Here is a 102,500-nt window from a genome sequence, read left to right on the forward strand (position 1 = left end):
CACACACACACCCCCTCAGCAGGAGACATGGTGGATTTGAGGTCACAGCATGTGGCTAGTATAGGGGGTTATGGGATAGCTAGTGGATTACAGTTTTGTAGGGCAGCAGTCCGATTTATAGTTAAGTACACCGACAGGATCGACCACCGACCTACACATCCCCCCTAAACTCTCTCTCTCTCTCTGAAGATGAGTACAGCTACGTAGATACTGGCTTTGTCCTGAAATGACACCCTATTCCTTTTACAGTGCACTACTTTTACAGACCCTGGTCAAAAATAGTGCACTACTTAGGGAATAGGGTGCCATTTGGGGCGTAATCACTGTAAACTATATTCCCCAGCTGTCTCTATCACATTGCAATGTTTTTTTCTGTCAGCTCAAAGTGAGAGCACTTTATATTAACTTCTCTCTGTCACATCAATAACAGGCTCTCTCATGTTCCTCCATTCTCACCTTTTCATCAAACCCAGTGAGTCTCATTCTCTTCCTAAACCGCTCTCTCCACCTCCTTGTTTCATTCTCTACATTAGAGTTGTCATTTTGGGGTATTTTTTTCCATCTTACAATTTGACTACTTTGGCTGTGTTTACAGCCCAATTCTGATATTTTTTCCACTAATTGGTCTTTTGACCAATCACATCAGATTTCTTTCACATCAGATCTTTCTCAGAGATAATATGATTGTTCAAAAGACCAATTAGTGAAATAAATATCATAATTGGGCTGCCTGTGTGAACGCTGCCTTATAGTAGATTTGGTGGGAATTTTGCTCAGTTTCTGTGTGAAAGTGTAAATTAAATCTGGCAACACTGCTGTGTATCCACCTGAAGTGTCCTCGTTGTTTTCTACATATTGCCCATTTCTCTGCAGGGCTGGGCAGTACTGGTGTGCTTGTCTCAGGACTGCGGTGCGAAAGGATGTGGCAGGGCCAGCACACGGGGCCAGGCACAGGAAGGAAGGAGCTCCACTCAAAATGCATCTCTATTGGACAGAGGCTAAAGGAGCTGGGAGCATATTTTGGAGCCAGGAGACATCTCCTAGGAGAATGCCATGGCAACCAGGGCCCCAAAGCGGCGAGGGCCCCCAGGCTTTGGCAGGGGTGTTCCGACTCCCTTTTCAAGTGCCCGATCAAAAGTGTCAGGAAAGGTTCTGTTATTGGCAATTTGGCATCTCTCCTTTCTTTTCTTTGTCTTTCTTCCCTTGCTCCACCTCTCTTTCTTGGGTTACACAGGAGGCTGGGAGCTGTCCCGGACCAGGCCGAGGTCGCCAAGGAGGCTGGTAGAAGTTGGAGAGTAGTGTCTTTGCAATGGATTGTGGGAAAATGTTGCCAAACAACACTAGGGGGGAATGTGGCTGTGATGGTAGCTTGATATTGGACACAATAGTGAAATTATGTAGCGTCTGTAGCAGTGGGAGTAGAAGTGATCACTCTAGACTCAAATGCCAGCTATTACAGATAGATCACCACATCTGTGTGTGAGTCTCCTGCTTCTTGCTCTCGGCATGCCAGTGAAAGTCATTTACACCACCAGGAAAAGCAGTGGTTCTGATCCATTTAACAGCTTTGAGAAGGTGCTGGAGATCAAAGTAGGCTACAGTTGACGGCATTACAAAGTCAAAGACGGCTTCACTCGTCGTCATTGTGACACATTTACTTTGATGCAGATGCTCCTTAATGCACTGCAGAACAGAGAGTCTACCTGTAGTCTTCCCTCTCTTCTGTTCTTCCTTCTCTTCAATTGACCCATATTCCTCAGAAATTAATTAAACTGACACCAGATCAGAGGTGAACTTTTATTAATACATTCTTAGTAAAGTGATTAACATTAAAAAGTATACAGTGCAATTACCAACCCTTCTCTCCAAAAAAAGAACATCAGTTAAGAGTAAGACAAGAGCAACAGAGCACGCATGCTGCATTATTTAATGTTCCCCTAGTTTATCTGCAGTCAGCCAGGTACTATATTTGGTAGGACATGATACAATAGTATTTGAATGAAAAGACCGCCACCTTGTGGGATAAACAGAGAACTACACAGATGTGGGTTGTGTTCATTAGGGCAGTGGTTCCCAACCTTTTTTGCTAACTATACCATCAACAGAATTTTACTTTGCCTAGAGAACCCCTGAAATACCTCTGCATGTACATTTTACCAGTAAGCCTATGGTCTCATGAGTCTTCTCAAGTACCCCCAACTCATATACTATACGATAGATGGAATTCAACTTATAGGCCTAATTATATATATTTTTTAATTAAACGACAACGGATCATTTAAGCAAAAGACATCAGTCATATGGACAACCAGACCCTTCCAATGAAAAAAGACCTAAGATAAGAGTAAGGTATGTTACACAAACAGAATGCATCTCAATTTCCCCCTTTTTCTCTGGCACTCCCTTTACGTTGTGTTTTCCCTTCATCATGCTCCCTGTTCAGCTTTCTTCCCTCCCTCCTCTTCTCCTCCCACATGACCCCTATCCCTTTCCACCTCTATCCAATATTACAATATCCTCCATTTATTGATTTCCTTGACAGTGTCACCTCCGTTCTCCCTGTCTTGTCTTCCCTAATTCCTATCCATTTAAGCCGTTGTCCAATACCATCAACCCTCACAATTATTCTCCTAACCCACTCAACCTCTCACTTTCTTCCCTGTACCCCCCCCCCCCCTGATCACTACCCCTGAATCCCAAACCCCTAGTCACAAAGCACTTACATAGATCTGAGAGGATTGGACCGGTATAAGCAATATGGTGGTAGCTCCATCTGGCCTTCAGATAGGCTAGACGGGAATTGGCGCCATATAGCTTAAAGGACATCTTTCCAATCCTCTCAGATCTACCCTACTGCATAGGGGGTGGGGGCTAGGGGTTGATTTGGGATTCAGTGCCCCCTTAGCGTGAGTCCATGAGGGGCTGCAGCCAGAGCAGGAAACGGGACACCTTCTGGTAGATGTAACCCTGACTACAGTCTGCCCCTGGTGGTCTGGAGACCACCCCGGTCAGATAGAACACCTCCCTGTGGAGAGATAGGATGGGACTCCCCGGCCCCAGGATGCAGTCCCCCTTGGGTCTCACCGTCGTACAGCCCATCTTGTTGGTGACCAACCCTGGGTGCCTCTCCACACACTGGGGCAGACGCTCATACGCCAGATGGTTGAGAGTGAGCGGGCCTTGGACCTCCGTGGCGTCCACGGGGTCCTTCCAGCCAGTGACCACGGCCGGATACTCGCCAGTCATCAGGACGACCTCTGCAAAGTCGCGTTCGGGCAGGCAGGCAGCGACCACGTATTTCTTATAGACGATGCGCTCGCGGAGCTCGAGGACGGCCAGGTCGTTGTCAGGGCGACCGGGTACGTAGCGGGGGTGGACGTGGACGACTTGGACATAGAGTGTTTGTTCGCCATCTTCAGATGCGGTTTGGCGCTTGCCTGGGAGGGGAGGGACGAAGTACTCAAAATCAATTAAGGAACACAAACTGTAAAGCAAATCAAAAACATACCCTCGCACACACACACACACACACACACACACACACACACACACACACACACACACACACACACACACACACACACACACACACACACACACACACACACACACACACACACACACAACCAGTGGAGCCTGAGCCTGTAGACTGGACATGATGCTCCATGATGAGCACTCACCAACAGCCACCTGGAAGTTGACGTATTTCTGGGCACACTGGGCTGTAGTTAGAACCAGGTTCTCCTTCAGAATGACACCACTACAGAACCCTACAGACTCTGTACTCTTCAGAATGGCCTGCACAATGACAACACAACAGTTACAATATACAGCAGAGATGACACAGCAAAATACATTATCACAACTATGGGAATATTGGGTTAATGTGCTGTAGCTTTGATAGTGAGGGGTTGACTTCATGAGAAAAATGAATCGAAGAGCATAATAGCGCCTGTCAGTGGACAGTGTGTACCTAGTTTGAATTGTGTGTGTGTGTGTGTACCTCATAGTGGTGTGTGTTTTCCTACCTGCCAGGGACACTCTCCAGAGTTGCAGGCTAGTCCCTCAAAGTTGCTGGCGATGTTGGCTGACTGCCTCTTTGTCCACTGGCTTAGGCTGTTCACCTTCCCACAGGGGAATGTCACTGAGAGAGGGATGGAGGGAGAGAGAATTACTGAGTATAGTTTAGTATCTAGTATAGCATAGCATTAGCCTCGTACGAACCATCCTGATCTAGTAAGCTTACATTCTGTTTCACTATCCGCTAGCGAGATCAGGATGAGGCTAGAATAGCATAGTACAGTACAGAATCGCTTAACATATAGGATAGCAAAGTATAGTGTAGCATAGTAGTATATGGTCACTGACCTGCAGGAATACACTTCACCCTCTCCTTCTCCTCTAGTTTCCAGCCACGGGCACAGGAACACTCATAGGACTGGTATCCTGGCTTACAGAACTGACTGCAGCCCTTGGTCTTATCCAACATACACACTGTCTGATCTACAATCACACAGAGAGAGAGAGACAGAGAGGGGGAGAGAGAAAGGGGGAGAGACAGGAGGGAGAGATGAGAGGATTAAGATTAGGCATATTTCAAATTTCGACAGCACAGTTAGTGGATCCATAGAAAGATTTGAAATAATTACGGATTTGTTGAATTTGTTATTTGGAAACTTAATTAAAAAACATGTAGGCTTCTTCACTGTTGATGTTTTTTTTACAACATGAGTTCCCCATCAACTCGGTGTTGGGACCTTCACGTCGCTCACCTGTCTCGCAGTGGACTCCAAAGAAGCCTGACTTGCAGACACAGTCATATCCCCCCACGCTGTCTGAGCACATGGCTCCATTCTTACACGGCTTCTCTGCACACTGGTCCCCATCTGTACACACACAGGGTTAACAACACAGCCTGTCAAATGGTACATTCACTAACACACATGTTCTTGGGTGAAGCTATTTTAACTGTCACACCAAATCACATGGATTTCAACTGAGTGGTAACCTAAAAGACTAAGTACTCTATGTTCCAATAGAACGTCAGTCAAAATCATTACACTTACCTATGTAGACTGACCAGAATCATTACACTTACCTATGTAGACTGACCAGAATCATTACACTTACCTATGTAGACTGACCAGAATCATTACACTTACCTATGTAGACTGACCAGAAGATATCCTGAAACATCAAAACAAAATCCACTGTCAGTTTGATTCATCATGTCTACAGAATCATCAGGAGTCCACTGTCAGTTTGATTCAACATGTCTACAGAATCATCAGGAGTTCACTGTCAGTTTGATTCAAAATGTCTACAGAATCATCAGGAGTTCACTGTCAGTTTGATTCAACATGTCTACAGAATCATCAGGAGTTCACTGTCAGTTTGATTCAACATGTCTACAGAATCATCAGAAGCAAGAAGAGAGATTAAAAAAAGGAGATGAGTGCAGAGAGACAAGGAAAGGAGGAAGGTTTGGAGGTTGTTAAAGAGGACCTTTGAGGTGAGAAAAGGAAGGATGAGCTGAAGGAGGTGAGGAAAGAAGGGAGTCTAATAGAGGGAGGTGTGAGGAAAGAAATCTGCTCAGTGGGAAGAGGGAGCATTGGCCCACCGTGCGGTAGGAGTCCTGGAAGATCTCTCTGGCCTCCTCGTAGTTGCAGACCTCCTCCAGACACTCCCTCTCCAGGTTGGCAGGGAGTAGGCTCTCCTCGTTGCCCACGTTGGCCCTCTTCTGGCGGGACAGGGTGATCACTTCACTGGCCTCCTGCTTGTCCAGGAACACTGGGAGGGGGAGGGGGGGGGGGGGGGGGTTTAGTCGTTGTACTTTCGACACTCATTCACACATTATTTATTTTTTATCTCAATGGATAGTCTATTTTTCATATAACCTGATTCCAATTTGAAAATAGTTTAATACAGATTTTCGGCCTAAATCTGTCGAACCTATGTAGTAGAGTACAATAGTAACAATCTTTGTTACTAATTAACTAAGGCCTAAACCAAGTGCCAAAAAAGCACAGAACTACACCAATATACCTAAACACTCTTCACACAGTACCTTTGACTCTACGGTTCCCCACTCCCAAAAAAGGGTTCAGATTCCATTAAGAATGTAGCCTAATGAGTCCATGACAAACTCTCCTTGTCTAATGTCATCCTGCCCCTTCCCATGTCCTGGTGTCCTGTCTACTGGATAAACAGGCCCCTTACCATGTCCTGGTGTCCTGTCTAGTGGATAAACAGGCCCCTTCCCTGTCCTGGTGTCCCGTCTAGTGGATAAACAGGCCCCTTCCTGTTCATGTGTCCTGTCTAGTGGATAAACAGGTCCCTTCGTTGTCTTGGTGTCCTGTCTAGTGGATAAACAGGCCCCTTCCCTGTCTTGTTGTCCTGTCTAGTGGATAAACAGGTCCCTTCCCTGTCTTGTTGTCCCGTCTATTGGATAAACAGGCCCCTTCCCTGTCCTGGTGTCCCGTCTAGTGGATAAACAGTTCCCTTCCCTGTCCTGGTGTCCTGTCTACTGGATAAACAGGCCCCTTCCATGTCTTGTTGTCCCGTCTAGTGGATAAACAGTTCCCTTCCCTGTCTTGTTGTCCCGTCTAGTGGATAAACAGGCCCCTTCCCTGTCTTGGTGTCCCGTCTAGTGGATAAACAGGCCCCTTCCCTGTCTTGTTGTCCCGTCTAGTGGATAAACAGGCCCCTTCCCTGTCCTGGTGCCCTGTCTAGTGGATAAACAGGCCCCTTCCCTGTCTTGGTGTCCTGTCTAGTGGATAAACAGGCCCCTTCCCTGTTCTTGTGTCCTGTCTAGTGGATAAACAGGCCCCTTCCATGTCTTGGTGTCCCGTCTAGTGGATAAACAGGCCCCTTTCCTGTCCTGGTGTCCTGTCTACTGGATAAACAGGTCCCTTCCCTGTCCTGGTGCCCTGTCTAGTGGATAAACAGGCCCCTTCCCTGTCTTTGTGTCCTATCTAGTGGATAAACAGGTCCCTTCCCTGTCCTGGTGTCCTGTCTAGTGGATAAACAGGTCCCTTCCCTGTCCTGGTGCCCTGTCTAGTGGATAAACAGGCCCCTTCCCTGTCTTGGTGTCCCGTCTAGTGGATAAACAGGCCCCTTCCCTGTCTTGTTGTCCCGTCTAGTGGATAAACAGGCCCCTTCCCTGTCCTGGTGCCCTGTCTAGTGGATAAACAGGCACCTTCCCTGTCTTAGTGTCCTGTCTAGTGGATAAACAGGCCCCTTCCCTGTTCTTGTGTCCTGTCCAGTGGATAAACAGGCCCCTTCCATGTCTTTGTGTCCAGTCTAGTGGATAAACAGGCCCCTTCCCTGTCCTGGTGTCCTGTCTACTGGATAAACAGGTCCCTTCCCTGTCCTGGTGCCCTGTCTAGTGGATAAACAGGCCCCTTCCCATGTCCTGGTGTCCTGTCTACTGGATAAACAGGCCCCTTACCATGTCCTGGTGTCCTGTCTACTGGATAAACAGGCCCCTTACCATGTCCTGGTGTCCTGTCTAGTGGATAAACAGGCCCCTTCCCTGTCCTGGTGTCCCGTCTAGTGGATAAACAGGCCCCTTCCCTGTTCTTGTGTCCTGTCTAGTGGATAAACAGGTCCCTTCCTTGTCTTGGTGTCCTGTCTAGTGGATAAACAGGCCCCTTCCCTGTCCTGGTGTCCCGTCTAGTGGATAAACAGGCCCCTTCCCTGTCTTGTTGTCCTGTCTAGTGGATAAACAGGTCCCTTCCCTGCCTTGTTGTCCCGTCTATTGGATAAACAGGCCCCTTCCCTGTCCTGGTGTCCCGTCTAGTGGATAAACAGTTCCCTTCCCTGTCCTGGTGTCCTGTCTACTGGATAAACAGGCCCCTTCCATGCCTTGTTGTCCCGTCTAGTGGATAAACAGTTCCCTTCCCTGTCTTGTTGTCCCGTCTAGTGGATAAACAGGCCCCTTCCCTGTCTTGGTGTCCCGTCTAGTGGATAAACAGGCCCCTTCCCTGTCCTGGTGCCCTGTCTAGTGGATAAACAGGCCCCTTCCCTGTCTTAGTGTCCTGTCTAGTGGATAAACAGGCCCCTTCCCTGTTCTTGTGTCCTGTCTAGTGGATAAACAGGCCCCTTCCATGTCTTGGTGTCCCGTCTAGTGGATAAACAGGCCCCTTTCCTGTCCTGGTGTCCTGTCTACTGGATAAACAGGTCCCTTCCCTGTCCTGGTGCCCTGTCTAGTGGATAAACAGGCCCCTTCCCTGTCTTTGTGTCCCATCTAGTGGATAAACAGGTCCCTTCCCTGTCCTGGTGTCCTGTCTAGTGGATAAACAGGCCCCTTCCCTGTCCTGGTGCCCCTTCTAGTGGATAAACAGGCCCTTCCCTGTCCTGGTGTCCCGTCTAGTGGATAAACAGGCCCCTTCCCTGTCCTGGTGTCCTGTCTACTGGATAAACAGGTCCCTTCCCTGTCCTGGTGCCCTGTCTAGTGAAAGAACAGGCCCCTTCCCTGTCTTGGTGTCCCGTCTAGTGGATAAACAGGTCCCTTCCCTGTCTTGTTGTCCCGTCTAGTGGATAAACAGGCCCCTTCCCTGTCTTAGTGTCCTGTCTAGTGGATAAACAGGCCCCTTCCCTGTTCTTGTGTCCTGTCTAGTGGATAAACAGGCCCCTTCCATGTCTTGGTGTCCCGTCTAGTGGATAAACAGGCCCCTTCCCTGTCCTGGTGTCCTGTCTAGTGGATAAACAGGCCCCTTCCATGTCTTGGTGTCCCGTCTAGTGGATAAACAGGCCCCTTCCCTGTTCTTGTGTCCTGTCTAGTGGATAAACAGGCCCCTTCCATGTCTTGGTGTCCCGTCTAGTGGATAAACAGGCCCCTTTCCTGTCCTGGTGTCCTGTCTACTGGATAAACAGGTCCCTTCCCTGTCCTGGTGCCCTGTCTAGTGGATAAACAGGCCCCTTCCCTGTCTTTGTGTCCTATCTAGTGGATAAACAGGCCCCTTCCCTGTCCTGGTGTCCTGTCTAGTGGATAAACAGGCCCCTTCCCTGTCCTGGTGCCCCGTCTAGTGGATAAACAGGCCCCTTCCCTGTCCTGGTGTCCCGTCTAGTGGATAAACAGGCCCCTTCCCTGTCCTGGTGTCCTGTCTACTGGATAAACAGGTCCCTTCCCTGTCCTGGTGCCCTGTCGAGTGGATAAACAGGCCCCTTCCCTGTCTTGGTGTCCCGTCTAGTGGATAAACAGGCCCCTTCCCTGTCTTGTTGTCCCGTCTAGTGGATAAACAGGCCCCTTCCCTGTCCTGGTGCCCTGTCTAGTGGATAAACAGGTCCCTTCCCTGTCTTAGTGTCCTGTCTAGTGGATAAACAGGCCCCTTCCCTGTTCTTGTGTCCTGTCTAGTGGATAAACAGGCCCCTTCCATGTCTTGGTGTCCCGTCTAGTGGATAAACAGGCCCCTTCCCTGTCCTGGTGTCCTGTCTACTGGATAAACAGGTCCCTTCCCTGTCCTGGTGCCCTGTCTAGTGGATAAACAGGCCCCTTACCATGTCCTGGTGTCCTGTCTACTGGATAAACAGGCCCCTTACCATGTCCTGGTGTCCTGTCTAGTGGATAAACAGGCCCCTTCCCTGTCCTGGTGTCCCGTCTAGTGGATAAACAGGCCCCTTCCCTGTTCTGGTGTCCTGTCTACTGGATAAACAGGTCCCTTCCCTGTCCTGGTGCCCTGTCTAGTGGATAAACAGGCCCCTTCCCTGTCTTTGTGTCCCATCTAGTGGATAAACAGGTCCCTTCCTGTCCTGGTGTCCTGTCTAGTGGATAAACAGGCCCCTTCCCTGTCCTGGTGCCCCTTCTAGTGGATAAACAGGCCCTTCCCTGTCCTGGTGTCCCGTCTAGTGGATAAACAGGCCCCTTCCCTGTCCTGGTGTCCTGTCTACTGGATAAACAGGTCCCTTCCCTGTCCTGGTGCCCTGTCTAGTGAAAGAACAGGCCCCTTCCCTGTCTTGGTGTCCCGTCTAGTGGATAAACAGGTCCCTTCCCTGTCTTGTTGTCCCGTCTAGTGGATAAACAGGCCCCTTCCCTGTCTTAGTGTCCTGTCTAGTGGATAAACAGGCCCCTTCCCTGTTCTTGTGTCCTGTCTAGTGGATAAACAGGCCCCTTCCATGTCTTGGTGTCCCGTCTAGTGGATAAACAGGCCCCTTCCCTGTCCTGGTGTCCTGTCTAGTGGATAAACAGGCCCCTTCCATGTCTTGGTGTCCCGTCTAGTGGATAAACAGGCCCCTTCCCTGTTCTTGTGTCCTGTCTAGTGGATAAACAGGCCCCTTCCATGTCTTGGTGTCCCGTCTAGTGGATAAACAGGCCCCTTTCCTGTCCTGGTGTCCTGTCTACTGGATAAACAGGTCCCTTCCCTGTCCTGGTGCCCTGTCTAGTGGATAAACAGGCCCCTTCCCTGTCTTTGTGTCCTATCTAGTGGATAAACAGGTCCCTTCCCTGTCCTGGTGTCCTGTCTAGTGGATAAACAGGCCCCTTCCCTGTCCTGGTGCCCCGTCTAGTGGATAAACAGGCCCCTTCCCTGTCCTGGTGTCCCGTCTAGTGGATAAACAGGCCCCTTCCCTGTCCTGGTGTCCTGTCTACTGGATAAACAGGTCCCTTCCCTGTCCTGGTGCCCTGTCTAGTGGATAAACAGGCCCCTTCCCTGTCTTGGTGTCCCGTCTAGTGGATAAACAGGCCCCTTCCCTGTCTTGTTGTCCCGTCTAGTGGATAAACAGGCCCCTTCCCTGTCCTGGTGCCCTGTCTAGTGGATAAACAGGTCCCTTCCCTGTCTTAGTGTCCTGTCTAGTGGATAAACAGGCCCCTTCCCTGTTCTTGTGTCCTGTCTAGTGGATAAACAGGCCCCTTCCATGTCTTGGTGTCCCGTCTAGTGGATAAACAGGCCCCTTCCCTGTCCTGGTGTCCTGTCTACTGGATAAACAGGTCCCTTCCCTGTCCTGGTGCCCTGTCTAGTGGATAAACAGGCCCCTTCCCTGTCCTGGTGTCCTGTCTACTGGATAAACAGGCCCCTTACCATGTCCTGGTGTCCTGTCTACTGGATAAACAGGCCCCTTACCATGTCCTGGTGTCCTGTCTAGTGGATAAACAGGCCCCTTCCCTGTCCTGGTGTCCCGTCTAGTGGATAAACAGGCCCCTTCCCTGTTCTTGTGTCCTGTCTAGTGGATAAACAGGTCCCTTCCTTGTCTTGGTGTCCTGTCTAGTGGATAAACAGGCCCCTTCCCTGTACTGGTGTCCCGTATAGTGGATAAACAGGCCCCTTCCCTGTCTTGTTGTCCTGTCTAGTGGATAAACAGGTCCCTTCCCTGCCTTGTTGTCCCGTCTATTGGATAAACAGGCCCCTTCCCTGTCCTGGTGTCCCGTCTAGTGGGTAAACAGTTCCCTTCCCTGTCCTGGTGTCCTGTCTACTGGATAAACGGGCCCCTTCCATGTCTTGTTGTCCTGTCTAGTGGATAAACAGTTCCCTTCCCTGTCTTGTTGTCCCGTCTAGTGGATAAACAGGCCCCTTCCCTGTCTTGGTGTCCCGTCTAGTGGATAAACAGGCCCCTTCCCTGTCCTGGTGCCCTGTCTAGTGGATAAACAGGCCCCTTCCCTGTCTTAGTGTCCTGTCTAGTGGATAAACAGGCCCCTTCCCTGTTCTTGTGTCCTGTCTAGTGGATAAACAGGCCCCTTCCATGTCTTGGTGTCCCGTCTAGTGGATAAACAGGCCCCTTTCCTGTCCTGGTGTCCTGTCTACTGGATAAACAGGTCCCTTCCCTGTCCTGGTGCCCTGTCTAGTGGATAAACAGGCCCCTTCCCTGTCTTTGTGTCCTATCTAGTGGATAAACAGGTCCCTTCCCTGTCCTGGTGTCCTGTCTAGTGGATAAACAGGCCCCTTCCCTGTCCTGGTGCCCCTTCTAGTGGATAAACAGGCCCCTTCCCTGTCCTGGTGTCCCGTCTAGTGGATAAACAGGCCCCTTCCCTGTCCTGGTGTCCTGTCTAGTGGATAAACAGGCCCCTTCCATGTCTTGGTGTCCCGTCTAGTGGATAAACAGGCCCCTTCCCTGTTCTTGTGTCCTGTCTAGTGGATAAACAGGCCCCTTCCATGTCTTGGTGTCCCGTCTAGTGGATAAACAGGCCCCTTTCCTGTCCTGGTGTCCTGTCTACTGGATAAACAGGTCCCTTCCCTGTCCTGGTGCCCTGTCTAGTGGATAAACAGGCCCCTTCCCTGTCTTTGTGTCCTATCTAGTGGATAAACAGGTCCCTTCCCTGTCCTGGTGTCCTGTCTAGTGGATAAACAGGCCCCTTCCCTGTCCTGGTGCCCCGTCTAGTGGATAAACAGGCCCCTTCCCTGTCCTGGTGTCCCGTCTAGTGGATAAACAGGCCCCTTCCCTGTCCTGGTGTCCTGTCTACTGGATAAACAGGTCCCTTCCCTGTCCTGGTGCCCTGTCTAGTGGATAAAAAGGTCCCTTCCCTGTCCTGGTGCCCTGTTTAGTGGATAAACAGGCCCCTTCCCTGTCTTGGTGTCCCGTCTAGTGGATAAACAGGCCCCTTCCCTGTCCTGGTGTCCCGTCTAGTGGATAAACAGGCCCCTTCCCTGTCCTGGTGTCCTGTCTACTGGATAAACAGGTCCCTTCCCTGTCCTGGTGCCCTGTCTAGTGGATAAACAGGTCCCTTCCCTGTCCTGGTGTCCTGTCTAGTGGATAAACAGGTCCCTTCCCTGTCCTGGTGCCCTGTCTAGTGGATAAACAGGCCCCTTCCCTGTCTTGGTGTCCCGTCTAGTGGATAAACAGGCCCCTTCCCTGTCTTGTTGTCCCGTCTAGTGGATAAACAGGCCCCTTCCCTGTCCTGGTGCCCTGTCTAGTGGATAAACAGGCACCTTCCCTGTCTTAGTGTCCTGTCTAGTGGATAAACAGGCCCCTTCCCTGTTCTTGTGTCCTGTCCAGTGGATAAACAGGCCCCTTCCATGTCTTTGTGTCCAGTCTAGTGGATAAACAGGCCCCTTCCCTGTCCTGGTGTCCTGTCTACTGGATAAACAGGTCCCTTCCCTGTCCTGGTGCCCTGTCTAGTGGATAAACAGGCCCCTTCCCATGTCCTGGTGTCCTGTCTACTGGATAAACAGGCCCCTTACCATGTCCTGGTGTCCTGTCTACTGGATAAACAGGCCCCTTACCATGTCCTGGTGTCCTGTCTAGTGGATAAACAGGCCCCTTCCCTGTCCTGGTGTCCCGTCTAGTGGATAAACAGGCCCCTTCCCTGTTCTTGTGTCCTGTCTAGTGGATAAACAGGTCCCTTCCTTGTCTTGGTGTCCTGTCTAGTGGATAAACAGGCCCCTTCCCTGTCCCGGTGTCCCGTCTAGTGGATAAACAGGCCCCTTCCCTGTCTTGTTGTCCTGTCTAGTGGATAAACAGGTCCCTTCCCTGCCTTGTTGTCCCGTCTATTGGATAAACAGGCCCCTTCCCTGTCCTGGTGTCCCGTCTAGTGGATAAACAGTTCCCTTCCCTGTCCTGGTGTCCTGTCTACTGGATAAACAGGCCCCTTCCATGTCTTGTTGTCCCGTCTAGTGGATAAACAGTTCCCTTCCCTGTCTTGTTGTCCCGTCTAGTGGATAAACAGGCCCCTTCCCTGTCTTGGTGTCCCGTCTAGTGGATAAACAGGCCCCTTCCCTGTCCTGGTGCCCTGTCTAGTGGATAAACAGGCCCCTTCCCTGTCTTAGTGTCCTGTCTAGTGGATAAACAGGCCCCTTCCCTGTTCATGTGTCCTGTCTAGTGGATAAACAGGCCCCTTCCATGTCTTGGTGTCCCGTCTAGTGGATAAACAGGCCCCTTTCCTGTCCTGGTGTCCTGTCTACTGGATAAACAGGTCCCTTCCCTGTCCTGGTGCCCTGTCTAGTGGATAAACAGGCCCCTTCCCTGTCTTTGTGTCCCATCTAGTGGATAAACAGGTCCCTTCCCTGTCCTGGTGTCCTGTCTAGTGGATAAACAGGCCCCTTCCCTGTCCTGGTGCCCCTTCTAGTGGATAAACAGGCCCTTCCCTGTCCTGGTGTCCCGTCTAGTGGATAAACAGGCCCCTTCCCTGTCCTGGTGTCCTGTCTACTGGATAAACAGGTCCCTTCCCTGTCCTGGTGCCCTGTCTAGTGAAAGAACAGGCCCCTTCCCTGTCTTGGTGTCCCGTCTAGTGGATAAACAGGTCCCTTCCCTGTCTTGTTGTCCCGTCTAGTGGATAAACAGGCCCCTTCCCTGTCTTAGTGTCCTGTCTAGTGGATAAACAGGCCCCTTCCCTGTTCTTGTGTCCTGTCTAGTGGATAAACAGGCCCCTTCCATGTCTTGGTGTCCCGTCTAGTGGATAAACAGGCCCCTTTCCTGTCCTGGTGTCCTGTCTACTGGATAAACAGGTCCCTTCCCTGTCCTGGTGCCCTGTCTAGTGGATAAACAGGCCCCTTCCCTGTCTTTGTGTCCTATCTAGTGGATAAACAGGTCCCTTCCCTGTCCTGGTGTCCTGTCTAGTGGATAAACAGGCCCCTTCCCTGTCCTGGTGCCCCTTCTAGTGGATAAACAGGCCCCTTCCCTGTCCTGGTGTCCCGTCTAGTGGATAAACAGGCCCCTTCCCTGTCCTGGTGTCCTGTCTAGTGGATAAACAGGCCCCTTCCATGTCTTGGTGTCCCGTCTAGTGGATAAACAGGCCCCTTCCCTGTTCTTGTGTCCTGTCTAGTGGATAAACAGGCCCCTTCCATGTCTTGGTGTCCCGTCTAGTGGATAAACAGGCCCCTTTCCTGTCCTGGTGTCCTGTCTACTGGATAAACAGGTCCCTTCCCTGTCCTGGTGCCCTGTCTAGTGGATAAACAGGCCCCTTCCCTGTCTTTGTGTCCTATCTAGTGGATAAACAGGTCCCTTCCCTGTCCTGGTGTCCTGTCTAGTGGATAAACAGGCCCCTTCCCTGTCCTGGTGCCCCGTCTAGTGGATAAACAGGCCCCTTCCCTGTCCTGGTGTCCCGTCTAGTGGATAAACAGGCCCCTTCCCTGTCCTGGTGTCCTGTCTACTGGATAAACAGGTCCCTTCCCTGTCCTGGTGCCCTGTCTAGTGGATAAAAAGGTCCCTTCCCTGTCCTGGTGCCCTGTCTAGTGGATAAACAGGCCCCTTCCCTGTCTTGGTGTCCCGTCTAGTGGATAAACAGGCCCCTTCCCTGTCCTGGTGTCCCGTCTAGTGGATAAACAGGCCCCTTCCCTGTCCTGGTGTCCTGTCTACTGGATAAACAGGTCCCTTCCCTGTCCTGGTGCCCTGTCTAGTGGATAAACAGGTCCCTTCCCTGTCCTGGTGTCCTGTCTAGTGGATAAACAGGTCCCTTCCCTGTCCTGGTGCCCTGTCTAGTGGATAAACAGGCCCCTTCCCTGTCTTGGTGTCCCGTCTAGTGGATAAACAGGCCCCTTCCCTGTCTTGTTGTCCCGTCTAGTGGATAAACAGGCCCCTTCCCTGTCCTGGTGCCCTGTCTAGTGGATAAACAGGCACCTTCCCTGTCTTAGTGTCCTGTCTAGTGGATAAACAGGCCCCTTCCCTGTTCTTGTGTCCTGTCCAGTGGATAAACAGGCCCCTTCCATGTCTTTGTGTCCAGTCTAGTGGATAAACAGGCCCCTTCCCTGTCCTGGTGTCCTGTCTACTGGATAAACAGGTCCCTTCCCTGTCCTGGTGCCCTGTCTAGTGGATAAACAGGCCCCTTCCCATGTCCTGGTGTCCTGTCTACTGGATAAACAGGCCCCTTACCATGTCCTGGTGTCCTGTCTACTGGATAAACAGGCCCCTTACCATGTCCTGGTGTCCTGTCTAGTGGATAAACAGGCCCCTTCCCTGTCCTGGTGTCCCGTCTAGTGGATAAACAGGCCCCTTCCCTGTTCTTGTGTCCTGTCTAGTGGATAAACAGGTCCATTCCTTGTCTTGGTGTCCTGTCTAGTGGATAAACAGGCCCCTTCCCTGTCCTGGTGTCCCGTCTAGTGGATAAACAGGCCCCTTCCCTGTCTTGTTGTCCTGTCTAGTGGATAAACAGGTCCCTTCCCTGCCTTGTTGTCCCGTCTATTGGATAAACAGGCCCCTTCCCTGTCCTGGTGTCCCGTCTAGTGGATAAACAGTTCCCTTCCCTGTCCTGGTGTCCTGTCTACTGGATAAACAGGCCCCTTCCATGTCTTGTTGTCCCGTCTAGTGGATAAACAGTTCCCTTCCCTGTCTTGTTGTCCCGTCTAGTGGATAAACAGGCCCCTTCCCTGTCTTGGTGTCCCGTCTAGTGGATAAACAGGCCCCTTCCCTGTCCTGGTGCCCTGTCTAGTGGATAAACAGGCCCCTTCCCTGTCTTAGTGTCCTGTCTAGTGGATAAACAGGCCCCTTCCCTGTTCATGTGTCCTGTCTAGTGGATAAACAGGCCCCTTCCATGTCTTGGTGTCCCGTCTAGTGGATAAACAGGCCCCTTTCCTGTCCTGGTGTCCTGTCTACTGGATAAACAGGTCCCTTCCCTGTCCTGGTGCCCTGTCTAGTGGATAAACAGGCCCCTTCCCTGTCTTTGTGTCCCATCTAGTGGATAAACAGGTCCCTTCCCTGTCCTGGTGTCCTGTCTAGTGGATAAACAGGCCCCTTCCCTGTCCTGGTGCCCCTTCTAGTGGATAAACAGGCCCTTCCCTGTCCTGGTGTCCCGTCTAGTGGATAAACAGGCCCCTTCCCTGTCCTGGTGTCCTGTCTACTGGATAAACAGGTCCCTTCCCTGTCCTGGTGCCCTGTCTAGTGAAAGAACAGGCCCCTTCCCTGTCTTGGTGTCCCGTCTAGTGGATAAACAGGTCCCTTCCCTGTCTTGTTGTCCCGTCTAGTGGATAAACAGGCCCCTTCCCTGTCTTAGTGTCCTGTCTAGTGGATAAACAGGCCCCTTCCCTGTTCTTGTGTCCTGTCTAGTGGATAAACAGGCCCCTTCCATGTCTTGGTGTCCCGTCTAGTGGATAAACAGGCCCCTTCCCTGTCCTGGTGTCATGTCTAGTGGATAAACAGGCCCCTTCCATGTCTTGGTGTCCCGTCTAGTGGATAAACAGGCCCCTTCCCTGTTCTTGTGTCCTGTCTAGTGGATAAACAGGCCCCTTCCATGTCTTGGTGTCCCGTCTAGTGGATAAACAGGCCCCTTTCCTGTCCTGGTGTCCTGTCTACTGGATAAACAGGTCCCTTCCCTGTCCTGGTGCCCTGTCTAGTGGATAAACAGGCCCCTTCCCTGTCTTTGTGTCCTATCTAGTGGATAAACAGGTCCCTTCCCTGTCCTGGTGTCCTGTCTAGTGGATAAACAGGCCCCTTCCCTGTCCTGGTGCCCCGTCTAGTGGATAAACAGGCACCTTCCCTGTCCTGGTGTCCCGTCTAGTGGATAAACAGGCCCCTTCCCTGTCCTGGTGTCCTGTCTACTGGATAAACAGGTCCCTTCCCTGTCCTGGTGCCCTGTCTAGTGGATAAACAGGCCCCTTCCCTGTCTTGGTGTCCTGTCTAGTGGATAAACAGGCCCCTTCCCTGTTCTTGTGTCCTGTCTAGTGGATAAACAGGCCCCTTCCATGTCTTGGTGTCCCGTCTAGTGGATAAACAGGCCCCTTCCCTGTCCTGGTGTCCTGTCTACTGGATAAACAGGTCCCTTCCCTGTCCTGGTGCCCTGTCTAGTGGATAAACAGGCCCCTTCCCATGTCCTGGTGTCCTGTCTACTGGATAAACAGGCCCCTTACCATGTCCTGGTGTCCTGTCTACTGGATAAACAGGCCCCTTACCATGTCCTGGTGTCCTGTCTAGTGGATAAACAGGCCCCTTCCCTGTCCTGGTGTCCCGTCTAGTGGATAAACAGGCCCCTTCCCTGTTCTTGTGTCCTGTCTAGTGGATAAACAGGTCCCTTCCTTGTCTTGGTGTCCTGTCTAGTGGATAAACAGGCCCCTTCCCTGTACTGGTGTCCCGTATAGTGGATAAACAGGCCCCTTCCCTGTCTTGTTGTCCTGTCTAGTGGATAAACAGGTCCCTTCCCTGCCTTGTTGTCCCGTCTATTGGATAAACAGGCCCCTTCCCTGTCCTGGTGTCCCGTCTAGTGGGTAAACAGTTCCCTTCCCTGTCCTGGTGTCCTGTCTACTGGATAAACGGGCCCCTTCCATGTCTTGTTGTCCTGTCTAGTGGATAAACAGTTCCCTTCCCTGTCTTGTTGTCCCGTCTAGTGGATAAACAGGCCCCTTACCTGTCTTGGTGTCCGGTCTAGTGGATAAACAGGCCCCTTCCCTGTCCTGGTGCCCTGTCTAGTGGATAAACAGGCCCCTTCCCTGTCTTAGTGTCCTGTCTAGTGGATAAACAGGCCCCTTCCCTGTTCTTGTGTCCTGTCTAGTGGATAAACAGGCCCCTTCCATGTCTTGGTGTCCCGTCTAGTGGATAAACAGGCCCCTTTCCTGTCCTGGTGTCCTGTCTACTGGATAAACAGGTCCCTTCCCTGTCCTGGTGCCCTGTCTAGTGGATAAACAGGCCCCTTCCCTGTCTTTGTGTCCTATCTAGTGGATAAACAGGTCCCTTCCCTGTCCTGGTGTCCTGTCTAGTGGATAAACAGGCCCCTTCCCTGTCCTGGTGCCCCTTATAGTGGATAAACAGGCCCCTTCCCTGTCCTGGTGTCCCGTCTAGTGGATAAACAGGCCCCTTCCCTGTCCTGGTGTCCTGTCTAGTGGATAAACAGGCCCCTTCCATGTCTTGGTGTCCCGTCTAGTGGATAAACAGGCCCCTTCCCTGTTCTTGTGTCCTGTCTAGTGGATAAACAGGCCCCTTCCATGTCTTGGTGTCCCGTCTAGTGGATAAACAGGCCCCTTTCCTGTCCTGGTGTCCTGTCTACTGGATAAACAGGTCCCTTCCCTGTCCTGGTGCCCTGTCTAGTGGATAAACAGGCCCCTTCCCTGTCTTTGTGTCCTATCTAGTGGATAAACAGGCCCCTTCCCTGTCCTGGTGTCCTGTCTAGTGGATAAACAGGCCCCTTCCATGTCTTGGTGTCCCGTCTAGTGGATAAACAGGCCCCTTCCCTGTTCTTGTGTCCTGTCTAGTGGATAAACAGGCCCCTTCCATGTCTTGGTGTCCCGTCTAGTGGATAAACAGGCCCCTTTCCTGTCCTGGTGTCCTGTCTACTGGATAAACAGGTCCCTTCCCTGTCCTGGTGCCCTGTCTAGTGGATAAACAGGCCCCTTCCCTGTCTTTGTGTCCTATCTAGTGGATAAACAGGTCCCTTCCCTGTCCTGGTGTCCTGTCTAGTGGATAAACAGGCCCCTTCCCTGTCTTGTTGTCCCGTCTAGTGGATAAACAGGCCCCTTCCCTGTCCTGGTGCCCTGTCTAGTGGATAAACAGGCCCCTTCCCTGTCCTGGTGCCCTGTCTAGTGGATAAACAGGCCCCTTCCCTGTCTTAGTGTCCTGTCTAGTGGATAAACAGGCCCCTTCCCTGTTCTTGTGTCCTGTCTAGTGGATAAACAGGCCCCTTCCATGTCTTGGTGTCCCGTCTAGTGGATAAACAGGCCCCTTTCCTGTCCTGGTGTCCTGTCTACTGGATAAACAGGTCCCTTCCCTGTCCTGGTGCCCTGTCTAGTGGATAAACAGGCCCCTTCCCTGTCTTTGTGTCCTATCTAGTGGATAAACAGGCCCCTTCCCTGTCCTGGTGCCCCTTCTAGTGGATAAACAGGCCCCTTCCCTGTCCTGGTGTCCCGTCTAGTGGATAAACAGGCCCCTTCCCTGTCCTGGTGTCCTGTCTACTGGATAAACAGGTCCCTTCCCTGTCCTGGTGCCCTGTCTAGTGGATAAACAGGCCCCTTCCCTGTCTTTGTGTCCTATCTAGTGGATAAACAGGTCCCTTCCCTGTCCTGGTGTCCTGTCTAGTGGATAAACAGGCCCCTTCCCTGTCCTGGTGCCCCGTCTAGTGGATAAACAGGCCCCTTCCCTGTCCTGGTGTCCCGTCTAGTGGATAAACAGGCCCCTTCCCTGTCCTGGTGTCCTGTCTACTGGATAAACAGGTCCCTTCCCTGTCCTGGTGCCCTGTCTAGTGGATAAACAGGCCCCTTCCCTGTCTTGGTGTCCCGTCTAGTGGATAAACAGGCCCCTTCCCTGTCTTGTTGTCCCGTCTAGTGGATAAACAGGCCCCTTCCCTGTCCTGGTGCCCTGTCTAGTGGATAAACAGGCCCCTTCCCTGTCCTGGTGCCCTGTCTAGTGGATAAACAGGCCCCTTCCCTGTCTTAGTGTCCTGTCTAGTGGATAAACAGAACCCTTCCCTGTTCTTGTGTCCTGTCTAGTGGATAAACAGGCCCCTTCCATGTCTTGGTGTCCCGTCTAGGGGATAAACAGGCCCCTTTCCTGTCCTGGTGTCCTGTCTACTGGATAAACAGGTCCCTTCCCTGTCCTGGTGCCCTGTCTAGTGGATAAACAGGCCCCTTCCCTGTCTTTGTGTCCTATCTAGTGGATAAACAGGCCCCTTCCCTTTCCTGGTGCCCCTTCTAGTGGATAAACAGGCCCCTTCCCTGTCCTGGTGTCCCGTCTAGTGGATAAACAGGCCCCTTCCCTGTCCTGGTGTCCTGTCTACTGGATAAACAGGTCCCTTCCCTGTCCTGGTGCCCTGTCTAGTGGATGAACAGGCCCCTTCCCTGTCTTGGTGTCCCGTCTAGTGGATAAACAGGTCCCTTCCCTGTCTTGTTGTCCCGTCTAGTGGATAAACAGGCCCCTTCCCTGTCTTAGTGTCCTGTCTAGTGGATAAACAGGCCCCTTCCCTGTTCTTGTGTCCTGTCTAGTGGATAAACAGGCCCCTTCCATGTCTTGGTGTCCCGTCTAGTGGATAAACAGGCCCCTTCCCTGTCCTGGTGTCCTGTCTAGTGGATAAACAGGCCCCTTCCATGTCTTGGTGTCCCGTCTAGTGGATAAACAGGCCCCTTCCCTGTTCTTGTGTCCTGTCTAGTGGATAAACAGGCCCCTTCCATGTCTTGGTGTCCCGTCTAGTGGATAAACAGGCCCCTTTCCTGTCCTGGTGTCCTGTCTACTGGATAAACAGGTCCCTTCCCTGTCCTGGTGCCCTGTCTAGTGGATAAACAGGCCCCTTCCCTGTCTTTGTGTCCTATCTAGTGGATAAACAGGTCCCTTCCCTGTCCTGGTGTCCTGTCTAGTGGATAAACAGGCCCCTTCCCTGTCCTGGTGCCCCGTCTAGTGGATAAACAGGCCCCTTCCCTGTCCTGGTGTCCCGTCTAGTGGATAAACAGGCCCCTTCCCTGTCCTGGTGTCCTGTCTACTGGATAAACAGGTCCCTTCCCTGTCCTGGTGCCCTGTCTAGTGGATAAACAGGCCCCTTCCCTGTCTTGTTGTCCCGTCTAGTGGATAAACAGGCCCCTTCCCTGTCTTGTTGTCCCGTCTAGTGGATAAACAGGCCCCTTCCCTGTCCTGGTGCCCTGTCTAGTGGATAAACAGGCCCCTTCCCTGTCTTAGTGTCCTGTCTAGTGGATAAACAGGCCCCTTCCCTGTTCTTGTGTCCTGTCTAGTGGATAAACAGGCCCCTTCCATGTCTTGGTGTCCCGTCTAGTGGATAAACAGGCCCCTTCCCTGTCCTGGTGTCCTGTCTACTGGATAAACAGGTCCCTTCCCTGTCCTGGTGCCCTGTCTAGTGGATAAACAGGCCCCTTCCCATGTCCTGGTGTCCTGTCTACTGGATAAACAGGCCCCTTACCATGTCCTGGTGTCCTGTCTACTGGATAAACAGGCCCCTTACCATGTCCTGGTGTCCTGTCTAGTGGATAAACAGGCCCCTTCCCTGTCCTGGTGTCCCGTCTAGTGGATAAACAGGCCCCTTCCCTGTTCTTGTGTCCTGTCTAGTGGATAAACAGGTCCCTTCCTTGTCTTGGTGTCCTGTCTAGTGGATAAACAGGCCCCTTCCCTGTCCTGGTGTCCCGTCTAGTGGATAAACAGGCCCCTTCCCTGTCTTGTTGTCCTGTCTAGTGGATAAACAGGTCCCTTCCCTGCCTTGTTGTCCCGTCTATTGGATAAACAGGCCCCTTCCCTGTCCTGGTGTCCCGTCTAGTGGGTAAACAGTTCCCTTCCCTGTCCTGGTGTCCTGTCTACTGGATAAACGGTTCCCTTCCATGTCTTGTTGTCCTGTCTAGTGGATAAACAGTTCCCTTCCCTGTCTTGTTGTCCCGTCTAGTGGATAAACAGGCCCCTTCCCTGTCTTGGTGTCCCGTCTAGTGGATAAACAGGCCCCTTCCCTGTCCTGGTGCCCTGTCTAGTGGATAAACAGGCCCCTTCCCTGTCTTAGTGTCCTGTCTAGTGGATAAACAGGCCCCTTCCCTGTTCTTGTGTCCTGTCTAGTGGATAAACAGGCCCCTTCCATGTCTTGGTGTCCCGTCTAGTGGATAAACAGGCCCCTTTCCTGTCCTGGTGTCCTGTCACCTGGATAAACAGGTCCCTTCCCTGTCCTGGTGCCCTGTCTAGTGGATAAACAGGCCCCTTCCCTGTCTTTGTGTCCTATCTAGTGGATAAACAGGTCCCTTCCCTGTCCTGGTGTCCTGTCTAGTGGATAAACAGGCCCCTTCCCTGTCCTGGTGCCCCTTCTAGTGGATAAACAGGCCCCTTCCCTGTCCTGGTGTCCCGTCTAGTGGATAAACAGGCCCCTTCCCTGTCCTGGTGTCCTGTCTACTGGATAAACAGGTCCCTTCCCTGTCCTGGTGCCCTGTCTAGTGGATAAACAGGCCCCTTCCCTGTCTTGGTGTCCCGTCTAGTGGATAAACAGGCCCCTTCCCTGTCTTGTTGTCCCGTCTAGTGGATAAACAGGCCCCTTCCCTGTCTTAGTGTCCTGTCTAGTGGATAAACAGGCCCCTTCCCTGTTCTTGTGTCCTGTCTAGTGGATAAACAGGCCCCTTCCATGTCTTGGTGTCCTGTCTAGTGGATAAACAGGCCCTTTTCCTGTCCTGGTGCCCTGTCTACTGGATAAACAGGTCCCTTCCCTGTCCTGGTGCCCTGTCTAGTGGATAAACAGGCGCCTTCCCTGTCTTGGTGCCCTGTCAAGTGGATAAACAGGCGCCTTCCCTGTCTTGGTGTCCCGTCTAGTGGATAAACAGGCCCCTTCCCTGTCCTGGTGTCCTGTCTACTGGATAAACAGGTCCCTTCCCTGTCCTGGTGCCCTGTCTAGTGGATAAACAGGCCCCTTCCCTGTCCTGGTGTCCTGTCTACTGGATAAACAGGTCCCTTCCCTGTCCTGGTGCCCTGTCTAGTGGATAAACAGGCCCCTTCCCTGTCCTGGTGTCCCGTCTAGTGGATAAATAGGCCCCTTCCCCGTCTTGGTGTCCCGTCTAGTGGATAAACAGGCCCCTTCCCTGTCTTAGTGTCCTGTCTAGTGGGTAAACAGGCCCCTTCCCTGTTCTTGTGTCCTGTCTAGTGGATAAACAGGCCCCTTCCATGTCTTGGTGTCCTGTCTAGTGGATAAACAGGCCCTTTTCCTGTCCTGGTGCCCTGTCTACTGGATAAACAGGTCCCTTCCCTGTCCTGGTGCCCTGTCTAGTGGATAAACAGGCGCCTTCCCTGTCTTGGTGCCCTGTCAAGTGGATAAACAGGCGCCTTCCCTGTCTTGGTGTCCCGTCTAGTGGATAAACAGGCCCCTTCCCTGTCCTGGTGTCCTGTCTACTGGATAAACAGGTCCCTTCCCTGTCCTGGTGCCCTGTCTAGTGGATAAACAGGCCCCTTCCCTGTCTTGGTGTCCCGTCTAGTGGATAAACAGGCCCCTTCACTGTCCTGGTGCCCTGTCTAGTGGATAAACAGGCCCCTTCCCTGTCTTAGTGTCCTGTCTAGTGAATAAACAGGCCCCTTCCCTGTTCTTGTGTCCTGTCTAGTGGATAAACAGGCCCCTTCCATGTCTTGGTGTCCCGTCTAGTGGATAAACAGGCCCCTTCCCTGTCCTGGTGTCCTGTCTACTGGATAAACAGGTCCCTTCCCTGTCCTGGTGCCCTGTCTAGTGGATAAACAGGCCCCTTCCCTGTCCTGGTGTCCCGTCTAGTGGATAAACAGGCCCCTTCCCTGTCCTGGTGTCCTGTCTACTGGATAAACAGGTCCCTTCCCTGTCCTGGTACCCTGTCTAGTGGATAAACAGGCCGCTTCCCTGTCTTGGTGTCCCGTCTAGTGGATAAACAGGCCCCTTCCCCGTCTTGTTGTCCCGTCTAGTGGATAAACAGGCCCCTTCCCTGTCCTGGTGCCCTGTCTAGTGGATAAACAGGCCCCTTCCCTGTCTTAGTGTCCTGTCTAGTGGATAAACAGGCCCCTTCCCTGTTCTTGTGTCCTGTCTAGTGGATAAACAGGCCCCTTCCATGTCTTGGTGTCCCGTCTAGTGGATAAACAGGCCCCTTCCCTGTCCTGGTGTCCTGTCTACTGGATAAACAGGTCCCTTCCCTGTCCTGGTGTCCTGTCTAGTGGATAAACAGGTCCCTTCCCTGTCCTGGTGTCCCGTCTAGTGGATAAACAGGTCCCTTCCCTGTCCTGGTGCCCTGTCTAGTGGATAAACAGGCCCCTTCCCTGTCTTGGTGTCCTATCTAGTGGATAAACAGGTCCCTTCCCTGTCCTGGTGTCCTGTCTAGTGGATAAACAGGCCCCTTCCCTGTCCTGGTGCCCCGTCTAGTGGATAAACAGGCCCCTTCCCTGTCTTGGTGTCCCGTCTAGTGGATAAACAGGCCCCTTCCCTGTCTTGTTGTCCCGTCTAGTGGATAAACAGGCCCCTTCCCTGTCCTGGTGCCCTGTCTAGTGGATAAACAGGCCCCTTCCCTGTCTTAGTGTCCTGTCTAGTGGATAAACAGGCCCCTTCCCTGTTCTTGTGTCCTGTCTAGTGGATAAACAGGCCCCTTCAATGTCTTGGTGTCTCGTCTAGTGGATAAACAGGCCCCTTCCCTGTCCTGGTGTCCTGTCTACTGGATAAACAGGTCCCTTCCCTGTCCTGGTGCCCTGTCTAGTGGATAAACAGGCCCCTTCCCTGTCCTGGTGTCCCGTCTAGTGGATAAACAGGCCCCTTCCCTGTCCTGGTGTCCTGTCTACTGGATAAACAGGTTCCTTCCCTGTCCTGGTGCCCTGTCTAGTGGATAAACAGGCCCCTTCCCTGTCTTGGTATCCCGTCTAATGGATAAACAGGCCCCTTCCCTGTCTTGTTGTCCCGTCTAGTGGATAAAAAAGGCCCCTTCCCTGTCCTGCTGCCCTGTCTAGTGGATAAACAGGCCCCTTCCCTGTCCTGGTGTCCTGTCTACTGGATAAACAGGTCCCTTCCCTGTCCTGGTGCCCTGTCTAGTGGATAAACAGGCCCCTTCCCATGTCCTGGTGTCCTGTCTACTGGATAAACAGGCCCCTTACCATGTCCTGGTGTCCTGTCTACTGGATAAACAGGCCCCTTACCATGTCCTGGTGTCCTGTCTAGTGGATAAACAGGCCCCTTCCCTGTCTTAGTGTCCTGTCTAGTGGATAAACAGGCCCCTTCCCTGTTCTTGTGTCCTGTCTAGTGGATAAACAGGCCCCTTCCATGTCTTGGTGTCCCGTCTAGTGGATAAACAGGCCCCTTCCCTGTCCTGGTGCCCTGTCTAGTGGATAAACAGGCCCCTTCCCATGTCCTGGTGTCCTGTCTACTGGATAAACAGGCCCCTTACCATGTCCTGGTGTCCTGTCTACTGGATAAACAGGCCCCTTACCATGTCCTGGTGTCCTGTCTAGTGGATAAACAGGCCCCTTCCCTGTCCTGGTGTCCCGTCTAGTGGATAAACAGGCCCCTTCCCTGTTCTTGTGTCCTGTCTAGTGGATAAACAGGTCCCTTCCTTGTCTACGTGTCCTGTCTAGTGGATAAACAGGCCCCTTCCCTGTCCTGGTGTCCCGTCTAGTGGATAAACAGGCCCCTTCCCTGTCTTGTTGTCCTGTCTAGTGGATAAACAGGTCCCTTCCCTGCCTTGTTGTCCCGTCTTTTGGATAAACAGGCCCCTTCCCTGTCCTGGTGTCCCGTCTAGTGGATAAACAGTTCCCTTCCCTGTCCTGGTGTCCTGTCTACTGGATAAACAGGCCCCTTCCATGTCTTGTTGTCCCGTCTAGTGGATAAACAGTTCCCTTCCCTGTCTTGTTGTCCCGTCTAGTGGATAAACAGGCCCCTTCCCTGTCTTGGTGTCCCGTCTAGTGGATAAACAGGCCCCTTCCCTGTCCTGGTGCCCTGTCTAGTGGATAAACAGGCCCCTTCCCTGTCTTAGTGTCCTGTCTAGTGGATAAACAGGCCCCTTCCCTGTTCTTGTGTCCTGTCTAGTGGATAAACAGGCCCTTCCATGTCTTGGTGTCCCGTCTAGTGGATAAACAGGCCCCTTTCCTGTCCTGGTGTCCTGTCTACTGGATAAACAGGTCCCTTCCCTGTCCTGGTGCCCTTTCTAGTGGATAAACAGGCCCCTTCCCTGTCTTTGTGTCCTATCTAGTGGATAAACAGGTCCCTTCCCTGTCCTGGTGTCCTGTCTAGTGGATAAACAGGCCCCTTCCCTGTCCTGGTGCCCTGTCTACTGGATAAACAGGTCCCTTCCCTGTCCTGGTGTCCCGTCTAGTGGATAAACAGAACCCTTCCCTGTCCTGGTGTCCTGTCTACTGGATAAACAGGTCCCTTCCCTGTCCTGGTGCCCTGTCTAGTGGATAAACAGGCCCCTTCCCTGTCTTGGTGTCCCGTCTAGTGGATAAACAGGCCCCTTCCCTGTCTTGTTGTCCCGTCTAGTGGATAAAAAAGGCCCCTTCCCTGTCCTGGTGCCCTGTCTAGTGGATAAACAGGCCCCTTCCCTGTCCTGGTGTCCTGTCTACTGGATAAACAGGTCCCTTCCCTGTCCTGGTGCCCTGTCTAGTGGATAAACAGGCCCCTTCCCATGTCCTGGTGTCCTGTCTACTGGATAAACAGGCCCCTTACCATGTCCTGGTGTCCTGTCTACTGGATAAACAGGCCCCTTACCATGTCCTGGTGTCCTGTCTAGTGGATAAACAGGCCCCTTCCCTGTCTTAGTGTCCTGTCTAGTGGATAAACAGGCCCCTTCCCTGTTCTTGTGTCCTGTCTAGTGGATAAACAGGCCCCTTCCATGTCTTGGTGTCCCGTCTAGTGGATAAACAGGCCCCTTCCCTGTCCTGGTGCCCTGTCTAGTGGATAAACAGGCCCCTTCCCATGTCCTGGTGTCCTGTCTACTGGATAAACAGGCCCCTTACCATGTCCTGGTGTCCTGTCTACTGGATAAACAGGCCCCTTACCATGTCCTGGTGTCCTGTCTAGTGGATAAACAGGCCCCTTCCCTGTCCTGGTGTCCCGTCTAGTGGATAAACAGGCCCCTTCCCTGTTCTTGTGTCCTGTCTAGTGGATAAACAGGTCCCTTCCTTGTCTTGGTGTCCTGTCTAGTGGATAAACAGGCCCCTTCCCTGTCCTGGTGTCCCGTCTAGTGGATAAACAGGCCCCTTCCCTGTCTTGTTGTCCTGTCTAGTGGATAAACAGGTCCCTTCCCTGCCTTGTTGTCCCGTCTTTTGGATAAACAGGCCCCTTCCCTGTCCTGGTGTCCCGTCTAGTGGATAAACAGTTCCCTTCCCTGTCCTGGTGTCCTGTCTACTGGATAAACAGGCCCCTTCCATGTCTTGTTGTCCCGTCTAGTGGATAAACAGTTCCCTTCCCTGTCTTGTTGACCCGTCTAGTGGATAAACAGGCCCCTTCCCTGTCTTGGTGTCCCGTCTAGTGGATAAACAGGCCCCTTCCCTGTCCTGGTGCCCTGTCTAGTGGATAAACAGGCCCCTTCCCTGTCTTAGTGTCCTGTCTAGTGGATAAACAGGCCCCTTCCCTGTTCTTGTGTCCTGTCTAGTGGATAAACAGGCCCCTTCCATGTCTTGGTGTCCCGTCTAGTGGATAAACAGGCCCCTTTCCTGTCCTGGTGTCCTGTCTACTGGATAAACAGGTCTCTTCCCTGTCCTGGTGCCCTTTCTAGTGGATAAACAGGCCCCTTCCCTGTCTTTGTGTCCTATCTAGTGGATAAACAGGTCCCTTCCCTGTCCTGGTGTCCTGTCTAGTGGATAAACAGGCCCCTTCCCTGTCCTGGTGCCCTGTCTACTGGATAAACAGGTCCCTTCCCTGTCCTGGTGTCCCGTCTAGTGGATAAACAGAACCCTTCCCTGTCCTGGTGTCCTGTCTACTGGATAAACAGGTCCCTTCCCTGTCCTGGTGCCCTGTCTAGTGGATAAACAGGCCCCTTCCCTGTCTTGGTGTCCCGTCTAGTGGATAAACAGGCCCCTTCCCTGTCTTGTTGTCCCGTCTAGTGGATAAACAGGCCCCTTCCCTGTTCTTGTGTCCCGTCTAGTGGATAAACAGGCCCCTTCCATGTCTTTGTGTCCCGTCTAGTGGATAAACAGGCCCCTTCCCTGTCCTGGTGTCCTGTCTACTGGAAAAACAGGTCCCTTCCCTGTCCTGGTGCCCTGTCTAGTGGATAAACAGGCCCCTTCCCTGTCTTGGTGTCCTATCTAGCGGATAAACAGGTCCCTTCGCTGTCCTGGTGTCCTGTCTAGTGGATAAACAGGCCCCTTCCCTGTCTTGGTGTCCTGTCTACTGGATAAACAGGCCCCTTCCCTGTCCTGGTGTCCTGTCTACTGGATAAACAGGCCCCTTCCTTGTCTTTGTGTCCTGTCTAGTGGATAAACAGGCCCCTTCCCTGTCCTGGTGCCCTGTCTAGTGGATAAACAGGCCCCTTCCCTGTCCTGGTGTCCTGTCTAGTGGATAAACAGGCCCCTTCCATGTCTTGGTGTCCTGTCTAGTGGATAAACAGGCCCCTTCCTTGTCTTGGTGTCCTGTCTAGTGGATAAACAGGTCCCTTCCCTGTCCTGGTGCCCTGTCTAGTGGATAAACAGGCCCCTTCCCTGTCTTGGTGTCCTGTCTAGTGGATAAACAGGTCCCTTCCCTGTCTTGGTGTCCTGTCTAGTGGATAAACAGGCCCCTTCCATGTCTTTGTGTCTTGTCTACTGGATAAACAGGCCCCGTCCCTGTCTTGGTGTCCTGTCTAGTGGATAAACAGGCCCCTTCCCTGTCCTGGTGTCCTGTCTAGTGGATAAACAGGCCCCTTCCATGTCTTGATGTCCTGTCTAGTGGATAAACAGGCCCCTTCCATGTCCTGGTGTCCCGTCTAGTGGATAAACAGGTCCCTTCCCTGTCCTGGTGCCCTGTCTAGTGGATAAACAGGCCCCTTCCCTGTCCTGGTGCCCCTTCTAGTGGATAAACAGGCCCTTCCCTGTCCTGGTGTCCCGTCTAGTGGATAAACAGGCCCCTTCCCTGTCCTGGTGTCCTGTCTACTGGATAAACAGGTCCCTTCCCTGTCCTGGTGCCCTGTCTAGTGAAAGAACAGGCCCCTTCCCTGTCTTGGTGTCCCGTCTAGTGGATAAACAGGTCCCTTCCCTGTCTTGTTGTCCCGTCTAGTGGATAAACAGGCCCCTTCCCTGTCTTAGTGTCCTGTCTAGTGGATAAACAGGCCCCTTCCCTGTTCTTGTGTCCTGTCTAGTGGATAAACAGGCCCCTTCCATGTCTTGGTGTCCCGTCTAGTGGATAAACAGGCCCCTTCCCTGTCCTGGTGTCATGTCTAGTGGATAAACAGGCCCCTTCCATGTCTTGGTGTCCCGTCTAGTGGATAAACAGGCCCCTTCCCTGTTCTTGTGTCCTGTCTAGTGGATAAACAGGCCCCTTCCATGTCTTGGTGTCCCGTCTAGTGGATAAACAGGCCCCTTTCCTGTCCTGGTGTCCTGTCTACTGGATAAACAGGTCCCTTCCCTGTCCTGGTGCCCTGTCTAGTGGATAAACAGGCCCCTTCCCTGTCTTTGTGTCCTATCTAGTGGATAAACAGGTCCCTTCCCTGTCCTGGTGTCCTGTCTAGTGGATAAACAGGCCCCTTCCCTGTCCTGGTGCCCCGTCTAGTGGATAAACAGGCACCTTCCCTGTCCTGGTGTCCCGTCTAGTGGATAAACAGGCCCCTTCCCTGTCCTGGTGTCCTGTCTACTGGATAAACAGGTCCCTTCCCTGTCCTGGTGCCCTGTCTAGTGGATAAACAGGCCCCTTCCCTGTCTTGGTGTCCTGTCTAGTGGATAAACAGGCCCCTTCCCTGTTCTTGTGTCCTGTCTAGTGGATAAACAGGCCCCTTCCATGTCTTGGTGTCCCGTCTAGTGGATAAACAGGCCCCTTCCCTGTCCTGGTGTCCTGTCTACTGGATAAACAGGTCCCTTCCCTGTCCTGGTGCCCTGTCTAGTGGATAAACAGGCCCCTTCCCATGTCCTGGTGTCCTGTCTACTGGATAAACAGGCCCCTTACCATGTCCTGGTGTCCTGTCTACTGGATAAACAGGCCCCTTACCATGTCCTGGTGTCCTGTCTAGTGGATAAACAGGCCCCTTCCCTGTCCTGGTGTCCCGTCTAGTGGATAAACAGGCCCCTTCCCTGTTCTTGTGTCCTGTCTAGTGGATAAACAGGTCCCTTCCTTGTCTTGGTGTCCTGTCTAGTGGATAAACAGGCCCCTTCCCTGTACTGGTGTCCCGTATAGTGGATAAACAGGCCCCTTCCCTGTCTTGTTGTCCTGTCTAGTGGATAAACAGGTCCCTTCCCTGCCTTGTTGTCCCGTCTATTGGATAAACAGGCCCCTTCCCTGTCCTGGTGTCCCGTCTAGTGGGTAAACAGTTCCCTTCCCTGTCCTGGTGTCCTGTCTACTGGATAAACGGGCCCCTTCCATGTCTTGTTGTCCTGTCTAGTGGATAAACAGTTCCCTTCCCTGTCTTGTTGTCCCGTCTAGTGGATAAACAGGCCCCTTACCTGTCTTGGTGTCCGGTCTAGTGGATAAACAGGCCCCTTCCCTGTCCTGGTGCCCTGTCTAGTGGATAAACAGGCCCCTTCCCTGTCTTAGTGTCCTGTCTAGTGGATAAACAGGCCCCTTCCCTGTTCTTGTGTCCTGTCTAGTGGATAAACAGGCCCCTTCCATGTCTTGGTGTCCCGTCTAGTGGATAAACAGGCCCCTTTCCTGTCCTGGTGTCCTGTCTACTGGATAAACAGGTCCCTTCCCTGTCCTGGTGCCCTGTCTAGTGGATAAACAGGCCCCTTCCCTGTCTTTGTGTCCTATCTAGTGGATAAACAGGTCCCTTCCCTGTCCTGGTGTCCTGTCTAGTGGATAAACAGGCCCCTTCCCTGTCCTGGTGCCCCTTATAGTGGATAAACAGGCCCCTTCCCTGTCCTGGTGTCCCGTCTAGTGGATAAACAGGCCCCTTCCCTGTCCTGGTGTCCTGTCTAGTGGATAAACAGGCCCCTTCCATGTCTTGGTGTCCCGTCTAGTGGATAAACAGGCCCCTTCCCTGTTCTTGTGTCCTGTCTAGTGGATAAACAGGCCCCTTCCATGTCTTGGTGTCCCGTCTAGTGGATAAACAGGCCCCTTTCCTGTCCTGGTGTCCTGTCTACTGGATAAACAGGTCCCTTCCCTGTCCTGGTGCCCTGTCTAGTGGATAAACAGGCCCCTTCCCTGTCTTTGTGTCCTATCTAGTGGATAAACAGGTCCCTTCCCTGTCCTGGTGTCCTGTCTAGTGGATAAACAGGCCCCTTCCCTGTCCTGGTGCCCCGTCTAGTGGATAAACAGGCCCCTTCCCTGTCCTGGTGTCCCGTCTAGTGGATAAACAGGCCCCTTCCCTGTCCTGGTGTCCTGTCTACTGGATAAACAGGTCCCTTCCCTGTCCTGGTGCCCTGTCTAGTGGATAAACAGGCCCCTTCCCTGTCTTGGTGTCCCGTCTAGTGGATAAACAGGCCCCTTCCCTGTCTTGTTGTCCCGTCTAGTGGATAAACAGGCCCCTTCCCTGTCCTGGTGCCCTGTCTAGTGGATAAACAGGCCCCTTCCCTGTCCTGGTGCCCTGTCTAGTGGATAAACAGGCCCCTTCCCTGTCTTAGTGTCCTGTCTAGTGGATAAACAGGCCCCTTCCCTGTTCTTGTGTCCTGTCTAGTGGATAAACAGGCCCCTTCCATGTCTTGGTGTCCCGTCTAGTGGATAAACAGGCCCCTTTCCTGTCCTGGTGTCCTGTCTACTGGATAAACAGGTCCCTTCCCTGTCCTGGTGCCCTGTCTAGTGGATAAACAGGCCCCTTCCCTGTCTTTGTGTCCTATCTAGTGGATAAACAGGCCCCTTCCCTGTCCTGGTGCCCCTTCTAGTGGATAAACAGGCCCCTTCCCTGTCCTGGTGTCCCGTCTAGTGGATAAACAGGCCCCTTCCCTGTCCTGGTGTCCTGTCTACTGGATAAACAGGTCCCTTCCCTGTCCTGGTGCCCTGTCTAGTGGATAAACAGGCCCCTTCCCTGTCTTTGTGTCCTATCTAGTGGATAAACAGGTCCCTTCCCTGTCCTGGTGTCCTGTCTAGTGGATAAACAGGCCCCTTCCCTGTCCTGGTGCCCCGTCTAGTGGATAAACAGGCCCCTTCCCTGTCCTGGTGTCCCGTCTAGTGGATAAACAGGCCCCTTCCCTGTCCTGGTGTCCTGTCTACTGGATAAACAGGTCCCTTCCCTGTCCTGGTGCCCTGTCTAGTGGATAAACAGGCCCCTTCCCTGTCTTGGTGTCCCGTCTAGTGGATAAACAGGCCCCTTCCCTGTCTTGTTGTCCCGTCTAGTGGATAAACAGGCCCCTTCCCTGTCCTGGTGCCCTGTCTAGTGGATAAACAGGCCCCTTCCCTGTCCTGGTGCCCTGTCTAGTGGATAAACAGGCCCCTTCCCTGTCTTAGTGTCCTGTCTAGTGGATAAACAGAACCCTTCCCTGTTCTTGTGTCCTGTCTAGTGGATAAACAGGCCCCTTCCATGTCTTGGTGTCCCGTCTAGGGGATAAACAGGCCCCTTTCCTGTCCTGGTGTCCTGTCTACTGGATAAACAGGTCCCTTCCCTGTCCTGGTGCCCTGTCTAGTGGATAAACAGGCCCCTTCCCTGTCTTTGTGTCCTATCTAGTGGATAAACAGGCCCCTTCCCTTTCCTGGTGCCCCTTCTAGTGGATAAACAGGCCCCTTCCCTGTCCTGGTGTCCCGTCTAGTGGATAAACAGGCCCCTTCCCTGTCCTGGTGTCCTGTCTACTGGATAAACAGGTCCCTTCCCTGTCCTGGTGCCCTGTCTAGTGGATGAACAGGCCCCTTCCCTGTCTTGGTGTCCCGTCTAGTGGATAAACAGGTCCCTTCCCTGTCTTGTTGTCCCGTCTAGTGGATAAACAGGCCCCTTCCCTGTCTTAGTGTCCTGTCTAGTGGATAAACAGGCCCCTTCCCTGTTCTTGTGTCCTGTCTAGTGGATAAACAGGCCCCTTCCATGTCTTGGTGTCCCGTCTAGTGGATAAACAGGCCCCTTCCCTGTCCTGGTGTCCTGTCTAGTGGATAAACAGGCCCCTTCCATGTCTTGGTGTCCCGTCTAGTGGATAAACAGGCCCCTTCCCTGTTCTTGTGTCCTGTCTAGTGGATAAACAGGCCCCTTCCATGTCTTGGTGTCCCGTCTAGTGGATAAACAGGCCCCTTTCCTGTCCTGGTGTCCTGTCTACTGGATAAACAGGTCCCTTCCCTGTCCTGGTGCCCTGTCTAGTGGATAAACAGGCCCCTTCCCTGTCTTTGTGTCCTATCTAGTGGATAAACAGGTCCCTTCCCTGTCCTGGTGTCCTGTCTAGTGGATAAACAGGCCCCTTCCCTGTCCTGGTGCCCCGTCTAGTGGATAAACAGGCCCCTTCCCTGTCCTGGTGTCCCGTCTAGTGGATAAACAGGCCCCTTCCCTGTCCTGGTGTCCTGTCTACTGGATAAACAGGTCCCTTCCCTGTCCTGGTGCCCTGTCTAGTGGATAAACAGGCCCCTTCCCTGTCTTGTTGTCCCGTCTAGTGGATAAACAGGCCCCTTCCCTGTCTTGTTGTCCCGTCTAGTGGATAAACAGGCCCCTTCCCTGTCCTGGTGCCCTGTCTAGTGGATAAACAGGCCCCTTCCCTGTCTTAGTGTCCTGTCTAGTGGATAAACAGGCCCCTTCCCTGTTCTTGTGTCCTGTCTAGTGGATAAACAGGCCCCTTCCATGTCTTGGTGTCCCGTCTAGTGGATAAACAGGCCCCTTCCCTGTCCTGGTGTCCTGTCTACTGGATAAACAGGTCCCTTCCCTGTCCTGGTGCCCTGTCTAGTGGATAAACAGGCCCCTTCCCATGTCCTGGTGTCCTGTCTACTGGATAAACAGGCCCCTTACCATGTCCTGGTGTCCTGTCTACTGGATAAACAGGCCCCTTACCATGTCCTGGTGTCCTGTCTAGTGGATAAACAGGCCCCTTCCCTGTCCTGGTGTCCCGTCTAGTGGATAAACAGGCCCCTTCCCTGTTCTTGTGTCCTGTCTAGTGGATAAACAGGTCCCTTCCTTGTCTTGGTGTCCTGTCTAGTGGATAAACAGGCCCCTTCCCTGTCCTGGTGTCCCGTCTAGTGGATAAACAGGCCCCTTCCCTGTCTTGTTGTCCTGTCTAGTGGATAAACAGGTCCCTTCCCTGCCTTGTTGTCCCGTCTATTGGATAAACAGGCCCCTTCCCTGTCCTGGTGTCCCGTCTAGTGGGTAAACAGTTCCCTTCCCTGTCCTGGTGTCCTGTCTACTGGATAAACGGTTCCCTTCCATGTCTTGTTGTCCTGTCTAGTGGATAAACAGTTCCCTTCCCTGTCTTGTTGTCCCGTCTAGTGGATAAACAGGCCCCTTCCCTGTCTTGGTGTCCCGTCTAGTGGATAAACAGGCCCCTTCCCTGTCCTGGTGCCCTGTCTAGTGGATAAACAGGCCCCTTCCCTGTCTTAGTGTCCTGTCTAGTGGATAAACAGGCCCCTTCCCTGTTCTTGTGTCCTGTCTAGTGGATAAACAGGCCCCTTCCATGTCTTGGTGTCCCGTCTAGTGGATAAACAGGCCCCTTTCCTGTCCTGGTGTCCTGTCACCTGGATAAACAGGTCCCTTCCCTGTCCTGGTGCCCTGTCTAGTGGATAAACAGGCCCCTTCCCTGTCTTTGTGTCCTATCTAGTGGATAAACAGGTCCCTTCCCTGTCCTGGTGTCCTGTCTAGTGGATAAACAGGCCCCTTCCCTGTCCTGGTGCCCCTTCTAGTGGATAAACAGGCCCCTTCCCTGTCCTGGTGTCCCGTCTAGTGGATAAACAGGCCCCTTCCCTGTCCTGGTGTCCTGTCTACTGGATAAACAGGTCCCTTCCCTGTCCTGGTGCCCTGTCTAGTGGATAAACAGGCCCCTTCCCTGTCTTGGTGTCCCGTCTAGTGGATAAACAGGCCCCTTCCCTGTCTTGTTGTCCCGTCTAGTGGATAAACAGGCCCCTTCCCTGTCTTAGTGTCCTGTCTAGTGGATAAACAGGCCCCTTCCCTGTTCTTGTGTCCTGTCTAGTGGATAAACAGGCCCCTTCCATGTCTTGGTGTCCTGTCTAGTGGATAAACAGGCCCTTTTCCTGTCCTGGTGCCCTGTCTACTGGATAAACAGGTCCCTTCCCTGTCCTGGTGCCCTGTCTAGTGGATAAACAGGCGCCTTCCCTGTCTTGGTGCCCTGTCAAGTGGATAAACAGGCGCCTTCCCTGTCTTGGTGTCCCGTCTAGTGGATAAACAGGCCCCTTCCCTGTCCTGGTGTCCTGTCTACTGGATAAACAGGTCCCTTCCCTGTCCTGGTGCCCTGTCTAGTGGATAAACAGGCCCCTTCCCTGTCCTGGTGTCCTGTCTACTGGATAAACAGGTCCCTTCCCTGTCCTGGTGCCCTGTCTAGTGGATAAACAGGCCCCTTCCCTGTCCTGGTGTCCCGTCTAGTGGATAAACAGGCCCCTTCCCCGTCTTGGTGTCCCGTCTAGTGGATAAACAGGCCCCTTCCCTGTCTTAGTGTCCTGTCTAGTGGGTAAACAGGCCCCTTCCCTGTTCTTGTGTCCTGTCTAGTGGATAAACAGGCCCCTTCCATGTCTTGGTGTCCTGTCTAGTGGATAAACAGGCCCTTTTCCTGTCCTGGTGCCCTGTCTACTGGATAAACAGGTCCCTTCCCTGTCCTGGTGCCCTGTCTAGTGGATAAACAGGCGCCTTCCCTGTCTTGGTGCCCTGTCAAGTGGATAAACAGGCGCCTTCCCTGTCTTGGTGTCCCGTCTAGTGGATAAACAGGCCCCTTCCCTGTCCTGGTGTCCTGTCTACTGGATAAACAGGTCCCTTCCCTGTCCTGGTGCCCTGTCTAGTGGATAAACAGGCCCCTTCCCTGTCTTGGTGTCCCGTCTAGTGGATAAACAGGCCCCTTCACTGTCCTGGTGCCCTGTCTAGTGGATAAACAGGCCCCTTCCCTGTCTTAGTGTCCTGTCTAGTGAATAAACAGGCCCCTTCCCTGTTCTTGTGTCCTGTCTAGTGGATAAACAGGCCCCTTCCATGTCTTGGTGTCCCGTCTAGTGGATAAACAGGCCCCTTCCCTGTCCTGGTGTCCTGTCTACTGGATAAACAGGTCCCTTCCCTGTCCTGGTGCCCTGTCTAGTGGATAAACAGGCCCCTTCCCTGTCCTGGTGTCCCGTCTAGTGGATAAACAGGCCCCTTCCCTGTCCTGGTGTCCTGTCTACTGGATAAACAGGTCCCTTCCCTGTCCTGGTACCCTGTCTAGTGGATAAACAGGCCGCTTCCCTGTCTTGGTGTCCCGTCTAGTGGATAAACAGGCCCCTTCCCCGTCTTGTTGTCCCGTCTAGTGGATAAACAGGCCCCTTCCCTGTCCTGGTGCCCTGTCTAGTGGATAAACAGGCCCCTTCCCTGTCTTAGTGTCCTGTCTAGTGGATAAACAGGCCCCTTCCCTGTTCTTGTGTCCTGTCTAGTGGATAAACAGGCCCCTTCCATGTCTTGGTGTCCCGTCTAGTGGATAAACAGGCCCCTTCCCTGTCCTGGTGTCCTGTCTACTGGATAAACAGGTCCCTTCCCTGTCCTGGTGTCCTGTCTAGTGGATAAACAGGTCCCTTCCCTGTCCTGGTGTCCCGTCTAGTGGATAAACAGGTCCCTTCCCTGTCCTGGTGCCCTGTCTAGTGGATAAACAGGCCCCTTCCCTGTCTTGGTGTCCTATCTAGTGGATAAACAGGTCCCTTCCCTGTCCTGGTGTCCTGTCTAGTGGATAAACAGGCCCCTTCCCTGTCCTGGTGCCCCGTCTAGTGGATAAACAGGCCCCTTCCCTGTCTTGGTGTCCCGTCTAGTGGATAAACAGGCCCCTTCCCTGTCTTGTTGTCCCGTCTAGTGGATAAACAGGCCCCTTCCCTGTCCTGGTGCCCTGTCTAGTGGATAAACAGGCCCCTTCCCTGTCTTAGTGTCCTGTCTAGTGGATAAACAGGCCCCTTCCCTGTTCTTGTGTCCTGTCTAGTGGATAAACAGGCCCCTTCAATGTCTTGGTGTCTCGTCTAGTGGATAAACAGGCCCCTTCCCTGTCCTGGTGTCCTGTCTACTGGATAAACAGGTCCCTTCCCTGTCCTGGTGCCCTGTCTAGTGGATAAACAGGCCCCTTCCCTGTCCTGGTGTCCCGTCTAGTGGATAAACAGGCCCCTTCCCTGTCCTGGTGTCCTGTCTACTGGATAAACAGGTTCCTTCCCTGTCCTGGTGCCCTGTCTAGTGGATAAACAGGCCCCTTCCCTGTCTTGGTATCCCGTCTAATGGATAAACAGGCCCCTTCCCTGTCTTGTTGTCCCGTCTAGTGGATAAAAAAGGCCCCTTCCCTGTCCTGCTGCCCTGTCTAGTGGATAAACAGGCCCCTTCCCTGTCCTGGTGTCCTGTCTACTGGATAAACAGGTCCCTTCCCTGTCCTGGTGCCCTGTCTAGTGGATAAACAGGCCCCTTCCCATGTCCTGGTGTCCTGTCTACTGGATAAACAGGCCCCTTACCATGTCCTGGTGTCCTGTCTACTGGATAAACAGGCCCCTTACCATGTCCTGGTGTCCTGTCTAGTGGATAAACAGGCCCCTTCCCTGTCTTAGTGTCCTGTCTAGTGGATAAACAGGCCCCTTCCCTGTTCTTGTGTCCTGTCTAGTGGATAAACAGGCCCCTTCCATGTCTTGGTGTCCCGTCTAGTGGATAAACAGGCCCCTTCCCTGTCCTGGTGCCCTGTCTAGTGGATAAACAGGCCCCTTCCCATGTCCTGGTGTCCTGTCTACTGGATAAACAGGCCCCTTACCATGTCCTGGTGTCCTGTCTACTGGATAAACAGGCCCCTTACCATGTCCTGGTGTCCTGTCTAGTGGATAAACAGGCCCCTTCCCTGTCCTGGTGTCCCGTCTAGTGGATAAACAGGCCCCTTCCCTGTTCTTGTGTCCTGTCTAGTGGATAAACAGGTCCCTTCCTTGTCTACGTGTCCTGTCTAGTGGATAAACAGGCCCCTTCCCTGTCCTGGTGTCCCGTCTAGTGGATAAACAGGCCCCTTCCCTGTCTTGTTGTCCTGTCTAGTGGATAAACAGGTCCCTTCCCTGCCTTGTTGTCCCGTCTTTTGGATAAACAGGCCCCTTCCCTGTCCTGGTGTCCCGTCTAGTGGATAAACAGTTCCCTTCCCTGTCCTGGTGTCCTGTCTACTGGATAAACAGGCCCCTTCCATGTCTTGTTGTCCCGTCTAGTGGATAAACAGTTCCCTTCCCTGTCTTGTTGTCCCGTCTAGTGGATAAACAGGCCCCTTCCCTGTCTTGGTGTCCCGTCTAGTGGATAAACAGGCCCCTTCCCTGTCCTGGTGCCCTGTCTAGTGGATAAACAGGCCCCTTCCCTGTCTTAGTGTCCTGTCTAGTGGATAAACAGGCCCCTTCCCTGTTCTTGTGTCCTGTCTAGTGGATAAACAGGCCCTTCCATGTCTTGGTGTCCCGTCTAGTGGATAAACAGGCCCCTTTCCTGTCCTGGTGTCCCGTCTAGTGGATAAACAGGCCCCTTCCCCGTCTTGGTGTCCCGTCTAGTGGATAAACAGGCCCCTTCCCTGTCTTAGTGTCCTGTCTAGTGGGTAAACAGGCCCCTTCCCTGTTCTTGTGTCCTGTCTAGTGGATAAACAGGCCCCTTCCATGTCTTGGTGTCCTGTCTAGTGGATAAACAGGCCCTTTTCCTGTCCTGGTGCCCTGTCTACTGGATAAACAGGTCCCTTCCCTGTCCTGGTGCCCTGTCTAGTGGATAAACAGGCGCCTTCCCTGTCTTGGTGCCCTGTCAAGTGGATAAACAGGCGCCTTCCCTGTCTTGGTGTCCCGTCTAGTGGATAAACAGGCCCCTTCCCTGTCCTGGTGTCCTGTCTACTGGATAAACAGGTCCCTTCCCTGTCCTGGTGCCCTGTCTAGTGGATAAACAGGCCCCTTCCCTGTCTTGGTGTCCCGTCTAGTGGATAAACAGGCCCCTTCACTGTCCTGGTGCCCTGTCTAGTGGATAAACAGGCCCCTTCCCTGTCTTAGTGTCCTGTCTAGTGAATAAACAGGCCCCTTCCCTGTTCTTGTGTCCTGTCTAGTGGATAAACAGGCCCCTTCCATGTCTTGGTGTCCCGTCTAGTGGATAAACAGGCCCCTTCCCTGTCCTGGTGTCCTGTCTACTGGATAAACAGGTCCCTTCCCTGTCCTGGTGCCCTGTCTAGTGGATAAACAGGCCCCTTCCCTGTCCTGGTGTCCCGTCTAGTGGATAAACAGGCCCCTTCCCTGTCCTGGTGTCCTGTCTACTGGATAAACAGGTCCCTTCCCTGTCCTGGTACCCTGTCTAGTGGATAAACAGGCCGCTTCCCTGTCTTGGTGTCCCGTCTAGTGGATAAACAGGCCCCTTCCCCGTCTTGTTGTCCCGTCTAGTGGATAAACAGGCCCCTTCCCTGTCCTGGTGCCCTGTCTAGTGGATAAACAGGCCCCTTCCCTGTCTTAGTGTCCTGTCTAGTGGATAAACAGGCCCCTTCCCTGTTCTTGTGTCCTGTCTAGTGGATAAACAGGCCCCTTCCATGTCTTGGTGTCCCGTCTAGTGGATAAACAGGCCCCTTCCCTGTCCTGGTGTCCTGTCTACTGGATAAACAGGTCCCTTCCCTGTCCTGGTGTCCTGTCTAGTGGATAAACAGGTCCCTTCCCTGTCCTGGTGTCCCGTCTAGTGGATAAACAGGTCCCTTCCCTGTCCTGGTGCCCTGTCTAGTGGATAAACAGGCCCCTTCCCTGTCTTGGTGTCCTATCTAGTGGATAAACAGGTCCCTTCCCTGTCCTGGTGTCCTGTCTAGTGGATAAACAGGCCCCTTCCCTGTCCTGGTGCCCCGTCTAGTGGATAAACAGGCCCCTTCCCTGTCTTGGTGTCCCGTCTAGTGGATAAACAGGCCCCTTCCCTGTCTTGTTGTCCCGTCTAGTGGATAAACAGGCCCCTTCCCTGTCCTGGTGCCCTGTCTAGTGGATAAACAGGCCCCTTCCCTGTCTTAGTGTCCTGTCTAGTGGATAAACAGGCCCCTTCCCTGTTCTTGTGTCCTGTCTAGTGGATAAACAGGCCCCTTCAATGTCTTGGTGTCTCGTCTAGTGGATAAACAGGCCCCTTCCCTGTCCTGGTGTCCTGTCTACTGGATAAACAGGTCCCTTCCCTGTCCTGGTGCCCTGTCTAGTGGATAAACAGGCCCCTTCCCTGTCCTGGTGTCCCGTCTAGTGGATAAACAGGCCCCTTCCCTGTCCTGGTGTCCTGTCTACTGGATAAACAGGTTCCTTCCCTGTCCTGGTGCCCTGTCTAGTGGATAAACAGGCCCCTTCCCTGTCTTGGTATCCCGTCTAATGGATAAACAGGCCCCTTCCCTGTCTTGTTGTCCCGTCTAGTGGATAAAAAAGGCCCCTTCCCTGTCCTGCTGCCCTGTCTAGTGGATAAACAGGCCCCTTCCCTGTCCTGGTGTCCTGTCTACTGGATAAACAGGTCCCTTCCCTGTCCTGGTGCCCTGTCTAGTGGATAAACAGGCCCCTTCCCATGTCCTGGTGTCCTGTCTACTGGATAAACAGGCCCCTTACCATGTCCTGGTGTCCTGTCTACTGGATAAACAGGCCCCTTACCATGTCCTGGTGTCCTGTCTAGTGGATAAACAGGCCCCTTCCCTGTCTTAGTGTCCTGTCTAGTGGATAAACAGGCCCCTTCCCTGTTCTTGTGTCCTGTCTAGTGGATAAACAGGCCCCTTCCATGTCTTGGTGTCCCGTCTAGTGGATAAACAGGCCCCTTCCCTGTCCTGGTGCCCTGTCTAGTGGATAAACAGGCCCCTTCCCATGTCCTGGTGTCCTGTCTACTGGATAAACAGGCCCCTTACCATGTCCTGGTGTCCTGTCTACTGGATAAACAGGCCCCTTACCATGTCCTGGTGTCCTGTCTAGTGGATAAACAGGCCCCTTCCCTGTCCTGGTGTCCCGTCTAGTGGATAAACAGGCCCCTTCCCTGTTCTTGTGTCCTGTCTAGTGGATAAACAGGTCCCTTCCTTGTCTACGTGTCCTGTCTAGTGGATAAACAGGCCCCTTCCCTGTCCTGGTGTCCCGTCTAGTGGATAAACAGGCCCCTTCCCTGTCTTGTTGTCCTGTCTAGTGGATAAACAGGTCCCTTCCCTGCCTTGTTGTCCCGTCTTTTGGATAAACAGGCCCCTTCCCTGTCCTGGTGTCCCGTCTAGTGGATAAACAGTTCCCTTCCCTGTCCTGGTGTCCTGTCTACTGGATAAACAGGCCCCTTCCATGTCTTGTTGTCCCGTCTAGTGGATAAACAGTTCCCTTCCCTGTCTTGTTGTCCCGTCTAGTGGATAAACAGGCCCCTTCCCTGTCTTGGTGTCCCGTCTAGTGGATAAACAGGCCCCTTCCCTGTCCTGGTGCCCTGTCTAGTGGATAAACAGGCCCCTTCCCTGTCTTAGTGTCCTGTCTAGTGGATAAACAGGCCCCTTCCCTGTTCTTGTGTCCTGTCTAGTGGATAAACAGGCCCTTCCATGTCTTGGTGTCCCGTCTAGTGGATAAACAGGCCCCTTTCCTGTCCTGGTGTCCTGTCTACTGGATAAACAGGTCCCTTCCCTGTCCTGGTGCCCTTTCTAGTGGATAAACAGGCCCCTTCCCTGTCTTTGTGTCCTATCTAGTGGATAAACAGGTCCCTTCCCTGTCCTGGTGTCCTGTCTAGTGGATAAACAGGCCCCTTCCCTGTCCTGGTGCCCTGTCTACTGGATAAACAGGTCCCTTCCCTGTCCTGGTGTCCCGTCTAGTGGATAAACAGAACCCTTCCCTGTCCTGGTGTCCTGTCTACTGGATAAACAGGTCCCTTCCCTGTCCTGGTGCCCTGTCTAGTGGATAAACAGGCCCCTTCCCTGTCTTGGTGTCCCGTCTAGTGGATAAACAGGCCCCTTCCCTGTCTTGTTGTCCCGTCTAGTGGATAAAAAAGGCCCCTTCCCTGTCCTGGTGCCCTGTCTAGTGGATAAACAGGCCCCTTCCCTGTCCTGGTGTCCTGTCTACTGGATAAACAGGTCCCTTCCCTGTCCTGGTGCCCTGTCTAGTGGATAAACAGGCCCCTTCCCATGTCCTGGTGTCCTGTCTACTGGATAAACAGGCCCCTTACCATGTCCTGGTGTCCTGTCTACTGGATAAACAGGCCCCTTACCATGTCCTGGTGTCCTGTCTAGTGGATAAACAGGCCCCTTCCCTGTCTTAGTGTCCTGTCTAGTGGATAAACAGGCCCCTTCCCTGTTCTTGTGTCCTGTCTAGTGGATAAACAGGCCCCTTCCATGTCTTGGTGTCCCGTCTAGTGGATAAACAGGCCCCTTCCCTGTCCTGGTGCCCTGTCTAGTGGATAAACAGGCCCCTTCCCATGTCCTGGTGTCCTGTCTACTGGATAAACAGGCCCCTTACCATGTCCTGGTGTCCTGTCTACTGGATAAACAGGCCCCTTACCATGTCCTGGTGTCCTGTCTAGTGGATAAACAGGCCCCTTCCCTGTCCTGGTGTCCCGTCTAGTGGATAAACAGGCCCCTTCCCTGTTCTTGTGTCCTGTCTAGTGGATAAACAGGTCCCTTCCTTGTCTTGGTGTCCTGTCTAGTGGATAAACAGGCCCCTTCCCTGTCCTGGTGTCCCGTCTAGTGGATAAACAGGCCCCTTCCCTGTCTTGTTGTCCTGTCTAGTGGATAAACAGGTCCCTTCCCTGCCTTGTTGTCCCGTCTTTTGGATAAACAGGCCCCTTCCCTGTCCTGGTGTCCCGTCTAGTGGATAAACAGTTCCCTTCCCTGTCCTGGTGTCCTGTCTACTGGATAAACAGGCCCCTTCCATGTCTTGTTGTCCCGTCTAGTGGATAAACAGTTCCCTTCCCTGTCTTGTTGACCCGTCTAGTGGATAAACAGGCCCCTTCCCTGTCTTGGTGTCCCGTCTAGTGGATAAACAGGCCCCTTCCCTGTCCTGGTGCCCTGTCTAGTGGATAAACAGGCCCCTTCCCTGTCTTAGTGTCCTGTCTAGTGGATAAACAGGCCCCTTCCCTGTTCTTGTGTCCTGTCTAGTGGATAAACAGGCCCCTTCCATGTCTTGGTGTCCCGTCTAGTGGATAAACAGGCCCCTTTCCTGTCCTGGTGTCCTGTCTACTGGATAAACAGGTCTCTTCCCTGTCCTGGTGCCCTTTCTAGTGGATAAACAGGCCCCTTCCCTGTCTTTGTGTCCTATCTAGTGGATAAACAGGTCCCTTCCCTGTCCTGGTGTCCTGTCTAGTGGATAAACAGGCCCCTTCCCTGTCCTGGTGCCCTGTCTACTGGATAAACAGGTCCCTTCCCTGTCCTGGTGTCCCGTCTAGTGGATAAACAGAACCCTTCCCTGTCCTGGTGTCCTGTCTACTGGATAAACAGGTCCCTTCCCTGTCCTGGTGCCCTGTCTAGTGGATAAACAGGCCCCTTCCCTGTCTTGGTGTCCCGTCTAGTGGATAAACAGGCCCCTTCCCTGTCTTGTTGTCCCGTCTAGTGGATAAACAGGCCCCTTCCCTGTTCTTGTGTCCCGTCTAGTGGATAAACAGGCCCCTTCCATGTCTTTGTGTCCCGTCTAGTGGATAAACAGGCCCCTTCCCTGTCCTGGTGTCCTGTCTACTGGAAAAACAGGTCCCTTCCCTGTCCTGGTGCCCTGTCTAGTGGATAAACAGGCCCCTTCCCTGTCTTGGTGTCCTATCTAGCGGATAAACAGGTCCCTTCGCTGTCCTGGTGTCCTGTCTAGTGGATAAACAGGCCCCTTCCCTGTCTTGGTGTCCTGTCTACTGGATAAACAGGCCCCTTCCCTGTCCTGGTGTCCTGTCTACTGGATAAACAGGCCCCTTCCTTGTCTTTGTGTCCTGTCTAGTGGATAAACAGGCCCCTTCCCTGTCCTGGTGCCCTGTCTAGTGGATAAACAGGCCCCTTCCCTGTCCTGGTGTCCTGTCTAGTGGATAAACAGGCCCCTTCCATGTCTTGGTGTCCTGTCTAGTGGATAAACAGGCCCCTTCCTTGTCTTGGTGTCCTGTCTAGTGGATAAACAGGTCCCTTCCCTGTCCTGGTGCCCTGTCTAGTGGATAAACAGGCCCCTTCCCTGTCTTGGTGTCCTGTCTAGTGGATAAACAGGTCCCTTCCCTGTCTTGGTGTCCTGTCTAGTGGATAAACAGGCCCCTTCCATGTCTTTGTGTCTTGTCTACTGGATAAACAGGCCCCGTCCCTGTCTTGGTGTCCTGTCTAGTGGATAAACAGGCCCCTTCCCTGTCCTGGTGTCCTGTCTAGTGGATAAACAGGCCCCTTCCATGTCTTGATGTCCTGTCTAGTGGATAAACAGGCCCCTTCCATGTCCTGGTGTCCCGTCTAGTGGATAAACAGGTCCCTTCCCTGTCCTGGTGCCCTGTCTAGTGGATAAACAGGCCCCTTCCCTGTCCTGGTGCCCTGTCTAGTGGATAAACAGGCCCCTTCCCTGTCTTAGTGTCCTGTCTAGTGGATAAACAGGCCCCTTCCCTGTTCTTGTGTCCTGTCTAGTGGATAAACAGGCCCCTTCCATGTCTTGGTGTCCCGTCTAGTGGATAAACAGGCCCCTTCCCTGTCCTGGTGTCCTGTCTACTGGATAAACAGGTCCCTTCCCTGTCCTGGTGTCCCGTCTAGTGGATAAACAGTTCCCTTCCCTGTCCTGGTGTCCTGTCTACTGGATAAACAGGCCCCTTCCATGTCTTGTTGTCCCGTCTAGTGGATAAACAGTTCCCTTCCCTGTCTTGTTGTCCCGTCTAGTGGATAAACAGGCCCCTTCCCTGTCTTGGTGTCCCGTCTAGTGGATAAACAGGCCCCTTCCCTGTCCTGGTGCCCTGTCTAGTGGATAAACAGGCCCCTTCCCTGTCTTAGTGTCCTGTCTAGTGGATAAACAGGCCCCTTCCCTGTTCTTGTGTCCTGTCTAGTGGATAAACAGGCCCCTTCCATGTCTTGGTGTCCCGTCTAGTGGATAAACAGGCCCCTTTCCTGTCCTGGTGTCCTGTCTACTGGATAAACAGGTCTCTTCCCTGTCCTGGTGCCCTTTCTAGTGGATAAACAGGCCCCTTCCCTGTCTTTGTGTCCTATCTAGTGGATAAACAGGTCCCTTCCCTGTCCTGGTGTCCTGTCTAGTGGATAAACAGGCCCCTTCCCTGTCCTGGTGCCCTGTCTACTGGATAAACAGGTCCCTTCCCTGTCCTGGTGTCCCGTCTAGTGGATAAACAGAACCCTTCCCTGTCCTGGTGTCCTGTCTACTGGATAAACAGGTCCCTTCCCTGTCCTGGTGCCCTGTCTAGTGGATAAACAGGCCCCTTCCCTGTCTTGGTGTCCCGTCTAGTGGATAAACAGGCCCCTTCCCTGTCTTGTTGTCCCGTCTAGTGGATAAACAGGCCCCTTCCCTGTTCTTGTGTCCCGTCTAGTGGATAAACAGGCCCCTTCCATGTCTTTGTGTCCCGTCTAGTGGATAAACAGGCCCCTTCCCTGTCCTGGTGTCCTGTCTACTGGAAAAACAGGTCCCTTCCCTGTCCTGGTGCCCTGTCTAGTGGATAAACAGGCCCCTTCCCTGTCTTGGTGTCCTATCTAGCGGATAAACAGGTCCCTTCGCTGTCCTGGTGTCCTGTCTAGTGGATAAACAGGCCCCTTCCCTGTCTTGGTGTCCTGTCTACTGGATAAACAGGCCCCTTCCCTGTCCTGGTGTCCTGTCTACTGGATAAACAGGCCCCTTCCTTGTCTTTGTGTCCTGTCTAGTGGATAAACAGGCCCCTTCCCTGTCCTGGTGCCCTGTCTAGTGGATAAACAGGCCCCTTCCCTGTCCTGGTGTCCTGTCTAGTGGATAAACAGGCCCCTTCCATGTCTTGGTGTCCTGTCTAGTGGATAAACAGGCCCCTTCCTTGTCTTGGTGTCCTGTCTAGTGGATAAACAGGTCCCTTCCCTGTCCTGGTGCCCTGTCTAGTGGATAAACAGGCCCCTTCCCTGTCTTGGTGTCCTGTCTAGTGGATAAACAGGTCCCTTCCCTGTCTTGGTGTCCTGTCTAGTGGATAAACAGGCCCCTTCCATGTCTTTGTGTCTTGTCTACTGGATAAACAGGCCCCGTCCCTGTCTTGGTGTCCTGTCTAGTGGATAAACAGGCCCCTTCCCTGTCCTGGTGTCCTGTCTAGTGGATAAACAGGCCCCTTCCATGTCTTGATGTCCTGTCTAGTGGATAAACAGGCCCCTTCCATGTCCTGGTGTCCCGTCTAGTGGATAAACAGGTCCCTTCCCTGTCCTGGTGCCCTGTCTAGTGGATAAACAGGCCCCTTCCCTGTCCTGGTGCCCTGTCTAGTGGATAAACAGGCCCCTTCCCTGTCTTAGTGTCCTGTCTAGTGGATAAACAGGCCCCTTCCCTGTTCTTGTGTCCTGTCTAGTGGATAAACAGGCCCCTTCCATGTCTTGGTGTCCCGTCTAGTGGATAAACAGGCCCCTTCCCTGTCCTGGTGTCCTGTCTACTGGATAAACAGGTCCCTTCCCTGTCCTGGTGTCCCGTCTAGTGGATAAACAGTTCCCTTCCCTGTCCTGGTGTCCTGTCTACTGGATAAACAGGCCCCTTCCATGTCTTGTTGTCCCGTCTAGTGGATAAACAGTTCCCTTCCCTGTCTTGTTGTCCCGTCTAGTGGATAAACAGGCCCCTTCCCTGTCTTGGTGTCCCGTCTAGTGGATAAACAGGCCCCTTCCCTGTCCTGGTGCCCTGTCTAGTGGATAAACAGGCCCCTTCCCTGTCTTAGTGTCCTGTCTAGTGGATAAACAGGCCCCTTCCCTGTTCTTGTGTCCTGTCTAGTGGATAAACAGGCCCCTTCCATGTCTTGGTGTCCCGTCTAGTGGATAAACAGGCCCCTTTCCTGTCCTGGTGTCCTGTCTACTGGATAAACAGGTCCCTTCCCTGTCCTGGTGCCCTGTCTAGTGGATAAACAGGCCCCTTCCCTGTCTTTGTGTCCTATCTAGTGGATAAACAGGTCCCTTCCCTGTCCTGGTGTCCTGTCTAGTGGATAAACAGGCCCCTTCCCTGTCCTGGTGCCCTGTCTACTGGATAAACAGGTCCCTTCCCTGTCCTGGTGTCCCGTCTAGTGGATAAACAGGCCCCTTCCCTGTCCTGGTGTCCTGTCTACTGGATAAACAGGTCCCTTCCCTGTCCTGGTGCCCTGTCTAGTGGATAAACAGGCCCCTTCCCTGTCTTGGTGTCCCGTCTAGTGGATAAACAGGCCCCTTCCCTGTCTTGTTGTCCCGTCTAGTGGATAAACAGGCCCCTTCCCTGTCTTAGTGTCCTGTCTAGTGGATAAACAGGCCCCTTCCCTGTTCTTGTGTCCCGTCTAGTGGATAAACAGGCCCCTTCCATGTCTTTGTGTCCCGTCTAGTGGATAAACAGGCCCCTTCCCTGTCTTGGTGTCCTGTCTACTGGATAAACAGGCCCCTTCCCTGTCCTGGTGTCCCGTCTAGTGGATAAACAGGCCCCTTCCCTGTCTTGTTGTCCTGTCTAGTGGATAAACAGGTCCCTTCCCTGCCTTGTTGTCCCGTCTTTTGGATAAACAGGCCCCTTCCCTGTCCTGGTGTCCCGTCTAGTGGATAAACAGTTCCCTTCCCTGTCCTGGTGTCCTGTCTACTGGATAAACAGGCCCCTTCCATGTCTTGTTGTCCCGTCTAGTGGATAAACAGTTCCCTTCCCTGTCTTGTTGTCCCGTCTAGTGGATAAACAGGCCCCTTCCCTGTCTTGGTGTCCCGTCTAGTGGATAAACAGGCCCCTTCCCTGTCTTAGTGTCCTGTCTAGTGGATAAACAGGCCCCTTCCCTGTTCTTGTGTCCTGTCTAGTGGATAAACAGGCCCTTCCATGTCTTGGTGTCCCGTCTAGTGGATAAACAGGCCCCTTTCCTGTCCTGGTGTCCTGTCTACTGGATAAACAGGTCCCTTCCCTGTCCTGGTGCCCTTTCTAGTGGATAAACAGGCCCCTTCCCTGTCTTTGTGTCCTATCTAGTGGATAAACAGGTCCCTTCCCTGTCCTGGTGTCCTGTCTAGTGGATAAACAGGCCCCTTCCCTGTCCTGGTGCCCTGTCTACTGGATAAACAGGTCCCTTCCCTGTCCTGGTGTCCCGTCTAGTGGATAAACAGAACCCTTCCCTGTCCTGGTGTCCTGTCTACTGGATAAACAGGTCCCTTCCCTGTCCTGGTGCCCTGTCTAGTGGATAAACAGGCCCCTTCCCTGTCTTGGTGTCCCGTCTAGTGGATAAACAGGCCCCTTCCCTGTCTTGTTGTCCCGTCTAGTGGATAAAAAAGGCCCCTTCCCTGTCCTGGTGCCCTGTCTAGTGGATAAACAGGCCCCTTCCCTGTCCTGGTGTCCTGTCTACTGGATAAACAGGTCCCTTCCCTGTCCTGGTGCCCTGTCTAGTGGATAAACAGGCCCCTTCCCATGTCCTGGTGTCCTGTCTACTGGATAAACAGGCCCCTTACCATGTCCTGGTGTCCTGTCTACTGGATAAACAGGCCCCTTACCATGTCCTGGTGTCCTGTCTAGTGGATAAACAGGCCCCTTCCCTGTCTTAGTGTCCTGTCTAGTGGATAAACAGGCCCCTTCCCTGTTCTTGTGTCCTGTCTAGTGGATAAACAGGCCCCTTCCATGTCTTGGTGTCCCGTCTAGTGGATAAACAGGCCCCTTCCCTGTCCTGGTGCCCTGTCTAGTGGATAAACAGGCCCCTTCCCATGTCCTGGTGTCCTGTCTACTGGATAAACAGGCCCCTTACCATGTCCTGGTGTCCTGTCTACTGGATAAACAGGCCCCTTACCATGTCCTGGTGTCCTGTCTAGTGGATAAACAGGCCCCTTCCCTGTCCTGGTGTCCCGTCTAGTGGATAAACAGGCCCCTTCCCTGTTCTTGTGTCCTGTCTAGTGGATAAACAGGTCCCTTCCTTGTCTTGGTGTCCTGTCTAGTGGATAAACAGGCCCCTTCCCTGTCCTGGTGTCCCGTCTAGTGGATAAACAGGCCCCTTCCCTGTCTTGTTGTCCTGTCTAGTGGATAAACAGGTCCCTTCCCTGCCTTGTTGTCCCGTCTTTTGGATAAACAGGCCCCTTCCCTGTCCTGGTGTCCCGTCTAGTGGATAAACAGTTCCCTTCCCTGTCCTGGTGTCCTGTCTACTGGATAAACAGGCCCCTTCCATGTCTTGTTGTCCCGTCTAGTGGATAAACAGTTCCCTTCCCTGTCTTGTTGTCCCGTCTAGTGGATAAACAGGCTCCTTCCCTGTCTTGGTGTCCCGTCTAGTGGATAAACAGGCCCCTTCCCTGTCCTGGTGCCCTGTCTAGTGGATAAACAGGCCCCTTCCCTGTCTTAGTGTCCTGTCTAGTGGATAAACAGGCCCCTTCCCTGTTCTTGTGTCCTGTCTAGTGGATAAACAGGCCCCTTCCATGTCTTGGTGTCCCGTCTAGTGGATAAACAGGCCCCTTTCCTGTCCTGGTGTCCTGTCTACTGGATAAACAGGTCCCTTCCCTGTCCTGGTGCCCTTTCTAGTGGATAAACAGGCCCCTTCCCTGTCTTTGTGTCCTATCTAGTGGATAAACAGGTCCCTTCCCTGTCCTGGTGTCCTGTCTAGTGGATAAACAGGCCCCTTCCCTGTCCTGGTGCCCTGTCTACTGGATAAACAGGTCCCTTCCCTGTCCTGGTGTCCCGTCTAGTGGATAAACAGAACCCTTCCCTGTCCTGGTGTCCTGTCTACTGGATAAACAGGTCCCTTCCCTGTCCTGGTGCCCTGTCTAGTGGATAAACAGGCCCCTTCCCTGTCTTGGTGTCCCGTCTAGTGGATAAACAGGCCCCTTCCCTGTCTTGTTGTCCCGTCTAGTGGATAAACAGGCCCCTTCCCTGTTCTTGTGTCCCGTCTAGTGGATAAACAGGCCCCTTCCATGTCTTTGTGTCCCGTCTAGTGGATAAACAGGCCCCTTCCCTGTCCTGGTGTCCTGTCTACTGGAAAAACAGGTCCCTTCCCTGTCCTGGTGCCCTGTCTAGTGGATAAACAGGCCCCTTCCCTGTCTTGGTGTCCTATCTAGTGGATAAACAGGTCCCTTCGCTGTCCTGGTGTCCTGTCTAGTGGATAAACAGGCCCCTTCCCTGTCTTGGTGTCCTGTCTACTGGATAAACAGGCCCCTTCCCTGTCCTGGTGTCCTGTCTACTGGATAAACAGGCCCCTTCCTTGTCTTTGTGTCCTGTCTAGTGGATAAACAGGCCCCTTCCCTGTCCTGGTGCCCTGTCTAGTGGATAAACAGGCCCCTTCCCTGTCCTGGTGTCCTGTCTAGTGGATAAACAGGCCCCTTCCATGTCTTGGTGTCCTGTCTAGTGGATAAACAGGCCCCTTCCTTGTCTTGGTGTCCTGTCTAGTGGATAAACAGGTCCCTTCCCTGTCCTGGTGCCCTGTCTAGTGGATAAACAGGCCCCTTCCCTGTCTTGGTGTCCTGTCTAGTGGATAAACAGGTCCCTTCCCTGTCTTGGTGTCCTGTCTAGTGGATAAACAGGCCCCTTCCATGTCTTTGTGTCCTGTCTACTGGATAAACAGGCCCCGTCCCTGTCTTGGTGTCCTGTCTAGTGGATAAACAGGCCCCTTCCCTGTCCTGGTGTCCTGTCTAGTGGATAAACAGGCCCCTTCCATGTCTTGATGTCCTGTCTAGTGGATAAACAGGCCCCTTCCATGTCCTGGTGTCCCGTCTAGTGGATAAACAGGTCCCTTCCCTGTCCTGGTGCCCTGTCTAGTGGATAAACAGGCCCCTTCCCTGTCCTGGTGCCCTGTCTAGTGGATAAACAGGCCCCTTCCCTGTCTTAGTGTCCTGTCTAGTGGATAAACAGGCCCCTTCCCTGTTCTTGTGTCCTGTCTAGTGGATAAACAGGCCCCTTCCATGTCTTGGTGTCCCGTCTAGTGGATAAACAGGCCCCTTCCCTGTCCTGGTGTCCTGTCTACTGGATAAACAGGCCCCTTCCCTGTCCTGGTGCCCTGTCTAGTGGATAAACAGGCCCCTTCCCTGTCTTAGTGTCCTGTCTAGTGGATAAACAGGCCCCTTCCCTGTTCTTGTGTCCTGTCTAGTGGATAAACAGGCCCCTTCCATGTCTTGGTGTCCCGTCTAGTGGATAAACAGGCCCCTTTCCTGTCCTGGTGTCCTGTCTACTGGATAAACAGGTCCCTTCCCTGTCCTGGTGCCCTTTCTAGTGGATAAACAGGCCCCTTCCCTGTCTTTGTGTCCTATCTAGTGGATAAACAGGTCCCTTCCCTGTCCTGGTGTCCTGTCTAGTGGATAAACAGGCCCCTTCCCTGTCCTGGTGCCCTGTCTACTGGATAAACAGGTCCCTTCCCTGTCCTGGTGTCCCGTCTAGTGGATAAACAGAACCCTTCCCTGTCCTGGTGTCCTGTCTACTGGATAAACAGGTCCCTTCCCTGTCCTGGTGCCCTGTCTAGTGGATAAACAGGCCCCTTCCCTGTCTTGGTGTCCCGTCTAGTGGATAAACAGGCCCCTTCCCTGTCTTGTTGTCCCGTCTAGTGGATAAACAGGCCCCTTCCCTGTTCTTGTGTCCCGTCTAGTGGATAAACAGGCCCCTTCCATGTCTTTGTGTCCCGTCTAGTGGATAAACAGGCCCCTTCCCTGTCCTGGTGTCCTGTCTACTGGAAAAACAGGTCCCTTCCCTGTCCTGGTGCCCTGTCTAGTGGATAAACAGGCCCCTTCCCTGTCTTGGTGTCCTATCTAGTGGATAAACAGGTCCCTTCGCTGTCCTGGTGTCCTGTCTAGTGGATAAACAGGCCCCTTCCCTGTCTTGGTGTCCTGTCTACTGGATAAACAGGCCCCTTCCCTGTCCTGGTGTCCTGTCTACTGGATAAACAGGCCCCTTCCTTGTCTTTGTGTCCTGTCTAGTGGATAAACAGGCCCCTTCCCTGTCCTGGTGCCCTGTCTAGTGGATAAACAGGCCCCTTCCCTGTCCTGGTGTCCTGTCTAGTGGATAAACAGGCCCCTTCCATGTCTTGGTGTCCTGTCTAGTGGATAAACAGGCCCCTTCCTTGTCTTGGTGTCCTGTCTAGTGGATAAACAGGTCCCTTCCCTGTCCTGGTGCCCTGTCTAGTGGATAAACAGGCCCCTTCCCTGTCTTGGTGTCCTGTCTAGTGGATAAACAGGTCCCTTCCCTGTCTTGGTGTCCTGTCTAGTGGATAAACAGGCCCCTTCCATGTCTTTGTGTCCTGTCTACTGGATAAACAGGCCCCGTCCCTGTCTTGGTGTCCTGTCTAGTGGATAAACAGGCCCCTTCCCTGTCCTGGTGTCCTGTCTAGTGGATAAACAGGCCCCTTCCATGTCTTGATGTCCTGTCTAGTGGATAAACAGGCCCCTTCCATGTCCTGGTGTCCCGTCTAGTGGATAAACAGGTCCCTTCCCTGTCCTGGTGCCCTGTCTAGTGGATAAACAGGCCCCTTCCCTGTCCTGGTGCCCTGTCTAGTGGATAAACAGGCCCCTTCCCTGTCTTAGTGTCCTGTCTAGTGGATAAACAGGCCCCTTCCCTGTTCTTGTGTCCTGTCTAGTGGATAAACAGGCCCCTTCCATGTCTTGGTGTCCCGTCTAGTGGATAAACAGGCCCCTTCCCTGTCCTGGTGTCCTGTCTACTGGATAAACAGGTCCATTCCCTGTCCTGGTGTCCCGTCTAGTGGATAAACAGTTCCCTTCCCTGTCCTGGTGTCCTGTCTACTGGATAAACAGGCCCCTTCCATGTCTTGTTGTCCCGTCTAGTGGATAAACAGTTCCCTTCCCTGTCTTGTTGTCCCGTCTAGTGGATAAACAGGCCCCTTCCCTGTCTTGGTGTCCCGTCTAGTGGATAAACAGGCCCCTTCCCTGTCCTGGTGCCCTGTCTAGTGGATAAACAGGCCCCTTCCCTGTCTTAGTGTCCTGTCTAGTGGATAAACAGGCCCCTTCCCTGTTCTTGTGTCCTGTCTAGTGGATAAACAGGCCCCTTCCATGTCTTGGTGTCCCGTCTAGTGGATAAACAGGCCCCTTTCCTGTCCTGGTGTCCTGTCTACTGGATAAACAGGTCCCTTCCCTGTCCTGGTGCCCTGTCTAGTGGATAAACAGGCCCCTTCCCTGTCTTTGTGTCCTATCTAGTGGATAAACAGGTCCCTTCCCTGTCCTGGTGTCCTGTCTAGTGGATAAACAGGCCCCTTCCCTGTCCTGGTGCCCTGTCTACTGGATAAACAGGTCCCTTCCCTGTCCTGGTGTCCCGTCTAGTGGATAAACAGGCCCCTTCCCTGTCCTGGTGTCCTGTCTACTGGATAAACAGGTCCCTTCCCTGTCCTGGTGCCCTGTCTAGTGGATAAACAGGCCCCTTCCCTGTCTTGGTGTCCCGTCTAGTGGATAAACAGGCCCCTTCCCTGTCTTGTTGTCCCGTCTAGTGGATAAACAGGCCCCTTCCCTGTCTTAGTGTCCTGTCTAGTGGATAAACAGGCCCCTTCCCTGTTCTTGTGTCCCGTCTAGTGGATAAACAGGCCCCTTCCATGTCTTTGTGTCCCGTCTAGTGGATAAACAGGCCCCTTCCCTGTCTTGGTGTCCTGTCTACTGGATAAACAGGTCCCTTCCCTGTCCTGGTGCCCTGTCTAGTGGATAAACAGGCCCCTTCCCTGTCTTGGTGTCCTATCTAGCGGATAAACAGGTCCCTTCGCTGTCCTGGTGTCCTGTCTAGTGGATAAACAGGCCCCTTCCCTGTCTTGGTGTCCTGTCTACTGGATAAACAGGCCCCTTCCCTGTCCTGGTGTCCTGTCTACTGGATAAACAGGCCCCTTCCTTGTCTTTGTGTCCTGTCTAGTGGATAAACAGGCCCCTTCCCTGTCCTGGTGCCCTGTCTAGTGGATAAACAGGCCCCTTCCCTGTCCTGGTGTCCTGTCTAGTGGATAAACAGGCCCCTTCCATGTCTTGGTGTCCTGTCTAGTGGATAAACAGGCCCCTTCCTTGTCTTGGTGTCCTGTCTAGTGGATAAACAGGTCCCTTCCCTGTCCTGGTGCCCTGTCTAGTGGATAAACAGGCCCCTTCCCTGTCTTGGTGTCCTGTCTAGTAGATAAACAGGTCCCTTCCCTGTCTTGGTGTCCTGTCTAGTAGATAAACAGGTCCCTTCCCTGTCTTGGTGTCCTGTCTAGTGGATAAACAGGCCCCTTCCATGTCTTTGTGTCCTGTCTACTGGATAAACAGGCCCCGTCCCTGTCTTGGTGTCCTGTCTACTGGATAAACAGGTCCCTTCCCTGTCTTGGTGTCCTGTCTACTGGATAAACAGGCCCCTTCCCTGTCCTGGTGTCCTGTCTACTGGATAAACAGGCCCCTTCCATGTCTTGGTGTCCTATCTAGTGGATAAACAGGCCCCTTCCCTGTCCTGGTGTCCTGTCTACTGGATAAACAGGTCCCTTCCATGTCTTTGTGTCCTGTCTACTGGATAAACAGGTCCCTTCCCTGTCCTGGTGTCCCGTCTAGTGGTTAAACAGGCCCCTTCCCTGTCCTGGTGTCCCGTCTAGTGGATAAACAGGCCCCTTCCCTGTCCTGGTGTCCCGTCTAGTGGATAAACAGGCCCCTTCCCTGTCCTGGTGTCCTGTCTACTGGATAAACAGGTCCCTTCCCTGTCCTGGTGCCCTGTCTAGTGGATAAACAGGACCCTTCCCTGTCTTGGTGTCCCGTCTAGTGGATAAACAGGCCCCTTCCCTGTCTTGTTGTCCCGTCTAGTGGATAAACAGGCCCCTTCCCTGTCCTGGTGCCCTGTCTAGTGGATAAACAGGTCCCTTCCCTGTCTTAGTGTCCTGTCTAGTGGATAAACAGGCCCCTTCCCTGTTCTTGTGTCCTGTCTAGTGGATAAACAGAACCCTTCCATGTCTTGGTGTCCCGTCTAGTGGATAAACAGGCCCCTTCCCTGTCCTGGTGTCCCGTCTAGTGGATAAACAGGCCCCTTCCCTGTCTTGTTGTCCCGTCTACTGGATAAACAGGTCCCTTCCCTGTCCTGGTGCCCTGTCTAGTGGATAAACAGGCCCCTTCCCTGTCTTGGTGTCCCGTCTAGTGGATAAACAGGCCCCTTCCCTGTCTTGTTGTCCCGTCTAGTGGATAAAAAAGGCCCCTTCCCTGTCCTGGTGCCCTGTCTAGTGGATAAACAGGCCCCTTCCCTGTCCTGGTGTCCTGTCTACTGGATAAACAGGTCCCTTCCCTGTCCTGGTGCCCTGTCTAGTGGATAAACAGGCCCCTTCCCATGTCCTGGTGTCCTGTCTACTGGATAAACAGGCCCCTTACCATGTCCTGGTGTCCTGTCTACTGGATAAACAGGCCCCTTACCATGTCCTGGTGTCCTGTCTAGTGGATAAACAGGCCCCTTCCCTGTCTTAGTGTCCTGTCTAGTGGATAAACAGGCCCCTTCCCTGTTCTTGTGTCCTGTCTAGTGGATAAACAGGCCCCTTCCATGTCTTGGTGTCCCGTCTAGTGGATAAACAGGCCCCTTCCCTGTCCTGGTGCCCTGTCTAGTGGATAAACAGGCCCCTTCCCATGTCCTGGTGTCCTGTCTACTGGATAAACAGGCCCCTTACCATGTCCTGGTGTCCTGTCTACTGGATAAACAGGCCCCTTACCATGTCCTGGTGTCCTGTCTAGTGGATAAACAGGCCCCTTCCCTGTCCTGGTGTCCCGTCTAGTGGATAAACAGGCCCGTTCCCTGTTCTTGTGTCCTGTCTAGTGGATAAACAGGTCCCTTCCTTGTCTTGGTGTCCTGTCTAGTGGATAAACAGGCCCCTTCCCTGTCCTGGTGTCCCGTCTAGTGGATAAACAGGCCCCTTCCCTGTCTTGTTGTCCTGTCTAGTGGATAAACAGGTCTCTTCCCTGCCTTGTTGTCCCGTCTTTTGGATAAACAGGCCCCTTCCCTGTCCTGGTGTCCCGTCTAGTGGATAAACAGTTCCCTTCCCTGTCCTGGTGTCCTGTCTACTGGATAAACAGGCCCCTTCCATGTCTTGTTGTCCCGTCTAGTGGATAAACAGTTCCCTTCCCTGTCTTGTTGTCCCGTCTAGTGGATAAACAGGCCCCTTCCCTGTCTTGGTGTCCCGTCTAGTGGATAAACAGGCCCCTTCCCTGTCCTGGTGCCCTGTCTAGTGGATAAACAGGCCCCTTCCCTGTCTTAGTGTCCTGTCTAGTGGATAAACAGGCCCCTTCCCTGTTCTTGTGTCCTGTCTAGTGGATAAACAGGCCCCTTCCATGTCTTGGTGTCCCGTCTAGTGGATAAACAGGCCCCTTTCCTGTCCTGGTGTCCTGTCTACTGGATAAACAGGTCCCTTCCCTGTCCTGGTGCCCTTTCTAGTGGATAAACAGGCCCCTTCCCTGTCTTTGTGTCCTATCTAGTGGATAAACAGGTCCCTTCCCTGTCCTGGTGTCCTGTCTAGTGGATAAACAGGCCCCTTCCCTGTCCTGGTGCCCTGTCTACTGGATAAACAGGTCCCTTCCCTGTCCTGGTGTCCCGTCTAGTGGATAAACAGAACCCTTCCCTGTCCTGGTGTCCTGTCTACTGGATAAACAGGTCCCTTCCCTGTCCTGGTGCCCTGTCTAGTGGATAAACAGGCCCCTTCCCTGTCTTGGTGTCCCGTCTAGTGGATAAACAGGCCCCTTCCCTGTCTTGTTGTCCCGTCTAGTGGATAAACAGGCCCCTTCCCTGTTCTTGTGTCCCGTCTAGTGGATAAACAGGCCCCTTCCATGTCTTTGTGTCCCGTCTAGTGGATAAACAGGCCCCTTCCCTGTCCTGGTGTCCTGTCTACTGGAAAAACAGGTCCCTTCCCTGTCCTGGTGCCCTGTCTAGTGGATAAACAGGCCCCTTCCCTGTCTTGGTGTCCTATCTAGCGGATAAACAGGTCCCTTCGCTGTCCTGGTGTCCTGTCTAGTGGATAAACAGGCCCCTTCCCTGTCTTGGTGTCCTGTCTACTGGATAAACAGGCCCCTTCCCTGTCCTGGTGTCCTGTCTACTGGATAAACAGGCCCCTTCCTTGTCTTTGTGTCCTGTCTAGTGGATAAACAGGCCCCTTCCCTGTCCTGGTGCCCTGTCTAGTGGATAAACAGGCCCCTTCCCTGTCCTGGTGTCCTGTCTAGTGGATAAACAGGCCCCTTCCATGTCTTGGTGTCCTGTCTAGTGGATAAACAGGCCCCTTCCTTGTCTTGGTGTCCTGTCTAGTGGATAAACAGGTCCCTTCCCTGTCCTGGTGCCCTGTCTAGTGGATAAACAGGCCCCTTCCCTGTATTGGTGTCCTGTCTAGTGGATAAACAGGTCCCTTCCCTGTCTTGGTGTCCTGTCTAGTGGATAAACAGGCCCCTTCCATGTCTTTGTGTCCTGTCTACTGGATAAACAGGCCCCGTCCCTGTCTTGGTGTCCTGTCTAGTGGATAAACAGGCCCCTTCCCTGTCCTGGTGTCCTGTCTAGTGGATAAACAGGCCCCTTCCATGTCTTGATGTCCTGTCTAGTGGATAAACAGGCCCCTTCCATGTCCTGGTGTCCCGTCTAGTGGATAAACAGGTCCCTTCCCTGTCCTGGTGCCCCGTCTAGTGGATAAACAGGCCCCTTCCCTGTCCTGGTGCCCTGTCTAGTGGATAAACAGGCCCCTTCCATGTCTTAGTGTCCTGTCTAGTGGATAAACAGGCCCCTTCCCTGTTCTTGTGTCCTGTCTAGTGGATAAACAGGCCCCTTCCATGTCTTGGTGTCCCGTCTAGTGGATAAACAGGCCCCTTCCCTGTCCTGGTGTCCTGTCTACTGGATAAACAGGTCCCTTCCCTGTCCTGGTGTCCCGTCTAGTGGATAAACAGTTCCCTTCCCTGTCCTGGTGTCCTGTCTACTGGATAAACAGGCCCCTTCCATGTCTTGTTGTCCCGTCTAGTGGATAAACAGTTCCCTTCCCTGTCTTGTTGTCCCGTCTAGTGGATAAACAGGCCCCTTCCCTGTCTTGGTGTCCCGTCTAGTGGATAAACAGGCCCCTTCCCTGTCCTGGTGCCCTGTCTAGTGGATAAACAGGCCCCTTCCCTGTCTTAGTGTCCTGTCTAGTGGATAAACAGGCCCCTTCCCTGTTCTTGTGTCCTGTCTAGTGGATAAACAGGCCCCTTCCATGTCTTGGTGTCCCGTCTAGTGGATAAACAGGCCCCTTTCCTGTCCTGGTGTCCTGTCTACTGGATAAACAGGTCCCTTCCCTGTCCTGGTGCCCTTTCTAGTGGATAAACAGGCCCCTTCCCTGTCTTTGTGTCCTATCTAGTGGATAAACAGGTCCCTTCCCTGTCCTGGTGTCCTGTCTAGTGGATAAACAGGCCCCTTCCCTGTCCTGGTGCCCTGTCTACTGGATAAACAGGTCCCTTCCCTGTCCTGGTGTCCCGTCTAGTGGATAAACAGAACCCTTCCCTGTCCTGGTGTCCTGTCTACTGGATAAACAGGTCCCTTCCCTGTCCTGGTGCCCTGTCTAGTGGATAAACAGGCCCCTTCCCTGTCTTGGTGTCCCGTCTAGTGGATAAACAGGCCCCTTCCCTGTCTTGTTGTCCCGTCTAGTGGATAAACAGGCCCCTTCCCTGTTCTTGTGTCCCGTCTAGTGGATAAACAGGCCCCTTCCATGTCTTTGTGTCCCGTCTAGTGGATAAACAGGCCCCTTCCCTGTCCTGGTGTCCTGTCTACTGGAAAAACAGGTCCCTTCCCTGTCCTGGTGCCCTGTCTAGTGGATAAACAGGCCCCTTCCCTGTCTTGGTGTCCTATCTAGCGGATAAACAGGTCCCTTCGCTGTCCTGGTGTCCTGTCTAGTGGATAAACAGGCCCCTTCCCTGTCTTGGTGTCCTGTCTACTGGATAAACAGGCCCCTTCCCTGTCCTGGTGTCCTGTCTACTGGATAAACAGGCCCCTTCCTTGTCTTTGTGTCCTGTCTAGTGGATAAACAGGCCCCTTCCCTGTCCTGGTGCCCTGTCTAGTGGATAAACAGGCCCCTTCCCTGTCCTGGTGTCCTGTCTAGTGGATAAACAGAACCCTTCCATGTCTTGGTGTCCTGTCTAGTGGATAAACAGGCCCCTTCCTTGTCTTGGTGTCCTGTCTAGTGGATAAACAGGTCCCTTCCCTGTCCTGGTGCCCTGTCTAGTGGATAAACAGGCCCCTTCCCTGTCTTGGTGTCCTGTCTAGTGGATAAACAGGTCCCTTCCCTGTCTTGGTGTCCTGTCTAGTGGATAAACAGGCCCCTTCCATGTCTTTGTGTCCTGTCTACTGGATAAACAGGCCCCGTCCCTGTCTTGGTGTCCTGTCTAGTGGATAAACAGGCCCCTTCCCTGTCCTGGTGTCCTGTCTAGTGGATAAACAGGCCCCTTCCATGTCTTGATGTCCTGTCTAGTGGATAAACAGGCCCCTTCCATGTCCTGGTGTCCCGTCTAGTGGATAAACAGGTCCCTTCCCTGTCCTGGTGCCCCGTCTAGTGGATAAACAGGCCCCTTCCCTGTCCTGGTGCCCTGTCTAGTGGATAAACAGGCCCCTTCCCTGTCTTAGTGTCCTGTCTAGTGGATAAACAGGCCCCTTCCCTGTTCTTGTGTCCTGTCTAGTGGATAAACAGGCCCCTTCCATGTCTTGGTGTCCCGTCTAGTGGATAAACAGGCCCCTTCCCTGTCCTGGTGTCCTGTCTACTGGATAAACAGGTCCCTTCCCTGTCCTGGTGTCCCGTCTAGTGGATAAACAGTTCCCTTCCCTGTCCTGGTGTCCTGTCTACTGGATAAACAGGCCCCTTCCATGTCTTGTTGTCCCGTCTAGTGGATAAACAGTTCCCTTCCCTGTCTTGTTGTCCCGTCTAGTGGATAAACAGGCCCCTTCCCTGTCTTGGTGTCCCGTCTAGTGGATAAACAGGCCCCTTCCCTGTCCTGGTGCCCTGTCTAGTGGATAAACAGGCCCCTTCCCTGTCTTAGTGTCCTGTCTAGTGGATAAACAGGCCCCTTCCCTGTTCTTGTGTCCTGTCTAGTGGATAAACAGGCCCCTTCCATGTCTTGGTGTCCCGTCTAGTGGATAAACAGGCCCCTTTCCTGTCCTGGTGTCCTGTCTACTGGATAAACAGGTCCCTTCCCTGTCCTGGTGCCCTGTCTAGTGGATAAACAGGCCCCTTCCCTGTCTTTGTGTCCTATCTAGTGGATAAACAGGTCCCTTCCCTGTCCTGGTGTCCTGTCTAGTGGATAAACAGGCCCCTTCCCTGTCCTGGTGCCCTGTCTACTGGATAAACAGGTCCCTTCCCTGTCCTGGTGTCCCGTCTAGTGGATAAACAGGCCCCTTCCCTGTCCTGGTGTCCTGTCTACTGGATAAACAGGTCCCTTCCCTGTCCTGGTGCCCTGTCTAGTGGATAAACAGGCCCCTTCCCTGTCTTGGTGTCCCGTCTAGTGGATAAACAGGCCCCTTCCCTGTCTTGTTGTCCCGTCTAGTGGATAAACAGGCCCCTTCCCTGTCTTAGTGTCCTGTCTAGTGGATAAACAGGCCCCTTCCCTGTTCTTGTGTCCCATCTAGTGGATAAACAGGCCCCTTCCATGTCTTTGTGTCCCGTCTAGTGGATAAACAGGCCCCTTCCCTGTCTTGGTGTCCTGTCTACTGGATAAACAGGTCCCTTCCCTGTCCTGGTGCCCTGTCTAGTGGATAAACAGGCCCCTTCCCTGTCTTGGTGTCCTATCTAGCGGATAAACAGGTCCCTTCGCTGTCCTGGTGTCCTGTCTAGTGGATAAACAGGCCCCTTCCCTGTCTTGGTGTCCTGTCTACTGGATAAACAGGCCCCTTCCCTGTCCTGGTGTCCTGTCTACTGGATAAACAGGCCCCTTCCTTGTCTTTGTGTCCTGTCTAGTGGATAAACAGGCCCCTTCCCTGTCCTGGTGCCCTGTCTAGTGGATAAACAGGCCCCTTCCCTGTCCTGGTGTCCTGTCTAGTGGATAAACAGGCCCCTTCCATGTCTTGGTGTCCTGTCTAGTGGATAAACAGGCCCCTTCCTTGTCTTGGTGTCCTGTCTAGTGGATAAACAGGTCCCTTCCCTGTCCTGGTGCCCTGTCTAGTGGATAAACAGGCCCCTTCCCTGTCTTGGTGTCCTGTCTAGTAGATAAACAGGTCCCTTCCCTGTCTTGGTGTCCTGTCTAGTAGATAAACAGGTCCCTTCCCTGTCTTGGTGTCCTGTCTAGTGGATAAACAGGCCCCTTCCATGTCTTTGTGTCCTGTCTACTGGATAAACAGGCCCCGTCCCTGTCTTGGTGTCCTGTCTACTGGATAAACAGGTCCCTTCCCTGTCTTGGTGTCCTGTCTACTGGATAAACAGGCCCCTTCCCTGTCCTGGTGTCCTGTCTACTGGATAAACAGGCCCCTTCCATGTCTTGGTGTCCTATCTAGTGGATAAACAGGTCCCTTCCCTGTCCTGGTGTCCTGTCTACTGGATAAACAGGTCCCTTCCATGTCTTTGTGTCCTGTCTACTGGATAAACAGGTCCCTTCCCTGTCCTGGTGTCCCGTCTAGTGGTTAAACAGGCCCCTTCCCTGTCCTGGTGTCCCGTCTAGTGGATAAACAGGCCCCTTCCCTGTCCTGGTGTCCCGTCTAGTGGATAAACAGGCCCCTTCCCTTTCCTGGTGTCCTGTCTACTGGATAAACAGGTCCCTTCCCTGTCCTGGTGCCCTGTCTAGTGGATAAACAGGACCCTTCCCTGTCTTGGTGTCCCGTCTAGTGGATAAACAGGCCCCTTCCCTGTCTTGTTGTCCCGTCTAGTGGATAAACAGGCCCCTTCCCTGTCCTGGTGCCCTGTCTAGTGGATAAACAGGTCCCTTCCCTGTCTTAGTGAACTGTCTAATGGATAAACAGGCCCCTTCCCTGTTCTTGTGTCCTGTCTAGTGGATAAACAGAACCCTTCCATGTCTTGGTGTCCCGTCTAATGGATAAACAGGCCCCTTCCCTGTCCTGGTGTCCCGTCTAGTGGATAAACAGGCCCCTTCCCTGTCTTGTTGTCCCGTCTACTGGATAAACAGGTCCCTTTCCTGTCCTGGTGCCCTGTCTAGTCGATAAACAGGCCCCTTCCCTGTCTTGGTGTCCTATCTAGTGGATAAACAGGTCCCTTCCCTGTCCTGGTGTCCTGTCTAGTGGATAAACAGGCCCCTTCCCTGTCCTGGTGCCCCGTCTAGTGGATAAACACGCCGCTTCCCTGTCCTGGTGTCCCGACTAGTGGATAAACAGGCCCCTTCCCTGTCCTGGTGTCCTGTCTACTGGATAAACAGGTCCCTTCCCTGTCCTGGTGCCCTGTCTAGTGGATAAACAGGACCCTTTCCTGTCTTGGTGTCCTGTCTACTGGATAAACAGGCCCCTTCCTTGTCTTTGTGTCCTGTCTAGTGGATAAACAGGCCCCTTCCCTGTCCTGGTGCCCTGTCTAGTGGATAAACAGGCCCCTTCCCTGTCCTGGTGTCCTGTTTAGTGGATAAACAGGCCCCTTCCATGTCTTGGTGTCCTGTCTAGTGGATAAACAGGCCCCTTCCTTGTCTTGGTGTCCTGTCTAGTGGATAAACAGGTCCCTTCCCTGTCCTGGTGTCCTGTCTACTGGATAAACAGGTCCCTTCCCTGTCCTGGTGTCCTGTCTAGTGGATAAACAGGCCCCTTCCCATGTCCTGGTGTCCTGTCTACTGGATAAACAGGCCCCTTACCATGTCCTGGTGTCCTGTCTACTGGTTAAACAGGCCCCTGACCATGTCCTGGTGTCCTGTCTAGTGGATAAACAGGTCCCTTCCCTGTCTTAGTGTCCTGTCTAGTGGATAAACAGGCCCCTTCCCTGTTCTTGTGTCCTGTCTAGTGGATAAACAGGCCCCTTCCATGTCTTGGTGTCCCGTCTAGTGGATAAACAGGCCCCTTCCCTGTCCTGGTGTCCTGTCTACTGGATAAACAGGCCCCTTACCATGTCCTGGTGTCCTGTCTACTGGATAAACAGGCCCCTTACCATGTCCTGGTGTCCTGTCTAGTGGATAAACAGGCCCCTTCCCTGTCCTGGTGTTCCGTCTAGTGGATAAACAGAACCCTTCCCTGTTCTTGTGTCCTGTCTAGTGGATGAACAGGTCCCTTCCTTGTCTTGGTGTCCTGTCTAGTGGATAAACAGGCCCCTTCCCTGTCCTGGTGTCCGGTCTAGTGGATAAACAGGCCCCTTCCCTGTCTTGTTGTCCTGTCTAGTGGATAAACAGGTCCCTTCCCTGCCTTGTTGTCCCGTCTATTGGATAAACAGGCACCTTCCCTGTCCTGGTGTCCCGTCTAGTGGATAAACAGTTCCCTTCCCTGTCCTGGTGTCCTGTCTACTGGATAAACAGGCCCCTTCCATGTCTTGTTGTCCCGTCTAGTGGATAAACAGGCCCCTTCCCTGTCTTGGTGTCCCGTCTAGTGGATAAACAGGCCCCTTCCCTGTCCTGGTGCCCTGTCTAGTGGATAAACAGGCCCCTTCCCTGTCTTAGTGTCCTGTCTAGTGGATAAACAGGCCCCTTCCCTGTTCTTGTGTCCTGTCTAGTGGATAAACAGGCCCCTTCCATGTCTTGGTGTCCCGTCTAGTGGATAAACAGGCCCCTTCCCTGTCTTGTTGTCCCGTCTAGTGGATAAACAGGCCCCTTCCCTGTCTTAGTGTCCTGTCTAGTGGATAAACAGGCCCCTTCCCTGTTCTTGTGTCCCATCTAGTGGATAAACAGGCCCCTTCCATGTCTTTGTGTCCCGTCTAGTGGATAAACAGGCCCCTTCCCTGTCTTGGTGTCCTGTCTACTGGATAAACAGGTCCCTTCCCTGTCCTGGTGCCCTGTCTAGTGGATAAACAGGCCCCTTCCCTGTCTTGGTGTCCTATCTAGCGGATAAACAGGTCCCTTCGCTGTCCTGGTGTCCTGTCTAGTGGATAAACAGGCCCCTTCCCTGTCTTGGTGTCCTGTCTACTGGATAAACAGGCCCCTTCCCTGTCCTGGTGTCCTGTCTACTGGATAAACAGGCCCCTTCCTTGTCTTTGTGTCCTGTCTAGTGGATAAACAGGCCCCTTCCCTGTCCTGGTGCCCTGTCTAGTGGATAAACAGGCCCCTTCCCTGTCCTGGTGTCCTGTCTAGTGGATAAACAGGCCCCTTCCATGTCTTGGTGTCCTGTCTAGTGGATAAACAGGCCCCTTCCTTGTCTTGGTGTCCTGTCTAGTGGATAAACAGGTCCCTTCCCTGTCCTGGTGCCCTGTCTAGTGGATAAACAGGCCCCTTCCCTGTCTTGGTGTCCTGTCTAGTAGATAAACAGGTCCCTTCCCTGTCTTGGTGTCCTGTCTAGTAGATAAACAGGTCCCTTCCCTGTCTTGGTGTCCTGTCTAGTGGATAAACAGGCCCCTTCCATGTCTTTGTGTCCTGTCTACTGGATAAACAGGCCCCGTCCCTGTCTTGGTGTCCTGTCTACTGGATAAACAGGTCCCTTCCCTGTCTTGGTGTCCTGTCTACTGGATAAACAGGCCCCTTCCCTGTCCTGGTGTCCTGTCTACTGGATAAACAGGCCCCTTCCATGTCTTGGTGTCCTATCTAGTGGATAAACAGGTCCCTTCCCTGTCCTGGTGTCCTGTCTACTGGATAAACAGGTCCCTTCCATGTCTTTGTGTCCTGTCTACTGGATAAACAGGTCCCTTCCCTGTCCTGGTGTCCCGTCTAGTGGTTAAACAGGCCCCTTCCCTGTCCTGGTGTCCCGTCTAGTGGATAAACAGGCCCCTTCCCTGTCCTGGTGTCCCGTCTAGTGGATAAACAGGCCCCTTCCCTTTCCTGGTGTCCTGTCTACTGGATAAACAGGTCCCTTCCCTGTCCTGGTGCCCTGTCTAGTGGATAAACAGGACCCTTCCCTGTCTTGGTGTCCCGTCTAGTGGATAAACAGGCCCCTTCCCTGTCTTGTTGTCCCGTCTAGTGGATAAACAGGCCCCTTCCCTGTCCTGGTGCCCTGTCTAGTGGATAAACAGGTCCCTTCCCTGTCTTAGTGAACTGTCTAATGGATAAACAGGCCCCTTCCCTGTTCTTGTGTCCTGTCTAGTGGATAAACAGAACCCTTCCATGTCTTGGTGTCCCGTCTAATGGATAAACAGGCCCCTTCCCTGTCCTGGTGTCCCGTCTAGTGGATAAACAGGCCCCTTCCCTGTCTTGTTGTCCCGTCTACTGGATAAACAGGTCCCTTTCCTGTCCTGGTGCCCTGTCTAGTCGATAAACAGGCCCCTTCCCTGTCTTGGTGTCCTATCTAGTGGATAAACAGGTCCCTTCCCTGTCCTGGTGTCCTGTCTAGTGGATAAACAGGCCCCTTCCCTGTCCTGGTGCCCCGTCTAGTGGATAAACACGCCGCTTCCCTGTCCTGGTGTCCCGACTAGTGGATAAACAGGCCCCTTCCCTGTCCTGGTGTCCTGTCTACTGGATAAACAGGTCCCTTCCCTGTCCTGGTGCCCTGTCTAGTGGATAAACAGGACCCTTTCCTGTCTTGGTGTCCTGTCTACTGGATAAACAGGCCCCTTCCTTGTCTTTGTGTCCTGTCTAGTGGATAAACAGGCCCCTTCCCTGTCCTGGTGCCCTGTCTAGTGGATAAACAGGCCCCTTCCCTGTCCTGGTGTCCTGTTTAGTGGATAAACAGGCCCCTTCCATGTCTTGGTGTCCTGTCTAGTGGATAAACAGGCCCCTTCCTTGTCTTGGTGTCCTGTCTAGTGGATAAACAGGTCCCTTCCCTGTCCTGGTGTCCTGTCTACTGGATAAACAGGTCCCTTCCCTGTCCTGGTGTCCTGTCTAGTGGATAAACAGGCCCCTTCCCATGTCCTGGTGTCCTGTCTACTGGATAAACAGGCCCCTTACCATGTCCTGGTGTCCTGTCTACTGGTTAAACAGGCCCCTGACCATGTCCTGGTGTCCTGTCTAGTGGATAAACAGGTCCCTTCCCTGTCTTAGTGTCCTGTCTAGTGGATAAACAGGCCCCTTCCCTGTTCTTGTGTCCTGTCTAGTGGATAAACAGGCCCCTTCCATGTCTTGGTGTCCCGTCTAGTGGATAAACAGGCCCCTTCCCTGTCCTGGTGTCCTGTCTACTGGATAAACAGGCCCCTTACCATGTCCTGGTGTCCTGTCTACTGGATAAACAGGCCCCTTACCATGTCCTGGTGTCCTGTCTAGTGGATAAACAGGCCCCTTCCCTGTCCTGGTGTTCCGTCTAGTGGATAAACAGAACCCTTCCCTGTTCTTGTGTCCTGTCTAGTGGATGAACAGGTCCCTTCCTTGTCTTGGTGTCCTGTCTAGTGGATAAACAGGCCCCTTCCCTGTCCTGGTGTCCGGTCTAGTGGATAAACAGGCCCCTTCCCTGTCTTGTTGTCCTGTCTAGTGGATAAACAGGTCCCTTCCCTGCCTTGTTGTCCCGTCTATTGGATAAACAGGCACCTTCCCTGTCCTGGTGTCCCGTCTAGTGGATAAACAGTTCCCTTCCCTGTCCTGGTGTCCTGTCTACTGGATAAACAGGCCCCTTCCATGTCTTGTTGTCCCGTCTAGTGGATAAACAGGCCCCTTCCCTGTCTTGGTGTCCCGTCTAGTGGATAAACAGGCCCCTTCCCTGTCCTGGTGCCCTGTCTAGTGGATAAACAGGCCCCTTCCCTGTCTTAGTGTCCTGTCTAGTGGATAAACAGGCCCCTTCCCTGTTCTTGTGTCCTGTCTAGTGGATAAACAGGCCCCTTCCATGTCTTGGTGTCCCGTCTAGTGGATAAACAGGCCCCTTTCCTGTCCTGGTGTCCCGTCTACTGGATAAACAGGTCCCTTCCCTGTCCTGGTGCCCTGTCTAGTGGATAAACAGGCCCCTTCCCTGTCTTTGTGTCCTATCTAGTGGATAAACAGGTCCCTTCCCTGTCCTGGTGTCCTGTCTAGTGGATAAACAGGCCCCTTCCCTGTCCTGGTGCCCTGTCTACTGGATAAACAGGTCCCTTCCCTGTCCTGGTGTCCCGTCTAGTGGATAAACAGGCCCCTTCCCTGTCCTGGTGTCCTGTCTACTGGATAAACAGGTCCCTTCCCTGTCCTGGTGCCCTGTCTAGTGGATAAACAGGCCCCTTCCCTGTCTTGGTGTCCTGTCTACTGGATAAACAGGCCCCTTCCCTGTCCTGGTGTCCTGTCTACTGGATAAACAGGCCCCTTCCTTGTCTTTGTGTCCTGTCTAGTGGATAAACAGGCCCCTTCCCTGTCCTGGTGCCCTGTCTAGTGGATAAACAGGCCCCTTCCCTGTCCTGGTGTCCTGTCTAGTGGATAAACAGGCCCCTTCCATGTCTTGGTGTCCTGTCTAGTGGATAAACAGGCCCCTTCCTTGTCTTGGTGTCCTGTCTAGTGGATAAACAGGTCCCTTCCCTGTCCTGGTGCCCTGTCTAGTGGATAAACAGGCCCCTTCCCTGTCTTGGTGTCCTGTCTAGTAGATAAACAGGTCCCTTCACTGTCTTGGTGTCCTGTCTAGTGGATAAACAGGCCCCTTCCATGTCTTTGTGTCCTGTCTACTGGATAAACAGGCCCCGTCCCTGTCTTGGTGTCCTGTCTACTGGATAAACAGGTCCCTTCCCTGTCTTGGTGTCCTGTCTACTGGATAAACAGGCCCCTTCCCTGTCCTGGTGTCCTGTCTACTGGATAAACAGGCCCCTTCCATGTCTTGGTGTCCTATCTAGTGGATAAACAGGCCCCTTCCCTGTCCTGGTGTCCTGTCTACTGGATAAACAGGTCCCTTCCATGTCTTTGTGTCCTGTCTACTGGATAAACAGGTCCCTTCCCTGTCCTGGTGTCCCGTCTAGTGGTTAAACAGGCCCCTTCCCTGTCCTGGTGTCCCGTCTAGTGGATAAACAGGCCCCTTCCCTGTCCTGGTGTCCCGTCTAGTGGATAAACAGGCCCCTTCCCTGTCCTGGTGTCCTGTCTACTGGATAAAAAGGTCCCTTCCCTGTCCTGGTGCCCTGTCTAGTGGATAAACAGGACCCTTCCCTGTCTTGGTGTCCCGTCTAGTGGATAAACAGGCCCCTTCCCTGTCTTGTTGTCCCGTCTAGTGGATAAACAGGCCCCTCCCCTGTCCTGGTGCCCTGTCTAGTGGATAAACAGGTCCCTTCCCTGTCTTAGTGTCCTGTCTAGTGGATAAACAGGCCCCTTCCCTGTTCTTGTGTCCTGTCTAGTGGATAAACAGAACCCTTCCATGTCTTGGTGTCCCGTCTAGTGGATAAACAGGCCCCTTCCCTGTCCTGGTGTCCCGTCTAGTGGATAAACAGGCCCCTTCCCTGTCTTGTTGTCCCGTCTACTGGATAAACAGGTCCCTTCCCTGTCCTGGTGCCCTGTCTAGTCGATAAACAGGCCCCTTCCCTGTCTTGGTGTCCTATCTAGTGGATAAACAGGTCCCTTCCCTGTCCTGGTGTCCTGTCTAGTGGATAAACAGGCCCCTTCCCTGTCCTGGTGCCCCGTCTAGTGGATAAACAGGCCGCTTCCCTGTCCTGGTGTCCCGACTAGTGGATAAACAGGCCCCTTCCCTGTCCTGGTGTCCTGTCTACTGGATAAACAGGTCCCTTCCCTGTCCTGGTGCCCTGTCTAGTGGATAAACAGGCCCCTTTCCTGTCTTGGTGTCCTGTCTAGTGGATAAACAGGTCCCTTCCCTGTCTTGTTGTCCTGTCTAGTGGATAAACAGGCCCCTTCCCTGTCCTGGTGTCCTGTCTACTGGATAAACAGGCCCCTTCCCTGTCTTGGTGTCCTGTCTACTGGATAAACAGGCCCCTTCCCTGTCCTGGTGTCCTGTCTACTGGATAAACAGGCCCCTTCCTTGTCTTTGTGTCCTGTCTAGTGGATAAACAGGCCCCTTCCCTGTCCTGGTGCCCTGTCTAGTGGATAAACAGGCCCCTTCCCTGTCCTGGTGTCCTGTCTAGTGGATAAACAGGCCCCTTCCATGTCTTGGTGTCCTGTCTAGTGGATAAACAGGCCCCTTCCTTGTCTTGGTGTCCTGTCTAGTGGATAAACAGGTCCCTTCCCTGTCCTGGTGTCCTGTCTACTGGATAAACAGGTCCCTTCCCTGTCCTGGTGTCCTGTCTAGTGGATAAACAGGCCCCTTCCATGTCTGGTGTCCTGTCTAGTGGATAAACAGGCCCCTTCCTTGTCTTGGTGTCCTGTCTAGTGGATAAACAGGTCCCTTCCCTGTCCTGGTGCCCTGTCTAGTGGATAAACAGGCCCCTTCCCTGTCTTGGTGTCCTGTCTAGTGGATAAACAGGTCCCTTCCCTGTCTTGGTGTCCTGTCTAGTGGATAAACAGGCCCCTTCCATGTCTTTGTGTCCTGTCTACTGGATAAACAGGCCCCGTCCCTGTCTTGGTGTCCTGTCTACTGGATAAACAGGTCCCTTCCGTGTCTTGGTGTCCTGTCTACTGGATAAACAGGCCCCTTCCCTGTCCTGGTGTCCTGTCTACTGGATAAACAGGCCCCTTCCATGTCTTGGTGTCCTATCTAGTGGATAAACAGGCCCCTTCCCTGTCCTGGTGTCCTGTCTACTGGATAAACAGGTCCCTTCCATGTCTTTGTGTCCTGTCTACTGGATAAACAGGTCCCTTCCCTGTCCTGGTGTCCCGTCTAGTGGATAAACAGGCCCCTTCCCTGTCCTGGTGTCCCGTCTAGTGGATAAACAGGCCCCTTCCCTGTCCTGGTGTCCCGTCTAGTGGATAAACAGGCCCCTTCCCTGTCCTGGTGTCCTGTCTACTGGATAAACAGGTCCCTTCCTTGTCCTGGTGCCCTGTCTAGTGGATAAACAGGCCCCTTCCCTGTCTTGTTGTCCCGTCTAGTGGATAAACAGGTCCCTTCCCTGTCCTGGTGCCCTGTCTAGTGGATAAACAGGCCCCTTTCCTGTCCTGGTGTCCTGTCTACTGGATAAACAGGTCCCTTCCCTGTCCTGGTGCCCTGTCTAGTGGATAAACAGGCCCCTTTCCTGTCTTGGTGTCCTGTCTAGTGGATAAACAGGTCCCTTCCCTGTCCTGGTGTCCTGTCTAGTGGATAAACAGGCCCCTTCCCTGTCCTGGTGTCCTGTCTACTGGATAAACAGGCCCCTTCCCTGTCTTGGTGTCCTGTCTACTGGATAAACAGGCCCCTTCCATGTCCTGGTGTCCTGTCTACTGGATAAACAGGCCCCTTCCTTGTCTTTGTGTCCTGTCTAGTGGATAAACAGGCCCCTTCCCTGTCCTGGTGCCCTGTCTAGTGGATAAACAGGCCCCTTCCCTGTCCTGGTGTCTTGTCTAGTGGATAAACAGGCCCCTTCCATGTCTTGGTGTCCTGTCTAGTGGATAAACAGGCCCCTTCCTTGTCTTGGTGTCCTGTCTAGTGGATAAACAGGTCCCTTCCCTGTCCTGGTGTCCTGTCTACTGGATAAACAGGTCCCTTCCCTGTCCTGGTGTCCTGTCTAGTGGATAAACAGGCCCCTTCCATGTCTGGTGTCCTGTCTAGTGGATAAACAGGCCCCTTCCTTGTCTTGGTGTCCTGTCTAGTGGATAAACAGGTCCCTTCCCTGTCCTGGTGCCCTGTCTAGTGGATAAACAGGCCCCTTCCCTGTCTTGGTGTCCTGTCTAGTGGATAAACAGGCCCCTTCCATGTCTTTGTGTCCTGTCTACTGGATAAACAGGCCCCGTCCCTGTCTTGGTGTCCTGTCTACTGGATAAACAGGTCCCTTCCGTGTCTTGGTGTCCTGTCTACTGGATAAACAGGCCCCTTCCCTGTCCTGGTGTCCTGTCTACTGGATAAACAGGCCCCTTCCATGTCTTGGTGTCCTATCTAGTGGATAAACAGGCCCCTTCCCTGTCCTGGTGTCCTGTCTACTGGATAAACAGGTCCCTTCCATGTCTTTGTGTCCTGTCTACTGGATAAACAGGTCCCTTCCCTGTCCTGGTGTCCCGTCTAGTGGATAAACAGGCCCCTTCCCTGTCCTGGTGTCCCGTCTAGTGGATAAACAGGCCCCTTCCCTGTCCTGGTGTCCCGTCTAGTGGATAAACAGGCCCCTTCCCTGTCCTGGTGTCCTGTCTACTGGATAAACAGGTCCCTTCCTTGTCCTGGTGCCCTGTCTAGTGGATAAACAGGCCCCTTCCCTGTCTTGTTGTCCCGTCTAGTGGATAAACAGGTCCCTTCCCTGTCCTGGTGCCCTGTCTAGTGGATAAACAGGCCCCTTTCCTGTCTTGGTGTCCTGTCTAGTGGATAAACAGGTCCCTTCCCTGTCCTGGTGTCTTGTCTAGTGGATAAACAGGCCCCTTCCCTGTCTTGGTGTCCTGTCTACTGGATAAACAGGCCCCTTCCCTGTCTTGGTGTCCTGTCTACTGGATAAACAGGCCCCTTCCCTGTCCTGGTGTCCTGTCTACTGGATAAACAGGCCCCTTCCTTGTCTTTGTGTCCTGTCTAGTGGATAAACAGGCCCCTTCCCTGTCCTGGTGCCCTGTCTAGTGGATAAACAGGCCCCTTCCCTGTCCTGGTGTCCTGTCTAGTGGATAAACAGGCCCCTTAAATGTCTTGGTGTCCTGTCTAGTGGATAAACAGGCCCCTTCCCTGTCCTGGTGTCCTGTCTAGTGGATAAACAGGCCCCTTCCATGTCTTGGTGTCCTGTCTAGTGGATAAACAGGCCCCTTCCTTGTCTTGGTGTCCTGTCTAGTGGATAAACAGGCCCCTTCCATGTCTTGGTGTCCTGTCTAGTGGATAAACAGGCCCCTTCCTTGTCTTGGTGTCCTGTCTAGGGAATAAACAGGTCCCTTCCCTGTCCTGGTGTCCTATCTAGTGGATAAACAGGCCCCTTCCCTGTCCTGGTGTCCTGTCTACTGGATAAACAGGTCCCTTCCATGTCTTTGTGTCCTGTCTACTGGATAAACAGGTCCCTTCCCTGTCCTGGTGTCCCATCTAGTGGATAAACAGGCCCCTTCCCTGTCCTGGTGTCCCGTCTAGTGGATAAACAGGCCCCTTCCCTGTCCTGGTGTCCCGTCTAGTGGATAAACAGGTCCCTTCCCTGTCCTGGTGTCTTGTCTAGTGGATAAACAGGCCCCTTCCCTGTCCTGGTGTCCTGTCTACTGGATAAACAGGCCCCTTCCCTGTCTTGGTGTCCTGTCTACTGGATAAACGGGCCCCTTCCCTGTCCTGGTGTCCTGTCTACTGGATAAACAGGCCCCTTCCTTGTCTTTGTGTCCTGTCTAGTGGATAAACAGGCCCCTTCCCTGTCCTGGTGCCCTGTCTAGTGGATAAATAGGCCCCTTCCCTGTCCTGGTGTCCTGTCTAGTGGATAAACAGGCCCCTTAAATGTCTTGGTGTCCTGTCTAGTGGATAAACAGGCCCCTTCCCTGTCCTGGTGTCCTGTCTAGTGGATAAACAGGTCCCTTCCCTGTCCTGGTGCCCCGTCTAGTGGATAAACAGGCCCCTTCCCTGTCCTGGTGTCCCGTCTAGTGGATAAACAGGCCCCTTCCCTGTCCTGGTGTCCTGTCTACTGGATAAACAGGTCCCTTCCCTGACCTGGTGCCCTGTCTAGTGGATAAACAGGCCCCTTCCCTGTCCTGGTGTCCTGTCTACTGGATAAACAGGCCCCTTCCCTGTCTTGGTGTCCTGTCTACTGGATAAACAGGCCCCTTCCCTGTCCTGGTGTCCTGTCTACTGGATAAACAGGCCCCTTCCTTGTCTTTGTGTCCTGTCTAGTGGATAAACAGGCCCCTTCCCTGTCCTGGTGCCCTGTCTAGTGGATAAACAGGCCCCTTCCCTGTCCTGGTGTCCTGTCTAGTGGATAAACAGGCCCCTTCCATGTCTTGGTGTCCTGTCTAGTGGATAAACAGGCCCCTTCCTTGTCTTGGTGTCCTGTCTAGTGGATAAACAGGTCCCTTCCCTGTCCTGGTGCCCTGTCTAGTGGATAAACAGGTCCCTTCCCTGTCCTGGTGCCCCGTCTAGTGGATAAACAGGCCCCTTCCCTGTCCTGGTGTCCCGTCTAGTGGATAAACAGGCCCCTTCCCTGTCCTGGTGTCCTGTCTAGTGGATAAACAGGTCCCTTCCCTGTCCTGGTGTCCTGTCTAGTGGATAAACAGGCCCCTTCCCTGTCTTGGTGTCCTGTCTAGTGGATAAACAGGTCCCTTCCCTGTCCTGGTGTCCTGTCTAGTGGATAAACAGGCCCCTTCCATGTCTTTGTGTCCTGTCTACTGGATAAACAGGCCCCGTCCCTGTCTTGGTGTCCTGTCTACTGGATAAACAGGTCCCTTCCCTGTCTTGGTGTCCTGTATACTGGATAAACAGGCCCCTTCCCTGTCCTGGTGTCCTGTCTAGTGGATAAACAGGCCCCTTCCATGTCTTGGTGTCCTATCTAGTGGATAAACAGGCCCCTTCCCTGTCCTGGTGTCCTGTCTACTGGATAAACAGGTCCCTTCCATGTCTTTGTGTCCTGTCTACTGGATAAACAGGTCCCTTCCCTGTCCTGGTGTCCCGTCTAGTGGATAAACAGGCCCCTTCCATGTCCTGGTGTCCCGTCTAGTGGATAAACAGGTCCCTTCCCTGTCCTGGTGCCCTGTCTAGTGGATAAACAGGCCCCTTCCCTGTCCTGGTGTCCTGTCTAGTGGATAAACAGGCCCATTCCATGTCTTGGTGTCCTGTCTAGTGGATAAACTGGCCCCTTCCTTGTCTTGGTATCCTTTCTAGTGGATAAACAGGTCCCTTCCCTGTCCTGGTGCCCTGTCTAGTGGATAAACAGGTCCCTTCCCTGTCCTGGTGTCCTGTCTTGTGGATAAACAGGCCCCTTCCCTGTCCTGGTGTCCTGTCTTGTGGATAAACAGGCCCCTTCCCTGTCCTGGTGTCCTGTCTAGTGGATAAACAGGCCCCTTCCCTGTCTTGGTGTCCTGTCTAGTGGATAAACAGGTCCCTTCCCTGTCCTGGTGTCCTGTCTTGTGGATAAACAGGCCCCTTCCCTGTCCTGGTGTCCTGTCTAGTGGATAAACAGGCCCCTTCCCTGTCTTGGTGTCCTGTCTACTGGATAAACAGGCCCCTTCCCTGTCCTGGTGTCCTGTCTACTGGATAAACAGGCCCCTTCCATGTCTTGGTGTCCTATCTAGTGGATAAACAGGCCCCTTCCCTGTCCTGGTGTCCTGTCTACTGGATAAACAGGTCCCTTCCATGTCTTTGTGTCCTGTCTACTGGATAAACAGGTCCCTTCCCTGTCCTGGTGTCCCGTCTAGTGGATAAACAGGCCCCTTCCATGTCCTGGTGTCCCGTCTAGTGGATAAACAGGTCCCTTCCCTGTCCTGGTGCCCTGTCTAGTGGATAAACAGGCCCCTTCCCTGTCCTGGTGTCCTGTCTAGTGGATAAACAGGCCCCTTCCATGTCTTGGTGTCCTGTCTAGTGGATAAACAGGCCCCTTCCTTGTCTTGGTGTCCTGACTAGCGGATAAACAGGTCCCTTCCCTGTCCTGGTGTCCTGTCTTGTGGATAAACAGGCCCCTTCCCTGTCTTGGTGTCCTGTCTAGTGGATAAACAGGTCCCTTCCCTGTCCTGGTGTCCTGTCTAGTGGATAAACAGGCCCCTTCCATGTCTTTGTGTCCTGTCTACTGGATAAACAGGCCCCGTCCCTGTCTTGGTGTCCTGTCTACTGGATAAACAGGTCCCTTCCCTGTCTTGGTGTCCTGTCTACTGGATAAACAGGCCCCTTCCCTGTCCTGGTGTCCTGTCTACTGGATAAACAGGCCCCTTCCATGTCTTGGTGTCCCGTCTAGTGGATAAACAGGCCCCTTCCTTGTCTTTGTGTCCTGTCTTGTGGATAAACAGGCCCCTTCCCTGTCCTGGTGTCCTGTCTAGTGGATAAACAGGCCCCTTCCCTGTCCTGGTGTCCTGTCTTGTGGATAAACAGGCCCCTTCCTTGTTTTGTTGTCCCGTCTAGTGGATAAACAGGCCCCTTCCCTGTCCTGGTGTCCTGTCTAGTGGATAAACAGGTCCCTTCCCTGTCCTGGTGTCCCGTCTAGTGGATAAACAGGCCCCTTCCTTGTCTTTGTGTCCTGTCTTGTGGATAAACAGGCCCCTTCCTTGTCTTTGTGTCCTGTCTTGTGGATAAACAGGCCCCTTCCTTGTCTTTGTTTCCTGTCTTGTGGATAAACAGGCCCCTTCCCTGTCCTGATGTCCTGTCTAGTGGATAAACAGGTCCCTTCCCTGTCCTGGTGTCCCGTCTAGTGGATAAACAGGCCCCTTCCTTGTCTTTGTGTCCTGTCTTGTGGATAAACAGGTCCCTTCCCTGTCCTGGTGTCCCGTCTAGTGGATAAACAGGCCCCTTCCTTGTCTTAGTGTCCTGTCTAGTGGATAAACAGGCCCCTTCCCTGTCCTGGTGTCCCGTCTAGTGGATAAACAGGCCCCTTCCCTGTCTTTGTGTCCTATCTAGTGGATAAACAGGCCCCTTCCATGTCTTGGTGTCCCGTCTAGTGGATAAACAGGCCCCTTCCTTGTCTTTGTGTCCCGTCTAGTGGATAAACAGGCCCCTTCCCTGTCCTGGTGTCCCGTCTACTGGATAAACAGGCCCCTTCCCTGTCTTGGTGTCCTGTCTAGTGGATAAACCGGCCCCTTCCCTGTCCTGGTGCCCTGTCTAGTGGGTAAACAGGCCCCTTCCCTGTCTTGGTGCCCTGTCTAGTGGATAAACTGGCCCCTTCCCTGTCTAGTGGATGCCAGTTCCTCCTTTCAATGTTAAGTGCTTTGAAACCCAGTGAGCCCTCTAAATAATTCGTTTTCATTACTGGCTGGATTGGCCATCCAGGGAAAATAACCATCCTAGGAAAGTCCCTCTGTGCCGTTTTGTTGTGGGCAGCAGGAAGCGTAATGGTTAAGTGCGTTGTGCCAGAAACCGAAAGGTCGCTGGTTCGATTCCCCGAGCCAACTAGGTGAAAGTGCCCTAGAGCAAGGTACATAACCCTACTGTAATTACTCCTGTAAGTCACTCTGGATAAGAGCATCTGCTAAATGACTAAAACATCAAATGTGTTGCTCAGGGCCATCAGCCAGCAGCATCGTGTCCCTGGTCCCTTACCTGTCTTGGTGTTTTTAGTGTCCAGTCTGGCCGTCACAGCTCCCAGTAGCAGTAAGGAAAGCAGGGTGGCAGTGGTGGCTAGGTAGCCCATGGTGGCAGCTAGAGGATAGTCTGTCTGAGTCTGTCTGGCTGTATGTCTGTCTAATCCTGTCAGCTCACCTCAGCAGAGTTCAAAGTTCACACCTAAAAACAACAAGGACCAGAGTTCAGAGATTCCCACATTCTGACACAGATGACATAACTTTCTGCCAGGATGAGCTTCAAAGAGACCGGGTCATTTTATGTGCAGGATCAGAGTAACCTACAAAACAAGAGGATGAAGACGAATTGTTGTTAAAAGCTTTTGGATCTTGGGATCATCATTAACATCTTAAACTTCAGTCTTGCAGCTTCCTCTCTCTCTATGTAAAAATACCTCAAAATCAACAACCTGTTTGTTTAATAGAGTTAAGACATCAAATGATCCCATCAGAACAGTGACAACGCATTTCCTAAAGAACCCCTGGACTTGGTTACAATGCTGCCATCGTGTGGTACCATACCCAGTTTATTGTTGTTTCATCCATTTACAATCATAAACAACAAAGAGGGATAACATCAAACACCCAAAAACAAACTACGTTCATTGGTATTAAGCCTAATCACATAGTTATTTTAATAGATTGACTGTAACAGAACAAACAACACAAAACAGGCCTGTGTGTTTATATTTAGTCCAACATGAATATGAACTGGTTGATGTTGTGGATGATGCTGCTGTCGGCTATAAAACAACATATGACACGACCAGACTAATCTGACATGATGCTGGAAAAGCTTGGGCTACCACAAACTGCTAAAAACATAGGAATGTATGGATCTTAAACGACACTTAAAAATATAGAGGCCTATCATGCATCCACGCTATATTATGCTACCTAAATCGCAACGCGTATCCCATTATTGGAGAGATGGACCGCTATTCAGGGCGCGGCAAAACGCATGATGATTAGAACGGTAAAAAATGCACGGTAACCTACCGCGTCGGACTTCAACCGGGGCTTTGGCGGAATGAGAAGGATGACAGATGCCTGTTCGGTTGGTTCTCTCTCTGGTCCCGACACGCAGTTCACCGTGTGGATCCTCGGCTCTGAGATCGCAATAGAGGTTGACAGCATCACACTCCAATGTTGCTTTTTCAGGCCACTGCGACGTGTGTAATCAACCACGTGAGGGCGGTCTTGGATACTTTATTCAAAGCCATTAATACAAATACTGTATGTAGGCTACTATATACTGTATTGGTCCGTTCTACTGTAACCCGTTCTACTGTAACCCGACCATGGATTGTTGATGCTACTGTATGTACTGGCCATTGAGAGGTTTGATGCCGCTGCCATATTGGTACTCCAATATGCACTTCTCCAATGCTTCAAGGACAAAATTACATGCATTCGTTGTTTTTTTCCTAGTTGGGACAGTAACATTATTACTCTCTAAAAAATGTACTTTGTTTGTATGTTTAGTTCACATAATATAATGTAAAAGTATGTATTAAGGTGTCTGTAGTAGAATATACATGGCAAAAAATGAATGTAAATGTCAATAAATGCATTTCTATAGCTTCCAAAATCTTTTTTTACACTGGAGGAGAAATACTAATTTTACACTGGAGGAGAAATACTAATTTTACACTGGAGGAGAAATACTAATTTTACACTGGAGGAGAAATACTAAAATGGATTCGTAGTCGCTTCAAAACAGCGCCCCCTGTCAGTCATCCAGTGTTTATACACATCGTTAATATTATCCTATGGTTCTATGTAGGCTTCTTCACTGTTGATGTTGAGACTGATGTTTTGCAGGTACTATTTAATGAAGCTGCCAGTTGAGGACTTGTGAAGCGTCTGTTTCTCAAACTAGACACACTAATGTACTTGTCCTCTTGCTCAGTTGTGCACCGGGGCCTCTAACTCTTTCTTTCTATTCTGGTTAGAGCCAGTTTGAGCTGTTCTGTGAAGGGAGTAGCACACAGCGTTGTATGAGATCTTCAGTTTCTTGACAATTTCTCGCATGGAATAGCCTTCATGTCTCAGAACAAGAATAGACTGACGAGTTTCAGAAGAAAGTGCTTTGTTTCTGGCCATTTTGAGCCTGTAATTGAACCCACAAATGCTGATGCTCCAGATACTAAACTAGTCTAAAGAAGGCCAGTTTAATTCCTTCTTTAATCAGCACAAAATGATAAACTTGGATTAGCTAACATAATGTGCCATTGGAACGCAGGAGTGATGGTTGCTGATAATGGGCCTCTGTACGCCTATGTAGATATTCCATAAAAAAAATCTGCCATTTCCAGCTACAATAGTAATTTACAACATTAACAATGTCTACACTGAATTTCTGATCAATTTTATGTTATTTTAATGGACAAAAAATGTGCTTTCTTTCAAAAACAAGGACATTTCTAAGTGACCCCCACTTTTGAACAGGAGTGTATATGGTTGACAATGTTTAGCTTTCAACATGACTTTGAAATTAAGCATCACTTCCATGAATCCTCGACCTTGTCCTCAGTAACACACACCCTTTGGTGTTGAATTCTCCAGTCATTGGTTGAATGCTCAAACGACACAGGGTTTTCAAGCCTTGATTGGTTAATCACTGCGGTGGTTACCTTGCTGTCTTCTCCCCCTCTCTCTTCGTCAGGGTTGGGGAATAACTGATAACATGTTATGGAGTAACTGATTACTGTTTTATCTTTTCTTTTATATGTAATGTAAGTGCCTTGATGTGTTTGGACCCCAAGTAGAGTAGCTGCTGCCTAAGGCACAGTTTTAAGTTTGTTCCACCTGAGTGAGTCTGACCACAAGTCAGAGACCACTATGATGACACACCAAATGTGTTAATTACTTTTGTCTTCTTCTAATAATGCCTCTTAAAGGGAAAGTAATCCAAAAGTTATCAGATTACGTTATTGTGTTTGGGTAATCCAAAAGTTATGTTACTGATTACAGTTTTGGACATAACTAGTAACTATAATCGATTACATCTAGAAAGTAACCCACCCAACCATTCTCTCTACCCCCTCCCTCCCTCGCCTCTTCCTTCCTGCATCTCATAATATATAAACATATATTTAGCCAAGGTTTTTATCCAAATAAACTTACAGCCATGCATGCATTTTACGTATTGGCGGTCCTGTGAATCAAACCCACTATTCTGGAGTTATAAGCTCAATGTCTTCCAAATGAGATAGAAAGGACATCAGGACAACTCTCCCTCTTTGCCTCCTTCTCTATCTCCCTCCCTCCCACCCTCCCTTTGTCCCATTAGTTTGCCCTCCGTGTTAGGGAGCTCTCCGTTCCCCCACCCCACCTCTACCCCACCCCACCCTGACCTTCTCTCCCGACTCTCCCTGGTGCCAATGAGAATTCCATTTTACTTCGCCGGTGTGATCGGAATCATAATCACAGCGGCTTTGAAGTCGGGCATCAAACGAGATGGAAATCCGTCCATTATAGATCAATGTGAGAGGGCAAATGCACACAGACCCAGACAGCAGCAGCAACAACAAGAACACCAGGGGAGAGAGAAAGGGCGAGATAGAGAGGGAAGAAGAGAAGAGAGAGAGGCAGGAAGGAAGAGGAGAGAGGAAGGGCGAGATAGAGAGGGAAGAAGAGAAGAGAGAGAGAGGCAGGAAGGAAGAGGAGAGGGGAAGGGCGAGATAGAGAGGGAAGAAGAGAAGAGAGAGAGAGGCAGGAAGGAAGAGGAGAGGGGAAGGGCGAGATAGAGAGGGAAGAAGAGAAGAGAGGGAGAGGCAGGAAGGAAGAGGAGAGGGAAGGCAGGTGGAAGAGGAGAGGAGGAAGGAAAGAGATAGAGAGGGAAGAAGAGAAGAGAGGGAGAGGCAGGAAGGAAGAGGAGAGGGAAGGCAGGTGGAAGAGGAGAGGAGAAAGGAAAGAGATAGAGAGGGAAGAAGAGAAGAGAGGGAGAGGCAGGAAGGAAGAGGAGAGGGAAGGCAGGTGGAAGAGGAGAGGAGAAAGGAAAGAGATAGAGAGGGAAGAAGAGAAGAGAGGGAGAGGCAGGAAGGAAGAGGAGAGGGAAGGCAGGTGGAAGAGGAGAGGAGAAAGGAAAGAGATAGAGAGGGAAGAAGAGAAGAGAGGGAAGAAGAGAAGAGAGGGAAGAAGAGAAGAGAGGGAGAGGCAGGAAGGAAGGAAGAGGAGAGGGAAGGCAGGTGGAAGAGGAGAGGAGGAAGGAAAGAGATAGAGAGGGAAGAAGAGAAGAGAGGGAGAGGCAGGAAGGAAGAGGAGAGGAGGAAGGAAGAGATAGAGAGGGAAGAAGAGAAGAGAGGGAAGAAGAGAAGAGAGGGAAGAAGAGAAGAGAGGGAGAGGCAGGAAGGAAGGAAGAGGAGAGGGAAGGCAGGTGGAAGAGGAGAGGAGGAAGGAAAGAGATAGAGAGGGAAGAAGAGAAGAGAGGGAGAGGCAGGAAGGACGAGGAGAGAGGAAGGAAAGAGAGATAGAGAATATTAGTAGGGAGATGTTTGATCACTTGTCAGCTTGGACAAAAGTTCTAACTTAAACAGGCGACATGGCAAACAAGAATTGAATCTCAAACCAGAAGGACTTCACCTTTATCTGTATGAGTGTGTGTGTATGCACACGTGTGAGTGTGTGCAGTATTTTAGGACCTCAGGGCTATAGGGCTGCAGACTGCAATGTTAAGTGTTGATCTATTTCCTCCAGTCCAATAACAGAGGCATTATAAAGGCCTGCTTCACCAGCTGATCCCCAGAGCTGGCCTGGTCTGCCAAGCGAGTCTAGCCCAGAGAGGGTCACTGTGGCTGGGGAGGGGGAGAGGGAACGTGCCCCGGCCTGCTGGATCTGGAGGTGGTGGTGGATATACAAATTATCAGGATATGGAGATTTCCCATCGGACGGCGTTCTGATTAGAAATATGTATAAATAAATAACTAGTTATAATACAGTACCAGTCAAAAGTTTGGACACACCTACTCATTGCAGGGTTTATATTTGTTTTTACTAGTATCTACATTGTAGAATAATAGTGAAGACATCAAAACTATAAAATAACACATATGGAATCATGTAGTAAACAAAAAAGTGTAAAACAAATCAAAATATATTTTATATTTGAGATTCTTCAAAGTAGCCACCCTTTGCTTTGATAACAGCTTGACACACTCTTGGCATTCACTCAACCAGCTTCATGGGGTAGTTAACTGGAATGATTTTCAATTAACAGGTGTGCCTTTTTAAAAGTTAATTTGTGGATTTTTTCCCTTCTTAATGCGTTTGAGCTAGTCAGTTATGTTGTGACAAGGTAGGGGTGGTATACAGAAGACAGCCCTATTTGGTAAAAGACCAAGTCCATATTATGGCAAGAACAGCTCAAATAAGCAAAGAGAAACGACAGTCCATCATTACTTTAAGACATGAAGGTTAGTCAAAACAGAACATTTCAAGAACTTTGACAGTTTCTTCAAGGGCAGAAGCAAAAACCATCAAGCACTATGATGAAACTGTCTCTCATGAGGACCGCCACAGGAAAGGAAGACACAGAGTTACCTCTTCTGCAGAGGATAAGTTCATGAGAGTTACCAGCCTCAGAAAATGCAGCCCAAATAAATGCTTCAGAGTTCAAGTTACAGACACATCTCAACATCAACTGTTCATAGGAGACTGCGTGAATGAGGCTTTCATGGTCGAATTTCTGCAAAGAAACCACTACTTAAGGACACCAATAAGAAGAAGAGACTTGCTTTGGCCAAGAAACACGAGCAATAGACATTAGACAGGTGGAAATCTGTCCTTTGGTCTGATGAGTCCAAATTTGAGATTTTTGGTTCCAACCGCCGTGTCTTTGTGAGACGCAGGGTAGGTGAACGGCTGATCTCCCATATGTGGTTCCCACTGTGAAGCATGGAGGAGGTGGGATGGTGTTGGGTGCTTTGCTGGTGACACTGTCTGTGATTTATTTAACCAGCATGGCTACCACAGCATTCTGCACTGATATGCCATCCCATCTGGTTTGTGCATAGTGGGACTGTCATTTGTTTTTCAACAGGACAATGACACAACACACCTCCAGGCTGTGTAAGGGCTATTTGACCAACAAAGAGAGTGATGGAGTGCTGCATCAGACGACCTGGCCTCCACAATCACCCGACCTATTGAGATGGTTTAGGTTGAGTTGCACGGCAGAGTGAAGGAAAAGCAGCCAACATGTGCTCAGCATATGTGGGAACTCCTTCAAAACTGTTGGAAAAGCATTCCAGGTGAAGCTGGTTGAGAGAATGCCAAGAGTGTGCAAAGCTGTCATGAAGGGGGGGTATAGGTGTGTGTGTGTGTGGGGGGGGGGTGTTGATTGAATTGAGAGAGAGAGAGAGAGAGAGAGAGAGAGAGAGAGAGAGAGGAGAGAGAGAGAGAGAGAGAGAGAGAGAGAGAGAGAGAGAGAGAGAGAGAGAGAGAGAGAGAGAGAGAGAGAAGGGCAGTAACACAGTAAATGGACATGACATGCAGGGTAAATGGTGTGTTTCATCTTTAATGATCCATTTCCTTCCCTGCTTTCTGTTTCTTTAAAGATGTCCGCTCAAAGAGGGGCACCTCTCTCTCATCTTCTGTTTCGATGAGAATGAGAAGAAAAGAGGTGGAGAGCAGGGTAAGGAGGGGAATTGAGTGGGAGGGAGGGAGGGAAGAAGGAGTGGAAGAAGAAAAGGAGAAGGAGAAGGAGAAGAAAAACAAAGAGAGAGAGAATAATAGAGAGAGACCTGGGTCCCGCTGCATCAGTGAATCAAGCAGCTGATTATGCCTGCATACCAAACCAAAGGCTAGTATACTGAACATCCATCATAAATACAACCTGTCGCTCACGGCAACGCTGATGGATAGAACACAACAGGCTGCAGAGGGAAGGGATCCCTGGGTCTCCCTCCATCTCTCCATCTCTCCCCCATACCTCCATCTCACTCACTCACTCTATTATTTTCCTTCTCCTATGTTCCCTTACTCCTCAAACATCATTATCATCCCTCTCGTTCCCTCTCTCCCTCTCCCAGACTCCTTCTCCCTCTCGTTCCCTCTCTCCCTCTCGCAGACTCCTTCTCCCTCTCGTTCCCCCTCTCCCTCTCCCAGACTCCTTCTCCCTCTCCTTCCCTCTCTCCATCTCTCCCTCTCCCAGACTCCTTCTCCCTCTCCTTCCCTCTCTCCCTCTCTCCCTCTCCCAGACTCCTTCTCCCTCTCATTCCCTCTCTCTCTCTCCCTCTCACAGACTCCTTCTCCCTCTCCTTCCCTCTCTCCCTCTCACAGACTCCTTCTCCCTCTCGTTCCCTCTCTCCCTCTCCCAGACTCCTTCTCCCTCTCGTTCTCTCTCTCTCTCCCCCTCACAGACTCCTTCTCCCTCTCCTTCCCTCTCTCCCTCTCACAGACTCCTTCTCCCTCTCTCTCCCTCTCTCCCTCCCTCCCTCTCCTTCCCTCTCTCCCTCTCACAGACTCCTTCTCCCTCTCTCTCCCTCTCTCCCTCTCACAGACTCCTTCTCCCTCTCCTTCCCTCTCCCCCTCTCTCTCCCTCTCACAGACTCCTTCTCCCTCTCTCCCTCTCCCAGACTCCTTCTCCCTCTCTTTCCCTCTCTCCCTCTCACAGACTCCTTCTCCCTCTCTCTCCCTCTCTCCCTCTCCCAGACTCCCTCTCCCTCTCTCTCCCTCTCTCCCTCTCCCTCTCACAGACTCCGTCTCCCTCTCCTTCCCTCTCTCCCTCTCTCTCCCTCTCACAGACTCCTTCTCCCTCTCACAGACTCCTTCTCCCTCTCCTTCCCTCTCTCCCTCTCTCTCCCTCTCACAGACTCCTTCTCCCTCTCCTTCCCTCTCTCCCTCCCTCTCACAGACTCCTTCTCCCTCTCCTTCCCTCTCTCCCTCCCTCTCCCTCTCACACTCCTTCTCCCTCTCCTTCCATCTCTCCCTCTCTCCCTCTCACAGACTCCTTCTCCCTTCCCATTTTGATTCCCTCACTCTCACTCCTTTATTTTTCCTGTTCCAACTGTAACAGCATTGTACGTGTATGTGCACTATCCCATAGGAATGTGTGCACGTGACACTTGATGAGACTTGTGGTGAGTTAGGCCATAATGTCCATCCCAATCTGTGCCTGTGTTAACTACCTGAGTATACCTGAGTATATATGTCAGTGTGCCTGGGTAAGTCTGACAGTGATACTGTGCATATATGTGTGTGGGTGTGTGAGTCTACCTGTGTGTGTGTCTGTGTGCGAGCCTGCGTAAGAGTGTGTGTGTGTGTACCTCTCCTAATGGCGTGGGTAATGAGGATGTAGCGGGTGTGTTAACGACACAGACAGTGGGAAGATAGATGTCACTGCAGCCCTGGGGAGACCTATCGATAGGCCAGCCTGTCAGGCAGGCAGGCAGCCAGGCTGTCACTACAGGGGCCAGAAGAGATAGTGGCAGCCGATAGGGACCACACAGTGACACAGAGTCTCTTAATGCCCTGTCCTGACACACCACCACCAGCCGTCACGACTGACGAGAGATGCCGTAATACCTCCCAGGATGCGCTGAGGTCAACGGTGTGATAATGATGTGTGTAGTATTTTTATGCCGGGTGTAATGGACGTCACGCTGCTTTCTTAGTCGTTCCACTTGGTCCTGCTCCAGCTCACAGCAGGACTAGAACCTGGGACCACTGCCTCGCAAACACACCTGACCGGCACCCTGAAATGTTCTTACCCACCTGCACCACCGAAAAGCTAGCAATTTGGCTCTTTGAGTGAAGACATTTCAGGCTGATAGGGTTGAGTGTGTAATGATGATGTCTTTAACACTATAGACCAGAGTGCTCCTGACCCTCTGGCTGTTCCAGAGCTCTGCTAGCTGCTGAGAGTATTACATTACCTTCCTCTCCCTCTCCCCATCCGTCTTCACCCTCTCTCCATATCTCTCTCTCTCTCTCTCTCTCTCTCTTTCTCAATTTCTCTCTCTCCCTCTCTCTCTCTCAGCTCCCTCTCTCTCTCCATCCACTTCTCCCCATCTTTCTCCATGATCAATTAACATCTTCTAGTCTATATTTTATTTAACATTTCATTGTGCTGTGGTGCGGCCCCCACCCTAACTCCTGCCTTTGTAAATGTTCCATGTTGGAGAAGAGAATTAAGGGCATGTGAACCACACCGCTTCTATTCCTCAATCCATTGATCTCTTCTCCATCCCTCCATCCTCCCTTTCTCCATCTCTTCATTATTATAAATCAGCTGATTATGCTGGCATACTAAACAAACAGCCTGGCTATTACACTAAACATCCATAATTAATACAACCTTTCACTCAGCGCAAATCTGATGGATAGAACACAACAGGCTACACCTCTCCATCTCTCCGTTCATCCCTCGCTCCATCCCTCCCTCCATCTCTCCGTTCATCCCTCGCTCCATCCCTCCCTCCATCTCTCCGTTCATCCCTCGCTCCATCCCTCCCTCCATCTCTACGTTCATCCCTCGCTCCATCCCTCCCTCCATCTCTCCGTTCATCCCTCGCTCCATCCCTCCCTCCATCTCTCCGTTCATCCCTCGCTCCATCCCTCCCTCCATCTCTCCGTTCATCCCTCGCTCCATCCCTTCCTCCATCTCTCCGTTCATCCCTCGCTCCATCCCTTCCTCCATCTCTCCGTTCATCCCTCGCTCCATCCCTTCCTCCATCTCTCCGTTCATCCCTCGCTCCATCCCTTCCTCCATCTCTCCGTTCATCCCTCGCTCCATCCCTCCCTGATTCCTACCATGTTCCCTTTCCCTTCAGCCTCTCATCATCTGTGCTGAGTCCACCCCTCCCAAACATCATCTCCTCTCTCTCTCTCTCTCTCTCTCTCTCTCTCTCTCTCTCTCTCTCTCTCTCTCTCTCTCTCTCTCTCTCTCTCTCTCTACTCTCCCTTGTTTTATTCCTCCCCTCTTTCCTCTTTCTCCTTCTCTCTTCTTCTCTCTGTCCCTGTCTTTTCCCTCCCACTCATCTCTCCTTCTCTCTCTCCTTCTCCTCCAGCTCTTCTCTCTCTCTACACCTCCCTCCCTCCCTCCCGCCCGCCCCCTACCTCCTCTCTCTCTCCTTCCCTCTCTCCCCTGCCCATAGGTTCCATTCTGTGAAAGCTTGGCAGGTGAGTGAGTGAGTGTTATATTTTATTCAGCAGTGAGCCAGCCTCCCCCTGTCTAATGGATGCGTCCCAAATTACACATTATTCACTACATTGTGCACTACTTGACCAGGGCCCATAGGAACATAGGGTGCCAATTGGGATGCATACAGTGTTATCCATTTAATCAGGGCAGTGGGGGCCTAACCCCTAGCACACGAAACCACTCTCGTGCAAAGTCATGCCTGATATCACTGAACATTGATTTTATGTCCACACCTGCAACTACAGTGAATATATTATGTTTGTCATGTGTTCTGTATGTATTCAGTTCAGCTGACAACAATGTGAATCGATTGTATTCTGTAATTCAATGTACACATTGTTATGAACACATTTTCACTATTCACTCACCATGTAGGACCCGCAAACAATGTAGTGCTAAGATGTTATTCAAATGTAGAGAAAGAGGATTTGTATGCAGAGGATTAAGCATAGAAATAGAATGAATAGATTGTATTTGTATGCAGAGGATTAAGCATAGAAATAGAATGAATAGATTGTTCTATGGAATCAAGCAAAGGTATGAAGTAGAGCAACACACACGTGTTATGAACAAACAAATACCTTCCACCCATAGGACCCTAGTACAACAATGTCCTTCAATGTAGAGACAAAGGATTTATTGCACTAGATTAAGCATAGAAATAGAATGAATAGACTATATTCCCATGGGATTAAGTAGGGCAGTAGAGGCACATAGGGATCAACAGGCACAGATGCTGAGGGGTGAACACTTTGTACGTGTCACAATGACACTGATTCACTGATTCACTGACTCACTGATTTACACAGATTAACTCACATCTTACACTGTAGGCAATCAGGATATCTAGTTAACCATGCGCACAGGTGTTCCCACACATGTACACAACACCTGTGCGCACACATAACTGTTGAACTTGTTGGCACACAAGCAATCGCACACAATCACACGCACACACACACACACACACACACACACACATTACTCCCATCTGTCATCTCGTCTTCCCCCCAATTTGATATGTTCTTTGTGTAGACTATACTAAAACATAACCACTCCTCCTCCTTCCTCCTTCCTCTGCTCCCTCACTCTCACTGCCTTCCTGTCTTCTCCTCACTCACACATATCCAAATAATCTTTATCCCTCTCTCCTCTCTCCTCTCCTTCCCGTCTGCTTTTCCCTCTTTTTCTCCCTCACTTCTCCTTACTCACTCCTCTAGTGTGCCCTGGCTCTCTCTCTACCCCCTCCCTCCTGTCTCACTCACACCATCTCTCTTTCAATTACTCTCTCTCTCCCTCTCTCTCTGTCTTAACCCCCTCCCTCTCTAAATCTCTCTTTTTCTCTCTCTCCATCCTCTCTGTCTCTGTCTTTCTCTCGGTTCATTCCGATTCTCTCTCAATCACACATGCATGCATTATCTTCCCTCCCCACATACTTTCTCTCTCAACTCTCCTCCTCCTCTCTCCCTCCTCCTCTCTCCCTCTGTTACACACACATATCACCTCTTATCTTCCCGTCTGTGTCGTCTGTGTCTCAACATCTGTCTCTCTCACACAGACACTTACAGCCTCTTCTCCCCTCTCTGTCTCCCTCTCTCTTCTTCTCTCTCTCACTCAGACACGCACAAACGCTCGCGCAACCCCAGCTTCAACACATACCACACACTCATGCCGACTGGCACCCAAGGACAGAGCACCCTCTCTCTCTCTCCCTCTCCCTCTCTCCCTCCCTCCCTCCCTCCCTCCCTCCCACTCTATCTCTCTCTCTCTCTCTCTCTCTCCCTTTCTCTGTCTCAGTCCTGCTGTCTGGGTCTGTGAGAGTGTGTGTGTTTCTGGGCTTCCCCGACTCCGAGCCGAGCTCACACACTCCTGAGCATTTGAGGACGAGGACCAGGAGGAAGAGGAGGGCCATGGAGCACAGCCACATCTTCACCCTCCTTTCCCCCCCCAACAGCAGTGCCTGGAGCACGGGGCAGCAGCCGGCCGACATTCCCCAGGGTTGCCCCCTTGGACCACTGCCCGTCATCTACTACAGCGCCCTGCTCTGCCTCGGCCTGCCAGGTAAGAGGGACAGGGGGGAGAGGATGGATTAGAGAGAGTGTGTGTGTGACTGTGTGTGCATTGTTTGTGTGTGTGTTGTTCCTGTCTTACTACGTATATGTATTTTTTGTGAATATGTATTTGTTTGTGTTTGTATGACAGTGTGTGTGTGTGTTTGCCGAACTCTAAGTGAATGTGTGTTTGTGTTGAAAGTCTGTGTTTTGTGCTCAGCTGCTCTAGTCATTAATTTATATCTCACATTGACCTTGTCTTATCTGTGTGCTCGAGTGTGTGTGCATGTGTCTGTGCCAGTGTGTGTGTGTGACCATGCCGCACACACAAACACAGAACTACGTGTGTGTGTGTGTGTGTGTGTGTGTGTGTGTGTGTGTGTGTGTGTGTGTGTGTGTGTGTGTGTGTGTGTGTGTGTGTGTGTGTGTGTGTGTGCGTGTGCGTGTGCGTGTGCGTGTGCGTGCACGTGTGCGTGTGCGTGTGTGTGTGTGTGTGTGTGTGTGTGTGCCTGCACGTCGGTCTGTTGGATCAACAGAGATAAAAAGCCAGACAAATGAAAAACAGGGATGAAATGTTATTTTCTGTTACTCAGCTCAAATTTCACCTTTTAAATCATCCGGCTTCTATTCACCCAGTGAATTACAATGATGTGAAGGATTTATCCAGGTGATGACTGGTCCTGAAATGTGACTATTTCCTACGTAGACGTGACCTCTAGGACATAATGTAGGACTGTCTTTCGTACGCAGATGCCAACTCTAGGACATAATGTAGGACTGTCTTTCGTACGCAGATGCCAACTCTAGGACATAATGTAGGACTGTCTTTCGTACGCAGACACGGCTCTCTGACCTCTAGGACATACTGTGTGTTAACCGGCTCTCTGACCTCTGGGACATACTGTGTGTTAACCGGCTCTCTGGCCTCTAGGACATACTGTGTGTTAACCGGCTCTCTGGCCTCTAGGACATACTGTGTGTTAACCGGCTCTCTGGCCTCTAGGACATACTGTGTGTTAACCGGCTCTCTGACCTCTAGGACATACTGTGTGTTAACCGGCTCTCTGGCCTCTAGGACATACTGTGTGTTAACCGGCTCTCTGGCCTCTAGGACATACTGTGTGTTAACCGGCTCTCTGTCCTCTAGGACATACTGTGTGTTAACCAGCTCTCTGGCCTCTAGAACATACTGTGTGTTAACCGGCTTTCTGGCCTCTAGGACATACTGTGTGTTAACCGGCTCTCTGGCCTCTAGGACATACTGTGTGTTAACCGGCTCTCTGGCCTCTAGGACATACTGTGTGTTAACCGGCTCTCTGACCTCTAGGACATACTGTGTGTTAACCGGCTCTCTGACCTCTGGGACATACTGTGTGTTAACCGGCTCTCTGACCTCTAGGACATACTGTGTGTTAACCGGCTCTCTGGCCTCTAGGACATACTGTGTGTTAACCGGCTCTCTGGCCTCTAGGACATACTGTGTGTTAACCGGCTCTCTGACCTCTAGGACATACTGTGTGTTAACCAGCTCTCTGGCCTCTAGGACATACTGTGTGTTAACCGGCTCTCTGGTCTCTAGGACATACTGTGTGTTAACCAGCTCTCTGGCCTCTAGGACATACTGTGTGTTAACCGGCTCTCTGACCTCTAGGACATACTGTGTGTTAACCGGCTCTCTGACCTCTAGGACATACTGTGTGTTAACCGGCTCTCTGGCCTCTAGGACATACTGTGTGTTAACCGGCTCTCTGGCCTCTAGGACATACTGTGTGTTAACTGGCTCTCTGACCTCTGGGACATACTGTGTGTTAACCGGCTCTCTGACCTCTAGGACATACTGTGTGTTAACTGGCTCTCTGACCTCTGGGACATACTGTGTGTTAACTGGCTCTCTGACCTCTGAAAGGTATTGATGCATCCCAGTCATGTCTGATCCAAAGACGTATGTGGCAGTTCAGACCTGGGCAGATAGCTTGACTGTAATATGTGTTTAGAGTAAAACACATTGTGCCTGGAGAACTACTTGTCTGTGTTATAGCTGCGGGTAGACACACTTAAATGAACACACTGTACCATTAGTCTAGACTGAGACTGCCGTGGCTTTCAGGTGCATAACCTACGAGCCATCGTGTTGTTGGGTTACTTACAGTACTTCATCGTTTCTGTAAAGACTTAATGGTGAGTTCATTCACAAGACAGATTTTATATGTCTGCTTCCCTGCTGTGTGGTCTATGGATGGACACTTAACCAGTCTGGGCAACAGGGTCTCATTAGAATGTGTCAAAATAGTGACATGTAACCACTGTAATTACAGTGCATTCGGAAAGTATTCAGACCCCTTGACTTTTTCCACATTTTGTTATGTTACAGCCTTATTTTAAAATGTATTTTTTTTAAATCCTCATCAATCTACTCACAATACCCCATAATGACAAAGCAAAAACATGTTTTAAGAAATTGTTGTAAATGTATTAATAAAAGTATTCAGACCCTTTACTCAGTACTTTGTGAAAGCACCTTTGGCAGCGATTACAGCCTCATATCTTCTTGGGTATGAAGCTACAAGCTTGGCACACCTGTATTTGGAGAGTTTTTCCCATTCTTCTCTGCAGATCCTCTCAAGCTCTGTCGGGTTTGATGGGGAACGTCGCTGCACAGCTATTTTCAGGTCTCTCCAAAGATGTTCGATCCGGTTCAAGTCCGGGCTCTGGCTGGGTCACTCAAGAACATTCAGAGACTTGTTCCAAAGCCACTCCTGCGTTGTCTTAGCTGTGTGCTTAGGGTTGTTGTCCTGTTGGAATGTGAACCTTCGCCCCAGTCTGAGGTCTTGAGAGCTCTGGAGCAGGTTTTCATCAAAGATCTCTCTGTACTTTGCTACGCTGAAAAAAACATCCCTACAGCATGATGCTGCCACCACCATGCTTCACCGTAGGTATGGTGCCAGGTTTCCTCCAGACGTGACGCTTGACATTCATGCTAAAGAGTTCAATCTTGGTTTCATCAGACCAGAGAATCTTGTTTCTCATGGTCTGAGAGTCCTTTAGGTGCCCTTTGGAAATCTTCAAGTGGGCTGTCATGTGACTTTTACTGAGGAGTGGCTTCGGTCTGGCCACTCTACCATAAAGGCCTGATTGGTGGAGTGCTGCAGAGATGGTTGTCCATCTGGAAGGTTCTGCCATCTCCACAGAGGAACTGTGGAGCTCGATCAGAGTGACCATCGGGTTCTTGGTCACCTCCCTGACCAAGGCCCTTCTCCCCCGATTGCTCAGTTTGGCTGGGCGGCCAGCTCTAGGAAGATTCTTGGTGGTTCCAAACTTCTTCCGTTTAAGAATGATCGAGGCCACTGTGTTCTTGGGGACCTTCAATGCTGCAGACATTTTTGGTACCCTTCCCCAGGTCTGTGTCTGGACACAATTCTGTCTCGGCGCGCTACAGACAGTTCCTTCGACCTAATGGCTTGGTTTTTGCTATGACAACTGTGGGACCTTATATAGACAGGTTTGTGCCTTTCCAAATCATGTCCAATGAATTTAATTTACTACAGGTGGACTACCATCAAGTTGTAGAAACATCTCAATAATGATCAATGGAAACAGGATGCACCTGAGCTCAATTTTGAGTCTCATAGCAAAGGGTCTGAATACTTATGTATTTTTAATACATTTGCAACAATTTATAAAAACCTGTTTTCGCTTCATCATTATGGGGTATTGTGTGTAGATCGATGAGGGAAAAAATGTGAGAATAAGGCCGTAACGTAACAAAATGTGGAAAAAGTCAAGGGGTCTGAATACTTTCCGAATGCACTGTATATGTCACATATTACCTCTGGTCTGGTTCTATGTGTTGTGGCGGCTACAGAGCGAGAGGGAGAGAGAGGCTAGGGGTCAGGACAAATGCTGATGTCCAATCTATGATTAAAGTCTATGTTCTGCCCTTGAGGCTATAGCAGATATATTCACTCTGCTTCAGCTGCAGACCAGAACTTCACCTCAATTTGTTTCAACAGGGAAAAAAGATTGTAACCCTCAATTCTAAAGCTATTACCCTACGTTCTTTAATGTATTATATTGCAGTTTTATTTTCAACATTGCATGTTTTAAATGCGTTCACTAAAAGAGGTTATTGCACTCAGTGCTAGTTTTAAGTAGAGTGTGGAGTGAATTGACTGGCCCTTATTCTGAGCAGAAATACTGTGATCTGTGTTTGATAAGACTTTCATAAGGGATGTCCTACTTTCTATTACAATGGATCAGGAGTAAGAGATTTCAAGATGTACACTCTGTTCTCAATAAGGGAATCTGCAATGCAAAGTGATACAAGTGCTTTGTATGCAAAACTATCATAACAATGGTTCCTGCACGTCTCCTGCTGTCTTGAAGAAAGAAAGCCCCCTTTACCTTCTCAGGCTCCATTTTTCTGTTGGAAGGTAAATCTTTACTATAGTAGCTGACCACAATCAATTATGTTTGCAGCCCTGCATGCTGAATCCTTGGAAGATGGAATGAGTTGGAATATTCTGATTTTTAAATGGTTGATTTGTACTTGTTCTACTACAGTAGTTTTGCTGACATATCATTCCACCTGACCTGGACTGATGCTTGACTGTGATGTTCACTAGGAGTAATAGTATTGCTGCCTAGATACCTATTTGTCTGTGTTGTAGCTTGGGGTTAGTCACACTCCCACTGAACACAGATGTGAATTGAACGTCTATTCCACGTTGGTTCAACGTAATTTTGTTGAAATGACATGGAAACAATATTGATTCAACCAGTGTTTTCCCAGTGGGATGTAATGAACACACTGTGCCATTAGTCTGTTCTGACACTGCTGTGGGCTTTGGGTACGTATGTAAATCATCTGGTCTTCAGGTGACCTCAGGTCACTCAGGTGACAGTGACCTCGATGTAGAAAGACATAAAGAGAGAGGGATGGATAGATTTGGAGATGGAGGTAGAGAGAGTGCATGATGAGACAATGTGAGAAAGAGAATGTTATTTCTAGGACAAAGAGAAGAAGTGTTGAGGAAAAGATGTGCAAGTGACTTGAGGGTGAAACGTGAAACCGAGAATGAGAGAGATAACGAGGAAGAAGTTTAAAGAGAGAGGAAGATCAGGAGAGAAAAAGATGTGAGAAGGGAGAGAGAGGTAGATCAGGAGAGAGAGGTGAAGAGCCAGAGAAGGAGAGTGAGAGAAAGAGAAAGAGAGAGATGAAAGAGAGAGAGGTGAAGTTGGAGGGAAAGAGAGAGAAAGGGGTGAAGAGGGAGAGGGAGAATGACAGAGCTATAGAACAACGTAGTGAGAGAACGACAGAGCGATATAACGACGGAGTGAGAGAACGACAGAGCGAGAGAGGTGAACATGGAGAGCAAAAAGAGAGAAGTGAAAAAAAAATGGATAGAGAAATTAGAAGAGAAAGAGAGAAGTGAAGAGAGAGAACGACAGAGAGAGGGAGAGAGATTAATAACAGCGGAGTCAGTGAAGTGGCACCCTGAGACCTGAGTGAGGAAGCCAGGCGACAAAGCTATGACGAATTGCCACCTATTTAATTAATCGCTCACCCGTTCTTAACGGGCGCTCTCTCTCTCTCTGCCTCACGAGGCTGCTGCTCTATGGGAACAAAAGCAGCGTCTTCGGGCTGTCGTGTTCAGGCTGCAGCAAACATCACAGTACCCTACAGTACCACAACACTGGGCCGAGGAAGCAAACATCACAGTACCCTACAGTACCACAACACTGGGCCGAGGAAGCAAACATCACAGTACCCTACAGTACCACAACACTGGGCCGAGGAAGCAAACATCACAGTACCCTACAGTACCACAACACTGGGCCGAGGAAGCAAACATCACAGTACCCTACAGTACCACAACACTGGGCCGAGGAAGCAAACATCACAGTACCCTACAGTACCACAACACTGGGCCGAGGAAGCAAACATCACAGTACCCTACAGTACCACAACACTGGGCCGAGGAAGCAAACATCACAGTACCCTACAGTACCACAACACTGGGCCGAGGAAGCAAACATCACAGTACCCTACAGTACCACAACACTGGGCCGAGGAAGCAAACATCACAGTACCCTACAGTACCACAACACTGGGCCGAGGAAGCAAACATCACAGTACCCTACAGTACCACAACACTGGGCCGAGGAAGCAAACATCACAGTACCCTACAGTACCACAACACTGGGCCGAGGAAGCAAACATCACAGTACCCTACAGTACCACAACACTGGGCCGAGGAAGCAAACATCACAGTACCCTACAGTACCACAACACTGGGCCGGGGAAGCAAACATCACAGTACCCTACAGTACCACAACACTGGGCCGAGGAAGCAAACATCACAGTACCCTACAGTACCACAACACTGGGCCGGGGAAGCAAACATCACAGTACCCTACAGTACCACAACACTGGGCCGGGGAAGCAAACATCACAGTACCCTACAGTACCACAACACTGGGCCGAGGAAGCAAACATCACAGTACCCTACAGTACCACAACACTGGGCCGGGGAAGCAAACATCACAGTACCCTACAGTACCACAACACTGGGCCGGGGAAGCAAACATCACAGTACCCTACAGTACCACAACACTGGGCCGAGGAAGCAAACATCACAGTACCCTACAGTACCACAACACTGGGCCGGGGAAGTGTTATAGTCTGTGTCTATGCTTCTGTGTGACTAACAGGAATAACACTTTTCTGTTGTTGTAGTGAAGTTATGGTTTGTAGCCTAGGCAAAGCAATGAAACACACACATACGTCTAGGTATTGTTACAGCATAGTTAGGTGTCATAAAAATTATTCAGGACTTTTATGTGGTGGTTGTGGAAATGAAATCATGTCTTCTTATACCATAGACCGTCTCTACTGCATGTTATTGAGAGGACATCATTTTGGGGGGATTCGTGTTTATGGTTGGTGTTACCTAGCCTGGCTAGACCACACAAAAGCACAATGTTCAGTCCTGGTGTAGCCAGGCTAGGTCATACCATGAGGAATATCTGAAACAGTGTTCAGTCCTGGTGTAGCCAGGCTAGGTCATACCATGAGGAATATCTGAAACAGTGTTCAGTCCTGGTGTAACCAGGCTAGGTCATACCATGAGGAATATCTGAAACAGTGTTCAGTCCTGGTGTAGCCAGGCTAGGTCATACCATGAGGAATATCTGAAACAGTGTTCAGTCCTGGTGTAGCCAGGCTAGGTCATACCATGAGGAATATCTGAAACAGTGTTCAGTCCTGGTGTAGCCAGGCTAGGTCATACCATGAGGAATATCTGAAACAGTGTTCAGTCCTGGTGTAGCCAGGCTAGGTCATACCATGAGGAATATCTGAAACAGTGTTCAGTCCTGGTGTAACCAGGCTAGGTCATACCATGAGGAATATCTGAAACAGTGTTCAGTCCTGGTGTAGCCAGGCTAGGTCATACCATGAGGAATATCTGAAACAGTGTTCAGTCCTGGTGTAGCCAGGCTAGGTCATACCATGAGGAATATCTGAAACAGTGTTCAGTCCTGGTGTAGCCAGGCTAGGTCATACCATGGGGAATATCTGAAACAGTGTTCAGTCCTGGTGTAGCCAGGCTAGGTCATACCATGAGGAATATCTGAAACAGTGTTCAGTCCTGGTGTAACCAGGCTAGGTCATACCATGAGGAATATCTGAAACAGTGTTCAGTCCTGGTGTAGCCAGGCTAGGTCATACCATGAGGAATATCTGAAACAGTGTTCAGTCCTGGTGTAGCCAGGCTAGGTCATACCATGAGGAATATCTGAAACAGTGTTCAGTCCTGGTGTAGCCAGGCTAGGTCATACCATGAGGAATATCTGAAACAGTGTTCAGTCCTGGTGTAGCCAGGCTAGGTCATACCATGAGGAATATCTGAAACAGTGTTCAGTCCTGGTGTAACCAGGCTAGGTCATACCATGAGGAATATCTGAAACAGTGTTCAGTCCTGGTGTAGCCAGGCTAGGTCATACCATGAGGAATATCTGAAACAGTGTTCAGTCCTGGTGTAGCCAGGCTAGGTCATACCATGAGGAATATCTGAAACAGTGTTCAGTCCTGGTGTAGCCAGGCTAGGTCATACCATGGGGAATATCTGAAACAGTGTTCAGTCCTGGTGTAGCCAGGCTAGGTCATACCATGAGGAATATCTGAAACAGTGTTCAGTCCTGGTGTAGCCAGGCTAGGTCATACCATGAGGAATATCTGAAACAGTGTTCAGTCCTGGTGTAGCCAGGCTAGGTCATACCATGAGGAATATCTGAAACAGTGTTCAGTCCTGGTGTAGCCAGGCTAGGTCATACCATGGGGAATATCTGAAACAATGTTCAGTCCTGGTGTAGCCAGGCTAGGTCATACCATGAGGAATATCTGAAACAGTGTTCAGTCCTGGTGTAGCCAGGCTAGGTCATACCATGAGGAATATCTGAAACAGTGTTCAGTCCTGGTGTAGCCAGGCTAGGTCATACCATGAGGAATATCTGAAACAGTGTTCAGTCCTGGTGTAGCCAGGCTAGGTCATACCATGGGGAATATCTGAAACAATGTTCAGTCCTGGTGTAGCCAGGCTAGGTCATACCATGAGGAATATCTGAAACAGTGTTCAGTCCTGGTGTAGCCAGGCTAGGTCATACCATGGGGAATATCTGAAACAGTGTTCAGTCCTGGTGTAGCCAGGCTAGGTCATACCATGAGGAATATCTGAAACAGTGTTCAGTCCTGGTGTAGCCAGGCTAGGTCATACCATGAGGAATATCTGAAACAGTGTTCAGTCCTGGTGTAGCCAGGCTAGGTCATACCATGAGGAATATCTGAAACAGTGTTCAGTCCTGGTGTAGCCAGGCTAGGTCATACCATGGGGAATATCTGAAACAATGTTCAGTCCTGGTGTAGCCAGGCTAGGTCATACCATGAGGAATATCTGAAACAGTGTTCAGTCCTGGTGTAGCCAGGCTAGGTCATACCATGAGGAATATCTGAAACAGTGTTCAGTCCTGGTGTAGCCAGGCTAGGTCATACCATGAGGAATATCTGAAACAGTGTTCAGTCCTGGTGTAGCCAGGCTAGGTCATACCATGGGGAATATCTGAAACAATGTTCAGTCCTGGTGTAGCCAGGCTAGGTCATACCATGAGGAATATCTGAAACAGTGTTCAGTCCTGGTGTAGCCAGGCTAGGTCATACCATAGGGAATATCTGAAACAGTGTTCAGTCCTGGTGTAGCCAGGCTTGGTCATACCATGAGGAATATCTGAAACAGTGTTCAGTCCTGGTGTAGCCAGGCTAGGTCATACCATGAGGAATATCTGAAACAGTGTTCAGTCCTGGTGTAGCCAGGCTAGGTCATACCATGAGGAATATCTGAAACAGTGTTATACTAGGTCCTACAGCTATACACTCTTAGAAGAAAGGGTTCCAAAAGGGTTCTTCAGCTGTCCCCATAGGAGAACCATTTTGGCCTCCAGGTACAACTCTTTTTGGATCCAGGTAGAACATTTTTGGTTCTAAAAGGGTTCTTCAAAGGGTCATCCTATAGGGACAGCTGAAGAACCCTTTAAGGTTTTTGAAAGAGTTTATGAATGCACCATTGCAGCAGTTCTACTGCTGTTGCTCTCCAATGCCAATAACTCTTTATTTACAACCAGTTGACCAACGTCTCACCAGGGAGCAGCTCCTGTGCTTACTGTTAACAGAGTCCTGATGCATGTGTGTAGTCACTAGTTAGGTTGCCTACAGTCTTGTATTCTGTATGTATGCTGTATGTGGTCAGGGAGTTTGGTGTATGTATACTGTATTTAGTCAGGGAGTTTTGTGTATGTATACTGTATTTAGTCAGGGAGTTTGGTGTATGTACTGTATACTGTATGTGGTCAGGGAGTTTTGTGTATGTATACTGTATTTAGTCAGGGAGTTTGGTGTATGTACTGTATACTGTATGTAGTCAGGGAGTTTGGTGTATGTATACTGTATTTAGTCAGGGAGTTTTGTGTATGTATACTGTATGTAGTCAGGGAGTTTGGTGTATGTATACTGTATTTAGTCAGGGAGTTTGGTGTATGTACTGTATACTGTATGTGGTCAGGGAGTTTGGTGTATGTATACTGTATGTAGTCAGGGAATTTGGTGTATGTACTGTATACTGTATGTAGTCAGGGATTGTGGTGAATGTATACTGTATGTAGTCAGGGAGTTTGGTGTATGTATACTGTATGTAGTCAGGGAATTTGGTGTATGTACTGTATACTGTATGTAGTCAGGGATTGTGGTGAATGTATACTGTATGTAGTCAGGGAGTTTGGTGTATGTATACTGTATGTAGTCAGGGAGTTTGGTGTATGTATACTGTATGTAGTCAGGGAGTTTGGTGTATGTACTGTATACTGTATGTAGTCAGGGAGTTTGGTGTATGTATACTGTTTGTAGTCAGGGAGTTTGGTGTATGTACTGTATACTGTATGTAGTCAGGGAGTTTTGTGTATGTATACTGTATTTAGTCAGGGAGTTTGGTGTATGTACTGTATACTGTATGTAGTCAGGGAGTTTGGTGTATGTATACTGTTTGTAGTCAGGGAGTTTGGTGTATGTACTGTATACTGTATGTAGTCAGGGAGTTTGGTGTATGTATACTGTATGTAGTCAGGGAGTTTGGTGTATGTATACTGTATGTAGTCAGGGAGTTTGGTGTATGTATATTGTATGTAGTCAGGGAGTTTGGTGTATGTACTGTATACTGTATGTAGTCAGGGAGTTTGGTGTATGTATACTGTATGTAGTCAGGGAGTTTGGTGTATGTACTGTATACTGTATATAGTCAGGGAGTTTGGTGTATGTATACTGTATGTAGTCAGGGAGTTTGGTGTATGTATACTGTATGTAGTCAGGGATTGTGGTGAATGTATACTGTATGTAGTCAGGGAGTTTGGTGTATGCATTCTGTATGTAGTCAGGGAGTTTGGTGTATGTATACTGTATGTACTCAGGGAGTTTGGTGTGTGTATACTGTATGTAGTCAGGGAGTTTTGTGTATGTATACTGTATTTAGTCAGGGAGTCTGGTGTATTTTTAATGTATGTAGTCAGGGAGTTTGGTGTGTGTATACTGTATGTAGTGAGGGAGTTTGGTGTATGTATACTGTATGTAGTCAGGGAGTCTGGTGTATTTTTAATGTATGTAGTCAGGGAGTTTGGTGTGTGTATACTGTATGTAGTCAGGGAGTTTGGTGTATGTACTATATACTGTATTTAGTCAGGGAGTTTGGTGTATTTTTACTGTATGTAGTCAGGGAGTTTGGTGTATGTATACTGTATGTAGTCAGGGAGTTTGGTGTATTTTTACTGTATGTAGTCAGGGAGTTTGGTGCGTGTATACTGTATTTAGTCAGGGAGTTTGGTGTATGTACTATATACTGTATGTAGCCAGGGAGTTTGATGTATGTATACTGTATGTAGTCAGGGAGTTTGATGTATGTATACTGTATGTAGTGAGGGAGTTTGGTGTATGTATACTGTATGTATTGAGGGAGTTTGGTGTATGTATACTGTATGTAGTCAGGGAGTTTTGTGTATGTATACTGTATGTAGTCAGGGAGTTTGGTGTATGTACTATATACTGTATGTAGCCAGGGAGTTTGATGTATGTATACTGTATGTAGTCAGGGAATTTGATGATGTATACTGTATGTAGTGAGGGAGTTTGGTGTATGTATACTGTATGTAGTCAGGGAGTTTGGTGTACTGTATAATGTATGTAGTCAGGGAGTTTGGTGTATGTATACTGTATGTAGTCAGGGAGTTTGGTGTATGTACTGTATACTGTATGTAGTCAGGGATTGTGGTGAATGTATACTGTATGTAGTCAGGGAGTTTGGTGTATGTATACTGTATGTAGTCAGGGAGTTTGGTGTACTGTATAATGTATGTAGTCAGGGAGTTTGGTGTATGTATACTGTATGTAGTCAGGGAGTTTGGTGTATGTACTGTATACTGTATGTAGTCAGGGATTGTGGTGAATGTATACTGTATGTAGTCAGGGAGTTTGGTGTATGTATACTGTATGTAGTCAGGGAGTTTGGTGTATGTACTGTATACTGTATGTAGCCAGGGATTGTGGTGAATGTATGTATCTCTAATAAAGAGATTTTACATTTGGGTCATTGATCTGCTTGCCCCACTGGGTAGGTGTGCATTGTCTGTGTGTGCTTGTGTGCGTGTGTGTGCCTGTGTATTTATGTGTGTGTCTGTGTGTGCATGACTGCGTGTGTGACAGGGAGAGAGGAGGATATGATGGAGGGAGAGAGAATGATAGGATGGAGGGATAGAGTAGGAATAGGATTTAGAAATAGAGGAGGATAGGATGGAGGGAGGGATGAGGATAGGATGGTGGGAAGCGACGGTCATAGTGGACGAAGAACAAAGGGAAGGAAAAGTGACAGAAGGGATATCAGACGGGAGGGAGAAGACTCTCTTGTGTACTGCTGAAATGAAGAGAATGAGGGGAAGGAGGAGGAAAGGAGGATGTAGGGACCGGAGTTGACAGAGGGAAGGGACAGTGGCTTTGGGGACGTTCTCAGGAAGGGAGGGAAAGAGGTGAGGCGTTGTCTGGGGAAATGATGGAGGGAGGAAGAGGAGGTGGAAATAACCAGTGTTATATCCACCAGACAGCGGCCTGTCAGGGAGGAGATGAGCCAGAGATGACAGGGGAGGAGGGAGAGAGGGAGAGAGGGAAGAGAGAGGTGGGAAGATAGGTGTTTTTAATGCTGTTGACACAGTGACAGTTCTGACTGGTGTCGAAAGTGTATCCGTTACCCACATAAAAACCAACTAGGCAGTGTTAAGCTGTGAGAAACACTGAGGAAGGTGTACAGTATCCTTAAGGCTCGTTCAATACTGCACAGCACTGTTTAATAAAGGAGGACTTAGATCTCATTTGACAATGTTTATGACTTAGAACTAATCATTAGGTAGTTGTGGAAAAGCTCTCAGGAACTGACATTCATCTCCCAATCTGCCGGCCGTACCCCTCCTCTCATCCTACTCCTCCCATTATTATCCTCTCTTTACATTCTCCCTCTCCCCCCTCTTCTTGTTGTTTACTTCCTGGTTTCTCCCTCATCCTCCCCTACAAAACTCTGTCTCCCTCTCTGGTTCTATCATCTCCTATCCATCTTCTTGGTCTCTCTCTCTCTCTCTCTCTCTCTCTCTCTCTCTCTCGCTCTCTCTCTCTCTCTCTCTCTCTCTCTCTCTCTCTCTCTCTCTCTCTCTCTCCTCTCTCTCTCTCTCTCTCCTCATCTCCAGGTTGCTATAGAGCTTGTATAGACAGTGGGAGCAGAGCAGGAGTTGAACAACAAGGTTTGGTTCAATAGACTGTGCTCTGAGGAATCTAAAGGTCTCATCAGGCAGTAGCACAACACTGCAGTGGCATCAATACAAACCTGGCCCAGCATCTCTTTCTCTGTCTACTCTCTCCTCTTCTCTCTTATTTGCTTTCTCTCTGTTTCTCTCTCTACAATTATTCTTAGCTTTTTTTCTCGCTCTCTGCCTCTATTCTCACCCTCCCTCTCTCTCTCTTTCTTTCTCTCTATCTCTCTCTCTCTCTCTTTCTCTTTCTCTCTAACTATCCTAGCCCCCTCTCTCTCCCTCTCTCGCTCTCTCTAACTATCCTAGCCCTCTCTCTCTCTTTCTAGTTTGCCCTCTCTATCTCTACCTCTATTGTCACTCTCTTTTTCATTCAGTATCTCTGTCTTCACCCTCTCTCTCCTACTCTAAAATATTTATATTCTCCACCTCCATATCTCTCTTTAGGAATGTATTGATCTATGAAAGCACACAGCAGTGTATGGTTCAGTGTT

General features: G+C 51.4%; 2 protein-coding genes across 2 annotated transcripts in view; one reads left to right on the top strand and one right to left on the bottom strand.

Moving 5' to 3' along the window:
* Positions 1–1,783: 1,783 nt before the first annotated feature.
* On the bottom strand, positions 1,784–77,589 carry LOC129846526 (coagulation factor X-like). The gene is made up of 9 exons (XM_055914458.1): positions 77,425–77,589; positions 76,406–76,588; positions 5,621–5,790; positions 5,163–5,187; positions 4,773–4,886; positions 4,369–4,503; positions 4,029–4,144; positions 3,681–3,798; positions 1,784–3,437 (listed from the first exon to the last, which is right to left on the bottom strand). The coding sequence occupies exons 2-9, from the start codon at positions 76,494–76,496 to the stop codon at positions 2,902–2,904; spliced, it is 1,305 nt and encodes a 434-aa protein (XP_055770433.1). The 5' UTR covers positions 76,497–76,588; positions 77,425–77,589; the 3' UTR covers positions 1,784–2,901.
* Positions 77,590–87,685: 10,096 nt separating this feature from the next.
* LOC129846525 (probable G-protein coupled receptor 139) overlaps positions 87,686–102,500 on the top strand; it is a 36,139-nt gene continuing 21,324 nt past the window's right edge. Inside the window, exon 1 of the mRNA XM_055914457.1 lies at positions 87,686–88,633. Within this exon, the coding sequence (XP_055770432.1) occupies positions 87,979–88,633 (655 nt within the window). The 5' untranslated portion in view covers positions 87,686–87,978. The remainder of the gene's footprint in view (positions 88,634–102,500) is intronic.

Source organism: Salvelinus fontinalis, unplaced genomic scaffold, assembly GCF_029448725.1.
Source record: "Salvelinus fontinalis isolate EN_2023a unplaced genomic scaffold, ASM2944872v1 scaffold_0577, whole genome shotgun sequence".
Classification (NCBI taxonomy): Eukaryota; Metazoa; Chordata; class Actinopteri; order Salmoniformes; family Salmonidae; genus Salvelinus; species Salvelinus fontinalis.

Excerpts from the sequence above, each read along its gene's own strand:
- LOC129846526 (XM_055914458.1), bottom strand. The coding sequence starts at position 76,496 with ATGGGCTACCTAGCCACCACTGCCACCCTGCTTTCCTTACTGCTACTG. Across the intron at positions 4,504-4,772 it reads TGGAGTCCACTGCGAGACAG|ATCAGACAGTGTGTATGTTG; the intron begins GTGAGCGACGTG and ends GTGTGATTGTAG. Across the intron at positions 3,799-4,028 it reads CTGGAGAGTGTCCCTGGCAG|GCCATTCTGAAGAGTACAGA; the intron begins GTAGGAAAACAC and ends GTCATTGTGCAG.